This window comes from Fistularia commersonii, chromosome 9, assembly GCF_037954325.1.
Source record: "Fistularia commersonii isolate RoL2024-O1a breed Wild chromosome 9, RoL_Fcom_v1.0, whole genome shotgun sequence".
NCBI lineage: Eukaryota > Metazoa > Chordata > Actinopteri > Syngnathiformes > Fistulariidae > Fistularia > Fistularia commersonii.
Genome location: NC_141292.1, coordinates 18478454 through 18622109, shown reverse-complemented (window position 1 = coordinate 18622109; position 143656 = coordinate 18478454). Strand labels below are relative to the sequence as shown.

Genomic DNA, 143656 nt, shown 5'->3' with positions numbered 1-143656 from the left:
ATAGCCATTCGTTCAAAATGTGGTTATCTCACCGAATTGAAGCGTTTTTGATTCGGAGTGGAAATAACTAATGAATTTATTCAAGCTGGGTTTTGTTGTTGAAATATTTTGTTAAGAACCAGATTCTGCACAATATATTATAAAATTCAGTGTAATCCAGCTACAAGTTTAAAAGTTATAGCCATTCGTTCAAAAAGTGCTTATCTCACCGAGTTGAAGCGTTTTTGATTCTGAGTGGAAATAACTAATGAATGTCATCAAGCAGGTTTCTGCTGTTAAATTATGTTGTTTAGGACATGATTCTGCACAATATATTATAAAATTCAGTGTAATCCAGCCACAAGTTCATAAGATATAACCATTCGTTCAAAAAGTGCTTATCTCAAAGAGTTGAAGCGTTTTTGATTCAAAGGTAAAATAACTAATGAATGTCATCAAGCTGGTTTCTGCTGTTGAGATAAGTTGTTTAGGACATGATTCTGCACAATATATGTCAAATTCAGTGTAATCCTGCCACAAGTTCATAAGATATAGCCATTCGTTCAAAAAGTTCTTATCTCACCGAGTTGAAGCGTTTTTGATTCGGAGTGGAAAGAACTAATGAATTTCATCAAGCAGGTTTCTGCTGTTGAAATATGTTGTTTAGGACATGGTTCTGCACAATATATTTCAAATTCAGTGTAATCCAGCCACAAGTTTAAAAGTTATAACCACTCGTTCAAAAAGTGCTTATCTCACTGAGTTGAAGCATTTTTGATTCGGAGTGGAAATAACTAATGAATGTCATCATGCAGGTTTCTGCTGTTAAATTATGTTGTTTAGGACATGATTCTGCACAATATATTATAAAATTCAGTGTAATCCAGCCACAAGTTTAAAAGTTATAACCATTCGTTCAAAAGTGCTTATCGCAAAGAATTGAAGCGTTTTTGATTCGGAGTAAAAATAACTAATGAATGTCATCAACCTGGTTTCTGCTGTTGAGATAAGTTGTTTAGGAAATGATTCTGCACAATATATGTCAAATTCAGTGTAATCCAGCCACAAGTTTAAAAGTTATAGCCCTTCATTCAAAAAGTGGTTATCTCACCGAGTTGAAGCGTTTTCGATTCGGAGTAGAAAAAACAAATGAATTTCATCAAGCAGGTATCAGCTGTTGAAATATGTTGTTAAGGACATGGTTCTGCACAATATATGTCAAATTCAGTGTAATCAAGCCAGTTTAACAGTTGAAGCCATTCCTTCAATAAGTGCTTATCCCAAAGAGTTGAAGCGTTTTTGATTTGGAGTGGAAATAACTGATGAATTTCATCAAGCTGGTTTCTGCTGTTGAAATATGTTGTTTTGGACATTATTCTGCACAATATATGTTAAATTCAGTGTAATCCAGCGATAAGTTTAAAAGTTATAGCCATCCGTTCAAAAAGTACTTATCTCACCGAGTTGAAGTGTTTAATATTCGGAGTGGAAATATCTAATGAATTTCATCAAGCTGGTTTCTGCTGTTGAAATATGTTGTTTAAGACATGATTCTGCACAATATATATGTCAAATTCAGTGTAATCCAGCCACAAGTTTAAAAGTTATAGCCATTCGTTCAAAAAATTTCTTATCTACCCGAGTTGAAGATTTTTTGATTCGGAGTGGAAATAACTAATGAATTTCATCAAGCTGGTTTCTGCTGTTGAAATATGTTGTTAAGGACATTATTCTGCACAATATATGTTAAGTTCAGTGTAATCCAGGAACAAGTTCATAAGATATAACCATTCGTTCAAAAAGTGCTTATCTCAACAAGTTGAAGCGTTTTTGATTTTGAGTGGAAATAACTAATGAATTCCATCAAGCTGGTTTCTGCTGTTGAAATATGTTGTTAAGGACATTATTCTGCACAATATATGTTAAGTTCAGTGTAATCCAGGAACAAGTTCATAAGATATAACCATTCGTTCAAAAAGTGCTTATCTCAACAAGTTGAAGTGTTTTTGATTCGGACTGGAAATACCTAATGAATGTCATCAAGCAGGTTTCCGCCTTTGAAATATGTTGTTTACGACATGATTCTGCACAATATATGTCAAATTCAGTATAATCCAGAAACAACTTCATAAGATATAACGATTTGTGAAAAAAGTGCTTATCTCCCCGAGATGAAACGTTTTTGATTCGGAGTGGAAATAACTAATGAATTTCATCAAGCTGGTTCCAGTTGTTAAAATATGTTGTTCAGGACATGATTCGGCACAATATATGTCAAATTCAGTATAATCCAGGAACAACTTCATAAGATATAACCATTCGTTCAAAAATTGCTTATCTTACCGAATTGAAGCGTTTTTGATTCGCAGTGGAAATAACTAATGACTTTCATCAAGCAGGTTTATGTTGTTGAATATGTTGTTAAGGACATGATTCTACACAATAAATGTCAAATTCAGGTCAATCCAGCCACAAATTTAAAAGTTATAGCCATTCGTTCAAAAAGTGCTAAACTCACAGAGTTGAAGCGTTTTTGTCTCGGAGTGGAAAGAACTAATAAATTTCATCAAGCAGGTTTCTGCTGTTGAAATAAGTTGTTTAGGACATGATTCTGCACAATATATGTCAAATTCAGTGTAATCCAGCCAAAAGTTTAAAAGTTATGGCCATTCGTTGAAAAAGTGCTCATCTCAACGAGTTGAAGCGTTTTTGATTCGGAGTGGAAATAACTAATGAATTTCATCAAGCAGGTTTATGCTGTTGAACTATGTTGTTAAGGACATGATTCTGCACAATATATGTCAAATTCAGTGTAATCCAGCCACAAGTTTAAAAATTATAGCCATTCGTTCAAAAATTGGTTATCTCACCGAGTTGAAGCATTTTTGATTCGGAATGAAAATAACTAATGAATATCATCAAGCAGGTTTCTGCTGTTGGAATATGTTGTTTAGGACATGATTCTGCACAATATACGTCAAATTCAGTGTAATCCAGGAAGAAGTTCATAAAATAAAACCATTCGTTCAAAAAGTGTTTATCTCACCGAGTTGAAGCATTTTTGATTCGGAGTCGAAAGAACTAATTAATTTCCTCAAGCTGGTTTCTTCTGTTGAAATATGTTGTTTAGGACATGATTCTGCACAAAATATGTCAAATTCAGTGTAATCCAGCCACAAGTTTAAAAGTTGTAGCCATTCGTTAAAAAAGTGCTTATCTCACTGAGTTGAAGCATTTTTGATTCGGAGCGGAAATAACTAATGAATTTCATCAAGCAGGTTTATACTGTTGAAATATGTTTTTTAGGACATGATTCTGCACAATTTATGTCAAATTCAGTGTAAACATGCCACAAGTTCATAAGATATAGCTATTCGTTCAAAAAGTTCTTATCTCACCGAGTTGAAGCGTTTTTGATTCGGAGTGGAAATATGTATTGAATTTCCTCAAGCTGGTTTCTGCTGTTGAAATATGTTGTTTACGACATGATTCTGCACAATATATGTCAAATTCAGTGTAATCCAGCCACAAGTTTAAAAATTATAGCCATTCGTTCAAAAATTGGTTATCTCACCGAGTTGAAGCGTTTTTGATTTGGAGAGGAAATAACTAATGAATTTCATCAAGCTGGTTTCTGCGTTTGAAATATGTTGTTTACGACATGATTCTGCACAATATATGTCAAATTCAGTGTAATCCAGCCACAAGTTTAAAACTTATAGCTATCCGTTCAAAAAGTGCTTATCTCACCGAGTTGAAGCGTTTTTGATTCGGAGTGGAAAGAACTAATGAATTTCATCAAGCAGGTTTCTGCTGTTGAAATATGTTGTTAAGGACAATATTCCGCACAATATATGTTAAGTTCAGTGTAATCCAGGAACACGTTCATAAGATATAACCATTTGTTCAAAAAGTGCTTATCTCACCGAGATGAAGCGTTTTTGATTCGGAGTGGAAATAACTAATGAATTTCATCAGGCTGGTTTCTGTTGTTAAAATATGTTGTTCAGGACATGATTCTGCACAATATATGTCAAATTCAGTGTAATCCAGAAACAAATTCATTAGATATAACCATTCGTTCAAAAATTGCTTATCTTACAGAATTGAAGCGTTTTTGATTCGCAGTGGAAATAACTAATGACTTTCATCAAGCAGGTTTATGTTGTTGAAATATGTTGTTCAGTACATGATTCTACACTATGAATGTCAAATTCAGGTCAATCCAGCCACAAATGTAAAAGTTATAGCCATTCGTTCAAAAATTGCTAAACTCACAGAGTTGAAGCGTTTTTGTCTCGGAGTGGAAATAACTAATGAATTTCATCAAGCAGGTTTATGCTGTTGAAATATGTTGTTCAGGACATGATTCTACACAATAAATGTCAAATTCAGGTCAATCCAGCCACAAATGTAAAAGTTATGGCCATTCGTTGAAAAAGTGCTTTTCTCAACGAGTTGAAGCGTTTTTCATTCGGAGTGGAAATAACTAATGAATTTCATCAAGCAGGTTTCCGTTGTTTAAATATGTTGTTGAGGACATGATTCTGCACAATCTATGTCAAATTCAGTGCTTATCTCACTGAGTATAAGCGTTTTTGATTCGGAGTGGAAATAACTGATTAATTTCATCAAGCAGGTTTCAGCTGTTGAAATATGTTGTTTAGGACATGGTTCTGCACAATATATGTTAAGTTCAGTGTAATCCAGGAACAAGTTCATAAGATATAACCATTCGTTCAAAAAGTGCTTATCTCACCGAGATGAAGCATTTTTGATTCGGAGTGGAAATAACTAATGAATTTAATCAAGCTGGGTTTTGCTGTTGAATTATGTTGTTTAGGACATGATTCTGCACAATATATGTCAATTTCAGTGTAATCCAGCTACAAGTTTAAAAGTTATAGCCATTCGTTAAAAAAGTGCTTATCTCACTGAGTTGAATCGTTTTTGATTCTGAGTGGAAATAACTAATGAATGTCATCAAGCAGATTTCTGCTGTTAAATTATGTTTTTTAGGACATGATTCTGCACAATATATTATAAAATTCAGTGTAATCCAGCCACAAGTTCATAAGATATAACCATTCGTTCAAAAAGTGCTTATCTCACCGAGTTGAAGCGTTTTTGATTCGGAGTGGAAATAACTAATGAATTTCATCAAGCTGGTTTCTGTTGTTGAAATATGTTGTTCAGGACATGATTCTACACAATAAATGTCAAATTCAGGTCAATCCAGCCACAAATGTAAAAGTTATAGCCATTCGTTCAAAAAGTGCTAAACTCACAGAGTTGAAGCGTTTTTGTCTCGGAGTGGAAATAACTAATGAATTTCATCAAGCAGGTTTATGCTGTTAAAATATGTCGTTTAGGACATGATTCTGCACAATATATGTCAAATTCAGTGTAATCCAGCCACAAGTTTAACAGTTGAAGCCATTCCTTCAAAAAGTGGTTATCCCACCGAGTTGAAGCGTTTTTGATTTGGAGTGGAAATAACTAATGAATTTCATCAAGCTGGTTTCTGCTGTTGAAATATGTTGTTCAGGACGTGATTCTGCACAATATATGTCAAATTCAGTGTAATCCTGCCACAAGTTCATAAGATATAGCTATTCGTTCAAAAACTTCTTATCTCACCGAGTTGAAGCGTTTTTGATTCGGAGTGGATATAACTGATGAATTTCATCAAGCAGGTTTCAGCTGTTGAAATATGTTGTTTAGGACATGGTTCTGCACAATATATTTCAAATTCAGTGTAATCCAGCCACAAGTTTAACAGTTGAAGCCATTCCTTCAAAAAGTGGTTATCCCACCGAGTTGAAGCGTTTTTGATTTGGAGTGGAAATAACTAATGAATTTCATCAAGCTGGTTTCTGCTGTTGAAATATGTTGTTCAGGACGTGATTCTGCACAATATATGTCAAATTCAGTGTAAACCAGCTACAAGTTCAAAAGTTATAGCCATTTGTTCAAAAATTGGTTACCTCACCTAGTTGAAGTGTTTTTGAATTGGAGAGGAAATAACTAATGAATTTAATCAAGCTGGTTTCTGCTGTTGAAATATGTTGTTTACGACATGATTCTGCACAATATATATGTCAAATTCAGTATAATCAAGCCACAAGTTATAGCCATTCGTTCAAAAACTGCTTATCTCACCGAGTTGAAGCGTTTTTGATTCGGAGTGGACATAACTAATGAATTTCATCAAGCTGGGTTTTGCAGTTGAAATATGTTGTTTAGAACATGATTCTGCACAATATATGTCAAATTCAGTGTAATCCAGCCAGCAGTTCATAAGATATAACCATTCGTTCAAAAACTGCTTATCTCAGCGAGTTGAAGCATTTTTGATTCGGAGTTGAAATAACTGATGAATTTCATCAAGCAGGTTTCAGCTGTTGAAATATGTTGTTTAGGACATGGTTCTGCACAATATATGTCAAATTCAGTGTAAACCAGCCACAAGTTTAACAATTGAAGCCATTCCTTCAAAAAGTACTTGTCACACCGAGTTGAAGCGTTTTTGATTTGGAGTGGTAATAACTAAAGAATTTCATCAAGATGGTTTCTGCTGTTGAAATATGTCGTTTACAACATGATTCTGCACAATATATGTCCAATTCAGTGTAAACCAGCCACAAGTTCAAAAGTTATAGCCATTTGTTAAAAATTGGTTACCTCACCGAGTTGAAGTGTTTTTTAATTGGAGAGGAAATAACTAATGAATTTAATCAAGCTGGTTTCTGCTGTTGAAATATGTTGTTTAGGACATGGTTCTACACAATATATGTCAAATTCAGTGTAATCCAGCCACAAGTTTAAAAGTTATAGCCTTTCGTTCAAAAAGAGCTTATTTTACCGAGTTGAAGCTTTTTTTATTCGGAGTGGAAATAACTAATGAATTTCATCAGGCAGGTTTCTGCTGTTGAACTATGTTTTTAAAAACATGATTCTGCACAATATATGTCAAATTCAGTGTAATCCAGCTACAAGTTCATGAGATATAACCATTCATTCAAGAGCTTATCTTACCGAGTTGAAGCGTTTTTGATTCGGAGTGGAAATAACTAATGAATTTCATCAGGCAGGTTTCTGCTGTTGAACTATGTTGTTAAAAACATGATTCTGCACAATATATGTCAAATTCAGTGTAATCCTGCCACAAGTTCATGAGATGTAACCATTCGTTCAAAAACTGCTTATCTCAGCGAGTTGAAGCGTTTTTGATTCGGAGTTGAAATAACTAATGAATTTCATCAAGCTGGGTTCTGCTGTTGAAATATGTTGTTTAGGACATGATTCTGCACAATATATTTTCAAATTCAGTGTAATAAAGCCACAAGTTTAAAAGTTATAGCCCTTCATTCAAAAAGTTGTTATCTCACCGAGATGAAGTGTTTTTTATTCGGAGTGGAAAAAACTAATGAATTTCATCAAGCAGATTTCTGCTGTTGAAATATGTTATTCAAGCCATGGTTCTCCACAATATATGTCAAATTCAGTATAATCTAACGACAAGTTTTAAAGTTATAACCATTCGTTCAAAAAGTGCTTATCTAGAAGACTTGAAGCGTTTTTAATTCGGAGTAAAAATAACTAATGAATTTCCTCAAGCTTGTTTCTGCTGTTGAGATATGTTGTTCAGGACTTGATTCTGCACAATATATGTCAAATTCAGTGTAATCCAGCTACAAGTTTAAAAGTTATAGCCATTCGTTCAAAAAGTAATTATCTCACCGATTTTAAGCGTTTTTGATTCGGAGTGGAAATAATAATGTATTTCATCAAGCAGGTTTCTGCTGTTGAAATATGTTTTTGAGGACATGATTTTGCGTAATATATGTCAAATTCAGTGTAATCCAGCCACAAATTCATGAGATATATCCATTCGTTCAAAAAGTGCTTATCTCACCGAGTTGAAGCGTTTTTGATTCGGAGTTGAGATAACTAATAAATTTCATCAAGCTGGTTTCTGCTGTTTAAATATGTTGTTTACGACATGATTCTGCACAATATATGTCAAATTTAGTGTAATCCAGCCACAAGTTTAAAAGTTATAGCCATTCGTTCAAAAAGTGCTTATCTCACCTAGTTGAAGCGTTTTTGATTCGGAGTGGAAATATCTAATGAATTTCCTCAAGTTGGTTTCTGCTGTTGAAATATGTTGTTTACGACATGATTCTGCACAATATATGTCAAATTCAGTGTAATAAAGCCACAAGCTTAAAAGTTATAGCCATTCGTTCAAAAAGTGCTTATCTCACCTAGTTGAAGCGTTTTTTATTCGGAGTGGAAAAAACAAATGAATTTCATCAAGCAGATTTCTGCTGTTGAAATATGTTATTCAGCACATGATTTTGCACAATATATGTCAAATTCAGTGTAATAAAGCCACAAGTTTAAAAGTTATAGCCCTTCATTCAAAAAGTGGTTATCTCACCGAGATGAAGTGTTTTTTATTCGGAGTGGAAAAAACAAATGATTTTCATCAGGCAGATTTCTGCTGTTGAAATATGTTATTCAGGACATGGTTCTCCACAATATTTTTCAAATTCAGTGTAATCTAGCTACAAGTTTAAAAGTTATAGCCATTCGTTCAAAAAGTACTGATCTCACCGAGTTGAAGCGTTTTTGATTCGGAGTGGAAATAACTAATGAATTTCATCAAGCAGGTTTCTTCTGTTGAAATATGTTGTTCAGGACATGATTCTGCGAAATATATGTCAAATTCAGTGTAATCCAGCCATAAGTTTAAAAGTTATAGCCATTCGTTCAAAAAGAGCTTATCTCACCTAGTTGGAGCGTTTTTGATTCAGAGTGGAAAAAACAAATGAATTTCATCAAGCAGATTTCTGCTGTTGAAATATGTTATTCAGGACATGATTCCGCACAATTTATGTCAAATTCAGTGTAATCCAGCCACAAGTTCATGAGATGTTACCATTCGTTCAAAAAGTGCTTATCTCAGCGAGTTGAAGCGTTTTATATTCGGAGTTGAAATAACTGATGAATTTCATCAAGCAGGTTTATGCTGTTGAAATATGTTGTTCAGGACGTGATTCTGCACAATATATGTCAAATTCAGTGTAATCCAGCTACAAAGTTATAGCCATTCGTTCAAAAAGTGCTTATCTCACCGATTTGAAGGGTTTTTGATTCGGAGTGGAAATAACTAATGAATTTCATTAAGCATGTTTCTGCTGTTGAAATATGTTGTTCAGGACATGATTCTGCACAATTTATGTCAAATTCAGTGTAATCCAGCCAATAGTTCATGAGATGTTACCATTCGTTCAAAAAGTGCTTATCTCAGCGAGTTGAAGCGTTTTATATTCGGAGTTGAAATAACTGATGAATTTCATCAAGCAGGTTTTTGCTGATGAAATATGTTGTTTAGGACATGGTTCTGCACATTATATGTCAAATTCACTGTAATCCAGCTGCAACTTTAAAAGTTATAGCCATTCGTTCAAAAAGTGCTTATCTCAACTAGTTGAAGCGTTTTTGATTCGGAGTGGAAATATCTAATGAATTTCCTCAAGCTGGTTTCTGCCGTTTAAATATGTTGTTTACGACATGATTCTGCACAATATATGTCAAATTCAGTGTAATAAAGCCACAAGTTTAAAAGTTATAGCCCTTCATTCAAAAAGTGGTTATCTCACCGAGATTAAGTGTTTTTTATTCGGAGTGGAAAAAACAAATGATTTTCATCAGGCAGATTTCTGCTGTTGAAATATGTTATTCAGGACATGGTTCTCCACAATATTTGTCAAATTCAGTGTAATCTAGCTACAAGTTTAAAAGTTATAGCCCTTCATTCAAAAAGTGCTTATCTCACTGTGTTGAAGCGTTTTTGATTCGGAATGGAAATAACTAATGAATTTCATCAAGGTGGTTTCTGCTGTTGAAATATGTTGTTCAGGACTTGATTCGTCACAATATATTTCAAATTCAGACTAATCCAGCCACAAGTTTAAAAGTTATAGCCATTCGTTCAAAAAGTACTTATCTTACCGATTTGAAGCGTTTTTGATTCGGAGTGAAAATAACTAATGAATTTCATAAAGCAGGTTTCTGCTGTTGAAATATGTTGTTTTGGACATGATTCTGCACAATATATTTCAAATTCAGTGTAATCCAGCCACCAGTTTAAAAGTTATAGCCATTCGTTCAAAAAGTGCTTATCTCACCTAGTTGAAGCGTTTTTGATTCGGAGTGGAAAGAACTAATAAATTTCATCAAGCAGGTTTCTGCTGTTGAAATATGCTGTTTACGACATGATTTTGCACAATATATGTCACTATTCAGTGTAATGCAGCCACAAGTTTAAAGGTTATAGCCCTTCATTCAAAAAGTGGTTATCTCACCGATTTGAAGCGTTTTTGATTCGGAGTGGAAAAAACAAATGAATTTCATCAAGCAGATTTCTGCTGTTGAAATATGTTATTCAGGACATGATTCTGCACATTATATGTGATATTAAGTGTAATCCAGCCACAAGTTCATGAGATGTAACCATTCGTTCAAATAGTGCTTATCTCAGCGAGTTGAAGCGTTTTATATTCGGAATTGAAATAACTGATGAATTTCATCAAGCAGGTTTCACCTGTTGAGATATGTTGTTTAGGACATGGTTCTGCAAAATATATGTCAAATTCAGTGTAATCCAGCCACAAGTTTAAAAGTTATAGCCATTCGTTCAAAAAGTGCTTATCTCACCGAGTTGAAGCGTTTTTGATTCGGAGTGGAAATAACTAATGAATTTCATCTAGTAGGATTCTGCTGTTGAAATATGTTGTTCAGGACATGATTCTGCACAATATATGTCAAATTCAGTATAATCCAGGCACAAGTTTGAAAGTTATAGCCATTCGTTCAAAAAGGGGTTATCTCACCGAGTTAAAGCGTTTTTGATTTGGATTGGAAATAACTAATGAATTTAATCAAGCTGGGTTCTGCTGTTGAAATAAGTTGTTCAGGACATGATTTTGCACAATATATGTCAAATTCAGTATAATCCAGCCACAAGTTCATGAGATATAACCATTCGTTCAAAAAGTGCTTATCTCACTGTGTTGAAGCGTTTTATATTCGGAGTGGAAATAACTAATAAATTTCATCAATCTGGTTTTTGCTGTTTAAATATGTTGTTTACGACATGATTCTGCACAATATATGTCAAATTCAGTGTAATCCAGCCACAAGTTTAAAAGTTATAGCCATTCGTTCAAAAAGTACTTATCTCACCGATTTGAAGCGTTTTTGATTCGGAGTGGAAATAACTAATGAATTTCATCAAGCTGGTTTCTGCTGTTGAAATATGTTGTTCAGGACTTGATTCTGCACAATATATGTCAAACTCAGTGTAATCCAGCTACAAGTTTAAAAGTTATAGCCATTCGTTCAAAAAGTGCTTATCTCACCGATTTGAAGCGTTTTTGATTCGGAGTGGAAATAATAATAAATTTCATCAAGCAGGTTTCTGCTGTTGAAATATGTTGTTTAGGACATGATTCTGCACAATATATGTCAAATTCAGTGTAATCCAGCCACAAGTTTAAAAGTTATAGCCATTCGTTCAAAAACATCTTATCTTACCGAGTTGAAGCGTTTTTGATTCGGAGTGGATATAACCAATGAATTTCATCAAGCAGGTTTATACTGTTGAAATATGTTGTTTAGGACATGGTTCTGCACAATATATGTCAAAGTCAGTGTATTCCAGCCACAAATTTAAAAGTTATAGCCATTCGTTCAAAAAGTGCTTATCTCACCTATTTGAAGCGTTTTATGATTCGGAGTGGAAATATCTAATGAATATCCTCAAGCTGGTTTCTGCTGTTGAAATATGCTGTTTATGACATGATTTTGCACAATATATGTCACTATTCAGTGTAATGCAGCCACAAGTTTAAAGGTTATAGCCCTTCATTCAAAAAGTGGTTATCTCACCGCGTTGAAGCGTTTTTGATTCGGAGTGGAAAAAACAAATGAATTTCATCAAGCAGATTTCTGCTGTTGAAATATGTTATTAAGGACATGATTCTGCACAATATATGTTATATTAAGTGTAATCCAGCCACAAGTTCATGAGATGTAACCATTCGTTCAAAAAGTGCTTATCTCAGCAAGTTGAAGCGTTTTATATTCGGAGTTGAAATAACTGATGAATTTCATCAAGCAGGTTTTACCTGTTGAGATATGTTGTTTAGGACATGGTTCTGCAAAATATATGTCAAATTCAGTGTAATCTAGCCACAAGTTTAAAAGTTATAACCATTCGTTCAAAAAGTGGTTATCTCACCGAGTTGAAGCGTTTTTGATTCGGAGTGGATATAACTAATGAATTTCATCAAGTAGGTTTCTGCTGTTGAAATATGTTGTTCAGGATGTGATTCTGCACAATATATGTCAAATTCAGTGTAATCCAGCTACAAGTTTAAAAGTTATAGCCATTCGTTCAAAAAGTGCTTATCTCACCGATTTAACGGGTTTTTGATTCGGAGTGGAAATAACTAATGAATGTCATCAAGCAGGTTTCCGCTGTTTAAATATGTTGTTTAGGACATGGTTCTGCACAATATATGTCAAATTCAGTGTAATCCAGCCACAAGCTTAAAAGTTATAGCCATTCGTTCAAAAAGTGCTTATCTCACTGTGTTGAAGCGTTTTTGATGCGGAGTGGAAATATCTAATGAATTTCCTCAGGCTGGTTTCTGCTGTTGAAATATGTTGTTTACGACATGATTTTGCACAATATATGTCAAAATCAGTGTAATCCAGCCACAAGTTCATAAGATATAACCATTCGTTCAAATAGTGCTTATCTCACCGAGTTGAAGCGTTTTTGATTCGGAGTGGAAATAACTAATAAATTTCATCAAGCTGGTTTTTGCTGATGAAATATGTTGTTCAAGACATGATTCTGCACCATATATGTTAAATTCAGTGTAATCCAGCCACAAGCATAAAAATTATAGCCATTCGTTCAAAAAGATCTTATCTCACCGAGTTGAAGCGTTTTTGATTCGGAGTGAAAATAACTAATGAATTTCATAATGCAGGTTTCTGCTGTTGAAATATGTTGTTTAGGACATGATTCAGCACAATATATTTCAAATTCAGTGTAATCCAGCCACCAGTTTAAAAGTTATAGCCATTCGTTCAAAAAGTGCTTATCTCACCGAGTTGAAGCGTTTTTGATTCGGAGTGGAATAACAAATGAATTTCATCAAGCTGGTTTCTGCTGTTGAAATATGTTGTTTACGACATGATGCTGCACAATATATGTCAAATTCAGTGTATTCCAGCCACAAGTTTAAAAGTTATAGCCCTTCATTCAAAATGTGGTTATCTCCCCGAGATGAAGTTTTTTTTATTCGGAGTGGAAAAAACAAATGATTTTCATCAGGCAGATTTCTGCTGTTGAAATATGTTATTGAGGACAAGGTTCTCCACAATATATTTCAAATTCAGTGTAATCTAGCTACAAGTTTAAAAGTTTAACCATTCGTTCAAAAAGTGCTTATCTCAAAGAGTTGAAGCGTTTTTAATTCGGAGTAAAAATAACTAATGAATTTCATCAAGCTGGTTTCTGCTGTTGAGATATGTTGTTTAGAACATGATTCTGCACAATATATGTCAAATTCAGTGTAATCCAGCCACAATTTTAAAAGTTATAGCCATTCGTTCAAAAACATCTTAACTTACCGAGTTGAAGCGTTTTTGATTCGGAGTGGATATAACTAATGAATTTCTTCAAGCAGTTTTATACTGTTGAAATATGTTGTTTAGGACATGGTTCTGCACAATATATGTCAAATTCAGTGTATTCCAGCTCCCAGTTTAAAAGTTATAGCCATTCGTTCAAAAAGTGCTTATCTCACCGATTTGAAGGGTTTTTGATTCGGAGTGGAAATAACTAATGATTTTCATCAAGCAGGTTTCTGTTGTTGAAATACGTTTTTCAGGACGTGATTCTGCACAATATATGTCAAATTCAGTGTAATCCAGCTACAAGTTTAAAAGTTATAGACATTCGTTCAAAAAGTGCTTATCTCACCGATTTGAAGGGTTTTTTATTCGGAGTGTAAATATCTAATGAATTTCCTCAAGCTGGTTCCTGCTGTAGAAATATGTTGTTTACGACATGATTTTGCACAATATATGTCAAAATCAGTGTAATCCAGCCACAAGTTCATGAGATATAACCATTCGTTCAAAAAGTGCTTATCTCACCGAGTTGAAGCATTTTTGATTCGGAGTTTAAATAACAGATGAATTTCATCAAGCTGGTTTCTGCTTTTTAAATATGTTGTTTAGGACATGGTTCTGCACATTATATGTCAAATTAAGTGTAATCAAGCCACAAGTTCATAAGATATGACCATTCGTTCAAAAAGTGCTTATCTCACCGAGTTGAAGCGTTTTTGATTCGGAGTGGAAATAACTAATGAATTTCATCAAGCTGGTTTCTGCTGTTGAAATATGTTGTTTAGGACTTGGTTCTGAACAATATATGTCAAACTCAGTGTATTCCAGCTACAAGTTTAAAACTTATAGCCCTTCATTCAAAAAGTGGTTATCTCACCGAGATGAAGTGTTTTTTATTCGGAGTGGAAAAAAAAAATGATTTTCATCAGGCAGATTTCTGCTGTTGAAATATGTTATTCAGGACAAGGTTCTCCACAATATATGTCAAATTCAGTGTAATCCAGCTACAAGTTTAAAAGTTATAACCGTTCGTTCAAACAGTGCTTATCTCAAAGAGTTGAAGCATTTTTAATTCGGAGTAAAAATAACTAATGAATTTCATCAAGCTGGTTTCTGCTGTTGAAATATGTTGTTTAGGACATGATTCTGCACAATATATGTCAAATTCAGTGTAATCCAGCCACAAGTTTGAAAGTTATAGCCATTCGTTCAAAAAGTGGTTATCTCACCGATTTGAAGCGTTTTTGATTCGGCGTGGAAATAACTAATGAATTTCAATAAGCAGGTTTCTGCTGTTGAAATATGTTGTTCAGGATGTGATTCTGCACAATATATGTCAAATTCAGTGTAATCCAGCCACAAGTTTAAAAGTTATAGCCATTCGTTCAAAAAGTGCTTATCTCACCGATTTAAAGGGTTTTTGATTCGGAGTGGAAATAACTAATGAATTTCATTAAGCAGGTTTCTGCTGTTGGAATATGTTGTTCAGGACATGATTCTGCACAATATATGTCAAATTCAGTGTAATCAAGCCACAAGTTTGAAAGTTATAGCCATTCGTTCAAAAAGTGCTTATCACACCGAGTTGAAGCGTTTTTGATTCTGAGTGGAAATATCCAATGAATTTCATCAAGCTGGTTTCTGCTGTTGAAATATGTTGTTTAGGACATGGTTCTGAACAATATATGTCAAACTCAGTGTAATCCAACCACAAGATTAAAAGTTGAAGCCATTCGTTCAAAAAGTGGTTATCCCACAAAGTTGAAGCGTTTTTGATTTGGAGTGGAAATAACTAATGAATTTCATCAAGCTGGTTTTTGCTGTTGAAATATGTTGTTCAAGACAAGATTCTGCACCATATATGTTAAATTCAGTGTAATCCAGCCACAAGCATAAAATTTATCGCCATTCGTTCAAAAAGTGCTTATCTTACCGAGTTGAAGCGTTTTTGATTCGGAGTGAAAATAACTAATGAATTTCATAAAGCAGGTTTCTGCTGTTGAAATATGTTGTTTTGGACATGATTCTGCACAATATATGTCAAATTCAGTGTAATCCAGCCACCAGTTTAAAAGTTATAGCCATTCTTTCAAAAAGTGCTTATCTCACCGAGTTGAAGCGTTTTTGATTCGGAGTGGAAATAACTGATGAATTTCATCAAGCAGGTTTCAGCTGTTGAAATATGTTGTTCGGACATGGTTCTGCACAATATATGTCAAATTCAGTGTAATCCAGCTACAAGTTTAAAAGTTACAGCCATCCGTTCAAAAAGTGCTTATCTCACAGAGTTGAGTCGTTTTTGATTCGGAGTGGAAATATCTAATGAATTTCCTCAAGCTGGTTTCTGCTGTTGAAATATCTTGTTAACGACATGATTCTGCACGATATATGTCAAATTCAGTGTAATCCAGCTACAAGTTTAAAAGTTATAACCATACGTTCAAAAAGTGCTTATCTCACCGAGTTGAAGCGTTTTTGATTCGGAGTGGAAAACACAAATGAATTTCATCAAGCAGATTTCTGCTGTTGAAATATGTTATTCAGGACATGATTCTGCACAATATATGTCAAATTCAGTGTAATCCAGCCACAAGCTCATGAGATGTCACCATTCGTTCAAAAAGTGCTTATCTCACCGAGTTGAAGCGTTTTTGATTCGGAGTTGAAATAACTGATGAATTTCATCAAGCAGGTTTCAGCTGTTGAAATATGTTGTTCGGACATGGTTCTGCACAATATATGTCAAATTCAGTGTAATCCAGCCACAAGTTCAAAAGTTATAGCCATTCGTTCAAAAAGTGCTTATCTCACCTAGTTGAAGCGTTTTTGATTCGGAGTGGAAATATCTAATGAATTTCATCAAGCAGGTTTCTGCTGTTGAAATATGTTGTTTACGACATGATTCTGCACAATATTTGTCAAATTCAGTGTAATCTCGCCACAAGTTTAAAAGTTATAGCCCTTCATTCAAAAAATGGTTATCTCACCGAGTTGAAGCGTTTTTGATTCGGAGTGGAAAAAACTAGAGAATTTAGTCAAGCGGATTTTTGCTGTTGAAATATTTTATTCAGGACTTGATTCTGCACAATATATGTCAAATTCAGTGTAATCCAGCCACAAGTTCATGAGATGTAACCATTCGTTCAAAAAGTGCTAATCTCAGCGGGATGAAGCGTTTTTGATTCGGAGTTGAAATAACTGATGAATTTCATCAAGCAGGTTTCTGCTGTTGAAATATATTGTTTAGGACATGGTTCTGCACAATATATGTCAAACTCTGTGTAATCCAGCCACAAGTTTAAAAGTTATAGCCATTCGTTCAAAAAGTGCTTATCCCACCGAGTAGAAGCGTTTTTGATTCGGAGTGAAAATAACTAATGAATTTCATAAAGCAGGTTTCTGGAGTTGAAATATGTTTTTGAACATGATTTTGCACAATATAATTCAAATTCAGTGTAATACAGCCACCGGTTTAAATGTTATAGCCATTCGTTCAAAAAGTGCTTATCTCCTCGAGTTGAAGCGTTTTTGATTCGGAGTGGAAATAACAAATGAATTTCATCAACCTGGCTTCTGCTGTTGTTATATGTTGTTAAGGACATTATTCTGCACAATATATGTCAAATTCAGTGTAATCCAGCAACAAGTTTAAGTTATAGCCATTCGTTGAAAAAGTGCTTATCTCACCGAGTTGAAGCGTTTTTGATTCGGAGTGGAAATAACTAATGAATTTCATCAAGCTATCAAGCTGTTTTCTGTTGTTGAAATATGTTGTTTAGGACATGATTCTGCAAAATATAGGTCAAATTCAGTGTAATCCAATCACAAGCTCAAAAGATATAGCCATTCGTTCAGGAAGTGCTTATCTCACCGAGTTGAAGCGTTTTTGATACAGAGTGGAAATAACTAATGAATTTCATCAAGCTGGTTTCTGCTGTTGATTTATGTTGTTTAAGACATGATTCTGCACAATATATGTCAAATTCAGTGTAATCCAGCCACAAGCTCAAAAGATATAGCCATTCGTTCAGGAAGTGCTTATCTCACTGAGATGAAGCGTTTTTGATGCAGAGGGAAATAACTAATGTATATCATTTAGCTGGTTCCTGCGTTTAAAATACGTTTTTTAGTACATGATTCTGCACAATATATGTCAAATTCAGTGTAATCCAGTAACAAGTTCAAAAGTTATAGCCATTCGTTCAAAAAGTGCTTATCCCACCGAGTAGAAGCCTTTTTGATTTGGAGTGGAAATAACTAATGAATTTCATCAAGCCTGTTTCTGCTGTTGAAATATGTTGTTTAGGACATGATTCTGCACAATATATGTCAAATTCTGTGTAATCCAGCCACAAGCTCAAAAGATATAGCCATTCGTTACAAAAGTGCTTATCTCACTGAGTTGAAGCGTTTATGATACAGAGTGAAAATAACTAATGTATATCATTTAGCAGGTTTCTGCTGTTGAAATATGTTTTTTAGGACATGGTTCTGCACAATATATGTCAAATTCAGTGTAATCCAGCCTTAAGTTTAAAAGTTAAAGCCATTTGTTCAAAAAATGATTATCTCACTGAGTTGAAGGATTTTTGATTCGGAGTGGAAATAACTGATGAATTTCATCAAGCTGGTTTCTGCTGTTGAAATATGTTGTTTAGGACATGATTTTGCACAATATATATCAAATTCAGTGTAATCCAGCCACAAGCTCACAGGATATAACCATTCGTGTAAAAAGTGCTTATCTCACCGAGTTGAAGCGTTTTTGATTCGGAGCGGAAATAACTAATGAATTTCATCAAGCAGGTTTCTGCTATTGAAATTTGTTGTTTAGGACATGGTTCTGCACAATACAATTCAAATTCAGTGTAATCCAGCCATAAGTTTAAAAGTTATAGCCCTTCATTCAAAAAGTGGTTATCTCACCGAAATGAAGCGTTTTTGATTCGGAGTGGAAATAACTAATGAATTTCATCAAGCAGGTTTCTGCTGTTGAAATATTTTGTTTAGGACATGATTCTGCACGATATATGTCAAACTCAGTTTAATCCAGCCACAAGTTTAAAAGTTATAACCGTTCGTTCAAAAAGTGCTTATCTCACCGAGTTGAACGTTTTTGATTCGGAGTGGAAATCACTAATGAATTTCATCAAGCAGGTTTCTGCTGTTGAAATATGTTGTTTAGGACATGATTCTGCACAATAAATGTCAAATTTAGTGTAATCCAGCCACAAATTCAAAAGATATAGCCATTCGTTCAAAAAGTGCTTATCTCACCGAGTTGAACGTTTTTGATTCGGAGTGGAAATCACTAATGAATTTCATCAAGCAGGTTTCTGCTGTTGAAATATGTTGTTTAGGACATGATTCTGCACAATATATGTCAAATTCAGTGTAATCCAGCCACAAGCTCAAAAGATATAGCCATTCGTTCCAAAAGTGCTTATCTCACTGAGTTGAAGCGTTTATGATACAGAGTGGAAATAACTAATGTATATCATTTAGCTGGTGACTGCTTTAGATATATGTTTGTTTAGGACATGATTCTGCACAATATATGTCAAATTCAGTGTAATCCAGTAACAAGTAAAAAAGATAAGGCCATTCGTTCAAAAAGTGCTTATCTCACCGAGTTGAAGAGTTTTTTTATACAGAGTGGAAATAACTAATGTATATCATTTAGCTGGTGACTGCTTTAGATATATGTTTGTTTAGGACATGATTCTGCACAATATATGTCAAATTTAGTTTAATCAAGCCACAATTTCAAAAGATATAGCCATTCCTTTAAAAAATATCTTTTCTCACCGAGTTGAAGCGTTTTTAATACAGAGTGGAAATAACTAATGAATTTCATCAAGCTGGTTTCTCTTATTGAATTATGTTTTTTAAGATATGATTCTACACAATACATATCAAATTCAGTGTAATCCAGCCACAAGCTCAAAAGATACAGCCATTCTTTCAAAAAGTGCTTATCTCACTGAGTTGAAGCGTTTTTGATACAGAGTGGAAATAACTAATGAATATCATTTAGCTGGTTTCTGCTGTTGAATTATGTTGTTTAGGAGATGATTCTGCACAATATATGTCATATTCAGTGTAATCCAGCCAAAAGTGCAAAAGATATAGCCATTCCTTCAAAAACTTCTTTTCTCACCGAGTTGAAGCATTTTTGATACAGTGTGGAAATAACTAAAGATTCCTTTCTAGCAGGTTACTAGTGCTGAGATATGTTGAAAAGGACATGATTCTGCACCATACATGTCAAAATCACTGTAATCCAGCAACAAATTCAAAAGGTATAGCCATATGGTCAAAAACTGCTTATCTCATTGAGTTAGAGCGTTTTTGATACAGAGTGTAAATAACTAAAGATTCCTTTCTAGCAGGTTACTGGTGCTGAGATATGTTGAAAAGGACCTGATTCTGCACCATATAATTCAAAATCACTGTAATCCAGCAACATATTCAAAAGGTATAGCCATATGGTCAAAAACTGCTTATCTCATTGAGTTAGAGCGTTTTTGATACAGAGTGTAAATAACAAAAGATTCCTTTCTAGCAGGTTACTTGTTTTTAAATATGTTGAAAAGGACATGATTCTGTACAATATATGTCAAAATCACTGTAATCCAGCAACATATTGAAAAGGTAAAGCCATACGGTTAAAAAGTGCTTCTGTCACTGAATTGAAGAGTTTTTGATACAGACTGTAAATAACTAAAGATTCCTTTCTGGCAGGTAATTGGTGCTGAAATATTTTGAAAAGGAAATTATTCTGCACAGTATATGTCAAAATCACTGTCATCCAGCAAAAAATTCAAAAGATATAGCAATATGGTCAAAAAGTGTTTATCTCATTGAGTTAGAGCGTTTTTGATACAGAGAGTAAATAACTAAAGATTCCTTTCGAGCAGGTTACTGGTGCTGAAATATGTTGAAAAGGACATGATTCTGCACAATAAATGACAAAATCACTGTAATCCAGCAACATATTCAAAAGATATAGCCATACGATCAAAAAGTGCTTATCTCACTGAGTTAAAGAGTTTTTGATACAGACTGTAAATAACTAAAGATTCCTTTCTAGCAGGTAACTGGTGCTGAAATATGTTGAAAAGGACATGACTCTGCACAGTATATGTCAAAATCACCGTAATGCATTAACATATCGAAAAGATATAGCCATACGATCAAAAAGTGCTTAGCTCACTGAGTTGAAAAGTTTTTGAAACAAACTGTGAATAACTAAAGATTCCTTTCTAGCAGGTAATTGATGCTGAAATATGTTCAAAAGGACATGATTCTGCACAATACATGTCAAAATCACTGTAATCGAGCAACATATTGAAAAGATATAGCCATACTGTTAAAAAGTGCTTATCTCACTGAGTTAGAGCGTTTTTGATACAGACTGCAAATAACTCAAGATTTCTTTTAAGCAGGTAACAGGTGCTGAAATATGTTGAAAAGGACATGATTCTGCACAATACATGTCAAAATCACTGTAATCCAGCAACATATTCAAAAGATAAAGCCACACCTGGAGGTGTGCGTAGAGGGGGGAGGTTACTGTTACGTCCACTAGGAATGTTCGCTAAAAGCAATGTCTGTTGTGTTCTCCCTGTTCCTCCCTTCTCTGATTCTAGGTGGGCATGTGGCGGTGAGGCAGACAGGTGGAAGCAATTGACAATCAGCAACAAGGCGCAGCTGATTGGCAAAACCCATCCTGTGCAGCTTAAAAGCCGCACACACCGGATGTCTAGTCGCCGGAACGTTACGACGACCACTGGGTCACACGTGCGACTATCTGGTTTTGGTAGTTCCCCTTGCCAGCTCAGCTTCTGTCCGTTAGAACCCCTGGCTCATTCCACCAGTCTGCTACCCTGTCATCCAACTCCACCGCCACACACCGTGCTCTGCCTGCCTGGAACCCCTTGCTTGACTCACTGCCTCCCCTCCAGTTGAGTACTGTAGGATCGTTTAGATTGGAATCCTTGCCTTACTGAATTTGCCTGTTTGTTCGTAGCCTGTTCGACGATTGATAACGTTAGTTTGTATCGCCACTTAAGTTCGTTCACTAGCGTTAAAGCTAGTCTCCTTCAGTTAACCTGTTCACTAGATTTTATAGTCGCCTTTTGTTGACCTGTTCATTAGTGTTGTTTGTATTTTGGCTAAGGGACAAAGGACAGTCAGTTTTTGGTTGGCTCCATTTCTATCATTAAATATTTATTTCTAAATTCTGAGTCCTGCTCGTGTCTTGCTGTTCCGCACCTGAGTCTTTGAATCACCTGTAACACCACTGAGTTGAAGAGTTTTTGATACAGAGTGTAAATAACTAAAGATTCCTTTCTAGCGGGTAACTGGTGCTGAAATATGTTGAAAAGGACATGATTCTGCACAATTCATGTCAAAATCACTGTAATCTAGCAACATATTCAAAAGATATAGCCATGCGGTCAAAAAGTGCTTATCTCATTAAGTTAGAGCGTTTTTGATGGTGTGTGTAAATACATCTACTGATGCACCTGGACACATCCTCAGTGATGTTCCTGGGATCATCGGGTGTTTCGGGTCTTTCAACATCATACACCCTCATCCAGGTGACCCAGCCAGGGCTGATCAGACCCCGGCTTGTGTCCAGTTGGCACGCTAGCTACCATGATTCCATGGCTCTCCTCTCTTGAGCCACAGCCATCTTGAGGCCCTCTCTGCCGCTTCGGTGGTATTGCGGATGGCTCTTCTCCTATGCTGCCCGACGATGCCCAGACAACCCAGAGCACTGGCATAGGACCGGGCTGCAAATCCCCTGCAGCCCACTTCCACTGGAAGGCATTTTGCCCTCCATCCTGCTTGCTGCCCCCCCCCCCCCCGACCAGTCCCGTGTACTTGGAGAGCTTCCTCTCAAAAGCCTCTTCCAGGCGTTCTTCCCACGGGACGGTCAACTCCAACATTATCACTTGCTTGGTGGCCTCTGATACAAGGACAATGTCAGGACAGAGGGTGGTGCTTTCAATATGGCTAGGGAACTTAAGCTTTTTTCTAAGGTCCACTATCAGCTCCCGGTCTCTTGCAGATGTCAGGATGCCTGCTGGTGTTCTTTTAGCTGTGGCCACCTGCTCCCCAGCCCTGACAAAGCCAATGGAATTCTTGGCAGGGCGGAACTGCTTTGCCCAAACCAACCCTGTGCTGAGTGCCTCAGCGATGGTCTTCAGGACTTGGTCATGCCTCCATCAGTAGCGCCCTTCTAACGCTGTGGTGCAGCAGCTTAGGACGTGTTCTATGGCGCCTCTCTTAGAACACAATGGGCAGGCTGGCGACTCTGCTAAGCCCCAAGTATGCAAGTTCGATGGACTGGGCAGCACATCATACACTGCCTGGACAAGAAATTTGATGCGATGGGGCTCAGCTTTCCAGATCTCCGTCCAGGTAACTTTCCTCTCAAGCGCATTTTCCCATCTTGTCCAGGTACCCTGCTGTCTCATGCCCACCGCCTTGCACGATCTTGATTCCTCCACAGCTGCTCTGTGGAGGCTCCTCTCACCTCCTCTTGGACCAGGCGCCTCCTCTCCTTCCCCCTGGTGTTCATTTGGGGGGTTGGGAAGGATCCTAAGCGAGCTCGGCCCCGTGTGACTCCTCCCACCAGAGTCCTATGGCGCAGCCTAGCTTCAGCTATTTCTACAGCCTCTTCTGCCTTCCACTTCCTGCCTGTCCTTACCTGGATTCCAGCATTAGCCACCTTCGGATCGCTGGAATCCCTGGACAGCACCACCTCTCTGGCTTTGGCTACCTTGAACTCCTCCTCCAAGGACTTGAAGGGCAGCTGCAGCTTGTTGTTACACCCATAGAGAGCAATGCTGCTCAGGCTCTTTGGTAACCCCAGCCATCTCCGGAGGTGGCTACTGACTTTCCTCTCCAGGGTTTCTACTGTGGAGAGTGGGACGGCATAGATGAGGAGCGGCCACAGGATCCTGGGGAGGATGCCGTGCTGGTAGACCCAAGCCTTGAATTTTCCAGGTAGACCGGACTTGTCCACAGACTTCAACCAGACATCCAACTCAGCGCAAGCTGTCTTTATGGATGCTGCATCTTTGAGAGAGCTGTCAAACATCTTGCCCAGGCTCTTGACTGGCCTCTCTGAGATCATGGGGATAGCTGCACCTGCTATGTTGAAGCGGAACTTGTCTTCTACCTTCCCTTTCCTGAGCACCAATGACCTAGATTTGGCAGGTTTGAAGCTCATCCGGGCCCACACCATCATCTTCTCCAGCCCCTTCAGAATCCACCAACATCCCGCAACTGATTCTGTGGTAACTGTTAGGTCATCCATAAATGCCCTAATGGGTGGCTGTCGTTGTCCAGAGCTCATCAGGGGTCCTCTGCACTCTGGCTCAGCAGACTTGGTGAGCATATTCATGGCCAGGGAGACTAGCGTCACAGAGATAGTACACCCTGTGATGATGCCAATCTCCACCTTGTGCCAGCTGGATGAAATTGCTCCTGAAGAAACCCTCATGCTGACGTTGTTGTAGTAGTCAGCGATGAGGTTTCTACATCTGCTTGGCACATGATGCTTCGCCAGAGTGAGCTGGACCAACCTTATGGGGTATGGAGCCGAATGCATTGGCCAGGTCGAGCCATAACACTGACAAATTGCCCCTCAGCTCTCGGGATTAGCTGGATTAGCTGTGTCACCACCCCTGTGTGCTCCGCACAGCCTGGCATTCCTGGCACGCCACCGTTCTGAACTGATGTGTCGATGTAGGTGTTTCTAGCCAGGTATGAGCCCAGTCTCTTGGCGATAGTGCTGAGGAAGATCTTTGATTCCACGCAAAGGAGGGAGATGATGCGGAACTGATCAAGCCGGGTGGAGCCTTCTTCCTTCGGAATCCATACTCCTCCCATCACTGTAATCCAGCAACATATTGAAAAGATATAGCCATACGATTAAAAAGGGCTTATCTCACTGAGTTAGAGCGTTTTTGATACAGAGTGTAAATAACTAAAGATATCTTTCAAGCAGGTTACTGGTGCTGAAATGTGTTGAAAAGGACATGATTCTGGACCATATATGTCAAAATCATTGTGATCCTGCAAAATATTCAAAAGATATAGCTATACGGCCAAAAAGTACTTTTCCCACTGAGTTGAAGAATTTTTGATACAGAGTGTAAATAACTAAGGATTTCTTTCAAGCAGGTAACTGGTGCTGAAATGTTTTGAAAAGGACATGATTCTGCACAATATATGTCAATATCATTGTAATCCAGCAACATATTGAAAAGATATAGCCATACGGTCAAAAAGTGCTTATCTCACTGAGTTAGAGCGTTTTTGATACAGAGTGTAAATAACTAAAGATTCCTTTCTAGCAGGTTACTGGTGCTGAAATATGTTGAAAAGGACATGATTCTGCACCATATATGTCAAAATCACTGTAATCCAACAACATATCAAAAGATATAGCCATACGATCAAAAAGTGCTTATCTCATTGAGTTAGAGTGTTTTTGATACAGAGTGAAAATAACTAAAGTCTTCGTTCAAGCAGGTAACTGGTCCTGAAATATGTTGAAAAGGACATGATTCTGCACAATATATGTCAAAATCACTTTAATCCAGCAACATATTGAAAAGGTATAGCCATACGGTTAAAAAGTGCTTATCTCACTGAGTTAGAGCGTTTTTGATATAGAGTGCAAATAACTAAAGATTCCTTTCTAGCAGGTTACTGGTGCTGAAATATGGTGAAAAGGACATGATTCTGCACCATATATGTCAATATCATTGTGATCCTGCAACATATTCAAAAGATATAGCCATAAGGTCAAAAATTGCTTATCCCACTGAGTTGAAGAGTTTTTGATACAGAATGTAAATAACTAAGGTTTTCTTTCAAGCAGGTAACTGGTGCAAAGGACATGATTCTGCACAATATACGTCAAAATTACTGTTATCCTGCAACACATTGAAAAGATATAGCCATACGGTCAAAAAGTGCTTATCCCATTAAGTTAGAGTGTTTCTGTTAGAGTGTTAATACCTAAAGATTCCTTTCAAGCAGGTAACTGGTGCTTAAATATGTTGAAAAGGACATGATTCTGCACCATATATGTCAAAATCATTGTGATCCAGCAACATATTCAAAAGATATAGCCATAAGGTCAAAAAGTGCTTATCCCACTGAGTCGAAGAGTTTTTGATACATAGTGTAAATAACTAAGGATTTCTCTCAAGCAGGTAACTGGTGCTGAGATATGTTGAAAAGGACATGATTCTGTACCATATATGTCAATATCATTGTGATACTGCCACATATTCAAGAGATTTAGCCATACCGTCAAAAAGTGCCTATCTCACTGAGTTGAAGAGTTTTCGATACAGAGTGTAAATAACTAAAGATTCCTTTCTAGCGGGTAACTGGTGCTGAAATATGTTGAAAAGGACATGATTCTGCACAATATATGTCAAAATCACTGTAATCCAGCAACATATTGAAAAGATATAGCCATACAGTCAAAAAGTGCTTAGCACACTGAGTTGAAGAGTTTTTGATACAGAGTGTTAATAACTAAAGATTTCTTTCAAGCAGGTAACTGGTGCTGAAATATGTTGAAAAGGACATGATTCTGCACAATATATGTCAAATCACTGTAATTTAGCAACATATTCAAAAGATGTAGACATACGGTCAAAAAGTGCTTATCTCACTGAGTTGAAGCGTTTTTGGTACACAGTGTAAATAAGTCGTGAAAATCTTCAAGCAGGTAACTGGTGCTGAAATATGTTGAAAAAAGTGCTTATCTCACTGAGTTAGAGCGTTTTTGATACAGAGTGTAAATAACTAAAGATTTCGTTCAAGCAGGCAACTGGTGCTGAAATATGTTGAAAAGGACATGATTCTGCAGAATATAAGTCAAAATCACTGTTTTCCTGCAACATATTCATAAGATATAGCCATACGATCAAAAAGTGCTTATCTCACTGAGTTTAAGAGTTTTTGATACAAAGTGTAAATAACTAAATATTTCTTTCAAGCAGATAACTGGTGCTGAAATATGTTGAAAAGGACATTATTCTGCACAATATATATCAAAATCACTAGGATCCAGCCACACTTTTGGCAGATATAGCCATGGGTCAAAAAGTGCTTATCTCAACGAGTTGAAGCATTTTTTGTTACAATTTGTAATAAACATATGCAGTCCCTCAAGGTGGTGGTTCCTGCTGAAATCTTTCAAAAAGGGACATGATTCCTCACAATACAGGTCATAATCATTAAAATCCTGCCACAGGTTTAAAAGATATTGCCATGCGGTCAAAAAGTGCTTATCTCATTGAGTTGAAGCATTTATGTTACAAATTGTAAAAACCTTATGAATTCCTCCAAGGTGGTGGTTGCTGCCGAAATATATTTAATTTGACATGATTCTGCACAATATATGTCAAAATCAATCAAATTCAGCCAAAGTTTTAAAAGATATAGCTCTGAAGTCAAAAAGTTCTTATCTCACTGAGTTGAAGCATTTATGTTACAAATTGTAAAAACCTTATGACTTCCTCCAAGGTGGTGGTTGCTGCTGAAATATTATTTGATTGGACGTGATTCTGCACAATATATGTCAAAATCAATCAAATCCAGCCAAAGGTTTAAAAGATATAGCTCTGCAGTCAAAAAGTTCTTATCTCACTGAGTTGAAGCATTTATGTTACAAATTGTAAAAAACGTACGTACTCCTTCAAGCTGTTTGTTGCTGGTAAAATATGTTGAATAGGACATGATTCTCTTCGACATATGTCAAAATCACCAAAATCCAGCCACAGGCTATGGTTATGAGATACATCTTGTGATGCAGTTTCTCTGACACATTATCAGTGATAGTACCTGAGGTCACGGGGGGTTTCGGAGTTTTCAACTTCAGACCCCCTCACTCAGGCGACCCGGCCGGGAGTGATCAGTTCTCGACCTGTGACCAAGAAGCGCTCATCCACACTTTTTCCCTCTGAATCCAGAGGCATCTGGATGCCTTCTCAGCGGCCTCTGACACTGAACAGATGGCTCTCCTTTTGCGTGCCCCTGTGATGCCCAGGAGACTATAGGCCCTGCAAAGAGACCTACCTGCAAAGCCCCTTCCCCCGACCTCAACTGGCAAGTATTGTGCATGCCACCCCCTGTTGCGGCAGTCTTCCACCAGCTCAGCATACTTCTCCCTCTTTTTTCTGCAGGCTTCCTCCATTCTCTCCTCCCAGGTCACAGTCAGCTCTAGCATGATGACCTGCTTGGAGGACTCTGAGTGTAGGACAATGTCTGGTCTTAGGGGGGTTTCTATGATGTTCTCAGGGAACCTGAGCTGTTTGCAGAGGTCCACCCTTAGCTGCCAGTCCTTCGCAGTTCCCAGAAGTCTTGTTTAGGTCTTTGGTTGAGGAGGAGGTTGTTCCCCGGCTCTGATGAATGTCACGCCCTACCTCTGTGGCTGGAAGTGCTTGCTGTGGTCAATGGCAGAATGGATGGACTCAGCAATTGCCTTAAGCACCTGGTCATGACGCCAATGATATCGAACTTCTCCAAGTGCTATCGGACAGCTGCTAAGGATGTGCTCCAGAGTTCCCCTTCCCTGGCACAATGTGCATGATGGCGTTTCATTCTTGCCCCAAAGAAGAGGTTTGACGGGCTGGGCAGGACATTATAGACCGACGGGATGAGGAATTTTATCCGGAGTGGTTCAGCCCTCTACAACTCCGTCCACAAGATCTTCCTGTCCATGACTTCTTCCCATCTAGTCCATGCACCTTCCTGCCTTAGCCCGACCCACTGGCTCGCACGCTGCTCTTCAACACCAGCCCGCACCTCAAGGTGGACCTGGTCCCACCTTTCCTTGCCCTTGCGCTTACTAAGGTGCGTTGTCGGAATAGTTCCCAGGCCTGCTCGACCGGTTGCCATGGACCCCTTGTGGAACAACCGAGCTTCTGCCTGGTCCAACGCCTCTTGCGCCTTCCACCTTCTGCCTGTCCTCATCACGATACCGCCTTGAGCAACCTTTGGGTCCTTCGATTCCCTGTACTGGAGAACCTCCCTTGCCCTGGTGACCATGAAATCCTCAGTAAGGCTGTTGATTCGTAGGGTCAGCTTGTTTTTATTGCCATAAAGGGCAATGCTGCTGAGACTCCAGGGAGTCCTTCAGGACTAGAGACCTGGATTACTCCAGCTTGAAGTGCATGCGTGCCCTGGTGGTGAGCTTCTCCAAGCCCTGGAGGATCAATCTGCATCCTGGAACTGATGCAGTTGTTACCGTCAGGTCGTCCATAAATGCTCTGATCGGGGGCTGACTAATCCCGGACTTGATTGTGTGCCCTCTGCACTCTGGCTCACCGGACTTGACTAACATGTTCATAGCCAAGGCAAAGAGTATCACTGAAATGGTGCATCCAGTGATTATCCCTTTCTCTAGCCGGTGCCACTCTGATGTGACTGTGCCAGAGGAAAATCTCAGGTGAAAGCTGTTATAGTAGTCCATGATTAAGGCCTTGATGTTACATGGGACTTGGTGCCGTTCCAATGCCACTTCCACCAGCATGTGGGGTATGGAGCCATATGACGAGCCAAAGCACAGATAGGTTTCCTTTCCCCTCTCGAGCCTCCTTTATCAGCTGTGTCACTACTCCGCTGTGTTCCAGGCATCCTGGTACTCCTGGGATCCCACCCTTTTGCACAGAAGAGACCAAGTATTGGTTCTGGAGAAGATAGTCAGACAGTTGACGGGAAAGAATACTGAAAAATATCTTTCCCTCGACATTGAGCAATGGTGGTAGACTTCTCTTCCTTTGGGATCCACACCCCTTCTGCGAATCTCCGCTGATGGGCAACCTCCTCCCTCCTCCTGATCATCTGATTTTCCACAGGCCCTGAAGGAGCTTGGGGCACCTCTTGTAAAGCAGGTATGGGACTCCCCAAAGGGGTTTGCCAGGAAGGCTGCGCGCCTTTTAGCTCTTTCCTTTGCCCGCCTCTTATCCCACTCTGCTCTTCTGAGGGTGAGCAGCTTTTTCTTCAGGACGCCGCTAATTTCCGACAGTCCCAGTCTCTGGTCTTGCACCCGAGAACTGCTTTTTCAAGTCCCTGAGTTCCCGACGCAGCTGTGAGATCTTCTCTGCCCTGCGATTCTTAGAGTGGGGGATTGCAGCAGCACGCCTCTCCTCTGTATCAAACCTTTCTGTGGCGAGGCTGATGACCATGGTGGCCATTATCTGGAGTTTCCTGTCAGCCCCTCCTTTCATTGTGGCTTCCAGAATACCATCCAGATCATCATCGAACTTCTGCCACTCGCTCGTTTTGCTGGCTGGAGGCCACTTGACCCGTTTTTGTTGTGGGATGTCTGGCGCTTGGGCTTCCTGAGCGTGGAAGTTCTGGGCACTGTGGCGTGACTCCTGGCCCAGGTCCTCCTGCGTCTCACCAAGGTCCTCCGGAGTACGTGGTCGCCTCCTGCCGCTCACTGAGGTAGTTCCTTGTGCGCTGCATATAGCCATATGGTCAAAAAGTGCTTATCTCACCGAGTTAAAGCATTTGTGGCACAAATTGTAAATAACTTATGAATTCTTTAAAGCTTGTGTCTGGTGATTAAAGATGTTGAATAGGACATGATTCTGCACAATATATGTCAAAATCACTCAAATCCAGCCGCAGGCTCCAAAGATATAGACATGTGGTCAAAAAGTGCTTATCTCACCGAGTTGAGGAGTTTATGGCACAAATTGTAGATAACGTATGAATTCTTTCAAGCTTGTATCTGGTGCTTACATATGTTGAAAAGGACATTATTTTGCACAACATATGTCGAAATCCCTAAAATACAGCTGCAGGTTCTAAAGATAGGGCCATGTGGTCAAAAAGTGCTTATCTCACCGAGTTGAGGCGTTTATGGCACAAATAGTAAATAAATTATGAAGTCTTTCAAGCTTGTGTCTGGTGCTTATATATGTTGAATAGGACATGATTCTGCACAATATATGTCAAGATCACTCAAATGCAGCTGCATGATTAAAAGATATAGCCATGTGGTCAAAAAAAGCTTATCTCACCAAGTTGAAACATGAATGGCACAAATTGAAAATTCCACAGCACAGCTCATTAGAGTTCAATTAACTGGCATCCTCTGACCTGGCTCTGATCAACGTAGTCACCTGGTGGCACCAGCCCTCCAGCCTTTGATTGGCAAACAAGTTGACAGCAACCAGTGCTGTGGTCAAGACCTCGTGACAGACAGGCGTGAATCATCGGCGTAGACTGAACTGCCCGGGACTTTTCCCTGGGCTCTAAGTAAACTCTTCAAAGTTCACTTGGCAACTCAGTCAGAACGATGGCAAAACCGATTAGATATCCATCTTAAGATAGAGCTGCTTTACACCAACTACCTTACCACCAACTAACAATAACAATAAATATAAATCAGGACATTAAAAAGTACAGAGACACCAACAGTAGAAGGATAATAATAGATATACTGCTACGTGAGAACAGGAGTAAAGTGATCTGAGTGACAATTGCAGATAGTGATCAGAGGTAACAGATGTGGCTCAGGCTCTTCATAGCTGTGCTGTCCAGATGCTGTTGTCCAGTCTGATAGCCAGGGGTACAAGGGACCGTTTGAAGCTTTATGTCCTGCACTGGGGTGTGATGGTCCTCAGGCTGAAAAAGCTGCACCATCAGCCACAGCTCATCATGCAGTGGGTGAGAAGGATTGTCCAGGATTACTCCAAGTTTGTCCTTCACTCTCCTCTCAGCCACTGTTTCCAGACTGCCTAAATGTAGTCCCACCACAGAGTGGCTTTCTTCACCAGCTGGTTGAGCCTCTTGAACTCATCGGACCTCCATCACACTACAGCTGGCTACCATAGACTGGTAGAAGGTCTTGAGGAGCCTGCTATAGACAGCAAATGACCTCAGACTCCTCAGGAAGAACATCCTATTCTGACCTTTCCTGTGAGAGGGTATCTCTGTTATGATTCCAGTCCAGTTTATTGTTAATGTGCATCTCCCTTAACTCTGCAACTTAGACTTCGGTGTTGGGCCGCTATGGATGGCATTAGTCACCATAGAACTAGTCACCACATAAGACGTAGCAGCAAGCCCAAAAGGTTGCTCCATACTGGGGAGGGAACAGCTACTAGGTTGTTTGGGCTCCACTGAGCCCTCCTGTTCCCGCCTAATGGCCTCTTTGCAAACTTCAATTTAAGTGGCCGTGAGCTTCTGACGGTTAAACTGTTTCAAGGATCTACAGAGAGCGCCCCCCCCCCCACATGCTCCACGAACTGATCCTGAAGCAAGACCTTGGCATTAACAATGCCTATGGGTGCACGACCTTGCACTCTGTCCATGAGGGTCATTAAAGCAATGAAAGTTCAAGCAATGACTCACCCTCCTGCTGTTTTCGGGAGAAGAAGGCCTCCTGCAGGACTCCGTGAGATTGAGGGCAGCCATATAACTCTTGCAAGATCTTAAAGATTGCATCTGGGCTCTCCCTCTCTACCTACTACGCCTATTACGACTCTACGCTCTGGCTTCACATTCCAGATGGTCAAACAAGAAATGGGCCTTGTCAGTGGCAGACAAATGGCAGGCTCGCATGCGAGCTGTGGCCTTTTTAACTCACTCTTCTATACTAATAATGGTACTACCCCTTAATGTGGGACATTTTTTCTCCCTTAGAATGAATATCAATCACCCTGTAGCCGCTGGAGCTACTAGATGCTCCATCAGTGGAACCAGCTAAGTTAGCACTTTCAAGATGTTCATTTGCAGATCTAAGCCTGGCAACCAAAATCCCTGAGCGCCCACATTTCCTTTGACATTTTTGGCAACGCTATGAAGCCCAAACCTAACAGTTAAAGAACTTGCGATGCACATACTCTCTGGCTACAGTAAGGAGAACACGTGACTAGCCTATAAAAAAAAGAGAAACCACAGCAGCAGTTCCACTGCAAACGCTGATGTCAGCCGAGCTCACAGCAAAGAAAAATCACACATGCAAGATGGAGTTTTTTTTACACAACTACAGTATTTGAGTGTCTCCTGTGGTTTTAGTTTTGAACTAAATAGAAAATACAGAATGACATAATTTTACAGAATATCTCACAGGGAAACAACCCTTTCAAGTGAATGATAGTAAAAAAAAAAACAGACACAGAGACAATGAGAAGAAAAGCTTCACCTTCAGATGAAAAGTTCCTGTCAGGAAACTTTTTTTTTATTTTTGTCCGTGCTAAAGTTTAAATAACAATTCAAGTCATGGGTCTCTATTTGCTATCCCAACCACCAGGTTACATACAGAAAGGCTACAAGCCTCAACGCACCCATCCAAACTGTAGACTGAATGCATAAGTTGACATAGCTACTGTTTGACTGCTGGAGTGGCTACCAGTTTGATTTCTACGTCTGGCAGCTATTCATGATGCAAACAAATTCTGCCCAGTTTCTTGCTGGAAGGTGAACACGAATGGAATTTGCAGACCTTCTTATCTTTGTAGTCAAGAGAGGTTTGATTTTTCTGCCTTCAGTTAGGTTGGGCTAGGATAGGGTTGGGGTCGGGTCATGTAAGTCACAATATTTTTGTAAACAAAAAAAAAAAAAAAAAGTTTCATTTTGTTTGAGGGGACAAGATGTCACATTCCGAAAAAATGTGGATTTCATCCTTTCTTTAAAAGACCATCTAAGGAGCAACATTACAATCCAGAGGTGAGACACACACACAGACACATGACTCTACACCAAGCAGATAGGCTTTGAAACCACATTTACATGGAGGGGAGAACGGGTACATGAAGGGGCAGATCAGGTAGGAGACCGCAAAGCAGCAACAGGAGGGAGGCACTAGCATACATCAACAGGGTGGGGGGCCCCATTAGGGACAGGCAGCTAGGCAACCAGTAGGGCTTATGCTTTTAAGCCTTCACTTATTGCCGGTGAGTCAGGCCAGCCGTGCACTTGCCAATTGAGTCCAACACTGACAAGTAAAGATGTTCTATTTTTTCCAGAGACCTTGGAAGCTATCTAAATCCAGAAGAAAAAATCAGAATAATGTTAGATACATAAAATCAGAGCTTCAGGACCTTGATGTTTGAAGTTCCAACCATTACCATTTGTTTGTTCCAGTTTCATATTCAAGAATCCTTTCATTCATTTAGTCATAGTTGCTAATTTGAAATCTTTTCTAGCTGCATGTCTATTTGCTGGTAAGCAGATGTAGGTCACAGCGACCTTCAGACTTCTTCCTGTGCTTCGTTGGTCACACCAGAGTGGACCACAACAATAGCAGTCCTTCGCATCGATGACAGATCTCCAACCAGTGGGCTTCAAAACATCAACGAGGAGATGACCTGAAATGCCCATGTTGTACTGACAGAGGTCAGAAACAGGTCAAAAAATAAACAAACCAGGAAGTAAATTAAAATCTTTTCTTTATTCCTGTCAGTTCTGGAATGGGCTGCGGTACAAATCAGAAGATAATCAGGACATCCTTCTGCAAAAAAGACCAGACATCAAATCTCTGACGACAGCAAAAGAAAATCCCGTGATATCCAGATTTTTAAAAGAGATTCGATCCCTTGAACTTCGCATCAAATACACTCACTTACAATCACCATCCCTGCAAGGCTTTGGTTGGTTGTGCAGTAATCGCTAACTTAACAAAACAAAGCAGTGAGATGAGTGAGATTTTCCTCTAGAAGCTATCCAGGGCGAAATAAGAATAAGAAAACTTTGGATGGGAGACTCTGGCCTCCATGTTTCAGGGGTCCACCACCTCAAACACATCGGAACTCAGTGGTGATGAGTCAGCATGCATGTTAACTAATCACCTTTCTGACTTTAATAACCAAAGGGTGATGCACTCTTAATTAATGTATTGTATCCCTCTCTTTAGAATTACTTTCAGTATAAATGAAACTTCCAGATTAAAAAAGAACTCCTGATAGGAATTAATGTCTAGACCATAGGCGTTACTGACAAGTTTCGGCCGCAGGTGGGGATTTGGCTCAAAGAATGACCCAGTGGTACCGACCACCAGTGCAAAAGGCTAATTACCCAAACCAGCCTTCTTGCCAGATGACAAAGCACCTTCACATTCCGCGGAATTGTTCCACTGGTGCATCTTGGAGATTCGTTCACACTGAGTTGAAAACACACCTTCAGCTTATAACGATGTATATGATTGGTTTACTGGCCAAAGAGAAAAAAACATCCTGGAGAAAATGTACTATAAAATACACAAGTAATCAATTACTTTGGTCCAAATTGGCAAAAAAAAGGGTCTCCATCTGGACCAAACAAAGATACACCTGTTTCTCACTGTGTCTTCAGAAATATTGTTCAACTATATCAAAAGTTGTATGTTTGCAATTTTAAAGATGGCTTTCCTTCAGAATCTGCAGGCCTTGGCACAAAACTAACACTATTTCCAAAGAAAAAAGTGTGGCCACTGTGTAAAAGGTAGATAAAAATAGGAATACAATAATTTGCAAATGTCATAAAGCCATATTTCTTTCCTTGTAGAAAAGAAACTGAATGTCAGATACAGACACTCATTCTGAATTTGAATGCAGGAACACATCTAAAGGAGACGTACCAGAGGCTGCAAAGGGCTAATAAAGTGGCAGAAACCACTGGAGGACCATCTGACAAGTCATTGAGTCAAGTGCTGAACGGTCAGTCATATGACTTGATAAACAAGAGACAGAGTAGAGCCTCTCAGATGTGAAGATGGGCAGAGGTCCAACAATCTTGGTGACAAAACTGCATCTAAACATTGTGGAACCATTTCAAAAAGTGTTCTACAACGTAGAATTGCAAAGCCTTTGAAGCTCCACCATCTGCAGTGTGTAATATTATCCAAGGATTCAGAATCAAGAGTGCTCTGTGCACAGCTGACAAGGTCAAAGGTCTCAACCGGATGCTCCTGATCTTCAGATCCTGAGGAGTGGCTGCATTCATAAACAGTCATGATTTTCTACTGGACACTACATGGGGTCAGGACCACTGCATCAGATCTGGATCTGCATCCAGATCTGCATCAGATCCAGTGATCTGGATCAGATCACTTCCAGAAGTTACTGTTATTGTGAACACTTCTAGAAATCCCTGTACAGACTCAGGACGCTTCCAGTCATCATACCTCAAACACAATTGCCATCTGATCAACAAAGGCAAATGAAAGCTGTATCCTGCAAAGGAGAAACCAGGTGCAAACAACATCGTCTTCTCCAAGCCAAAGTCTGGGGGAAATGTGTCCGGCACAGCAAAGAGAGAGAGATCATCGAATGCTGAGGCGTGCATAAGGTTCCCATCCAAAGAGCATCTGTTGCAGAGAAGGCCTGCATATTTCAGGAAAATATTAAACAACAGCATAGCTGTTGTGATGGACACAGTGTGTGGGGAAGAATCCAGATTCTGAACTGGTCGGCTTACAAACCTGTCACCATTACACTTCTGCCATGTTAAGAAATGAAAAACCCCGTAATGAAGGCCCAGGACTCTTGGGCAGCTAGAATCCTGGATGAGACAAGAACAGGAGAAATTCCACTTCTAAAAATCCAGCAACTGGTCTCCTCACCTCCCAGACCACCTTGTGAACAGTTAACACAAAGGTACGCATTACTTTGAGATGTGGTCTTGCCATCTCATAAAAAATATGGCTCATATGTTCCATGAAAGGGTGAAATGTCTCAGTTTCACCATCTGAAATGATGTTTAGAAGAGAATCAGAATCAGAATGGCCTTTGTTGTCATTGCAGGATATAATGACACAGGATGAGCCTTTATGGTTTATCGTTTATGTTCCCTGAGGAACAAAACACAGGTTTTGAGATTTGCTAATCATTGCGTCCATTTCGATTTACATTTTACATTGGCCTATCAGTGACCAGGCAAACCTCATTGTCTAATTTATCTAGCTTATCTTGAAACCTAATTTCCAAAATGAATATCCTGCGGTTTTGAAGTCGACACAGCACCATGAAAAGCAGCCATTGGAAGATGTTTACCGCAGTGATAACTCCAGTTAGAAGATAATGTTTGATTTTTATTCTTTTTTTCCTTTTTTGGGGGTGTAGGGGTTACTTGACCTACACAATCGGTTTAAGCCCCTTTATGATACTTCAACAGAATGCAGGTTGAAGGCACTACTGCATTAGGTTCCTTTTTCTGGCATGAATGGTAAGTCCAGTTATTCTAAACAGTCTGGAACAGATCCTGCGGTGAGCACACTCTGCCCTCTAGTGCCATCCTCAGGATGAATTTAACACATGACTGGAAAAAAGAGAGGACCTTGTTCCCTTTCCTGATCCTATGACAGCTCTCATGAACCTACTTGGAGGAGACTGTCAGGACATGTGACCATTAACATTGTAGTTCTTTATAAAACACTCCTTGCCCACTAAAAAACATTTCAACAATAGCATAAACACAGTTTACCCTGTTCTCCTGAACACGTCAGGTGACCAGTTAGAATATGAAAATTGGAACTGGAGTTCTCTGTCACCAAACAGTTCTGGGTCACCCTCTCCTTAAGGTGCCACCTCCTAGGGGCTTGTCATTTCTTCTGTTATTTGGATAATTTGGCCTCGTCATTTCTACGGAATCAAACAGCTGAAGGGAGCTGTCACATATCTTCATAGAGGAGCATCCCATTAAATATTGTGAGGGGTTCCACAGAATGGGCTAGTTTGCCCATAACAAGGTCAATGCAGACTGTATCCCGAGTCTGCAGTGGCAGGATGATGTTGAAAACAGCCAGAGAACCTGGATTGGTCTTGGCCTCGGCAACCGGGTTGTTCTCCAGACCCTCGGGCTGATAGCCTGCAGAGTCCACACGGGCCATGCCATAGTTTGACTTGGACAGCACAGCCTCAAGTTTTACATTCTTGTGCCCCGTCAAAATGGCGCTGAAGAAGTAGCGTCCATCTATTGGGGCAGTGAAGATACCTGAAAGATGTCAATGGATCAGTCATGACAAGAAGATCATCTGGACTATTGCTGGTTCTAAAATGCTGGCTGATAAATACAACCTCTTTTATGCAGCCATACCCTAAACCTGTTACACTGTGATATGGCAATTTCCAATATATTTTAATCCATTAGCATTCGAACACAAAGCCCCTCAAACTCTGACCTGTTTTGGGGTTGTAGAAGTCTCCTTCATTAACAAAGACCTTGTCAAAGACAATGGTTCCTGCTCTCTCCATGGGGGCAGTTAGGGCAGCAGAGAAGGCCAGTTTGGGTACATGAGCGTCAACACCAGGCAGACCTGAACAAACACACAGTTTATTTTGGGAGTATTGTCTACTTCTAGTATGTGCCAAATTAATATCAACTTAAAGAAGATCCAGGCTGTAAGTTGAAGCACTCACCTGTGTCTCCTCTGGGACCTGGAAGAGGACAGCAGAGGAAGAAAAAATTAATTCTGATTTTGGATTTTATTGGTTGAGGTCACTTATTTTGGAAAAGGAAAGTCATTGTTACACTATAACATTCATAAAGCTTCCTATAAAAAACATAAAAACATGCAAAAGATCTTTGCTGTACCTGGCAATCCGCGGATTCCACCTTCACCAGGTCGGCCAGTAGGTCCCGGGGGCCCTCGAGGGCCAGGGAGCCCATTCAAGCCTCTCTCTCCAGGAGGTCCAGGTGGACCTTTTAGAATATAAAATGACACACATCAATCTGATCCTGGTTTTTGGACCCCAGAGTCCTGACATCCTGAAGGAAATACTGAGAACCAACATCCTGATTTATCTGTGAGAACAACCAAGTGGAGACACACAATAACTCATAGTTCAAATGTGCTTTGTAACATGTGACTTTCAGGTCACACTGAAGGAGATGTTCCAACAATTCAGCCTCAGTTAGAAACACCCCTTAGAATATTTAACACCAAGGATCATATTTATGTGAATGAGAGGACCCAAAGTCTAACCATGAAGCTACAGGGGTGGGGATAAAGACGGTTGAGGAGTTTAAGGGTCAACAGTTGACCGAGGGTCAACAGTCAAGAGCAATGGTGAAAAGTAAGAAAAGTGTCAGGTGTGATAAACACTTGACACTTTTCTCACTTTTCACCAGAGTATTATCCAGGAATAAAGGAAAGGTGGAGAAGATGCCGGTGAGAGCAGCAATTGTGTCTGATTTGGAGAGAAGACAGGAGGCAGAGCTGAAGATGTGGAGGGTCCTCTTTGGGAGTGAGGAGGATGGAGAGGATCAGGAATGAGTCTATCAGAGGGACAGCACATGTTAGATGTTTAGGAGATACGGTCAGACTGAGATGGTTTGAACATGGACAGAGAAGAGATGGTGAAGATCTGGGTAGAAGAATGCTGAAGTTGGAGATCCGAAGCAATGGGTTCAGAGGAAGTCCAGAGGAGGTTTGAATGGAGGGAAAGACGACAGTAAGTTAGATGGTGTACAGAGTCAAAGGAGAGGTTGAGCAGCTCAGATCAGCCTGGCGGCTCACTTAGAACCATGGTAATGGACTTCCTTAGCAATAGACCCAAGAACATTAGGATGAAATAGAATAGAATCATTTGGCAGACTCTTTTATCCAATGCGACATACAGTGACAATGCGGGGGATTGAATCGCATACGCCGTCCCCAGTCCTCCCCTCTACTCGCTCTTCATTCCATGGTTCACTCATTCACACCAGCAAGACCATCATCGAGTTTACCGACATTGCGGGACTGATTAAATGCCACAAGTCAGCCAACAGGGAGGAGCTTGGGTATCTGCAGTGATGAAGTCACATCAATAATCTGGAATTGAACATGAGGTGGTATCGGAATCTGAAAGATTCAACAAAACAGGCACATCATTCGCAACTCTGATGGAGAGGAGGCAGAGAGGGTGGAGATGTTCAAGTTCCTTTGGGTGCACATCTTGTGCCATCCCAACCTGGTCAGAGTTGTTTGTCAACCAGGTGAGGTAGGCAAACAGAGACTGTTCTTCCCCATTTAGGTGTTTATGGTCACCCCCCCAACATCTGCTGATCAACCTCCACTGATCTGCCATTAAAAGCCCCCTTATCTCCTGTTGTACAGTGTAGTTCAGCATCAGGATTGCAGAACAAAGGAAAGCCAGCAGATGGTGCCTGCAGAGCAGGTGACTCTTCACCTTAGAAATCCTGCCTGGATGCTCCAACCTTAGCATCCTTCTTCCTAGATCGTCATCATGCATCTGCCCATGCCCAAACCATCTCAGTTTGACTTAATCTCCAGAATATCTAACACGTAATGGACTCACTTCTAGACTACTTCAACCTCTACACCTCTGAGCCGCCGCCTTCTCCTTTCAGCTTTTCCGTTCAGGGGTCACCACGGCGAATCGAACTTTTCCATCTAATCCTATTCTCTCTATCCTCCTCTCTCACACTAACTACCTTTATATCTTTTCTCACAACGTCCATAAATCTTCTCTTTGGTCTTCTCCGAGACCTCCTGCCTGGCAGCTCCAGTTCCAGCATACCTCTATCAATATATTCACTATCCCTCCTCTGTACATGACTGAACCATCTCAGTCTGGCTTCTCTGACCTTTTCTCCAAAACACCTAACATGTTCTGTTCTTCTGATAGACTCATTCCTGATCCTATCCATCCTGGTCACTCCCAAAAAGAATCTTGGAATCTTCATCTCTGCGACTTCTAGCTCTGTCTCCTGTCTTTTCGTCATTGTAACTGTTTCTAAGCCATACAACATTGCTGGTCTCACCTCTGCCTTGTACACCTTTCCTTTCATTCTGACTGATAGTCTTCTATTGCATAGTACCCCGACACTTTTCTCCATCCATTCCAACCTGCTTGAACCTGTCTCTTCACCTCTTCTCTACACTCTCAGTTGCTCTGGACTGTTGACCTTAAGTACCTGAAATCCTCCAGCTTCTTGATCTCCACTCCCTGTAGCCTCACCGTTCCATCCCAGACCCTCTCACACATATACGCTGTCTTGCTGCAACTAACTTTCATTCCTCTCCTTTCTAGCGCAAATCTCCACCTCTCTAGATTTTCCTCAATCTGTTCTCTGCTCTTGCTATAGATCACAATGTCATCTGCAAACATCATGGTCCTTGGGGATTCCCGTCTAACCTCATCTGTCAGCCTGTCCATCACCATTGCAAACAAGAAGGGGCTCAGAGCTGATCCCTGATGGAGTTCAACCTCCACCTTGAACTTCTCTGTTACCACTACAGCACACCGCACCACTGTCTCACAGCTAGCATACATGTCCTGCACCAGTCTAGCATACTTCTCTGCCACTCCAGATTTCCTCATACAATACCAGAGCTCCTCTCTTGCCACCCGATCAAATGCTTTTTCTAGGTCTACAAAAACACAATGCAACTCCCTCTGCCCTTCTCTGTACTTCTCTGTTAGCATTCTCAAAGCAAATACTGCATCTGTGCTGCATCTCCTTTCTAGGCATGAAGCTATACTCCTGTTCACAAATGTTGACTTCTGCTCTCAGTCTAGTTTCCACTACTCTTTCCCATAACTTCATTGTATGGCTCATCAACTTTATCCCTCTATAGTTGCCACAATTCTGCACATCCCCCCATTCTTAAAAATCGGCACCATCACACTTCGTCTCCATTCCTCAGGCATCTTCTCATTCTCTAAGATCCTGTTGAATAATCTAGTCAGAAACTCTACCACTGCCTCTCCTAGACACTTCCACAGCTCCAAAGGTATATCATTAGGGCCAACCCCCTTTCTACTCTTCGTCCTATTCAATGACTTCCTCACTTCACATTTACAAATCTCTGCCTCTTTGTGGTCTACAATAGTCTACCCTTTCTTCTCTTTCATTTTCCACATTCATCAGCTCTACAAAGTACTCTTTTCCATCTTCCCATCACTCTTCTAGCATCTGTCAATAGATTTCCCTCTCTATCCTTAATCATCCAGACCTATTGTACATCCTTTCCACCTTTATCTCTGTTTCACCAACCTGTACAGATCATTCTCTCCCTCATTACTTTCCAACACAGCATACAAGTCATTGTCAGCCCTTTGTTTTGCCCTTGCTACCTCTATCTTATCCTAATGTTGTATCTCCCTGTACTCCTGTCTGTTCTTTTACATCCTCTCAGTGTCCCACTTCTTCTTTGCTGACCACTTTCTCTGTATCTCCTCCTGCACTTCCTCATTCCACCACCAAGTCTCCTTATCTACTTTCCTTCCAGATGACACACCAAGTACTCTCCTACCTGTTTCCCTGATAACCATAGCTGTAGTTGTCCAGTCATGGAAGCTCTCCATGACTACCCAGAGCCTTCCTCCTCCTTAAAAACCATACAACACTCCTCCCTTTTCAGCTTCCACCACTTTGTCCTCCGCTCTGCCTCTGTCCTCTTGATCTTCCTTGTCACCACATTCATCCTACAAACCTACATTCTATACCTCTGAGCCTCTGAATCTAAAACCAAATACTCTGCGCTTTTATGCAAATTGTTATTACACTTCAATTTGCCCTTCCTAATGCTGTTTTTTATTCCTTTGTATTAAATCCTCTCTCAGATGCATTTGTCTCTTCTATGATTATAATACCTGGTCTACAATCTTCTCCACCGCAGAAGGAAAAGTAAGAATGTCACAGTTCAGGGAAACACATTTCCTTGTTTTTGATTTGGGGACTCACAAACTATTACTATGCAGGTTTTCACTGCTCAGAACAGCCTCCCTGCTCCTCCCAGAGTTCGTGATTACCAAGCAATGACCCCTGTAAACATTGTTACACCACTAAGAGGGAGCAGAGCCAGTCTCACCGGTCAGATCTTGCTGGGTTACTCTCCGCAGATCTTTGGCGAACTGGTTCAAGCTGGAGTTCAGGTTCTTCAGGCGGCCATGAACATCATCCTGGTTGTTCTGGATGAAGTCAAGTATTCCTCCATGATTGATGATCGAGTGGTTCAGACCAGAAACACACGTCCACAAACTGGACACATGTCGGTTCAACCCTAAAAAATTGAAGTGATCAAACACAGAACCATGACAATAAAACTACTTCTTTTGGTTGTTCCCTTCAGGGGTCGTCCCAGCAAATCCTCTCCATCTAACCCAGACATGGGCAAACTACCACCTGCGGGCCAAATATTACCCGTTACACTTTTTAATCTGGCCCGACAAACTTGAAGTTGTATTATGATTAAACTTCTATAATGGATTTAACTTTTCTCTGAAATACCCACACTCCCTTGAACCCTTCTCCATAAGTGAGCGGATCAAGGAGAGGAGGTGGACCGTGAGTGCCCAGTGTTTAATAAGAGTGAACGACAAAATATTTTTTCCTTGAAGTCCGATTCACAGCTCGATGCCTGATGTGCAAAGAAACTGTTGCAATTTTCAAAGAATTCAATATCAGCCATCCCTTTGCCAAAAAACATTCCATGCTGGTGAGCTGTAAACACAAGAACCGGTGGCAACGGGTCAGAGGTTAATTTAGAGATTTGGCAAAATTTTTTCTCTAACAAACTGCAAGTTAACAAAGTGAGTCAAGTACCAATGTAACGGATGGGATATAGACCCAATTGCAACACCAGGACTCCACATCAACAGAGAAAGGGTTCGAAAACTTTACTGAAACTCAGTTTTCAATCCTTTTGCTTTTAGAACTCATCAGCTTCTCCTTGTTTGGATGGATGGTCAGTTTGGAGCTGGATGAACCAGAGGTTCTCACAGTTCCAATCGCCTGCTTGTTGACCCAAACAGCTCCAGATTTCCATGTTTAGCAGAGACTTGTATCTTTCACTGTATAACCAAGGGTTCTAAATATATGTGCCGGGTTTGAGAAGTAGTCTTCTCCGTCAAGTGTTTTGACAAGACCTTTTGCTTTCTTTTATTCTATTGACGGTTTCTACTTAAACAAAATCATCATTAGGTGTTTGGTTGGAACTCTGGTACTTGCTCACAAACCATAGCAGAAACTTCTGTCAGGGGGACATTTGGAGCTCAAAACAGCTTGACAAGTGTAATTTAGAATTTCGATGTCTAGAGCAGGCCTGGCCAATTTTTGATTGGCCAGGCCAACATGAACTTAAGAGCCACATACGGCTCAGAAGCCATAGGTTGGCTAGGACTGGTCTGGAATCTAGACATAGACATCGAGAGTCAAGACTCTCGACCCCTAAGGGCCCACTGAATAGCAAGAAGAAGAATTACATGATCCTGCTTTAGACCTCGACCAACATGTGTCAGAGATAATATGTGAGGTAACGTCAGGAAGGAAGAAATGAACCATCAAAACAAACAAATAGTACCTTCCTTGATGTTGTGAAGGGAGTCAAAGACTCCATCCAGCCGGTCGCAGACGCCCTCAAGCTTAGACAGCCTTTTCTCCAGTCCGTCACCTGATCTCTTACAGTCTCCTGTCTCCACCACCACTGTGCTCTCGACTCGTCTGACATCTCGGTCCATCCCTTCCAAACGGTCCCGGCTGTCCTCGATGTGCTCCGTAACCTCCTGCTGGATTTTGTCCAGCTCAGAGATGATCTTGTCCTTGGTGTTTCCTTTCAGGGGTCAAAGCATTAATAATCAAATGAAGATTGGGAAAGTTATTGACAAATGTGCAGAGTCTTCTCTGGATCTGGGCTCACCAAGGTCAGTTATGATACTGCCATGCTTCTGGACGGTGTGTTCAAGGCCCTTCAGGGTGTCGTTTATGGAGCTGAAGGTCAGGAGGACCTCGGAGAGTTCACCCTGCAGTGCCTTTAACTGGTTGTTACTGAGGGTGCCACCAATCACACTATGACCATCTAGAGGTTTCTCAGCATCTAGCCTGGGTTGGTTTCCACCAGAGCCACTGTTCACTCCAGTGCCACCAGAATCACGACCTGTTAAGTGTTTCAGAGAGACTTGAGTACGAGTTCCACAGTCTACCACAAGGTTTATTTACCATCTTTTTTCCTCAGAAAGCGGGGACTAAAAGAACCTTCACAAACCTTATTAGGACATTCATTTTCAGGGGTTCTAGCAAGGTGGGAAATGTTCTCAAACTTGAACAGGGAGATAGTGAGTCAGGGTGGTTGTTATAAAAGCTAGAACATGTTCCTGATCAGAGCTGGCCAATCACTTCCCAGTCAGTCCTGATACATCTGTAGATCTGCAGACAGGTTCTGCAGGTCACTTACTGTATTAAGTCCTTTTCCTTTGAACTGGTGGCCTGTATATACCGGCCACTAACCAGTTATTCCCTAGGGGCTTTTTTGGACAGTGTTGCCATGGTGACCACAGCGGAATCCTGAAGCAACGAACCATCCATTCTGACCAGATGAAGCCATCTCATATGGCTCCCCTGGATGTGGAGGAACAAAAGCTGGCCCTGAGCCGTTCTTGGATGATCAAGCACCAAACCCTATCTCTGAAGGAGAGCCCAGACAGCCTAAGGATGAAACTCATTTCGGCCTGTTGTCCTTGTGATCCGGTTCTTTGGGTCTCTACCCACAACCAGAGTTTCAGATCAGAACCTCGGTCCTCTGAACCTCTGAAGGTTATGAACAGAATCAATAAAGACCAGCCCTGGTGGAGTCCAACCCTAAACGGAAACCAATCAGACTTACTTCCGGCGCTGGTGCTGGACAAGGTTCTGGTTCTACAGAGGCCGAATGGCCCACATCACAGGATCTGGTACCCCTTGTTCCTGGGGTTAGATTGGTGGGGCAAACTCTTTTATACACCCTTGAGGGTCCTGCTGACGATCCCTGCTCCTCTTCAATCCCGCAGACCCGTCTCTCCAGCACCGCTGAGTACACCTTTCCAGGGAGGCTGAGGAGTGTGAGCCCCCTGTAGTTGGAGCACACCCTCCAATCCTCCTTTTTAAAGAGGTGGATCACAGAAGTTGCATGCCACTTGGCTTGGATATTCACCACAACAAACCACTGCAGAGTCTTCATCAGTGCTGATGCTGCATCAATACCACTGTCCATCTCCTGCTCCATCCTTCCTTCACTCTTGAACGAGACCCCAAGATACTTGAACTCCTTGATTTGAGGCGGCAATACTTCCCCAACTCCTAGGGGACACCTTTTCCCAGCAGAGAACCACGGCCTTGGCTTTGGATGTGCTAATTCTCATAATCTGCAAACGGCAGAGAACTTATCCTGAGGCCACCAACACCAGACCCCCTTGACACCTTGGTGCTTTATTTGCTTGGAAAACCAAAGTGGTGAGAACTAATTTATCACACTGTGGCTGACCAGAATCTTGGAGACGGACACACACCTGGAGTTTGTTCACACAGAACTTACATTGGCTGGTGCATCTCTGGACATCAACCCGCAAAAGGCGGACATCATCCTGTAGGTGGGAGCAGGTCGGAGAGCAGCCATCTCTGGCATCCATCCTGATCTGCAGTGTGTTGATGTGGTTCTGTATCCGACCCACTGCATCCTGGGAATAATTCTTCAGCTTCTGGATCTCATCTTCCACCTGCCCACACAGTTCACAGTCCTGCCCCAGCAGCTCCACCTCAGTCACAATGCGGTTGAAGTGTTCGCCATGGTCCCCTGTCAGAGCCTTGATCTTTCGGAGGTCGTGGCTCAAATCCAGAACCTTCAGAAAGGAATGGTCAAAATTACATTGATGTTAATGACCCTAACAGTGAGTCAGCAGGTAGCAGATTGGTATCCTCTGACCTAAGCCCATTTGATTCAACCACGAGACAAAGAAATAAACAACAAATGGTTGGTTTCTACTGTTGCCATGCAGATTATTTTCCTTATCAAATTAATTTTCTTGAGAAAAAAGACAAGGCTTTGACCTCTGTGCTTCTATAGGATGGTAAGTCTTGAGAATAAAAAATGACAAGAAAGTGGAGACTCTTCCAGCGCAAAGTAAATTAGGTTTGTCATTAATATATATTGTGAAGGAATAAAATCATTTTGAATGTCATCTGAAAAAAGTGTCAGCGGTCAAAGGATGATGTCACTGAGCTTTTTCTTCTGTCTGAGAAGATAGAAGCAACATCATGGAGACATTCTTACCTTGTCATACAGAGAGTCTCCAGACACAGAGAGGTCTTTGATCCTAGTGTTAAAGTGTCGAATCTGATCCTCGTTGGCAACAACTCTCCACTCCAGGGACTTCTCTGTGGTGTTAACTTTCTCTCCTCCTGTTCCAGAGAGTCCTCCTCTTCCTCCTCCACCTGTACTCCACAGTCCATCTCCACCAGCACCACGACTGGCTCCTGCTCCCCCTCTTTCCCTTCCACCCCATTGTCCATCTCCGCCAGCAGTACCATCACCCCCTCCTTCCCTTCCACCCCATCTTCCATCTCCACCATTACCACCTGCCCCTCCTTCCCACACACCCCATCGTCCATTTCCACCAGCACCACCACTGCCTCCCCCTCCCCCAAACTTCCCCATCCCAGACTCTACACAAGTGCACTCCTCCAACCTCCTGGTAAGGAGAGACGTGTTGTTTTCTAATTTAGAAATCAACTTGTCCTGGACATCCACCCTGTGTTTCACCAGACCCACATCTAGCTCAACATCTGCAATCCTGAAGGCCTGGTCATCAAAGCGGTCCAGGAAAACTGTTCTCAGGTCTCCTAGCTCTCTATGAAAATAGTCCTTCAGGTCATTTTCCAGATAAGAGTAGCTCCGCTCGGTCTGCTCCATGGTACTGTTAAGGCGGCGTTCCAAGTCCTTCAGTTGTCTGTCCACTTTCTCCTGAGTCACCAGCAGATCGTTCCCACTGCCCACATTTTCACCAGTGGTGCCGACACCACCTCCTCTGTGGCCTACACCGTTGCTGTTGCTGTCACCTCCTCCACTCAGTTTGTCCAAATGGCTCTGCAAAAGATCAAGGTTCTCAGAGCCTGAGCTGATCTTGCGCTCAGCATTTGTGATTCTGTTTTGCAAGTCACGCATGGCGTCACAGCATCCACTTGAACGGGCCAAGTCACGCCGCAGACCATCCAGGTTCTGACGGTGGCGGACCTCCAAAGCATTGAGCTGCTTCTCCAGAGCTCTGATTCTCTCTCGGTCTTCCTGCTGCTGTCTACGTACATCCTCCACACCGGCCTGAAGAACACATGATGAACGGGTGCTTTACTTTTGTTCTATTCTTGTTACTTTGTACATGAAGAAGTGAAGTAATGACAGGTTACTAGGATTTGAAAGAGGCATTACCTGGCAGGAGGAGCAAGATAAGGAAACCCTCCTCTCCAGCTCCTGGAGAATCTCCTCTTTCAGAATGTTCAGCTTCCCTCCGTTCTGTCCTCCTTCGGACAAATCACCATCCAGCTCATTCCCTTTTCCGTTCACCAGGTGGTTGTTGATGCTGACAAGGGTTTTATAATGAGCCTGTTGGATAGGAGACACAACAAGAGCATTTCTGAATAGAAACCAGAAGGAAGGAAAACAAAACACTGATCCCTTCAAAACCAGTCGTTCTTCTGCAAGGATTTACCTTGTAGGTCCTGAAGAAGGAACTGGCATTTTGGCTTTAAGATGGACCTTCTTTTAATCAAGATAATCACAGTCTGAGATGTGTGGGAAAATGCATATAATTCCACTCAAAGAGTCTAAAACCATCTCCTTGATAAAGGTCATACGGTCACAGACCCAGCTCCTGAGTTCCTAGCCATGTTCCTCTTGTTCTCCCTTCCCTGTAGTCTTCTCCGTTTGTTTGGATCATTTGCGTAGGCCTTCTGCTGAAAACCTGTCTCTCTGTTTTTTTGTGGTCAGCACCAGATCCTGGTCAGCATGAGCCCTGTTTGTCTCCTGTGTCAGAATGTCTCGATTCTGGAATCCTGACTGCCTCCACCCGTAGCCTGTCAGACTACATCTTTTATATCTTTCCTACTTGGCCTGCTCCTGAATGTCTGGGTTTTGGAAATAAACCTTGACATGTAACTCATGCTTAGATGAAGAACTCCAAACTTGATGGATGGCGTGACAGACGACATGAAGTTAGCTGAGTTAGAGAAGAGGATGAAGAGAAGAGGGCTAGATAGAGGAAGTTGATTTGCTGTTGCAACTTCTGGAGTGAGGAGCTAGAAGACGAAGAAAACAAACTAGAAGAAATATTAACATGGACAAATGAGCTTGGAGTTGACGTTTCCTGTCTGGTGTCTTCATACCACGCTGGGGATGAATTTGAGCATATAGGGGGGGGTTTAAGTCTCTAATGCAGCCTCAGGGCGGCACAGACCGATGTCTCCTCGAGCCAGCCTCGGGGGGCATGAGCCATGCAAATCAATCATAATAACCAGATCAAACCCGGGTTAACAAGAACCGCCATTGACCGCCAATGACCTAAAGGGAACCAATGAAAACTGGGCAACTGTAGGTCAAAGAAGGAGAGAAGGAAGGCATGTTCAGAAGCAGAGAGAGAAGAGGAAAGGCAAGAGTCTAGGACTGAGAGTAGGGACTTTGAGTAATTGGACTATGACAGGAAAAGGTAGAGAGTTGGTTGACATGATGCTGAGAAGGAAAGTGGATATACTGTGTGTCCAGGAGACCAGGTGGAAAGGTAGTAAGGCTTGAAGCTTGGGAGCAGGCTTTAAGTTGTGCTATCATGATACTGACAAGAAGAGAAATGGAGTAGGAGTTATCTTCAAGCAGGAGTTTGTTAGGAATGTTTTGGAGGTGAAAACAATGTCCGATAGGCTTCTGAGTCTGAAACTGGAGATTGACGGTGTGATGCTCAATGTTGTTAGTGACTATGCCATTGAGGCAAGATGTGAGTTTGAGGAGAAGGAGAAGTTCTGGAATGAGCTAGATGAAGTGATGCAGAATATCCCCAGAGATGAGAGAGTGGTATTTGGAGCAGACTTCAATGGGCCTGTTGGTGAAGGCAATAGAGGGGATGAAGAAGTGATGGATAGATTTGGTAAACAGGATAGGAATGTAGAGGGACAGATGGTGGTAGGTTTTGCAAAAAGGATGGAAATGGCTGTACTGAACACTTTTTTCCAGAAAAGACAGGAACATAGGGTAACGTATAAGAGTAGAGGTAAGAGACTACAGGTAAGAGACTGCGGTTAGACTACATCTTGTATAGACAACCTGAAAGAGTGTGAATCGGTGATTGCAAAACAGTTGCAGGTGAGAGTGTAGGCAGACAGCATAAGATGGTGGTTTGTAGGATGACTCTAGTGACAAGGAAGATCAAGAGGACAAAGGCAGAGCAGAGGACAAAGTGGTGGAAGCTGAAAAGGGAGGAGTGTTGTATGGTTTTCAGGGAGGAGTTGCTCTGGGTGGTCAGGGAGAGCTTCCAGATGATTGACTACAGCTAGTGTTATCAGGGAGACAGGTATGAGAGTACTTGGCAAGTAGGAGAGTGCTAGGTGTGTCATCTGGAAGGAAAGTAGAAAAAGAGACTTGGTGGTGGAATGAGGAAGTGCAGGAGTATATACAGAGAAAGCGGTTAGCAAAGAAGAAGTGGGATACTGAGAGAACTGAGGAGAACAGACAGGAGTACAGGAAGATACAACGTAAGGTAAAGATAGAGGTAGCAAAGGCAAAACAAAGGGCGGACAATGATCTCTATGCTTGGTTGGACACTAAGGAGGGAGATAATGATCTATACAGGTTGGCGAAACAGAGATAAAGATGGAAAGGATGTACAACAGGTCCAGGTGATTAAGGACAGACAGAGGAATCTATTGACAGATGCTAGAAGAGTGGTGGGAAGATAGAAAGAGTAACGTAATTTCCGGACTATTGAGCGCACCTCAATATATGCCGCACCGGCGAGCCGATCGCTATCTTAAGCTTCCTCCTGCACACTAAAAACATCAGTCGTCAGTAGAAGTTGACTGGACTCAGAATTTCCCGGTCATTTCATTGGTACGAGGAGACAAGGATAAATGTTTTTGCAGCGTGAAGCTTGTTGACTCCCCCCCCCCCCAAAAAATTCATATATTACCCGCATCTTTGTTTAAGTCAAAAAAGTCGCACCTTATCGCCCGGAAATCACGGTACTTTGAAGAGCTGATGAATGTGGCAAATGAAAGAGAGGCAAGGGTAGAAGAGGTGACTATTGTAGACGACAAAGTAGCAGAGATTAGTAAAAGTGAAGTGAGGAAGGCATTGAAGAGAATGAAGAGTGGAAAGGCAGTGGGTCCTGATCACCTGTAGAGGTCTAGTAGAGCCAAGAGGCAGAGTAGTCTAGGCAGAGTTTCTGACTAGATTATACAACAGGATCTTAGTGAGGGAGAAGATGGCTGAAGAATGGAGACGAAGTGTGATAGTGCCCACTTTTAAGAATAAGGGGGGGATGTGCAGAATTGTGGCATCTATAGAGGGATAAAGTTGATGAGCCATACAATGGAGTTATGGGAAAGAGTATTGGAAACTAGATGGAGAGCAGAAGTAAACGTTTGTGAACAGCAGTATGGCTTCATGTCAAGAAAAGAGTATTACAGATACACTATTTGCTTTGAAAATGCTAACAGAGAAGTACAGAGAAGGCCAGAGGGAGTTGCATTGTGTTTTTGTAGACCTAGAAAAAGCATGTGATCGGTTGGCAAGAGAGGAGCTCTGGTATTGTATGAGGAAATCTGGAGTGGCAGAGAAGTATGTTAGACTGGTGCAAGACATGTACGCTAGCTGTGAGACAGTGACACAGTGTGCTGTAGTGGTAACAGAGAAGTTCAAGGTGGAGGTGGGACTCCATCAGGGACCGGCTAAGGAGCCTTTTTGACAACAATGAACAATATGTTCAAGAAGACCAGTGGAAGAGCTCCTCCTTGCAGTAAAGACATTTGACTTGTTTTCATTAAAACTGGCTGTCAAGTGATACAGAAGGGAAGGGAACCTCTGGCTACACCAGGCCAATGGCAGAGATTTGTATGTGAGGCTCTGTGGCCATAGAAGATGTGTCATTCCAGCTCACCTGTGTTCGGTTGTCCAGCTGGTCCAGTTTGGTCTGGATGCTGTGGATGGTCTCTGTAATCTCAGGCTGAGCAGCATCAGCAGGGTTTCTTCCTCCCAAGGAAACACCACCGCCACCACCAGCACTGTAGCTGGGTTTGTTAACCTCCTTCTGAGAGCGCTCGTTCAAGGAAGTCACAGTATTCTGAAGGTCCTGGAGGTTCCTGGTTAGACTTTGGATCTTTTCCTGCAGCTGTTGAATCTTCTCGTTATCACTTCCCCCTGGGAAAAAAACGAGGTCAGCTTAGGATCTGATCATTCCTGACTGCTCCTGATGCCAATCAGCAAGAGGGCTAGAAGCCTTTTCCTCAGGAAATTATCTTGTCATTGTAATTGGGAGCAAAAATATCACCAGAGCATCTTAAAGCGTTCTCCTCTCCCCTATTTAATCAAAGAACAGGAGGGTATGTTTATTTGGGTCTGGTTTTAAAATGAGGAACCACCAAGGGAAAATGTGTCAATTAGGAGTCTCACTAAGGGCCCCATTCAGCCACACACACGCACACACACACACAAACTCACACATACACACGCCACAACATTGAGTATCCCCATTAAAATAACTTCTTCAGGTAACAAACGTACCTCTAGTCAACTGGACCTAGTCAATCCCTGAATTGACTGGATAGACTTCTAGCATCAGAAACCCCTGAGGTTCCTGAATGCTCAAGCTCTTTTTAAGAGCATGAGGTCAAGAACCATCTCTATTCAAAACGAGAAGTGTCTAAAGTCTGCAGAACTAGAAATGTGGATCTTCTCACCACTGTGTCCTCCACTTTGTCCAAATCCTGCACCACCACCTGCCTGTCCAGAATTCACCCCACCTCCTCCGAGTCCAGGCTGAGGCCTGCTGATGGAGGTCCCCGCTCCACCACCCACAACCTCACTGCAGTCCTCGCCACTGTATCCATGGCAACACTTCCATTCCATCTCAGTCACCATCTTGTACGCCACCTTGTACCGCGGCCTCATGTAGGTGCGGTAACTGCAGGAACACAGAGGAGAGCAAATATCACATACATTTCAGGAAGCATTGGATCAATAGGTCGAAAGGGACTGAAGAGGAGGCAATTCAGTCCCCTACACAGAAACCCTGAAAACTCTCACAGACAAGACTTGTCCCAAAAGATCATTGTGATGGACGTCATGACGAATGGTCAAACATCAGAAAGACAGAGGATCTCCACGATCCCCAGCGGCCAACGGGCCTGACGCTTAAAGTTGCATCATTGTAATTGGACTTGGTCAGCTTTCTGAGAACATGTTCCAACTGCACATCTGGGATGTTTTCAGCTGTACCATACCGTTTGGGGTGAGCTTCTGCTGAAAATGGAGGTTGCACTCGGAGATCAGGTCCCAAATAAAACCAGGGTTTATTTGCATGAGAGCTCTATGATCCATCCTCTCCAAGCCAGGAGGCTTCATCAGGCCTTCCATGTCATCATACTCAAACCTACAGTGAAACATCTGAGAAGCGCATGACATTTGAGCTTTCAGCCAATCGTTTCATCTGAAGACCACACGTAGGCCATCACTGCTTCCATATGACCTCAGCCAGGACAAAAAAAAATCAGAGATGTCCATCTGTTTGGAAGTGAAAGGAAAAGGCTGATCCATGTCTTCCTTACCGCTGAAACAAGGGGAAGTTCTAGAGCAGCTGCTTCAGGAGGAGGTCTTCCTGGACATGGATAAAAAGGGCTGGTTGGTTTTCAGAGGTGAAACAGTCAGAAAGGGCCAAAGTCTCTGAAAGGAGACCGGAGGTTCCGGGAGGGACCTGAGTTTTGAAGGGCGGAGAAGAAGGCAGAGCTGATGGGGGTCTGCATGGATGTGAGGACTTAATTGGGAACAATAGACATGCTAAATGATGTCATCACTTCCTGTGTGACACCATCACTCCTCCTACCCTGCAGGCCCTCAGCTCCTCTTGAACTAGACCAGCAGCTCTGTCTTCTCGTACTTTTATCTTCTGCTTTCTGGGTTCCTGCCAGCAACTTGTGTACCATCAGTTACTTCTGGTTGGAAAACGTCCTTAATGGTTGGACATCAGATGGGTGGTTATGGCACCCCTGTCAGGCGCCTGAAGGACACATCATAGGTGGGCTTGTAGTTCTAACAGTTCAGTGTGTGATTGGTGGTTGGAAGGTGTGTCCAGCAGAGGTTGCTGTAGCTCCACCGCTGATCTTTCAGGGAACCACGTGGGGAATCGACAGAGCAAAAGTTTCCTGGAAACTCTGTTGATGTCTCAGTTCTTCCCATGTCAGACTTGGAGGGGGAACTTGCAGGACACACTGAGGAACCTTCTTAGCAGTGAGATCTTTGTGGATTGGAGGTGCATCAAGCATTTTCAACACTGAAGGACAGTTCAGAACTACATGTATGCATGTTTGCGTGTGTGTGCGTGTGTGTGTGTGTGTGTGTGTGTGTGCACTCACGCCACCACCCGGCTGCACTGCCCACTGCCCCAGGCACAGGGGTGGTAGTCCGGCTTCACGTACGTCTCCATGCCATCCTGCACCACGCAGCTCACTGTCTTTGTCACCACAAATGCACACCAGTTCCTATTGCACGCGCGCACACACACACACACACACACACACACACACACATAGTATTTCAGCAGGATGTTCATACCGATGCCTGAAGCGCTTCGTCCTCAGACTTTCCCAGAGATCTTTCCCTCACAATTATACCATTAATAATCATTGCCATGGCAACAGTCTGTGTTGACATCATGCCATATTTGATTGACAGTGACAACTGGATCAGACCTCTCATCTAAGAGGTGAAACATTTTCAAGAGAATAAAATAAGCCCAGTTGTCAGGAGAATTTACCATGACCTGGATGACAGAGAACCTTCCCAGACACAAAAACAATCAGCTCTCATGATTGACCAGTGTTTCTTCTCTATCGAACGATTATTGATAGTTTTTTCCATTCGATGTGGATCTGAATCTGGATTGTTTGGTGTGGAACCGGATCCCGGCATCAGCCGATAAAAGTCCAACCAATTGGCGAAGACCTCAAGTTGCTCTGGCTGTGAGGATATAATTGTTGAGAGTGTGTTATTGATTAGACCTCTGAGGGCCTCCTTTGTGCTCTGATGATAAAGTGCACTAATCAATATCGATTGGATTATTGAACGGTCCTAATAATTCAACCCAATTTTTTGGGATCCCAGAGGAAAAGAAAGGATGTCTGGGGAGTAGAGGAAAAGATCTGTGGTAGTCTTCAAGGACACGACAGACTCTGCAGAGGAATGAAGGGGCCTGACAGTGAAGATCTACTGTGTGCAGTATTTGCTTTGAAAGAGTACTACACATACTGATTTTGGTTTAAAAGAGTCCTTCACATGCAGTATTTGCATTGAAAGATTACTACACATGCAAGATTTACTTTAAAAGAGGACTGCAGATGCCGTATTTGCTTGGAAAGAGTACTGCAGTATTTGCTTGGAGAATATGGACAGAGAAGGTCAGATGGAGCAGCAATCTCCTTTGGCCATCTAGAGAGTAACCAATGTTGTAGAAGGAGGTCTTGAAGAATGGAGAAGGTTGGTGGACTGGTGGTAGACATGGAGGAGAGCAATGAGACAGGACATGGGAGTGGAGAAGAAATAGGTGGAATTTAAGTATTAAGGGGCTCCAACAATGGAGAGGGTGAAGAAGGGGTGGAGAAACAAGTGCCGGCAGGCTGGAATGGGTGGAGAAAAACCAGAAGGAGGTGAGAGACATTTGGAGACACGGAGGAAAAGACAGGACGAGTCCATCAGAGAGACAGCACATGCTGGATGTTTTAGAGATAAAGTCACACTGAGATGGTTTGGACATGGACAAAGGAGAGATGGAGAAGATCTGGGTAGAAGGATGCTGAGGTTGGAGCTACAAGGCAGGAGATCTGGAGGAAGACCAGAGCGGAGATTTATGGATGGATGGTAAGAGAACAGGAATGTAGATGGTGTGAGTGGAGAGGGTTAGATAGAAGCGAGTGATTGGCTGAGGATTAGATGGAGGCAGGTGATTGGATGAGAACTAGACAGAGGCAGGTGACCTATGTAGCTCATTGGTAGAGTGCATGCTTCGCATGTATGAGATCCTGAGATCAATCTCCACTGTAAGTCGCTTTGGTTAAAAGAGTCTGCTAAATGACTGTAATGTAATGATTGGATGAGGGTTAGAAGGCGGCAGGTAATTGGATGAGGGTTCTATGAAGGCTGGATGAGACCCCTGGAGGGAGGTTTTTGGGTTTGGCTACCCTGTGATTGACAACTACACATCCAGCAAATTCATTATCAAACACCTGAACCTGCAGACAAAGCTGTAGAAATACAGAGGATGGATAATAATTACAAAAATGTTACACAATGTATACACAAATGATTAAGGTATATTAACAAAAAGCAATAATAATAATAGTATTATTATCATAGTTATATTTATAATATCCATCAATCCATCTATCTTCTACCGCTTATCCTGCACTTCGGGTCATGGGGGATGCTGTAGCCTGCAGGGGTACACCCTGGACTGGTCGCCAATCAATTGCAGGATGACTTACTCAGAATGACTAACAGCCAGTCATTCAGGGCAGTTTTCCCTATTTTTTCCTATTAACCTAACGCCTATTTTCGCACTGCGGGAGGAAACCAGAGAGCTGAAAGGATACCCTCGCAGACACGGGAGAACATGCAAACTCCACAAAGAAAGGTTACTCTGTCGGAATCGAATCAGGGTCCTTCGTGCTGTGAGGCCGAAGCACTCTATCACTGTGCCACAATAATGGTTATTATTATTATTCCTGTTGTTGTAATAATATACAAATGAATTATGTAAATTAAGAATATAGCAATAATAATAATCGTATTACTTTTATTCATTTTCATTGCAATAACAATACAATACAATTATAAGGATTAATGACAATGATAGCAATAATAATCATCATCATCATCATAACAATAATAAACACATTTTTGTTAATTTATCTAACAAAAAGTTCCTGATCTTTGAGTACAACTCAAGCGACTAGAAAAAAAAAAATCAGTGAATCTGTGAATTTGTGCCAATGACTTTTCAAGCTGTTTCAATTTTTTCACTCAGTTTGCTGATCTCTCTCACACACACATACACATACACACACAGAGGTCTGTGTGTGTTTGTGTCCAGTCTGCTGCAGCACATGGTGCTGATGTCATCGGTGGCAAAGAATGAAAAGCGTCACAAAGTGACATTGTTTCCTCAGACGGGACGGAATCTGCCGCTGCTCGCAAACACAACCCAGTTGAGAAGGTCTAACATCGGACTTAACTCAGGACCGTTGCACCTGAAGCACCGTCATCACTGTAGCTCAACCAGCCGGCAGATGTTAGTAGGATAGTTTTCTAAAATGTAATGGATCAATGAGGAACAGGATATAGCTCTACTGAAGAACTTTGTAGAACTGCAAAGAGTTAGAGCTCTCCTCTTCCTCATCAGAGGACAAAGTAAAGACAAAGTGTAACACAAACTCTGTGTGTTTGTCTGTGTGCGTGTTTGTGTGTGTGTGTGTGTGTGTGTGTGTGTCCTCCTACACACTCCGTCCAGGAGAGTCCAAGAGCCTCTTAACCGTTTTTCCACCCAACATTTCAAGAGCCATAAAAGCAGATTTTGGAACGTCTGCAGCATGTGCGTGTGTATGTGTGTGTGCGTGTATATATGTGTTTGTCAAATCTGAATGAGTGTGAGCCGGGATAGTATAAAACATCAAGAATGAGAAAAGAAAAGAAATACCCTCACATACAGACTTTCCATGTGGGTTGCCATGAGGGGGCAATCGGGGGGCATGAACTTTGACTCTTTGATCTGAAGTGGGTTTATTAATTAATGAATTCATTAGTTAATCCAGTTTCTAATGACTGCAAATTTTCTACTGCTGTCCCAGGCAGGCAAGGAAACCCCTGTGGGATTGTGAGTGTGCACTCCACCGGAACCAGTTGTGACCTTTGACCCCTGAGCAGGTTACAGAATTCTCAGTGGAGGGGGCAGCCAATGGGCTTCCAGAGAAGACGGGGGAGCTGTGATATCACTACCTTTCCAACCCTCAGAGGAGGAAGACACAGAGGGAACCCAGGCAGACTGGAACCTGGTGAAGTGAAGGTTCTCCAGGGTGTGGGACCAGCAGGGAACCAGACTGAGATCATTGATCTGGAATCAGTAGAAGGTTCATCAGATGATGTCATGGTTCATTCTTCAAGGCGTCAGCCTCTGTTGTCGTGGTTGCACCTCATACTTTGTGATACAACACAAAGTGCGACAGGAACAGTGCTGCTGTGGGGTGTTGCCACAGCAACACCAGGACATGGTAATTTCCTGAAGGAGCACCAGAAGAAACAGACCCTGAAGACTAACGCTACTGCGGACATGGTGAAGGTCAGACCGCAGGGCTCTTCAGCTCCTGCAGGGTTCCTTGGTTCCTGAGTGGTTCCTTGGCTCCTGCAGGATCCTTTCATCTCATCTCCTCACTCACACCGGGTGAGGTCAGCTCCTTGACAGGAAATTAGTCATCTGGGCGTTCATGGTCTTCAACCAATGACATCACAGAGTCCTGGCTGACAACAGGAGGCGCCTGGGAGGAGGTTCTAGCAGAGCCAGGTCTAAAAGGCTCAATGCAAGTACAGCGATAAACAGACCTCCAGGGCTCTCTCTCTCTGTAATCTGTCTGTTACAATGGGACTTTCAGACTTTCAATTACTCTGCTTCAGAGAAGCTTCTAAATTTTAACTCACTTAGGTAACGAATCAGAGATTCACCAGCGGACAGATGACACTCAGATGACATCATCATGTGTTGCAAGCAAACAATGTAATCCAAGAACATTCTCACTAATGCTCCTCCAATCAGGAGACACTTGGGCCTCAGCTACCTACAACAGAGAAGAGCCTCTGACAGAACTTGCTGTCCCCCGAACCACAGAACATTGTCCCCCTGTTCTCCAGAGGGTTAACAGCTCCTGCTCAAAACTTCACCCACTCAAGTCACATCTGGTACCCCCATCAGAGCGTCACCATGGAAACCACCAGGATCTACCTCCTAAGTGTGCTCACTTGTGGACGTTCCATGGGGAACCTTGATTTAGGTTCATTTTTGCCCAGACCTTGTCCTTCCTTGAGTGGCGAGAACACCCAAAGTGGATTTAAATCAGCAAGCGACAATCGATCTCAGTGAGACAATGAATTATGGGATGGACAGACGGACATTCTGTTCTGACCTTCACAGACTAGTTCTCAAGGACATGTTAAGAGACATCCTGAAGGAGTCTCGCAAGATCCGCACATGTGCTTGTGAGTTGCTGATGCACCTGGTGAACACTTGAGCTTTCGTGCCCCTGGGCCATTGGATCTCAGCGTCACAGAACTGAACCAGAAGCCAACTGAACCAACTGAAGCCATTCAGAAATCAGGTAAAGGCCCACCTGACCTGACTAACCTGAAGCGTGGGTGAAAGTCACCTGCATGTTTTGGACACCACCATCTCTCGAGGAGTCAGCTGATCCGGGCCGGTAAGTTTGTGCCGGTCAGAGAGTCTGTTTACCCAGGTCAGAGAGTCCGTTCATTCCAGACCAAAGAGTCCGTTCATCTAAATCTGAGAAGACAGTTCATCAAGACCGGAGAGTCAGTTTGTTCCTGGCCAGACAGCCAGTTCACCTGGCACAAAGCATTGATTCTTCTGGACCAGTAAGGGGCTTTATCCCACAGCACTGCTCCACCAAACATGGCCCACTGGTTGTTTAAAAGTGAGGAACAAATCATTGACTTGTTTCCTCTAACAGGGTGCAGAAGGAGCTCCATGTTGGAACCCGGAGCACATCCAGGCACGTGAAGTGAATGAAGGGGGTTCTCTGGGGTGGAACATGTCCAACGTATGAGACAGGTGACTTTAGACTGACTATGGAGCTGGCCGTGACGGAGTGGACCACTCCTGAAAGTCAGGAAGGTGGGATGTTGCGTGGAGAAGGCATGGAAGCCAATGGACCTCAAACGAAGGGCCAGGTGGAGGACGGATGAGTCCGACAAAGGAAAGTTTGACCTGCTGCAAGAAGTGCAGGTAAACCATGAGGCTCCACCTTCAGCGCCACCACCGGAAGGCCTCCTCAGAGGCTTCGCCACCAAACCTTATTCTGGAATTGATGACCATCTCCGTGGCCTTGTCTTCACCTCCCAACGAGCTTGTCTGCCTCCACCTGAGGGTTCCTGCATCCTACTTCAGGTCTGAAGTTGAAGACCAGTGGGACCTTCTCTACACCTTCTATATTAATGCTGGGTTGGATGGAAGAGATGATAGGTTGTTCCCCATAAAGGGACCAGGTATTGATCACACTGTGAATGTGTACACCACAGTCAATCGAACATTGATTGACAGCAGCTGTCACCACAGAGATCTACACTTAGATCATCTAGTGGTGGTACCAACTGCAAAGAAGATCAGAACCTCCTGACTCAAGTTGTCACACAAGGCACACACACACACACACACAATGAAGACGCTAAAACAGAGATCATAAATCCAGCAGAGGGGATCAAAAGCAGGAGGGCAGAGGGTCACCTGTGTGGACCTCTGACCTCCAGGATGGATCATGGTATGGAGCTCTATCATCATGTGACAGAGGAACCAGAAGCAGGAGGACCATGACCTTCTGACACCGAACGACTCTTCCTACCTGTGTCTGCTGGCCGCGCGCGCGTGCGCGTGGGTGCCGGTGTAGAGACTGTAGGCCGGCCTGCGCGGGAGCGCGCTCTTGGCGTGGACGCCGGTCCAGAGTAGCAGCAGTAGCAGCAGCGGCGGCGGCGGCGGCGGCGCCATCCCGCGGATCGACAATCGATCGGCTCAGATATCTATTCAGAGGGTCAGCGGGCGGGAGTGTGAGCGCACCCTCCCCCCATCAGAGGAGATCGAGTTGAAGGTTCCCTAAATGTCCAGACCCTGGTCCATAACTCCAGAGTTCAGAGGTTCTCCATCAGAAGTTCTCCGCCCGCCCGAACAAAGAGGAAGAGAAGTTCTCCGCGGCCGGAGGTCTACAGCTGCTCCTCCTCTTCATCACCGCCCCGCCCCGACCACCGACCGGACGCGCGCGTGCGCGCGCCAGCACACGCACCTAGGGCCCATGGCGCGCGCAAGCGTCTGTGACGTCACTGACCTTGGAGTTGTTCATTTTAGTCGTCACGTGACGTCATGAGTAGGTAAAATAAGTTAAACTCACTTACTGATTTTAATAACTTGCGAACTTCAAAGTTGTGATGATATTCAAACCTTTTCAATTTTTGTTTTATCAGACGATTTTCATCCATTTATTTATTTATTGTGTTTTTTGGGGGGGGGGGGGCTATCCCACCTGTAATTGGACGAGAGGGTTCGCCCTGGACCTATCACAGGGCCGCATACACAGACACACAACCGTTCACCCTGTGATCCGCACACACACACACACACAGACGCACACAAGCGGTGCCCCCTGGTGTGCTTCTAACAGCCCCAGTCCAGATGCTGAGCGACTTCTCGGCTGGGTCCTCCAGATTCTCTGAAGATTTCCAGGGGAGTGAAAGACAGAAAATGGTTAGACGATTGACAGCTGTCCGTCCAGAATAATCCTTGCACATAGGTTGTGTGTGTTTATTTATGTGTGTCTTTGTTTGTGTGTCTGTTGTTGTGTATGTGTACGTTTCAAACTGCGTTTGCCTGTGTGTGTGTATGTGTTACTGTGTGTTTTTAACTGTGTATATGTGTCTTTGTATGTCTATGTGTGTATTTATATGTGTGTGGTTACGTGAGCATGTGTGTATAGATGTATACACACATGCATGTGTGTTTGTGCATTTCTCTATGTGCATGTCTCTATTTTGACCATGTCATAATTTTATTCATAATTTCCAAGTTCTATAAACTTGAATGCTGATTGGATTTAATATATATCCAGTGATGTGTATTTGTGTAACGAGGGAAGGTGTGGCTCTATCGCTCTACATGCATGGAGATTCTTCTCCTCTGGAAGAATGGGCCAAAAAAGAGATTTAACTGACTCTGAAAAGTCAAAAATTGTAAAGTCTTTCAGAGGGATGAAGTACTCTTGAAAAATCTAAGATATTGGGGCATGATCACAGAACCATCAAACTTTTTGTTGGGTTGCAAAAACGTGTCAAGAAGAAAAGACGGCACAGTGGCACAGTGGTTAGCACTTCGGCCTCACAGCAAGAAGGACCCTGGTTCATGTTCTCCCCATGTCTGCGTGGGTTTCCTCCAGGTTCTCCGGTTTCCTCCCACAGTCCAAAACCATGCAGATTAATTGGAAAAAATTGGGAAAAATTGCCCTGAATGGATGAATGATTGAATGGTTGTTTGTCTATATATGTGGCCCTGTGTTTGACTGGCAACCAGTCCAAGATTTACCCCCCCCCCCCCACCTGATGACAGCTGGGATAGGCTGCAGCATCCCCTGCGGCCCCGGGTACAGGATAAGTGTAAGAAGATGGATAGATTTGAGAAGAATCAATCACGAAGCCACCAAGAACCCATTATCCTCCAGTGCTGCCATATGCCACAACTACAACCTACCTGGAGTGTCAAGAAATACAAGGTGTTCAGTTCTCAGACACATGGCTTGAGAGACATAATGAGATTATAGCGACTCTTGACAGCAAATGGATGGGCCCTTGGCAGGATAAGTAGCGGACACAGAGCTCCACTTCAACTCAGATGCCAGCAAGGTGGGGTACTAGTATGGGCAGGTATCATTAAAGATGAGCTAGTTGGACCTTTTCAGGTTGAAAATGGACTCAAAATCAACTCTTAGACCTATTGCCAGTTTTTAGAAGACACTTTCAGCAGTGGTACTGGAAGAAGTCTGCATCTTTCAAGAAGACTTCAACTTTTATGCAAGACAACGCTCCATCTCACTCATCAAAGTACTCCACTGCGTGGCTAGCCAGTAAAGGCCTTCAAGATAAAAAAGTGATGTCATGGCTCCCTTCCTCACCTGACTTAACCCCTATTGAGATTTTTTTTTTTTTTATTCTCGCTTTAAGAGGCGAAAATAAACAATTGAGATGTGAAAATCTTTGCTTTTCATAATAATTTTGCACATTGAAGGCTGCCTAATAATGCTGTACATATAGATATTCTCTTAAGAATGCCAAAACTTCACTTTCACTACTTAAATGTTCAGGTTTGAGGGCTTGTTAACATTTTGGATTTACCAAGAGCACTGTAGTTGTACAATAATAGCATTCATCCTCAGAAATACAACTTTCCTCATAATTGTACAAGCAGTGTATGTGTTTGCGTATGTCTGTGTTTGTGTGTGTGTGTCTTTCTATGTGTGGGTATTTGTGCACGTTTCTTTGTGTGCATATGTGTGTGTTTGTTTGAATGTGTGTATGTCTATGAGCGAGGGTGTATGCGTGTGTGTGTGCATGAGTGTATGTGTGTGTTTGTGTATGTGTTTCTGTGAATTCCTCCAAACATCCACTGACAGTTTAAAGTCTTGTCGAGAAGAAAACTTCCTGCTGCTGGAGGAACTTGGAAATCTGCTGCTTCCAAAACAAGGACCTTCAACTGCAACCACACACACTCATATTGAAACACACGCACGCACAGAACTTGCATATATACACACTCACACACCCCAGCCTGCAGATTAGGAGGGTGTTGGTGACTCTAGTCGGTCAGCTTTCAGTGATTCTGATAAAGAAGCTGAAAATAGAGCTATTGAAAAATGGGGAGGTCAGAGGTTGGTGCTCCTATTAGAGGAACAATAGAACCTTGTAGAGGAACCGACATGAACAACGTGGACCAGCAGAGCAGGGACGACAACATGACCCTTCGTTGGGCTGTAGGAGGGCACTTGCTGATCTCAACGAGAACCTCCTGAATGCAGGGTCTGCCGGTGTTTCAGTCTGGATCTGAAGTGTTTATCATCTGTGAGCTAGGCTGAAGATGTCTTGAACAGCAGTGGAGGATGAGAAGATCACCATCAGGCTGCCATTGGAGCCCACCCTTCATCACTGAAGATGGCTCTTCCTCCACAGTGGGAAGCATGAACAGGCTGCAGATGTTTCCTCTCAAACATGAAGTTTCGGGTTCAACCCCTATGTTTGGTTTAATCCTTCCAGGAGATACAGCTCCTCAGAAGAACAACAGAGGAGTATGAGAGGAAACCAGACCTCTGTGGAAATATTCTTTATCAGATCATTCCACCCACCCCCAGTGATGGGCACCTCCTCCCCTCCAGCTGGACCACCCAGAGGCATCATCACTCCAACCACTGAGGCTATTTTAACCCCATCTTTGATTCAGACGCTGAGTTGAAGATTCAGATGAGTCCTATCCTGGACTTTGGATATCCACCCTGGTCTTTTAAGGCCCATCCTGGTCTCTGGAGGCCCACCCTGGACCCTCATACTTCTGGTCCTGCTCCCTTGCTATACCCATGTGTGCCTAGTGCTCAAGAGCTGAGCTTTGGAAGAGTGGAAGTTCTCAGTGAGGGTCAGTTTAGTTCTTGGACCTCACACTTGATGGTTCCATTCCATCTGGTAGGGCCAGAAGAGTCAGAGATGTTCAGGGGTACTTTACTCCATAGTCCAGGTCATCTGAGCATGTTCACCATGACAAACCTCTCTAGGACTGTTTAGTAGCTCCAAGATCCTATTCTACATGCTAGCAGCCACTGTGCCGTCAAGAGGAGATGTGATGAAATATCAACGTAAAGACTTTTACCCAGCAACAGCAACAGCTAGCTTCAGTTTTAATGTGGCATTGAGCAGAATCTCCTCAGCCAACATTTCTGACATGAGGGTTCCTTTACTGTGACCTCACGATGTGGCACCGACTCTAACTCAGACACCTGACGGGCCTCGTCTCAGCAGTAATGCTGGAGATAAAGCTCGCTCCAATCCAGATGCTTCAGGTTCCCTCAGGGTAGAGGCCCTCTCAGCGAAGGGCTGGATTTTTCCAGCTCTGGTCTCCAGCACACGTCAACTCAGTGAGATCTGTTTGAGCAGTATCAGCTTCAGGATCAGGAGGAGCAACATTCAAAGTCAATGACGTTCTTCTGGTTGTCTTCTGTTTTATAAGATACTCCACAAGGCCCTCAGAGAGTCCTCACCTTTTCATCTCAGACATGAGATGGTCAGTGAAGCTCCGCCTCCTTCTCCTTCACTTGCCTGACCTGCAGGTGCAAATGGTTCCTCCTGCATTTTTCTCCTTTTAAAGTCCATCTTATCTGCAAGATGTTCTCCCAATCACCTCTCTAGCAGGGATCCAACAGTACTCCAGTTCCTGGGGGTTCTGTCCCACCTGATTTACGACCCCTCCCGTGGGAGGGGTCAGAGGTCACAGGGCCCTCGGAGAAGAATGCGGGTGAAGTTTTATGAGCCACGCTGGAGGCTCCCATCCACATGCAGGTGAGGAGCAGGAGAAGTACCATGAGTAGGTGAAGAACCTCCATGTATCTCCATGCTCAACATAACAGCCTGGAAGAACCTGGAGCTGCCATCAGGTACCTTATGTGACCTGATGTGAGGTCTGACCCACCAGGGAGCGAGGAGAGGAAGGACAGCTAGACCTGTTTCCTGAAGGAGATGATACAGGAACATCAACATTATCAGAAGCCAATTCCTGTTAATATTTTTGAACTTCCTGCTTTCCGAGCAAAGAACCTGGGATTGGCGTTGTGAGTAGCCGTTCAGCAAGGGTTAGGGGATCTTCTCAGGCTGGGGTCTCTGCTCCAACCAGATGTGAACTGCAGCGCTTCATTTTCAAGGATGTTCACACGTCTGACATTTGACGAACGGTCAATCTTCTTCTGTCCATCATCTCCGATGCCTTGGGTTTGGACGTTGAAGTTTTTAGCAAGAACATGCTCGCTCAGACACGTCCCTGAAATCTGACATTTGTCTTAATGTTCCTCGTCTACCTCCTGATGTCCTCAGCGGTCTTCAGGGCGAATTCCAGTTGGCCAAACAATTCCTGGACTTCTGATTGGCCTGCAGCTGTCGAGTCAGATGAGCTGATTGGCCCGTAGCTGTCGCCTCTGATAGAAATTCATCAAGTCTTCTCTGTGCAGAGAGGAACTCAGCTTGGAGCTCCAGATGTTTGGATGTGGTCTTCAAACACTGGAAACTGCTCTCATAGCCCCATCAAAATTCACTAGTTCAACAGAAAAATCTGGTTTTAGGGCATCGGTCTGTAACCCCCAAAACACTCACACACATACACACTGTTTCCACCCTTTTTACAGACATGTTTTAAACAGCCATGGGGGACAGGGGTACAAACAACTACATAGTTTCCCTTCCAGCTAAACATTATTGTTCTGACCGATGAATGAATTCAGTAGATTAATTTTTCTAATTTCTTCGTTTTTACAAATCTTTGATGGAAGGGCATTTATTATTATACAAGCAGTAGTAATAGATGACCGTGATTATTGCCTCAGGGCAGCACGGGCAGGTGTCTCCCCGAGCCAGCCTTGGGGCGGGGGATGGGCCAGTGTCTCCCTGAGCCAGTCCCAAGCCCAGATAAATGCAGAGGGTTGCGTCAGGAAGGGCATCTGACGTAAAACCTAATTCCAAAACCAAACATGTGAATGAATCATAATAACTAGATCCAACCAGATCGGTCGAGGCCCAGGTTAACAACGACTGCCATTGGTACCGATGACCTACAGGGAACCGATAAAAACTGGGCTACTGTATGTCGAAGGGATGTTCAGAAGCAGACGTAGAAGAGGAAAGAGAAGAGTCTGGGACTGAGAGTAGGGACCTCAAATATTGGGACTATGACAGGAAAATGTCACGGAGCGGGCAGACTCAGGCAGGGAACCACACCTCAGAGCAGGAATCTGGATTGAAAGCGCTTTGAGTTGAAACGGCAGGTAGGGTGTCGCTGGTAAGCCCCAGGGCTAGGTCTCACCAGGACGGGTCCCAGGCAGGGTGATGGCAGGTTGGAGGCGGGAAGGACTGGGTCTCACCAGGACGGGTCCCAGGCTGGGTCCGGCCATGGCGGGGTAGGGGCCCGGTGTGACAAGGGTCTGGGACATCCGCAGTGTGCCGCTGCCCTTTATAGGGATCTTGATTAGCGGCAGCTGGCGCCGATTGCGAATTAATCCCAGCCGTGTCTCCTCTCGGCTGCCGAGAGGAGACCCTGACAGAAAAGGTAGAGAGTTGGGCGACATGTTGCAGAGAGGGAAAGAGGAGACCAGGTGGAAAGCTAGTAAGGCTAGAAGCTTAGGAGCTGGCTTAAAGTTGGAAAGAGGGAAAGAGTACTTTGAAGAGTTGATGAATGTGGAAAATGAGAGGTAATGCTAGAAGAAGTGACTATTGTAGACCTAAAAGTTCAAGCAGGTTGGAATGTGTGGAGAAACACACATTCCAACACATTTTCTCCACACATTCAGCGATGCTGTATGGCCTAGAAACAGTTACAATGATGAAAAGACAAAAAGATGACAAGAGAGTTGAAGATGCTGAAGTTCTCTTTGGAAGTGACCAGGAAGGATAGGATCAGGAATGAGTCCATCAGAGGGATGGCTCATGTTAAATGTTTTGGAGAGAAGGTCAGAGAAGCCAAACTGAGATGGTCCGGTCATGCACAAAAGTGTAGAGTGAATATTTTGGTAGACCAGTGACGTGCAGTCAGTAGAGGCAGTGACGGGGCCTCATGGAAGTGAGCACAGGTGATCCCAGGGATCCTTTTTACTACTCGGCTAAAGAATAATAGAATTTGCAATAGCAAGCTACTGTAACCAGTTACCAAGTCAAGTGCTGCCATCCAGTTATTTTTTTCCTCTTGCTTGGCTTTATTTCCAAACTGGAGGATTACATAGCAAAACTGAAAGAATTTTCTAAACTGGACTTTCAGTCAAAGCAGGAGATAATATGTGTGGTCTTACTGGAAGACCACACAGGGATTTGCTTCAGACTATGAGACGGAAGACTCTGTCTTTTCAAACGGAGTGGTACACACAAAAAGGCTGGCTGTGTAGGATGTTCAATAAGAAAGCACCTTTTCTGCTTTTCCTGCATTCTTTTCTCAACTTCTGACAATGTCGGAGTCAAATGGGATATTGTGACCTGAAGAATCTGCAATGAAGCCTAATCAGACATGAGCGGTCGGCCACTCACATTCAAAGTCAAAGTCAAAGATAATAACGTTTTTTTTTTTTTAAATGTGCTTTTTCTATGCTACAGTTTGGATATGTAAAGAATGCTGATAGGATATTTTAAACAAAACACGTTAACTGCTGCCAATAAAATGGTGAATAAGCTACTCCGAAGGGTTCATATGTTTGTAAATCTGACTGATGACGTCAGTGCCTCACCAGCCATGAACCTCACCGCTCGTCACTGTGGTCGACGGATGCTGGAATTTGAGCTGCCAGGCAGGAGGTCTCAAGGAGGACCAAAGAGAAGATTTATGGATGTAGTGAGAGAGGATATGAAGGTAGTTGGTGTGAGAGAGGAGGATACAGGAGAATAGGGTTAGATGGAGACCCACTGTGGCGACCTGTGAAGGGAAAAGCCGAAAGAAGAAGAAGAGGGGGGTTTAAGTCTCTGACTCAAGGATGGTGACGATCTGGGTAGAAGGATGCTGAGGTTGGGGTTGCCAGGCAGGAGCTCTAGAGGAACATCAGAATAGAGGTTTATGGATGGAGGGGAAAAGGACAGAAAGTTAGTTTGTGTGACAGAAGAGCATCTTCTCAGAAGAAAAGATCTACCCTTCTCTCTTGCAGAGGAGAGGGTAGATGTAGATAGAATATTGCCTGTGGGTTAGATGGAGGCAGATGACTAACTGTGGGGACCCCTGAAGAGAGCAACCCAAAGTCTGTGCCTCTGGGCTGACAAGAACTGCATGAACCTTTTTGACAACAATGAACAACACGTTCAAAGTAAGATGGAAAGGTCATGTACAGAGGAGGGAAGGGACTGTGAATATATTGGTAGACGGATGCTGGAATTCGGGCTGCCAGGCAGGAGGTCTCCTGGAAGACCAAGGAGAAGATTTGTGGACGTAGTGAGAGAGGATATGAAGGTAGCTGGTGTGCGAGAGGAGGATACAGAGAATAGGGTTAGATGGAAAAAGCTGATTCGCTGTGGCGACGCTGAAGGGAAGAGCCGAAAGGAGAAGAAAAAGATAATTGTAAAAAAAAAATATATTGCAATTTTTTATATCATAACTATTATTTCCATATTATCATCATCATTATTAATGTAATTTTTCATTCGTTCATTCTGTGTACTCTTATATTCTCTCAAAGTTAAGGGATGTGGAGCCTATCCCCAACCACGCTGTGACTGGCTGAGAGGGGGGTCTCACCGGGGATCGAAGACCTGGCCCCATACAGAGTAATATTATCCATTCACCCTCTAATCCATGCTTCTGTACAATGTTGTGTCTCCACTGAATTTCCTGCATGTGTTTGGTCAATGGGAGGAACCTCTAGTACCCGGAGGGAACCCCACACAGGAGAACATAGGGACTCCACACAGGAAGGAACCATGTAGGTATCCAACCAGGGACAATTTGGCTGAAGGATGAGGAGCAAACCTCCAGCCATTAGTAGTATCATTAGTAATGCTATTTATTATTGCTAGAACATTATTATAATGTTATTATTGTTAATATGTTATTATTAATAATATAATTGTTGTTGTTATTGGTGGTAGTATCACTATTGATATTAGTATTAGTATTAGCATGAGTATTAGTATTAGTAATCTTTAACAGCAACAAGAATAATGATGGTAAAAAAAAAGATTATGTTAGTAATAATAATATCAATAAAACAATTATGACAGTAATAATTGTAATAACAATAACAGTAAAAGTGTGATTTCCCTCAAACTTCCCCCAAAAGTTATTTATCCTTGACATCAATTAACACCAACGCTTTCTGAACACTGACCTTCATCTTCATCAATTCCAACTGAACTTTGCCCTAAAGACAGCTGAGGACATCAGAAGGTGAAGGAGGTGAAGGTCCAGGCCTTCTCTGTCGGCTAGGTAATGCCACACCTGAGAATATGGCATTTCAATTGCAAGAGTGGGAATTGTGGATGCCGGGGTGGTGGACAGTTGTGTTTTCTGATGGACCAAACAAATATACTGGACACAGAGAACTAGATGAGTACCGGTAGAGTACTGTAAAAGTCCTATGAATACTGGAAGAGTCTACAGTGTATGCAGAAGAGGATGCAGAGAAGCAGGTTCGATGGAGGAGGTGGATTTGCTGTGGAGACCTTTGGAGGGAGCAGCCCAAAAGAGAAGAAGAAAAAGTACTGTAAAAGTACCGTGAGAGTAAAATAAGAGTACTGTAAGAGTATCAAAAGTACAGTAAAAGTGCTGTAAGAGTTATGTAAAGTACCATAAGAGTACTGCATCAGTGAACTAATGGTACTTTAAAAGTCATTGAAAAGTACAATAAGAGTAACATAAGAATATTGAAAAAGCACAATAAAAATACTATAACAGCACAGTCAAGGTACCGTAACAGTAAAATAAGAACATAGTAAGAGTATCAAATTTACAGTAGAGGGCTGTGAAACTTATGTAAAGTACTTTAACAGTACTGCATAAGTAAAATAATGGTACTGTAAAAGCCCTCCAAACATAAATTTAGAATACTGAGAGTATCAAAAAGTATAGAAGAGTGCTGTGAGAGTTTTGTTACATACTATAATAGTAGTGTAAAGTACTATAAGACAGTGTTTCCCTACCACTGTGCAGCGGCACATTAGTGTGCCGTGAGAGATCATCAGGAATGCTATGGAAAAATGCCCAATTTCAACTGATTGGTCCAAAAATGACGAATTCAACACAAATAATGTGTCTTTGCATGTTTGTCTAAGTGGGCAGCATGCAGTGACAGGCAGAACAACAAAATGCGCTTCCACTAGATGGCAACAGGTAGTGAATGAACGTGCAGAGGAAATAGTGACGTTTCCAGTGAGACACCTAGACAGATAAATATTATAAAGAAGTTCTCAATCAGATACCAGAACCCCAGTAGTGGTCAGAAGAAAGTAAAAAAGGTGGGCTCAAGACAACACAAAGTTATATTGCATTTCGATTTACTTTTACTTGGGAACCGACCGACCTGATGCCGTTCTGCCTGGTGTGCGGAGAAAAGCTGTCCAGCGGTGCCATGGGTCCAAGAAAACTTAAACGCCACCCCTAACTAAACACCCTTCACTTCAAGATAAGAACACAGACTATTTTGTTCATCTGTGGAAAGAGAGAGAAAACTCTGAAAGCTGGCTACAAAGTTGCTGAACTCATCGCTAAATCCAAACAGCCACACACCGTTTGGCCTGTAAGTATAATAAGTACATTGAGACTACAATTTCACTTCATTATTTATTCGGTGGTGTGCTGTGTGATTTTTTGAATGTAAAATATGTACCGTGGCTCAGAAAATGTTGGGAAACACCACTATAAGAGTACTGCATTAGTAAAATAATGGTACTCTAAAAGCATGCCAAAAGTACTATAAGAGTACTGTAAAGACACTGTAAGAGTTAAGTAAGAGTATTGTAACAGTACTGTAAAAGTACTGCTGTGTTGTATTTCTGTGATGTAAACAATGGACATAATGATTAATAATAATATACAATGACGTTGAAGGACCTCCAGGTGCAGAGAGATGGTCTGTCTTCTTTCCAAGTGAATCGCCGTAGCATCTAAAACAGTGTTCCCTGGCATCCTGCTCGGGTTCCTCAGGTTTAGTCCAGAGGAACCGGACCGCATCTTCAAGACGCCTAAAGGTCCTCTATTCCAGAAGGTGGTCAGAGGAGTTCCTCTTGTCTGGAGAGTGTATGTTTGGTCTGGAGCTCCAGAGGGTTCAGTCCCACCCGACCAACCATACCAGCATGAGATGTCCACGGACCAGAAGATAAAGGAGAACCACCACAACACACACACACACACACAAACACACATGTTCATCTCACCCTGACCAATTTCAAACAAAGATCTCAAATCCCCTGTATGAAACCATCAGTTGAAGGTGAAACAATGTTTCCACGTCTGCCAGCAGATGCTCCCAGATGATTCCCGGATTTCCCAGATTTTCTCAGATGTTCCCAGATAGTTCCAGATGTTTATGGAGCCTTCAGTCAGCGGTGCTTCACTACCTTCAGGCCAGCAACTCACTTGGACCTGATGGTCTTTGAACAGAAAGTATTTAGTCTGATGTGGTGGCTAAGCTAAACACACACACGGTTTGTTTGACTTTGTTAGAAATAAAACACTGAGCCGCTGAGAGTGAATCCTGGAGTCCACGGACGCTACACAACCTTCATCCCTCATCACCTGAGGTTTGGATTTTCTGAGAAGAGCAAGGTATGAAAACTCTCTACATACATATAATCTACATACATATATATGAATGAATGACTACATGTATACATGTTCATTAATTCATTCATTCATTCATTCTCTATCAAGCTAATCCTGCACTCAGGCTGTAGTCTATCGCCACTGTGATTGGTCGAGAGGACTGGACCAATCACAGGGTAGCATAAAAAGACATGACTATTCACCCTCTTATTTACACGTTTTCCTTATCTCTCCATATATCTAAACACACATACACAAACATACATATACATATACAGTGTATATACATATATATATATATATATACATCATCAGACATTCTTATTCTCCCTCCTTCCTACTATTATCTATTACTGTTATGTTTTTGCTTGAAACTCTGGCACAACAATTTCCTTCGGGATAAATAAAGTTGTTCTCATCATCTCATATATATATATATATATATACATACATATATGTATACACACACATACTATTCAGATTGATAAAATACAGAGCCACAGATAGACCTGAAGGTCTAACATCACCAGAAGGTTTGGCTTGAAAAGGGATGAAACATCCAATAAGAAGACACCTGACGCTCAGCAGCTGCAGACTGCAGGAACATACATGCACACACACATAAACACACAAATACACACACACACACACACACACGCAGCTTCCTGTCTGAGGATGTGTGTGTTTGAAGTGGCTGTGAGGTCCAATAAACAGCATCTGATGCAGTTTTGAGGTGGAACACCACTGCTGTCCAATCAGGAATCTTCGCTCCTGTCCTGGTTCCTCCTCCAAGGGCTCTGCAGTTGCTCAGTCAGGTTCCAGTACAACTGCAGGAAGCTGAAGGTTCTGTGAGAACATCGTGGGGGAGTCAGATCCAGAGAAGTGTGGGCAGGAGGTCAGGAGAACCTCTTTCAGACCATTTCACCAGTCCTGCACTGCAACCCTGATGTGGATCTGGTTAAAGGTTTCAGACCAGAAGGTATCCCGCCGGGCCTGGTGGGCCAGAGGGGGGTTGGATGAAGATTGCTTCCTGGCTGGCATCTGATGGCGAGGTTCTGGTTCTGATTTAAGAATACCAACCTCCAGCAGAGACCACACCTCCTCAGCCCCCACTTAGACAGCAGTAAAATCCACTTTATTCAGCTGTGAAAATCCTGAGGTGGAGACCAGCAGCTTGCCAAATATCTGCAGCAGAACAAAACTGCTAGCCCTGCTTTGAAGAGGCTGAGTGATAGAACCCACCTCCTTCTAGGACATCACCTCCAAGAACCTGCTTCTCATTGATGACCTCAGTTTGAAGAACCACTGGATCTTCAACATTCTGAAGACCCACAGCCAATACCAGTCTGACCACACACTAGCGCAGGTTCTGGTCTGGTGGAGGACTGGGTCTTCTCTGTGCTCTCCAGGTTTCTTCTGCCTGAGTTATCTCTGTGCTGTCCAGGTTGGCCTATCTGGGTTCTCTTTGTTCTCGCCAGGTTCCCCACAGTCCAAGAACAGTCAGCAGATCAACAGAAGACTAAATCGTCCGTAGGTGTGAGTGGTTAGACGATTGGCTGCACCCTTCAGCTGGGATTAGCCCTGCTCTGACCCTTTGATCTGAATTAGATGTTTGCTCAGATAATGAGTCAGCATTGATAGACCTCAGTGAACCCAGAACCATCATGATCCTGTCCTGAACCAAAGGAGAATGAAAGTCCCACACATGAGATGTCAGAGAGGAATGTTTTCCGGACAAGGCCAGATGATGTCATCAACCAGGGGTGAGGATAATTATCTGACAGGTTTATGGAACCTCGGAGACCCTGCTCTTAAGCCAGCTGTCAACGTAGCCCTGGACCCCCAGGAAAGGAGGTTGGGGTCATGTCCTGCTTCCTGTTCCACACCTCCACTGTTTACGTTTGGAGGGTTCTTCTAGGAGAACGGGGATCAGTCGGACCTCCTCTGTCTCCTCCACTCATGGCCTGAGAAGGTCTAGGAGGGTCCAGGATCCGCAGCTCACTGGGTGACAACAAACCTCACTCTGACCTTGGTTCTGCTGATGCTGGTGACATAATGTACCTTCACTGTTTGAGGTACAAGTAAACAGGAAGCTCTCGGAGGTCAGGTGACGCAAGGCTTTGCTTGGAGTCCACTGAGCACAGGCAAAAACACGCAGCCTAGAGGGGTCGGTGAACATCTTGCAGGAGACATCAAAACAGACCGTTCACTCACTGATGACCATCCTGGACCATCTGACCACCACTGGAGCTCCATCTTCAATTTCATTCAGCAAACACTTTAATAAAAATATATTTTACTAATCTTTAAGTTACTAAATATTTGTTCACTTGAATCTGAGTGTCCAGCTCATTTCCTCTTTGGTTGTTTTATGTTTATTAGCATGTTAGCCCAAATGGCTAACATGGAGATCATATCCCTTTCGGTTGTTTTGGTAATTGGCATGTAGCCAAAATGGTTAACATGGAGGTCTTTGCAGTTTATTTTAGGTTTATTAGTATTTTAGCCCAAATGGCATTTTTTCAAACGTTCACTAGCATATTAGCCCAAACGGCCAACACTATGGTCATTTCCTGTTTGTTAAATGTAGTGGTATAGAGACAAGGGTGACAACTGAAGGAGATGAAGGAGACAAAGTGCTTCACTTCCCTTCCTGCTTCCTCCAAACCTCAGGCCATGGTAGGGCTAGCACGATTCATGCATTCATCTATTGGTTTCTGCTTAAGAAAGGCAGGGGACAATCTCCGGGAAACATCTCTGCTGGTGTCATTGGTTTAATCAGAAGAGCTTGGTGAGCATGTTGGATGGGTTCCCGAGGAACCCTGTGGACACCGCGTTCCCGGGGAACGTGGTGAAAGCACTGAGAGGCAGAGGAAGGAAGGCGGCTAGATATCGGGGAGGGGTCAAAGGTGGATCCGTGGAGGTGCAGAAAGCCAGTTCCAATCATTTCCCACGCCTCTCCCTTGGAGGTGACGGGTCTTCATATCCTGCCTTCGTGGGTGGGAACAGGAACCTTTGTCATGGAAACCATTAATCACCAGCAGACGGGTCCTCGGTGTCCCCCGGAGGTCAGGTAGGAGGAAACACCTGAGCGTCACCATGGCAACTGGCCAGTCAAGGATGCAACATTGATATCGAAGTGATGGTCGGTCCTTCCTGCTCTAATAGCTCAGGTCGAAGATATTCGTGAGATCCTCCTGAGGAACATGGAGCAGCTGGCCGATCGGCGGCCAATGGGTGATCAATAGTCCCATTTGTTCTGGAGGCCACTTCCTTCTGTTGATTGGTCACCTGATGAAGCTCCAATGGGCCCATTCGTCTCAGAGCTCCCCTAGAGCTGTCTCCAAAGATGACTGCCAGCTGACGTCACAGCAACCACATCCCCTTGTTTTCCTTCCGTCTGCATTCCTGTGTTTTCTGATAAAATTGTTAGGCTGGCGTGAGCACACTGCTTCGTCATGGTAACGCTCACACCGTCACAGCGAGTCTAGTGTCTGAGAGCAGCTTGCCGTCGCTGCTGCAGCTGATGAATCTCTTCCAGATGTTTCCATCCACTTTGCCTGAGCTCGGATTTCTGCAGGAAATTTACCCTCGTTGCTCAGGGCGGGTCAGCTCACACACACGCGCACACACGCACGAACGCAAACACGCACGCACGCACACACACACACTTCACAAGCATCCAATCATAGCCCGTGTCTACCTGGGAGCTCACCAATCACAGAACAGCTGATAGTTTGTTTCTGTTTCAACATCTGGAAGCCATCTTCGCCTGGTTTCTGCTGTTGCCGTGGCGATGACCTGCGCCAGGGCAACCCTGGGAGCTGGGGGCTCTGCTGCCCCCTGCTGGAGGGTCAGGGCCCAGCTGCAGACAGGAAGCTGAGGGACACCTTTCAAAATAAGAGCAGGGATGAGTCCAGGAGGAGGCGGGGCTTAACCTAGCTGTCAATCATTCAGCCATTCATCCTGGTTAGGTTCTTCAATGAACTGTGGGAGGAGGATGGAGAACCTGGGGGGGACCTAGCCAGGAGAACGTGGAAAGAATCCACAGAAAAGACATGAATACTTTTGGTCTCCACAACATTCAAAAGAATATCCCTGGAAGCAGAGGAAGAAGAGGAAGGTTTGATATGAAGTCTACCTTAAGGAGACATCAAACAGGATCATCTCTGGAGACACAACATGGATTACGCTCAAAATTAAAAGCTAAACATCCTCAGTCTGCCCTGACATCTGCTAGACCAGGGGTTCTTAACCTTTCTGACCCTGAGGTCCATTTTTTTCAGTACAGAGTGGCCCAGGGCCCATTAAATATAATTTTAATATATATAATTCATTATTATTAATAATACAATATTATTTATTATTTAATATGTATTATTTAATATATATATATACACTGTATAGGTTTATAATTATCTCACTCTTGGTTTGATTTGTATTCAATTCAATTCAATAAACCAATCCACTTACAGTTTACCAAGCAAACACCTTGTCAAATAAAATGAAATAAAATGGTTTCTTACTTTGTGCCACACGTCTGGCTACGAGGTAGCTAGCTTTCAGTGCACTTTTAGAGTTGCCAGTCAGTGGAACGATCGATCTTTTCTGCATCTGCATCTTCTTTTCTCTTGAAAAATTCCACCGGCTTTCCCACAAGCGTCGGATGCTTGGTCTCTAGGTGCCGCTGTAGTTTTGACGGCTTAAGTGCTTCGTTAGACAGCGTTAACCCACACTCCACACACTGGGCTCTCGGCACGGCCTCGCTACCTCCGTTTACGAAGCCGTACTTAATGAAGTCGGGATTGTACTTGTGCAAACATTTACTTTTTGGCGGGGGGTCGTCTTCATTTTTTCTTTTTAAATATTTCTCCATCTTGTTTGTTTACAGCTAGCTGAGTGCCTTCTTCTCATTTATGGAGTTGGTTAAAGTAACAACTGACTGATGCATTAGCGCCACTACATGGTCAGGAGTTGTTATTGCGTCCCGCAGCCCTCGCGGCTCACACGTACAGTTTTTTTGCGGCCCACTAGGTGACGCTCGGGGCCCAAGTTTGGGCCGCGGCCCAATGGTTAAGAATCATTGTGCTAGACCTTCTTAGGACTGTGTCCTGCTCACGATGAGGAAGTCAGGGGGCCTTTCTGTGTGGAGTCTCCATGTTCTCCCGATGTCTGCGTGGGGCTACTCAGTGTTCCTCCCACAGTCCAAGAACATGAAGGAGACCCTTCATTGTCCAAGTGTCTCTATCTGATGTGTGAATGACTGAAAGGATGTCAATGACAAGGTGAATGGTTTGATGTCACTACATGCTGCGCGATGTTTGGTCCAGGGGGAAGCCCCTCTGAGCCATCGCAGAAGGCTTAGGCTCCATACCCTCCGCCCCATCAATCAATGACGTGAACTCTTTGACCTTCAGCCTTTTAATTCCAATATCAGAGGATGATTGACAACCTTGTCGTCAGAGGGTGATCAGAGATAATCAATTGGAGCAGTTGTCAATCACATTGCCAATCCCGCATTGGTAAATCGTTCAAAACTCACAGCAAGGTTCTTTGAAGAACCACTTCAATCATTGAGTTTTCCCCCTCAGGACGCCCCCCTCTTCTTCTGCCTCTACGAGGGCTGGTCCTCGTAGAGGACCTCGTCAATGGGGACGTCCAGCGTGTCCACAGGGACTTCCTGGCAGATCTGCTCCTTGAAGGCCAAGGCAATGGTGTAAGGCTTCCCCCTCGGGTGGGCCCGGCAGCGCTCCAGGTAGGTGTCGTAGAAGCCCCGCCCCCGGCCCAGGCGCCGCCCCTTGAGGTCGAAGCCCAGGCCTGGCATCAAGATCAGGTCGAGACCTCCTGAAGGATGAGAGAGGAGCTTCAGCTGGGGATCACGGACTGGATAGCGTGTGTGTGTCGGTGTGTGTGTGTGTACCTGTTGCCAGCGCCTCCTCGCGCTCCTCCTCATCTCCAGGCTGCAAGATGTTCCAGGACGTTCTGGGAAGCGCCTCCATGTCCTCCAGGCTGCGAAGCTTCAACATGTCCATGTGGTTGGTGTTCTTCTGGTACCTGGGGATGAAGCAGGTCTTCCCAGCAGTGAAGATGTCCCGGATGATGTCATTGGTGCAAACCTCATCATCCATGCTGAGGAAAACAGCAATGCGCTGGCAGGTGGTGTAGCGGGGGTGTCTCAGCAGCTGGCAGGACAGAAGACGACCATCAGGACCAGTCAGACAGTAAGCACTCTTATTATGGCAACCAAAGTCACATCTCCTCAGATGTCCGTGATCCTGAGCTTTGGAGGCCAAGACCAATAATCAACCAAAATTCCAAATCCTGTGGACCTTCACCCTCCAGACCATCTCACCAGGTCCCACACCTTCTGGTGGACTTCGTCCCCCTCCCCCGCACCGTCCGCCGTTTGTGACGCGTTTGTGGCGTCATAAATAGCCCCACGCACGTTCAGTCTGAGGTGTCAGCCGCGCGCGATCCCGCGGGGGCACCGTTCGGGAGTGCGCGCCCACCTGTTGGCACACGGCCGCGGACTGGCGGCTCTTCTCCGGGTCGCTCAGGGAGGAGATGCGTCCCCTGACTTCTTTTCTCAGGGCATTCTTGGCGGCGCGCACTGCGGCCATCGTGGCGTCACGGCGTGGCCGAGGAAACCCGCAACTTAGACGCGTCGCCGTGGACTGTGGACACGCTGAAGAAGCAACTTGGACCTTTTCTTCTCCGCAGGGTAATCGGCACGTCAGCGCCCCCTGCTGAACCGGAGGCGCGAAGTCCTCTGGAGCCAACCTGAGGGAACGAGAATATGAAGGTCTCCTCGTCCTGGTAGAAGCTGTACAGCTTTACATTCATGCTCAGTCATTATCAACACGCTAGTAGTCGATAAAAAAGTTAATATTGTAGCCTTTTAGTTAGGGAAACATCCGGATGACGGTAAAATGTCTGTTAAATGAGCAATAGCTGTTGTTGCCACAGTCACGCCACACAAGCCTGCAATACAACTAACTGTTCCTGCTCAGTTCCAAGTAAAAAAAAAAAACAGAATTCATTGCACCCCAAACCACACCCATCCTGCAATCCCCAAATCACACAGAAAACAAGCATCAACATAAACCCTCACATTCATGACTCACTACAATATTCATTAAGCCAAATCACAAAAGCCTTATTAAGTGCATTAGGCTGTAATGAGAGCAGGAGTGTGTCAGCAGAGCAATCTGTCCTCAACCAAAACAACATAATGTGCATGGGCAGCTCAGGGGGGAGAAGCACATATAAAAAGCATGCATTGCACATCAGAAACTGTCATACTTGACCGCAATAGTCCTCAGGTAAAGAACGCGATTGTAGAGAAATGGATAATCTCAGATTGTGAATAAAAATGTTTTCCCCATTATGACAATATCTAAAAGGATTATTATGACTGTGTTTATATGTATCGATTGTTAATAATAATACTATATAACTTATATTATTATAATAAAATAACAATCATGTAATAATTCTTGTTGTTCCGGCTTCCGTAGTCCCCGGGGGGCGGAGCTTGACGTCATGCGGCTCTTTGCGGAAGTGGCGAAGGGGGGACAGTCATATGACCCGCAGTCGCCGGAGGATGTGAGCCAGACATGGGTAGGCGACAACCGTGACCGAGCCCGTCTCAGACACGGAAACAGATAACCGGAGCCCACCGTCATGCCCAGCCGCCTGTAAGCCACTTCCGGTGTTAGCGCCCCGCCGGAAGCTGAAAGGGTCTCGCGCCGGAGCTAGCCGCACACCGGGAGCGTACCGGCCCCCTCCGGGATCAGCTGCCGTCCGCGGGGCTCCCCGACCAGCAGATGGAGGAAATCAAGGGCTCCCCGGACTACAACTGGTTCCGGAGCACCGTCCCGCTCAAGAGGGTGAGAGCCGTTCCTGGTAACCGCCGCGCTCCCAGGTAACGGCCGGAGGAACTAGCATGGAGGCTCGCCAACCGGATGTTGGCTACTGGCAGCGAACGAATGTTGTCGACTGTGATATTAAACCACAGTGGGTCAGCTGGTGAAGGAGTACTAGTTAGCGCTGGTTAATTCAACAGATATTTAAAACTACAGCTCCGCCTCCAAACCTGGCTAGTGAAGATCAGCTGGTGAGGGAGTACTAACTGGTCCTGGTTAATTAGTAAAGCAGATATGCCTTCAAATATTGATAAAAAAAAGGTTAACTGGTGAAGGAGTATTAATTGGTTCTGGTTAATTAAAAATAAAGCTGGTTACCAACCCTGGATCGTAAAGGACTACTCGTTTGTTTTGGTTAATGGGTGGTTGAGTCAAGGTGTCAGTAGGTTCAGGTTTGAATGCTCTGGGTGTCCCTTCAGATCATCGTGGATGATGACGACAGTAAGGTGTGGTCACTGTATGACGCCGGGCCGAAGAGCATCCGCTGCCCCATCATCTTCCTCCCTCCTGTCAGTGGTACGGCGGAGGTCTTCTTCCAGCAGGTCCTGGCTCTTACAGGATGGGGCTACAGGGTCATATCGGTGAGTCCACCAGGGGACCATGTCACCTGGAGCACGCACACACAGTGGGTAGATGAAGGTCATGTCAGACAGGAGTACATAGTCACCATGGGTCTTCTTTCATCTGCTCCATGTCACAGTCTAGGAGATAATGTGATCTTACTTGAGTATGTGTGTCACTCATTGATTTCATCTCCTCTTCACCTGGTGTGTGTGTGTCTCAGCTGCAGTACCCAGTGTACTGGGACCTGATGGAGTTCTGCGACGGCTTCAGAAAGCTTCTGGATCACCTGCAGCTGGACAAAGTAGGTCTCTTGCTCCTGAGCTTACAAACCCCTCAGTGTAGTAATACCCCCGCCCCTGCTCTCCAGGTCCACGTGTTTGGAGCATCCCTAGGGGGCTTCCTGGCCCAGAAGTTTGCAGAGTGCACCCACAAGTCTCCTCGGGTCCACTCCCTGATCCTCTGCAACTCCTTCAGTGACACGTCCATCTTCAACCAGACCTGGACTGCCAACAGGTAAACACACACACACGCACACACACACACATACATACACACCTTCTCTCCAGACAGTAACACCTCACTGTCGTCACCTTTAGCTTCTGGCTGATGCCGGCCTTCATCCTGAAGAAGATCGTCCTGGGGAACTTTGCCAAAGGACCTGTTGACCCCAAGATGGCTGACGCCATTGACTTCATGGTGGACAGGGTGTGTGTGAGATTCACTGACTGCTCGGGATTGTAACATCACACTTGGACATAAAATCCTCCTTCCTCAGTGGAGCAGCAGCAGATCTGAAGATACTTTGAAGATCAAATTGTGTAAATCTGTGTGTCCTGCTGCAGCTGGAGAGTCTGAACCAAAGTGAGCTGGCGTCACGACTCACACTAAACTGTCAGAATTCATACGTGGAGCCGCACAAGATCAAGGATGTGGCCGTGACCATAATAGACGTGAGTGTGTGTTTGTGTGTGTGTGTCAGACCAGAAGTGAATGTCACTGACCTTTATCGTTGTCCTCAGGTGTTTGACCAGAGTGCCCTGTCTCTGGAGGCCAAGGAGGAGATGTACAAGCTGTATCCTCAAGCCCGCCGGGCTCACCTGAAAACTGGGGGGAACTTCCCCTACCTGTCCCGCAGTGCAGAGGTCAACCTCTACATCCAGGTAAGGTCACAGGTCAAGCTCTCTATCCAGGTGGAAGTGTTTCACCAGGAACCATGAAGTAGATACTGAGGTAACCTGAGGTGAAAATAAAATCCAAGGTATGAGAAAGTTTCTTAATTCCTTCACTGGATACCCTCCAGGATAAACCCCATAATCAGCTCTTTGGGGTTGCCATGGCTACAACAAAGAGCCTTCAGGCCCAATCTGGAGTTCTACTTGTGACCAAGAGCTGCTTGTTATTCCATGCTGGAGACAAGGATCACATGATTGCTGACAGTGCTCCTGTCTAAAGCCTGTAAATTGTGTTGTTCACGCAGATCCACCTGCGTCAGTTTCACGGAACACGCTTTGCCGCCATCGACCCCGCCATGGTGAGCGCCGAGGAGCTGGAAGTCCAAGAGCGATGCCGGAGTCGCGACCAGGATTCCGAGGAGGAACTGTGAGAAGCTGCCATTCCTCCGGCCAGCCGGCCGGTCAGCAAACCAGTCTTTTCCGGAAAAAAAAGCAATATTTTGATAAACATTTGTACAGAAAGGCCACTTTGCCACCTTCTCGCTTTAAACCTGCCTGATGCCAAACCTGGAGAGGGATACCAGAGCTCCTAAGGAGAACCTTGTTTGAAAGTAACTGCTGATGGAGCTAAAGGAGTCAGACAGAACGTCAATTACAACTGCTCTCTATCCATCATCACCTCCATACCAGCACACAGGGAGGGTCATTACACCCTGGCACCTTCTCATCACGCATTATTGGTCATGACCTTTTCCCAACTTCATGTGGAGAGCATACATAAACAGAAGTGATGACTGAACATTTCAGATAGGTTCAGATTAGTATGGGATGGCATGGCCAAGGTCTCCATGCTGCTCAGCTCACACCTTGTTTCCTGCTGCAGAACCTCTTCAAAGGATGAAATCAAGATGTCTTCTCATTTCTGACTCTTCTGTGCCTTTAAGAGACTTTCAGATGTTTGCCCATCAATGTCTGTAAATCTATCATTAAAGAGGAACTCTCCAGAGCCTTGTATCAAAGTGACATTTGATCAGATGGACTTTATTTTGAAACATTTCATTATTAAAATAGGAGCCGAGCGCCCCTGGTGGCCAAAGGGCAGGAGTGCATGTGTTAAACAAGGTGCTGCAGTGAAGACAATTAAACCAGCAGGTGAAGAACCTCCACAAAAACTCATCCCAGGCCTTCTCCATGAAGACAGAGACTCGTGGACCAAATATCCAGAAACACTTAATTGAAGAAAGGAAATTCATGGAACACCAGCATGAAGGAGCCCAGACGCTCAGTGTCCACCATGGTCCGACCTTTAACGACCACTGTAGGCTTCTGATAAAACTCCATGAAGATTAAAATATTAAAAGACATGACATCCGAGGAATAAATATAAAACCATTTTGTGTGTGTGTGTGCTTGCTTCAGTAGAAGATGGTGCCATAGTCTCCGCCCCCATTACGTCTGAACTGGTTCCCCTGAATGGACTCAAAGACCTGGTGGTCTGTGAGGTCCTGAACGGTTTTTGTGCAGGTGGCCTCCTTGTTCCTGCTCAGCTGCCTGCAGAACTGCCACTTCCGGTTGGGGGTGCTGTCATCGCCGCCGCTGCTCTCCAGTGCCCTCGGGAGAGGGACTTCTGGGATGTGAGGAGACGGGGCGATCGCGGTGTCCTGACATTCTGCTGTTGGAGGTGGGGCCTCGTCCTTCACATGGTCTGAGAAGACAGAAAACATTGTCTAAATTACCTCACACACACTAGGCTCTCCTGCTGAGGAACCATGACACACCTGGGTTCCTGTCAGCTGTAGCATCAGGGTTGCTGCCCAGTTTGACCAGGATCACCCCATAGCCCTCGTTGTTGTGGATGACATTGTTCTCCAGGGTGATAGACGGCCTCACGTCTTGCTCATCAGCAAAGTCCTACACATACACCCCCAGAAATATAAACTTCTTCCACCACGTTTGAAACGAACATATACTTAAAACATCTATACAGGCGAGGAACCACGGGAGAACCTTGATGAGGATCCCGTCCTTGCAGTGATGGATGCCATTCCCAACAAGCTTGCAGATGCTGCCGGGGTAGATCTCCACACCAGCACCCTGTGGACACAAGCGGTGAAGAAGCACCCGTCAATCACCTTTGGCTGGAGTTTAGGAGACACTGATGGACCAGTGAACTGTATCAATGACAGGAGACCCTTCTGCCAATCTCCATCACAAGGGCCCCTTCACCCTGGAGAACTTCTGAAGAGTTTTTTTTCGCCATCCAGCTGGAAACCTATATTAGACTTTGAGTGTTAATGAGATGTCTCCCTGATAATGGAAGGGGATTCTGACCGCAGCAGATGCAGTCATTGCTGTCTTAATGAAACCTCTTGGGGGGGGGGGGGTACACATAGATTGTTTATATTGCGACTATAATAATAAATGTGAGTCCACTGTGTACTCGTATGCAACTTTATTAGTTGCGCCAACATTGTGACATTGCGTCAACATCATAAAATAAGTATAATGAAGGCTTCATTGCCGCATATTATGCAGAGCGGCTTGGTCTGTGGGAATCACTTGTTACGATAAATCCACATTTATAACTCCTGGATTGTCTGTTAAAATCTTTCTTTTCCTTGGAAGTAGTAGGCTCTTCTTCTGTCTCTTCACAAGACCCTCTCCCTTCGAAAACAAACTTTCCGTCTGATGTCTGTTTTTCACTAATTGTGCTATTTTGTGGGTTGCATTTTTGGCACTCAATTGACTCAGATGTAACAGAGAGATTCCGGTAATTGTTCAAAACAAAGATTGTCCAGACTCAGATAATAAATCAGACGGAAATATTAATTATTTCTTGGGTGGCCCGGTACCAATTGATCCACGGAATGGTACCAATCCGCGACCCAGGGATGGGGGCCACTGCCCCATCCCACAGAAGGAGACCTCTAACAGCTCAAGAAGATGGACGCTTCCTTTCTATCTAGAAGCTAAATGTGGTATGTTGAATGGTGTTAATATCTGCGGGGCTGTCATTTCCAAGTGATGTAGAAAAGAACAAGACGACTATTCAGCACATGAAGCAGCAGGTATCTTATCAGCAGTCACTCCAGAGCTTCAGTGGAAGGAACGCGTGTGTGCACCATACTGTGTTTCCAGGGCCACCATTCACGGTCTGCAGCTCCCCCGAGCAATGGACAGTACTTGGTTTGCTACAATCTTGGTTCTTGGTTCTACAATTGAGGGTCTATGAGCAGGTGCCCCCTTAAGTGTAGCCAGGAAGTGATAGCATGGATGTAGTCTTACAGCTGGTGTCATTACTAAAGTGAACACGATGATCAGAACCAAGAGAGTATGGGAGGGGTCAATCAAGTCCTATTCTTGCTGATCTTCAGCATCTATACTGACCTTAGAGCCGTAGAGGTCACACAAGTTCATGGTGAGGTGGGCCGATGTTCGCACAATCACCCCAGTGGTCTCACACTGCAGCACACAGTTCTCCATGCTGAGGTTCCCCTGCCGCACACCTGAGGACACAGGGAACACCACAGGTGACTGGTGAAGGTCACGTCCACTGCCTGACCAGAATGAAGAGCCAGACTCACACAGGATGCCCTCAATAGCATCATGCTGGATGAACTTGATGTTGGACATTTTCACGTTGGAGCCCGTCGAGTCCACAAATGAGTCTCCCTTGCCCTCCTTCTCAACTACAATCTCATCAGGAAGCCCAAAGCCTGTAAAGAACCAAGGAAGTAGAAATCTCTGTTGGATTTTGGGACAACAGTAGAATCTTCACTGAGGAATCCAATGTCTTTACCTTCTATGGTGATTGAGTCTGCCAGAAAGATACAGCTGCTGATCCTGTAGACCCCTGGAAGAACAATGACGGTGTCTCCCTCGTGGCAAGAGTCCACTGCTGACACAGGGTCTCTGTGGAACTGGACATGCAGGTCATTAAGAGTCTGCTAAAAGAGGGCGAAACGATTACGTTACAGTTGGCTCAAGGTCTCACGGTGTCCATCCATGGTTTTCCTGAGGGATGAAATCTCATCGGGTCTGAGAGTGACACTGGCTTCTACTCTACATGGAGAGCCCGAATGGAACCCGAGAGGGGTCAGCATGTCCTGACCCATTACCCCTGGAATGGCCCTCACCAGGGAACATATCCAAATCATCTGAGCTTTAGCTCATCATCATCAACACACCTGGACTTCAGTTTCTTCAGTGGAGGTCTGAGGGAGCAACCGGTCATTGAGGAGGGAGTGCAGCTGAAGTGGGGAGCAGGAGGTCGTCACCACATGGAACACCATGACCCCCGAAGCTCTGGGCCCACGGCTCTGAACACTCTGCCTATGGGTGTTTCCCTTGTAGCCCAAGACATACCTGGATGAAAATGACAAAGACATGATGTCTTGGAACAGGAGCCACCTGAAGACTGGAACAGAAGCTTGAAGGAGTGAACAACAGAGGTGAGAAACAACCCTCCCATTACAGAGATGGACCAGGAGTTCCGCCCGGTTCCCTTTCCCTTCGTCTCTAATTTCCCCTCGGCAAGAAATAAAGTTTCTGATTCTGATTGCTTTATATAACATACAAAACCATGAACATCCCTGGGCTAGATGGCGAGTGACTTCAGAAGAGGATTTTTCGATCCTGGGAGGCACCAGAGGCTGCTTGCTTACTAACATTGTCACTTTAGCAAAAGTTGAATTAACACAAATGGAGCTTCGTCAAACATCTAATGGCCAGGTCTGGGAACACTTTGTGTAGGCCAGCAGTTACACCACTCCCAGAGCCAGACCTTCTGGTGCTGAATTCAGTCTGGACTGGCAGCAGTCGTACCGCAGAAGGGGGTTCTCAATGATGTGCAGCTTGCGTTTGTATGTCTCCAGCTGGTCGAAGAGCTTCAGGCCCTCCACCATGGATACGTTGTCCAGCTCCAAGTCCGAGTCGCTGCTGAGGCTGCTGCGAAGCACCGAAAACTGCTGGAAGCAGTTGGCACAGTTCTGGAGAAGGGACTGATACTCTGCCACCAGCCCTGCCGGGACACGGTCTTCCAGGATATCATAGTATCTGGGAGGAGGAGGGTAGATGGAGGTCAGTAGTTGCACTCGCACATGATGCTCAGATCACCAGACAGAGAACTCACAGCCTGAGACGAGGTTCTACACAGCGGACAAAGTAGTCAAAGTCGTCATCCTCGTCCTCCTCATCCCACTGTCTCCAAACATGCTGGTAAAAGAACCTGCAGGAGCGAAAATGTCATCAGATCATTGGGGTCTTCAAACTGAGATCCAGGTCTGGTCTGATGTGGTCCTGTCCCACCTGAGGTGCTCAATGGCCAGAGCAGTCTGATCAAAGTCCCCCGACTCATCGAAGGCCACGTGGAGTTCCTGCAGGGGAACTTTGTGCTGTGTGGCCTCTAGCAGAGCTTTCATGGCCTCCTCTGTCAGTTCGCAGCACCGTAGCTGACACTGCAAGGGTAGGACCAGCTTCACAATTGCCTTCAGGTCCCCAAAGTCCACGTCACACACCTGCAGCACAACACGTTCCTTAGAACCATCTGCTCTGACTGACAATGAGGGACAGACGCCAGGTGTCTCACCTCTACCAGAACATCAAAGATGTCAGTGGACCACAGGGCCAGCCAATCACATGGCTCCACCACTTTCTTGAGGTAGTCTGCGGTGAAAGCCTTAACTTCGGAGGGTTTGCAATCCCCTACATGGAGAGAAAGTGTCACATGCACAGAAACAGTGAATCAAGGCATCACGCTTCATGATCATCTTTTATAGAGAAGAAACCATAGAGGAGAAACTATTCAGACAGGTTCCTGTCTGGTTGGACAGTTTATTCTCCAAGATGAAATCAAGGAGATCTTAAGAAAAGCAACTGGTGTCCCTGGAATCTGCTTCTGGTCACTTTGAACATTGAACAAAGACAGCAAGTGAACTTTAAAGATTGCTCCTATTCAAGGCTCTGTGGTTTGGGTCCGAAGCTCAGGTCCTGACTAGTCTGTGTCCATGTAGCTCCAAATACTTGGTGACAGACTCTGTGTTCCAGTCTCCACAAAATTCAGTTCCTCAGTGACCCATGACCCTGTCAACAGCTCCTGCTCCACCAATTCTAGAAGGTTCTGAAAGCACCCGACTTAAAGCTCTGGACAAGGTTCTCTTTCCAGGACATCTACACCTGACTCCGCTCCTCAGAAATGTTCAACCTCAGCACTCCTCCAGGAGCAAAGAGGAGCCTGCAGCTTAGGGAAAGTAGCACATCTCACTCCGCCCAGTACTGGAATCACTCTTCTTCTGAAGGTCACCAGTCTGTTCCTACATCTACAGACAACATGCAATAGAGAAGCTGCTCTGAGGGGACAGGAAAATCTCATTGGCTGGTGGGGTCAAACACGGCGCAATGCCAGCAGGAAGCAGACAAGTGCTGTGTCTCAATGTTGTCCACTGCAGGACAATGGACATACATGTCTGTTGTTCAATGAAAATGACAGGACAACTGACCTACATAGCTGTTGGCCAATGAAGACGGCGGGAGAACTGACATGATGGTGTCTGTTGCCCACTGAGGATGCCAGGACAGCAGACATGCATGTCTGTTGTCTGCTGAGACAGACAGCTGACCTGTACATGTATGTGTGTGTTACCCAGTATGTAGTCCTGATAGGCCTTGAACCTCTCGTAGAAGAGGAGATGTCCGGTCTGGAAGGTGTCAGGCAGCCCAAGCTCGTTGCCGCTGGGTCGTTCCCGCCTCTGCAGCCGCGTCCCCGGCTGGTCACTGCTGTAATGGTCAGTCCCGCTGTCGTCCTCATCGTCATCTTCATCTTCATCCTCATTCCCTTCATCATCTGGAAACAGAGCTGTAAGGAGCCGAGCTGAATTTCACAGCATTCGCTGGTCCATGGTCCATTTACTCACTTGGTCAAAATCTATCGAAGAACAAACTTATAAAGGCTTATCAGTACCTGAACAGAAGAAGATTTAGATCGATATATATCAGAATCAGGACGAAGATTGAAGACTTTACACTTTACCGCTTTGTTTAAAAAATGTAACCCCCCCCCCAACCGTTCAGGAAGGTCCTGCTTTCGTCTGTTCCGGTCGACGCCCTCGAGTCTAATCGATTGCTTTCAGCCAGTTATTGTCAGTCGGTCGACTCAACTGAGTTTTAAACAGTACGGTTACCGTTCGAGGTGGCAAAGAAAATGACTCCACGAACTAGACCGGTACTTTTCCGGGAAGAAGAGGGTGAATGCTAACGCAAAAGCTATCCTAGCATACACCGTCAAGCCGACACCGAACGCAGCCGAACAAACCTTGAGTGACAACGAGCGCGGCCGGTTCCGTTTTGGGGGGGCGGCATCGGTTGCTGTTCTCTCCGTCCAGGTCGACTTTAACGAAAGAGCCCGCGTCGGACACGACGAAGTCCGCCATGTCATCGGCGGTTTTCTCCGCCGGACCTCCGGCGCGGACTCCTGGCTCTTCGCGCTCCATGACCACAACTCGATGGCCCGCTGAACCGGCAGGTTCGCTCGGAGACTCCAAGTTGCTGCCCGTCAGACACTTTCAAAGTTCCCCGGCCGCCGCACAGCAGCCAATCAAATCAAGAGCACGAGCGGGAACCAGCCAATCAGCAGCCGGCTACTTCTTTTACGCTCGTACGCCAGCGACCAGGAGGCCGAGCGAGCTACCTCTGGTGCTGGGCTCAGGGTACTACGTTGCTCTGAGGAGGGGCTGCCTTCTTCACCTCCTTTTATTTATTATCCCATCCATCGTTCAGGAATGACTGTCTATTTATCTCCTCACCCCTCGTTCAGGACTGTCTTTAAATATCTTGTAATCCCGCGTTCAGGACTGAATGGTCTTCTCTTCTTCAAGATCTCCATGATGTTTCTTTTAATAATGAGCAAATGAAGTAAGCGCAGTCCCCTGTCAAGAAAGTTGTTTAATAAATATGGAAAATAAAAATAAATGAGTAAACTGAGTTTTTTTCCCCAGATGAGTGAAAATCACATGACCAGGTGATCTTCACTCACTCACATCTTGGAGGAGATGCAGGACGTCATGATCAACTCAACATGCAGAACATTAAGGTTCTTTTGTTCTGGAACCAGAGGTGAGCACTGCGGCAAAGTTCTCCCGAAGTTCTGCCGTGGGATAACTTTGATGGGTTCAAATAGCAAGACCTTCCAGTGAAAGCAATGGGATCCAGAAAGGAGGTCACAATTGACACTACTGTGCTGTCCACACGTATCCATCTACTCTGGTGGGAAGATGTGGGAAATGCAAACTCCACTTTTATTTAGGTTGGGTTTCGATATACAGAGGTTGATGTAGCCACGACGCTCCAGGTTCATTGAAAAATGACAAGAAAGGAGTTCTAATGCATCAGTATGTGACATTAAGGGATCCTTCAGCATTTGTTAGGCTGTTGATGCATTGGGAGTGAGAACGTGTTCAACCTAGAAGACAAAGACTCCTACATCAGGAAAGCTTGTGGAAAGTGTTGCCTTCAACACGGTCATCCCCCATAAACACACCCTTGGTCTGCATCCCACCTCCTGACTGGTAGACCCCAGTCCGTCAGGATAGTAATAGGTAATAGGACTTCAACCAGAATCATCAGGGAGGTGTCCTCAGCCCTGTCCTCTACATTGCTTACCTACAATTGTGTCAACTCCCATGAGAACATCTTCATCCTGAAGATGACACAGTGGTGATGAGACACATCATTGGCGGGGACAAAACGTCCTGCAGAATGGAGATGGAAAACAGCCTCACCCTCAACATAGACAAGACCAAGGAGATGGTAGTACCATTAGGGAGAAGAGGAGCCCTCATCAGCAACTGTTCATCCGAAGACGGTCTTGAAATTGGGGGGATGAGCAGTTTAAATACCTGGATGTCCACATCAGTGAGGACCTCAACTGGTTCCTTCAAAATCAAGCAGACAGTTAAGAGGGCTCAACAGCAGCTGTACCTTCTGAGGAAGATGAGGAAGTTTTCCGTGTCGGCCGAGAGAAGATATTTGATATTTGAGAAGATATTTGGTGCCCCTCTCCCCTCCCTCCAGGTCATCTATAGCACCCACCTCACCCGCAAGCCCCTTCGTATTGTAGGTGACAGTGGCGGGCCGTGCATTTTACACCTAGGCCTTCAGTGGTGCTCCGAATCAATCCACCCCCCAATAATTAGTTTATGGCTAGAAAAAAAAAACATCTTACTATGCAGAAATGCCGTACAAAGAGAGGTGCATCGCAGATAGATAACCCGTGTAGTATTAAAATTCGCTCGCCGGAGCGCATCACGTGACGACATAGGGACGCCCAACTCCGTACTCCTCCACTGACACTCTACGCGTAATCGATCGCGCACCCCGCGGCTTTGTCCGGGGCGCATCCCGGCACCCAAAGTGCCACAATTCCAAGAGTGTGTAAAACAAGTCCTTATTAGGAAATAAACACGACCGTTGAGGCGATGGTATAAAATGACCGCGCCTCCTCGGCTCCGGGGCAGAACATCCGCTGGACGCGTCTCAGCGGGTGTCCAGAGAGGGAGAATGATCCTCTCGGGGTGACATTCATTCTAGCTTGGGATATCTCTGGCCCGGGATGTCTCGTTAGTGTATTTCCTGACCTTGAGTAAACCATTCTTGCTTGATCAGTTCGTGAACACACGGGGACAACAAAAGTCCGGTCCCGTGGCGGGAGCCACAAAAACGGACAGTAGCCACAATAAATGCCTTTCTACCAAACAGCTGTGACACATAAAAAACCCAAATAATGACCTTATAAACTTGCAGTATTATTCAGGGAACTAGCAGCATTTTACACACCAAAATTCTGATCATTTGTAGACAGAATCCATCCTCCTTTCTTTCCTCAAATAGAGTTCTATTATTCTGTCGTACATATTTTCCGTGCGCTTCGGCTCCAAGCACTCCCAGCAATACAATTTGCAGTGTACCTCGGACCCTGTGAGCCAGGGGTACCGGTCGTAGATTGTGGTTTGAAAACGTCGGACAAATCATTTTCCTGGTTGTGACAAGTTCGCTAGCTTAGGAGTTGCCCGACCTTTCTTTACTATGTCCAGCTTTACTTCAAAACGAAGATCGCTGTAACAATATATTGGTAACTACATCCGTTTCTCCTCCTGCAGCCATTGTGGGTTGAAAAAAACGATATCAAAAAAACACAACTACATTTCTGTTCACAGCTCACTAGTACGCTTCTCCTCCCTAATACGCTTGTCCACTCTGTGACTATGTCATCAGAGGGTGTGAATATCTGACATTACTGAAGCCTGCTAGAAGGCTGTGATGTCGCCGACTCAAAATCTGATTGGTTAAAGCAATAGCGTCATGAACACTTATTTTTTGCGTAAAGGGCTTGCAGAACCGATTGTGCAGCCCCCCCCCCCCACAGACTCCTTTGACTTTGACCCCGCCTGGCAACATATTATGGTTGAAATGTGATTGGTTAAATGCTTTAGGATGAAAATGCATGTCTGGAAGCGGTACAACCAGGAGAAAAGCTATGAAAGGAAGTGAACAGACCGTTTGGAATTATTTACTAAGTATTTATGGACAAATTTTAATTAACATTTGTGATCTACATATTTTTTTTGACCAGCAGAGAAGGCCTTGCAGGCCCTGACGGCCCACCACTGGTAGGTGACATCCCACTCATCTCAGCTAGTTCAGTCTGTTGTCATCAGGGAGGAGACTGCGGAGTCTCCAGGCCAGGACTACCAGACTCCAGGACATTTTCATCCACCAGGCTGCCAGGAAGCTTAACTTCCTAGCAGCCTGTTGGACCTTGTCACTTGCACTTTTCGTCCAAGTGACTGCCTTCACTTTAAACACCTGCACCTGAATTTTTTGGACTTTGTCTCAACCTTGTCGTTTACATATTTGTAATTCTTTAATGGCACTTTGGATCTCAGAGCAAGACAATCCTGTCTATATCAGCATATGGCGGTATTGACAATAAAGTTGACTTTGACTCTTGAGCCCAGCGTCAACTTGAGGTAGTAGTCCAGCATCTCCTCCACAGAGCCACCTGTCAATTACCGTCCTGGTGTCTTTGTTGGCTCTAAAAGATTGGTTTCTTGTGCTTTTAGCAATGAAGAACCAAAGTATGGACTTGGATGATCACTGAAAGTTGCAATGTCACAACAAGACTGGGATTTCATCCTCCATCTTAGATACTGGTATTTGCCAGCTGTGGAACCAGAGTGAAGCGTACAACCTCAGCCATGAAGGTCTACAGCGGTGGTCCTCCAGCTGATTTGTTTCATGAGGGATGGACCTTCAATGTGTGGTAGATGAAGAGGACAAACTAGAAGGACAAGACTGGCAGAAGAACAAATGTAACTCACTACATGTCTGGTTCAGAGGGAACCCAGAGTTTCTCTGACTTTTGATTTTACAACTTTGGGCTTCAGCTCTAGGGGGGATGAGTCACATGAACAAGACAAGCATCTGGACATGAGTCAGGATGCCTAGAGGGATGGAGCTGTGAGGGAACCCCATCTTGAAAACAAGCGTACCAGTTAGAGGAACTCTGGTTTCCAGGATTGCTGTAAAAAAAATGCAAAACTATGGGATCTCCTTCATCTCTGAATCCAACTCCACCGAATATCTGCTTTTTGTGTATATTTGACGTAAACAGACAATGATTCCAGATTTCACAGCCTCCTGATGGGCCGCAGGGGGTTAACAGGTTGAGGATTAGGGGTTAGGAGGTAAGGGGTATAGTTATAGTTTACGGGTTGGGTTAGGGTGCCCGTACTTTTTTGGCTTGCAAGCTACTCTTAAAATGACCAAGTCAAAATGATCTACATTTACAGAATATATATACATGTTTGTGTGTGTGTGTGTGTGTATGTATTGTTTCTTTTCTATCACAGCATGAACATAATGGCAATATAATTGTGTACATTTTTGGCCATTACCTTACCTTACATTACCTCCATTTTTGGCCTAACTGATGATGTCTTGCACTGAATGAACCCAGTCAACTATCAGGTAGCCTTGCCTCTAACACACTTCCAAACCCATCAGTCATGGTGGAATGGCATTTACAAGGACTGTTCTAAAGGAACCCAAACGCACCCTGTGGTGACCCAATAGCGGGATGAGCATTGAACAAACATCCAGACTGTGAGTGACATTCTGCTCGTCATCCCTGAACTTTGGTGCCTGGATGAAAACAGTCTCCATGACTGCAGGTACCGTCCTTCTCTTGAGTCGCTGCTGGTGTGAGACTCCTTGATGGTCATGAACGTGCTGCCAGGAGAAGGAGCAGAAATGTCACGGGTGATACTCGGCTTTGTAGAAAACTCCCAAAGTGTGTGTGTGTTGGGGGGCATAGTGGTACCTTGTCACTCCAGCCTGGCACCCTGAAATCCAGAAGCTCTTCCAGCAACTGACATCTTTCACAAAATCTCTTAGAGTCAGGAGACTCTGCGGACAGGAGACACAAAAGATCCATCAAGAGGGGGCACCATGAACATCTGCTTAACAACCCACTTCAGAGTCTGATAGCGCTAGAAATCTCCTGGTTTTCTGGTGATCAGATTAGTGTTCGATGGTCAATCTATTATTGAAACATGGTTTGAGGCTCTGTGCGGCACAGTAGCGCAGTTCTTAGCGCCTCTACTTTACAGCATGAAGGACCCTGGTTTGATTCTGACAGGGGACTTTTCTGTGTGCATGTTGTCTGCATGGGTTTCCTCAGGGTTAGCCACAGTCCAAATCAAGGTTCATTGGGAAAGTTGCACAGATGTGTGAATGCCTGTTTTTCCCTATGTGGCCGCGCGAGCAACCAGCTAAGCCTGACTTTAAGATAAGGGGTAGATAATGTATGGATGGTCTGAAGTTCTATCACAATAAAGTGGACTTCATCTGTAAACTTTAGCACCTATAGAACTGTTCCACAATCAAAGACTTGATTTCATCCTTCCTTGTCTCTGCCTCACATTTGAACATCTGGAAGGTCTTTTGGGTGTTGGGGCACTTGCTGGAGGACAGAAACACCTCAAATAATGTCCGGTCCAGCTCTAGAGATCAGCCCAACTCAGACAATCTAGGCCTGGTGCCTGAAAGAGCACCAGACTTCCCTAAGGACTGCATGGGATCCTGGTCCTGTGTTGGCAATGAGTGGACTGCTGGCAAGTATCCGGTCTGAGCCGGTCCAGGCATTCCTCCGCAGGAAGAGTCAGACTTTTTGAAAGACTGAATCAAAACCTTGTGCAGTTCTTGAGATGAATCAGACTCGCGGGATCCAGGCCTGCTGCTAGAGACCCACTTAGACTCAGTGGGGAACTGGATCAACACCTGGTTCTGGTCTTGGGGGGGACCTCGGAGGTCTATGCTGGACTCCGAAACTTCTGACCATCTGAAAGTAGCTGCATGAGTCTTTACCTCTTCTTGGATCGCTGGATGTCTGTACGAGTCCATGTTTCTTCTGCAGATGAAACATATCCATGTTTAGATAGGCTGCTGGAGAACATTGTGTACAGATCCTGGAAGGGTTCTCAAGCAGACCTTGGTGTATCGGAACAGTCCAGGGAACAAAGAGGGCAAGCTGTAGTCCTCATACGAGCCTTCGGTCCTGGACATGAAGGATGACACGTTGGTGGAGAAAGACATCTTTTTTACTTTATGTGAATCATCCAAGATGTCAAGCTGAAGAAACATGTTCAAGCAGGTTGGAATTGCTTGAGAAAAGTGTCAGGGGCTTTGTGTGACAGAAGAATATCAGCATGAAGAAATGAAGATGTTAAGGTTCTCCTTGGGAATGACCAAGATGGATAGGACCAGGAATGAGTCCTTCAGAGGGACAGCACATGTTAGATGTTTTGGGGAAAAGTCAGAGAAGCCAGACTGAGATGATTCGGTCATGCACAGAGGAGGGATAGTGAATATATTGGTAGAAGGATGTTGGGGTTGAAGGTGCCAGGCAGGAAGTCTAGAGGAAGACCAGAGAGAAGATTTTTGGATCCAGTGAAAGAGGACATGAAGTTAGTTGGTGTGAGAGAACAGGATGTAGCTAATGGGGCTAGATGGAAGAGGTGGATCTGCTGTGGAGACACCTGAAGGGTAAAGCTGAAAGAAGAAGAAGAGGAATCATCAAAGACCTCCAGGTGTGTTGTCTCACCTTCCCATCTCCCTGCTCACATCATCCTGGACAGGGTCTTTGTTCTTTATCGTCTGTAAGTGAAAGGACACACGATACTGTCGAAGTCATGTGAGACACTCATGGCGGAGAAGGAGGGACTTCCTGTTTTCAAAGTAAAGGTCACCAACTTCAATTCTTGCTCCATCAGGGCTACACACCTTCTCCTGCCTCCGTCTGAACATCCTAGTTAAGGTGTTTGTCTTTTGCATGTGTCTTCTCCGGGAGCAGTTTCAAGTCAGTTAGCTTCAGAGAAACTAGTAGGCAGTGACACCACACACACAGTGAGCTTTCCATTTGTGAAATCACAGTCCCCCTTCTGTGTGTGTGTGTGTGTGTGTGTGTGTGTGTGTGTGTGTGTGTGTGTGGTGGTGGTGGGACACCCTAGGCTGATAGCCATGTACAGTAGCCTTTTCAGCTAGCTTGTTGTCACTACTTCGTTCAGTAGCGCCCCCCCTCCCCGGAAGCAAGAGCATACCACCTGATTTCAGTAGCTGTGGTCATCCTTGTCCACAGAGCCTGGAAGAAGTCCAAGAAGAACTTATTGTCGTGATCTTGTTCGAGGAAATGAACACAGAAGGTTCAGGCAACAAAGCAGGTAAGATGGAGGACTTCTAAACATGATGACAACCAGGCGGCTTGAGGTGAAGGACTTGTAGCCTCATCCTTTAAGCAAGGAGGTCCCTGGTTGGATTCTCACAGGGGCCTTCCTGTGTGGAGTTGCCATGTTCTCCAAGTGTCTGTGTGGGGTTCCCTCCCAATCTAAAAGCATGGAGGTGCTACATTTGGAGACCCTACATTGTCCAGAAATGTAGATGGGAGGTTGAATGGTTGGGGGTGTCTAATGACATGTAAGAGAGTGACTGAAACTCACCCATTCATTCTGTGTATGACTGTCCCATGTCTGTGTAAGACTGTCCCATGACCTCCATGAAGAATGAAGGAAGTGAAAAACTGGTATTTTTCTAAAGATGTGCATGGACTGAAACGTCAGAAAGGAAAATCTGCCTGATTTGGTCCGGTTCTAGCAGGTGACCGGTTGCTGTGACGATGGGCTCCACCCTACCACACATTCACTCACTCACCAGAGAGGACGCTTCACTTGCAACTATTTATTGTCTTGACATCAGAACACATGTGGGTAAATGTGCTTTGACGGACATCGATGTTCCCCAGCAGCTTGTGGGTGGAGAAGAGAACCAAACACAGACGGATATCAGCAGGAACCTGGGAAACAGCGCAGGGTTTCAGCTCTTCTGGAGCATAAGTCAGTTCCAGGAAGGAGATTGATGTTAACAACACACGACCTTTGACCTCCAACCAACCGGCATAGCTGGAGGTCTCAACAGTCTAAACTGAGACACTACATTCTGTCTTCCAGGTTTTTCTCAGAACATGGCTGTGGCACATTGTTCAGTCTTTGTGCTTCAATAAAACATGATATGGATCATATCAGATGAATATGTAGGTAAGGCATGTTAGCATATTTGCAGGTTAGCATGTTAGCAAGTTAGTGTAGACCCAGTGCAGCCTTCTGGGCTTGATGGCTCTGTCATTGCTTTGTGGGAACATCAGTGGACAAATCAGATTGGAGAGTGGCAGAGAACCAGGAGAACCTTCTCCTGTGGGCTGATGAAGCCCTCAACACACAGGTGACTCTTCACTTTTCCTCCTGAAACCCCCCTCTGACCAAAGTGGAGGATTTCCATCTGAAGACTATGAAGATTCTCAAGAGGTCCTTTTGCTGAGGAGGAGGAACTCTACTTTGGGATGTTCTCCAGCTGAGGAGGAGGTCCTTCAAATAATAAAACTGAATTTTATCACATGATGGCATTTATGGCTTTTAAGAGTTTAAAACAGCTGCACTCATAAAATACACAGACACACACACACACACTTGGCCTGTCCCGAGGTTTCATCCACGATATTGTTCATCCTGGCCCTCAGACCTTCATGGACCATCATTTTCATCCTTTATGGAGGTCAATGATGACTTGTGCTTGAATGGAAGAGATGGAACTCACCCATGTCCCCCCCAGGTCAGACAGGCAGATAGACCAACGGACAGGCTAAGATGCTAAAAATAAGTAAACCTATAAATCCCTTTATAAAAAGCCTGAGGGTTCAGGAGAGGAGGTTCTCTGGACGGATCGTGTCCTTCAGGATACAGTGGTTCCATGTGGACATTTGAGTTTCTGTCTGGTAGCTCTTTGAAGGAGCAACTTGATGGCTTGTTCCTTTTCAGGTTGGTCTGGTTGAAGTCTATGAGCTGATGCAGAAGGTTTGAGGACACCTTTTCTTTGGACAACTTCTGCAAGGTCTTTCATGTCCACAAGAATGGGTTCTTGGATCCCCGATCCAGTAGCAGGAGCTTTTCTGGCCAGTGGAAAGCAGTCAGAGCATCTAGTAGCAGTTGGCATGCGAAACAGGACGCGAGCGGGGCTGGAGGGGGCTGTCAGAGTTAGATGAAGGCGTGAAGCAGGCATCCTGGTTGTGGTTGTCCCGCAGGGCGAGCCGCTTGCCCTGCTCCTCTTTCATGAAGAGCTCAACCATCAGGATCTTCTCCTTGTGCATCTGCAGGCTGATGTCTTTGGGGATGTCGGGGATCAGCCAGTCCACGAAGTCGCTCATCAGCATCACCACGTTCTGTGGCAGACACATAACAGCAAGCTAGGTTAGCAGCATGCTAACGGGCGGCGCCAATGTCTGTACAATGCACTGTGGTGCCAATGTACTGTAGTGGGACCAGGTTGTTTTTCCTTGAAGGAAGAAGGTCTCCTTTTACCCAGCACCTTAAAACCTTCCCATTGGTTCCATTCACCCACTCACACACCGATGGCAGCAGAGCTGCCATGCAAGGAGCTAACAAGACCATCAAAAGCAACTGGGGGTTCAGAGTCTTGGCCGAGGACATAGACAGGAGACAGGGATTGACCCACTGTGTGCCAGATTGTGGGGATCCTAGCTCTATCAGCTGAGTGGGGGTCAGCAGCAAACAAGAACAAACAAAAACCTCCTGCTGAGAAATTGGTGTCAAAAACTAACACGGACCGTTGCCAAGTCGTGAGGCATTCACTGTCTCTAACTCAGGAAGAACTACAACACAACATCATCATCATCTTCTTCATCTCCTACTAAGGAAAGAAAAATCTCTCACCTGGAAGAGGATGACGAAGGCCAAGCGAGCAGCCAGGATAGTCCAGAACTCCTTGGAGAGCTCGTAAGGTGTGCTGGAGGATGGTGGCTCCCTGTAGTCCTTGTACCTGGACCAGAAACACACACAGAGAACTGCTCCCGTAAAGGTCTTCAGGGGCAGGTGGCTCCTGGTGGGTCCAGGCATGGGTGTACCTGCAGATGTCCACCCTCTTGCCCATGTGCTCTGGCTGCCAGGGTTCAGTGCCGGGCTGAAAATCGCTGACGTTGAAGTAGGATAGCGAGTGGTCGACGAAGCCGTGCATGGAGCCGTCGAGGGAATAGAAGTACTGGTAGACGAGCCGAGGGATGAAGTCTGAGGTGAAGGCGATGACGAAGGCCTGAGGGAGAGGTCGGGCTCAAGGTCAAACAGGAGGTGAGGTAACTGGACATCGTTTGCAGTTGACTGACTCACATTAACGATGACCGCCACTTTGCTCAGGCCCCGGAGCAGGTTGTACCAGATCCCTGACAACAGGAAGAGGAAGGTTCAGAAATCAGCTTGACACTGCGAGACAAAGAAATGCAGGTGCCACTAGATGGTGGCAAACACCTACCCAATAAGAGCTGGAGTGGCTGAAGATGAGTTCAAGGAATGTTGGGTTTTTTCTGACTGATTAACCACGACTGACAGGAGCAATGCGCTCCACAACCTGTTCAACTGGCTCGCACTCCATTTCTGACCACTGCGGAAACTACTCAGTTCCACTGAGATGAATCATCATGGTTAAAGCTTCACTCCAGTAACCCAACTGAGATATATGATATTATTGATTGGATGAATTAATCAATAAATAATTTGCCTACAGTTACAGAGCAGGTCGCTTATCTTTTTTTCTGAGATCAGGCGCTGGTAGCCACCTAGGGCCAATAAGGGTCCTCTGGAGAGTCTTCTGGAGGCCAGGAGTGGGCATACTTTTTGGTTCAGGAGCCACATTGACTTTTAAAATTTGAGAGACGGGCCGGGTCACCACTAGATTTCCAAACACATTTGTAAACAGTACATATCAGACTCATCTGACATTTGCTTTGAAAATAAAACAGGCTTGGTTTTGAAGGTTCTGGCATTTGCTCACATTTCATGGACAAACCAGTTTTTCCCTTGTAGCTTCATGTCTAGCTCACCCATGTGTGTCAGTATGTTCACAGTAAAAGCCATTTTCAACCTTTTTTGAGCCGCGGCGCATTTTTTACATTTACAAAATCCTGGGGAAAGCCACGAACAAAAATGACACTCTAACACAGTACATATAATACATACAGTTAATAATATAGTTTTTAATGTATTTATACTCGCTCAATGGATATCCTGGCAGTAGTGGTAGAAAGACACACACGTAGCTCTTGCTCAAGCTTTACAAGCTGGCAGTATTAATGTTACTGCCACAGTGTGGGACTTTTGTGATTTAGCTATGAGTTCGACAACAAGGTAGCTAGCTTTGAGGGCTCTCTTGTTTACCTTAAAATAGTCCATCGGCTTGTTTTGAACGGACCGGACTTGTTTTGACCTCTATGCCATCGCGTCACAGATGTGTCACTCAACAGTTTCTCACTGCGCACTAGTTGAAAATCACCGGGCTGAATAACAAACCCGATCCGTGTCGCCAAAAAACTGCCCATTTTCTCATTAATTGTACGTAAGCGTACGAAATAGTCCATCGGCTTGTTTTGAACGGACCGGACTCGTTTTGACCTCTATGCCATCGCGTCACAGACGTGTCACTCAACGATCTCTCACAGCCCACTAGTTGAAAATCACCGGGCTAAATAACAAACCCGATCCGTGTCATTCAGCTCTGGAAAATTGTCAAGCAGCTCCAAAAATGAAATAATCTCCTGTTTCAGCTCCTAAATTCATTGATCCAATCATTCACATCAAGTATGAATTCTGTACCGATCTTTGGTGGGCCGGCCAGCGGGCCGGATGTGGCCCGCAGGCCACAGTTTGCCCACCCCTGTTTCAGGCTTTCATCCACTGAGGAGTTAACAGTGAGAAGAAGGCTTCTCCTGCTTTCATACCACCAGCACTACTGTGAACCTCTCATGGTGCGTTTAAGGAGCTCCTTCACCCACCGATGTCTTTGGCTTTGACGGCAATTGGCCTCCGGAGCTCCATGACAAACTTCTTGGCATCCAGACGAATCTCAATAATGTTATTGAGCAGTGCAAAGAGCGGGGCAAGGGGGAAGGAGGCCACGAAGAGGGTCACCATCCCGAACTGGATGACTGAGGAGCAAGACAAAAGAGGTGAGTCATCGAACATGGCCACCACGGCTCCTGCTCTTTGCCAACCTATTTTCTAGTAAGGTGACTTAAGGTCCTCCAGTCTGTAAGTGAACATGGATGCAAACAGACAGACTCACTCATCTCCATGTACTCCGGGCTCAGACCCACAAAGGGACCCAAGAAGTGGTCCTTCTCATGACGCTGCAGGGTTTTGTTCAGCTCCTCCTCCTGCTTGGTGTCCAACTCTGACTTCCTCTTTCTCAGCAGCTTCTTAAGCTTCCTGCCCAGCGACAACAAGCCATGAAAGTACCTGTTGAGCGCTTTCCATCTTCCAGCTCATTCAAGAAAACCTTTTGGTTTTCAGGGAACCAGCTACTGTTCAAGTACTTCCCTTTTGCACAGATAAAAATCAGAACAAGGAACACCAGTGCAAATCAAGTCTATTGGACTGGAATCTGGACCTAGTCAAGACTGGAGTTCCGTAAATTCTCATTTGGGTACGAGACGAGTCTCAAAGGCCGAGGAGGACACAGAGGTGGTTATAAAGCTTTCATACATCAGATTGTTGGTTGCTTTTGTTTAGTTTTGTGTTTTTTTGAGTACTCACGGTATGCCAACCTCAAACAGGTTGTTCTGGATTAGCTGTTTGCCCAGCATCGTGATGCATAACTGAATGCACAACTCCATGAGGCAGCCGGCATGAGCGCACTGCGGGACAGAAAGTGGAGGACAGGAGGTAAGGCAGGGGGACAGGAAGTCAGGAAGAACAAGTAGTCAGGCAGGGGGACAGGAAGTCAGAAGAAGTACCTCCTCCATCCTGTAAGAACCCACAACGTACAGGTAGTTTCCTGGACGGCCCACAAGCCTGGGGAAGGACACAGTTGTTATAACAACAACAAGAAGATCAACAACAAAAAAAAAACATGACAATGATAATAAAAATAGTAATAATATAAACATTACATTAATATGATAATAATAATAATAATAATAATAATAATACATAACATAGGATAAAAACAATAGTGATAATAACAACAATAATAAATGATAAACGTTACAGTACCAACAACAATAATAATGTCAATAACTATCACAATAATATTATCAATAAAATTATAATAATTACAATTATAGTGATAGCAATAATAATCATAATGATGATGATGAGAAATGTAGCCTCAGGGTCGCAGGGCAATGTCTCTCTGAGACGATCCCAAGCCCAGATAAACGCAGAGGGTTGTGTCAGGAAGGCCATCTGCCATGAAACATGTGCCAAAACCAAATCTGCAAATCAAACCTACAAATCTCATACTGTAACGGTGGAGGCCCGCATTAACACCAACTGCCATTATGGCCGATAACCTACAGGATACCAGTGGAAATGGTCCTACTGTGGGTAGAAGACGGAGAGGAGGAACGTGTGTTCAGAAGCAGAGAGAGAAAAGGAGAGGCAAGAGTTTGGGATTGAGAGGAGGGAATTTGAATTCTGGGATGATATTAGGAAAAGCTAGAGAGTTGGTTAAAATGATGCAGAGAAAGAAGGGGGACATACTGTGTGTCCAGGAGACCAGGTGGAAAGGTAGCAAGGCTAGAAGTTTAGGAGCAGATAGAGAGGATAGAGAGGGAAATGTATTGACAGATATTAGAGGAGTGATGGAAAGATGGAAAGAGTACTTAGAAGAGCTGACGAAAAAAGAAAATTAAAGAGAAGGAGGGGAAGAAAAGGTGACTGTTATAGTCCATGTAGTAGAAGATATGTAAAGGGAAAGTGAGAAGGGCATTGAAGAGTGGAAGGCAATTGGTCTTGATGATATACCTGTGGAGGTATGGAAGTATCTGAGAGAGACAGTGGTAGAGTTTCTGGTTTGATTATTCAACAGGATCTTAGAGAGTGAGAAAATGCCTGTGGAAAAAGAAGTGTGATGGTGCCCATTTGAAGGATAAGGGAGATGTGCAGTATTGCAGTAACTATAGAAGTATAAAGTTGATGAGCCACAATGAAGTTATGGGAAAGAGTAGTGGAAAGTAGACAGAGAGCACAATCCAGCATTTGTGAGTAGCAGTATGGTTTTATGCTGAAAAAGAGTACTACAGATGCAGTATGTGATTTAAGAATGCCGGTAGAGAAGTATGGAGGTCAGAGGGAGCTGCATTGTGCCTTTGTAAACGTAGAAAAAGCATGCGGCAGGGTGCCGAGAGATGAACTATGGTAATGAAGGGGAAGTAAGGTGTGGCACAGAAGTATGGTGGTGCATGACATGTATGCAAGATGTGAGACATGGTGACTTGTGCTGTAGGTGTGACAGAGAAGTTCAAGGTGGAGGTGGGGCTACATCAGGAATCAGCTCTGATTCCATTCTTATCTGCAGCGGTGATGGACATGCTGACAGATGAGGTTAGACAGGAATCTCCGTGGACCATGATGTTTGCAGATGACATTGTGATCTATAGTGAGAGCAGGGAACAGATGTAGGAAAATCTGGAGAGTTAGAGTTATGTTCTGGAAAGGAGAGGAATGAAGGTTAGCCACAGCGAGACAGAATATGTCTGTGTGAATGAGAGGGAACGGTGAGGCTACAGGGAGTGGAGATTAAGAAAGTGGAGGGTTTTAAGGTGGAAATACAGTGATACTGTATGGTTTGGAGGAAGTAGCATTGAAGAGAAGACAAGAAGCAGAGCTGGAGGTCGCAGACATGAAGATACTCTGGGAGTGACAAGGAAGAATAGGATCAGGAATGAGTCTATCAGAGGGATGGTTCAGTCATGTACAGAGGAGGGATGTTGAATGTATTGGTCGGATGCTGGGACTGGAGCTGCAACGCAGGGCGTCTAGAGGAAGACCAAAGATTTATGGTTGTGGTGAAAGAGGACATGAAGTTAGTTGGTGTGAAAGAAAGGTAGTAGCCAAAAGGAAAAGAAGAGATGATCATAATAATAACAACAATCATCAGACTCTCTGTGAGGTTGTCCTACCGTCCCCTGAAGAAGGCCAGGTAAACAATGGGTGTGAAGGCATTGACGAACTTGAGGATGAAGGTCTTGAAGATGAGACGCTCCTCGAAGCTCCTATCCGTCTTTGGAACCTCTGGAATACAACACTTCCTTGTTACATCTCCAGATGATTCGTCCTGCAGACGTTGGGGAGGAGTTCCTCACCCAGCATGGTGAGCCAGCGAGCGATGATGGCGTAGATCTCATCCAGGATGATGATAACGATGAGGTTGATGATGGCGGCAGTGGTCTTCACCGTTGCCCTCACGTTTGAGCGGGCAGCAGCGAAGGAGCTGATGTGGAGCGCGGTCTTGATGCTGATGCGGTACAAGATGACCCCAAAGACGATGGTGAAGGTCACGGTGATCTAGGGAGGAACGTACACCCAACAGAGGACCAGGTAGAGAGCCGGGTGGAAAACCAGGTGGGGAACCAAGAGAAGAAAATGGCAGGATGGAGAGATGTCCTTTCAGCAGAAGCTTCTGATCATCATGCAGCATCTCAGCAGTCATGTGACCCCACCACTCCTTCAGTTCCAACACACCTTGTTGCCCACAATTTCTTCTGCCCCACAAATCCTCTTTACCCATACCGTCTCCTGCTCTACCTTCTTTTTTCACACCACCAGTCCTTATGTCCCTCCAGTCCTTACCCATAACTTCCTCTGCCCTATCAGTCCCTTTGCCCCATCACTCCTTCTTACCCTACCACTCGGACCTACTTTACCACTTAACTTCTGCCCCATTAGCCTTCACCCCCCCATCACTCCTTACATCCCTTCTTCTTACTGCACCATCCCACACCCATTTTAACAGAGGGGATCTTGTGAATGAAGAACCAGAAACTCACCATGAAACACATCATGACCACCGTAGTGGCATAGGCTGGCAATCTGTCTGTGCATGTCAGCTTCACCTTCTCCCCCTGACAGAGAGAGAGAGAGAGAGAGAGAGTATCAGTTGCCTTTTCAGAAGCTTGGATAACTGAAAGAATCCAAACAGAGCATGAAAGACATGTTCTGACACACACATGCAAACGCACAAACGCACACACACAGACACACACACACACACACACACAAATCAGGCAGTTGGTTCTGCCATGAGTGTTCAGAGACACTCGATGTGCCAGAGTGACTCAAGGGGTGAGAGCAAATGGACTGCCACTTCACGCTATTCATCCCTCAGTCAGGGTTCTCCAGTGGGTTCTCCATGCTGACTTGAGAACCGAGGATGGTGTTTACCTTGATGCCTGAATGTTCCTGCCTCATGGTCTTCTGCATGACCCGGAACTCGTACTCTGCCCGGTTGTGGTCCTGGAACAGAAGCAAAGTCACGAGTTACAATTGCGCCTGATGTGGTTCTGGAAGTGAAGGAGCGTTAGTTTGGAACATGGAACAGACATGGGACCTGAGATTCAGGTCCAGATTCTAGAAAGTGAGAGGACGAAAGAACCCACAGAACCCATATATGTACAAGATGGTGAAATGCAGCCTGTTAGCGTTAGCCTGCAGTTAGCATTAGGCCACAGTTAGCAGTAGCGTTTAGTTAGCAATAGCCTTTAGTTAGCATTATCCTAATTTTTGTTGAAATCTTGTCAGGACAACTGGACTTGAATTTCTTCACTTGAAGACGTTTCAACCCTCTTCCGAGAGGCTTTTTCAGTTCGGATGGCCCAAAGACCTGAGTTTTGCCATGCTAGCACAACCTTTAGTCTGAGGGGGTTGTTATGCAATGTATAACAACCCCCATAGACCGTTTTTCTGCCAATCAATTCTTTCTTTTACATAACAAGCCACCATAACATACACCCCCCCAAATCCTGGCAATTAGGTTCAGAAACTCCCCATAGGTCATTAAAACAAATGACGCCTCATGGATGAAGGGTGAAGCATCTTCAAGTGAAAAAATTCAAATCCAGTTGCCACGACAAGATGATTTTGACAAGAATTCACCAAGACCCGGATGACTGAGAACCTCCACAGATATGTAGCATAAGCCTAAATTTCCTCGAACCCCATTTCCTGTGTGGGACTCCATGAGGGTTTAGCAAGTGTGCGTGTATTTGTGTGTGTTTATACATGTGTTTCTGTGTGTTGTCTGAGAGTTTTTCTATATGTGTGCGGTTCTATTTGTGTGGGAGCTATATTGCTGTGTGTGTGTGTACTTATGTATGTTTGTATTTGTATATTTCTTAATTGTGCGGTATGGTGTGTGTGTGTGTGTGTGTGTGTGTGTGTGTGCATGTGTGAGAGCGCGCGATATATCCTGCGCCTGTAGGGAGAGAGAAGTTAGTCCACAGTGAAGGATATCTGCTCCAAACCTTGTGCTCCTCCTGAAACAGAGAGAGAGACCAGGTCAGACTTCTCTTCCTCCTCCCAGATGTGTCTATTACCTGGTAACAACCCTGGGTGTGTCTATTACCTGGTAATATTTTTAAATCTGTCTATAACAAAGTAACCACCCTAGGTGTGACTATTCCCTCATGGTAACTTTAGGCCTGTCTATTACATGATAACAATCCTGGGTGTGTTTATTACCTGGTAACAACCCTGGTTTTGTCTGTTACCCGGTAAGTGAGTGTGAGTAATCTGAGCTTCTATTTCCTGCTTTGCCTGAACTTGCCTATGCTGCCGCTGCCGGCGCACACAGTTACCAGACTTCTAGACAGGAATGTCTGCTGGTCTGAGAGCTCCAACCACCCCGGAACTGCGTGACCTCCAGCGAGAGGCGCACAAATGCGCAGACTACAGCAATGGCGATGGTTGTTCTAAACACATGAGGCGCGTTCCTGGAGTTGTTCTCATGGGACATATCAGGACTTGTCCTTACCTCCTCCTCTTCGCCGAAGCCCGTCAGGTCCCACACATAGTTCAGTCTCATCTGGCGCCTCTTCCAGTGTTCCATGAAGAGAACCGCTGCACACACACAAGAGAACCCGCAAGGTTAGAAGACACACACACACACACATACCTCTGTATACATAACAACAGTAAAGCCCTCAGACGTTATGGACAGTTTGAGAAGGTTGACGGTGCAAACACCTGACCCATCCTGAGGACATCTGGACCAAACATGATAGTAACGTTGTGGCAGGAGGAGTTCATTCACTCATCTATCCATCCATCAGCCCATTCACCCATCCAGCATTCCTCTGTCTATCCATCCATCTATGTAGTCACACATTCATTCATTCATCCATCCATTCCATATCTACACCTCTTATCCACTCGGGCTCTGGGGGAGGTCAACCACTAACTCAGGGGCGGGATTTAACCCGGGCGGTTGCCCGTCAATCATCTAACCCTTCACCCTCTCATTCACACCCACAGACATCTTAGTTTGTTAGATGAGCCAGTGAGTGTTTTTGTTTCCAGCAAAGATAAAAATAACCTGCCCCCCTCCTCCACCTATCTGGCAGCAGGTTCTACAGAACCTCTGAAGAGCAGATGGCCATCCTGGCAGAACATTAGCAGAGCAGGGGGTTCCCTCACTCCCCTGTGAATATCAGGAACAGATTCTGTGCTTCTCCAGCTTTATTCTGACCACGACAGAGAGGTGGATGCTGTTCACAGTGTCGGGTGTGGGTGATGTTCATGGTGTCCCGAGTATAGGTCAACCCACGAAGATTAGTACAGGATTGCCCAAATCCAATCAAATTAAATCAGAATTATGGTTGCAGTCCTTTCAACTTTTCCTGTGATGCCCAGAGTTCCACCAGATGGTGCAATCAGCTCAGCGACACATTTATGTGCTACTCTGTGTTCTTACTCTGCTGCTCTGAACCCAAGAAAGGATTAACACATCAGCCGTCACTGGGACAGGTACCACCCTGAGGATGGCAGCTATTCTACAAACTGCCATCCAAGAATCTAGCACCAAGGCAAGGTATGCGCGAGCATTCAGATTAGCAAAGACCACCAAAGTACCAGCCTGCTTTCAGCCTCTCTCAGTTGGTCCTGCTTGCTTCCAATATTCTTTTACTTTTTACTTCTTCTAATTTCTTTCTCTGTCAATTTGCCCTTGAAACAAGGTGGTTTAGAGAGTCTTTGTCTTTTTATCACCATCATGGAGCTTCAACTTGCATGAAGAGTCGGAACAGCACAGCAACTCCATGATTTTTTCTTTACTCCAGGGATCAGCTGACTGGTCAACCCATTAACCAGGTCTGATTTCAGCCAGATATACCAGCTAAAATCTGGTATCATCCCGGGATTTTACACCATCCGAGCTAACTGGGACAAGTCATGAGGCAAATGGAAAGGTGGGGCGCTTGCGGTCATAATCAGTAATCGCCCTTATAACCCCACACATGCGACCAGCCAAGAGTGGTTCTGTACCTTGGACATTGAAATTTGTGTGGTATAACTGAGAGTCTCTCATGTCATCCTGGTGGTTATCTACATCTCCCCTTCCCCTAATCCCATTGTCACTTGGTGGCTCCAAGCTCTCCTAAATATCTAGGCAACAGACTCAATACAAAGTACATTCATATCCATCTTGGGTGACTTCAATCATGTCCCTTTGAACAACATCCTCCACAGTTTGACTTAATATGTAACCAGCACCTCCAGAGAATACAGAATTATTGACCTTTTGTATCCGAACACTATTGATGCATACAACGCCGACCCCCAGTAGGAAGGCCTGACCATAACCAATAGCACCTCAACCCCTGCTATGTATTCCTCTTGAAGAGGCAGCCTGCACACCCACTAGGTCTGTTGGGCGGTGGACAAAGAATGCCTTCGAGACATTACAGGGTTGTTTTGGTCTGCACTTAGTGAGCCGAATTGAGAAGACATTGATGGGCTCACCGGATACATCACCCTCTGCTCCGACTCCATCGTTCCAGCTCAGTCAGTACGTGTTATCCAAATAAACCCTGGCTGACCAGTGACATCAAAACCCTCCTGAACTCCAGAGGGCTATAAGAGGGCTTTCAATGTTGGTATCAGAGGTGAGGTACGAACAATCCAACAATCACTCAAAACGTCAGTGGCTTGAAGACCGTCATCAGATACAGGCCACCCAATAATAGAGGGGCCACGGGCGGGGTTGACAGGGACAACGACAGGGCCAACAACGGTCGTTGTTAACTTGGGCCTAGACTGATCCTGTTTGATCTGGTTGTTATGGTTGATTCGCATTTTTGGCTTTGGCTAGATGCCCTTCCTGATGCAACCCTCTGTATTTATCCAGGCTTGGGACCAGCTCAGGGAGACATCGGCCTGTGCCGCCCTGAGACTGGATTGCACAGCTCACTACAAATACAGAGTGTACTTGCCATATTTTCAGGATGAGCCTTAGTCTACAAAGGGTTCCTTTGCTGTGGAAGACGCCTCGTATCGTCCCGATTCCCAAGGAGACATGCCCCAGAGTCTCCCTGGATTTTGGGCCTGTGGCGCTCATGTCCCACACAATGAAGTCAATCAAGAGGCTCATCATGGATCAACTCAGGCCCATGGTGAAACCACATCTGGACATCGTACAGTTTGCCAATCAGCTCCACCTAACGGTGGATGATGATGGCTGGATCTCTTCTGCCCATCTGGACCAGCCTGGGAGCACTGTGAGAGTCCTGTTCTTTGACTTCTCCAGTGCATTTAACAACATCAGGCCATCACTACTTGATGCAAAGTTGTTATCCATGCAGGTGGAGGCCTCCTTTGTGTCCTGATTTGTGGACTATCTCACTGGCACACCACAGTGCCTATAACACTGTATGTCACACAGAGTGGTCTGCAACACTGGGGCATCGCAAGCTATGATTCTCTCCCCCTCCCTCTTCCCCCTCTACAAGGCTGATTTCAGACACAGCACTGAGTCCTGCCACCTCCAGAAGTTCTCCGATGACTCAGCTGTGGTTGGACGCATCAGAGAGGGTGATGAGTCAGAATACCGGGCTGTTCAGGATTCCTTTGCCTCTTGATCGAAGCAAGAATAAGGAAGCTTTATTGTCACTATGCTATACACACCAAGTAGTACAGGCAAAATGAGACAACATTTCTCTGGGACTAAAAACAACACATCACGCACACACCCTATATCCCCACATACACTCAGGCATACATCATACACCCCTGAAACGTGCGAGCAGAACCATCGGCAGCTAAACATACCTAAGATATGATTGTGGATTTTAGAAGGTCCAAATCATCTCCTATCCCCTCTTCCATCTAAAGGGTTGATGTGGACATTGTGGAGGACAACAAATACCTGGTCGTCCACATTGACAGCAAAGTGAACAAGACAAAAAAAAAAATCTAGTGGCGTTTACAGGAAGGGCCAGAGGCATCCCTACCGTCTGAGGCAGCTTCAGACTGCAATTTCCAGTCAAAGCAAAACAAAGGGAGTGATGCTCATCTACACAGCTTTCCAAGGGACAAGAAGAGACGAAAGGAATGGGAACATGGACAATCACAACTTCCTAGGACCCACAGCTATGTTCTCGTCGCTTCTCTCTCTTAGCTGAGCTAAACTAAGCTGAAAGAGCTCATGAGTGCTGCCAGTTTTAAATGGACACTAAAGCCAAACTCTGTGCCTATGGTTTTCTTTCATCAGCAGACAGAAGGTCCTTGGGAAATGAGTGAAGCCTGCTGGAATAGATGCCACAGGCAGGAGACACTGGATGTTTCCTTCGAGGATATCGACAACCTGCTGCTGCAGGTACCGCAGGAAACTGCGGTACAGGGGTCTGGAAGTCTACAGTGAATAGCTGAAATGGCGGCCTACAAGTGATTTTTTTTTCTTCCAACATTATACGAACTAAGATATGTTGTAACTAAGATTATGATATGTTGAGATTTTATTATCGTTTTTATGTAGCTGGTACAAATATTGATTAAATAGGACAATAATCCCCTGGAAATCAGGGATCCCTTTCATAAACAAATCCATAAGGTGTACGAGAGGACAATGCTGACCACGATGAGGGCAACTCTCAACAGCACCTCACCTACGCCATGACCTGCAGGCAAATTGCAGGAGGTCCTTCAGCAACAGACTGGTCCCACCGAGGTGCTACACCGTGCATCTTAGGAGGTCCTTCTTGCCTGTGGCAATCAGACTACCAAACCGAGTTGGTTTGGTAGTAACACCATACTGTCTCACCTCTTCTCGTCTCACAATCCACCCGATTATATTCGTTTGTAACTTAATTATCTTAACTAGCAAGCAAAGAATACAGTATATTCCTAGGGTATGAAGGACACCACTTAGCTTTTGATTTAACAATACTTTTGAGATAACAGAGGAGTTTTTGGCTAAAGTACAGAGGAGAGGACTTGATGTGGGGGGCTATCAAGAGGCACAAGCTATCTTGGGGTACTGCCGCCATCATTACCACGGATGGATTGCCAAATCTCATGAACATCAGGTTGCTCAAAAGAATCCTGAAGAGGGAGAAAGAGAACAACTCTGGGCAGGAGGTCATTGTCTTGCACAGCTAATCCACCAGGAAGCACCTTGTGAGTCCATACTGCAGCTCAATCACAGAGTGAAGCGAGTTGTAAAACTGGTTAACTTTATTTGAGCAAGGGGTCTTCAGCATTGTCAGTTAATTACTATAATTGAAGAGACTGACACTGATCACCAGGAGTTGCTTTACCACTGCGGTGTCAGTTAGTTAATTTTGGGGAAAGTATGTCAACAAGTTTGGGAGCTCAAACAGGAGATGTCTTCATTTCTGAAGCTAAAGTCATACCTTGTCAAGTTCTCTGACCAAGGTTATCCTTCAATTTGCTCATATATCAAATGAAATTTCCCAATTAAAAAGGACTTAAATGCTTTTGATCTGATCCAGCTCCTGGTTTTTACATGTTTTCACATAAGAAAAACTTTAGTAATAACAAATAATGTATATATAATGAATAATACGAAATCAAAGACAATTTGAAGAAATAAAATGGTTGTATTGAGTATATTTAGCGTGAAGTTGGGATTAAGATGTTTGGGGCAGCGGAGGTGATGGTGGGGGAGGTTGGCAGAGTTTTTCATTTGGTGCTCTATGCTTAACTTTAACTTCCTGGCTCCACACTCAATGCTACAACATGGAATTCAAGGTTCAAGTTCCACTGTACTTGAAAAAGCTGATGAATTTCCTGAGCTGAGTGACAGGCTGCTCTGCAATGTCACCCTTGCTTCGGACATACTGACACTCGAGAATGAGCTAAACCTGGAGTTACAAGGGAAAGACAAGTTTGTCCATGAAACAAACAAACGTCAGAGCCTCTAAAATCAAGCAAGCTCTATTCTCAAAGCAAATGTCAAACAAGACATTCGCTTCATTCCCCCACAGGGAAGAAACTGAAAGAGTAATTCCCTTCCCATGACACTAGCTGAAGTCCCTTTACAAGAACCTGTAATGGTGCCACAGGAGTTTGAACTAACTGATTTTCAACGTGCCACAGTCCTAAAAGAGAAGCTCAGCTCTACACCAGACTTGGATGCAGTGGGCAGGAAGGCTGATCAACATCACTGTCCCATGAAGAGGGATCTAAGTGTGAACACTGTAAGCCTTACAGGGAAAGGCCTCTTCCAAGCTTCTGTTTGACATGTATTCTCCTGAGCCAAAACGCCCACCCTGTCATAGGTGGTGTCAATGGAGTGGCAGGGGATGAGAGGTGTTGGAGGGCGAAGGCTCACCCCACAGGGCCATGAAAACCGAGAAGAAGACGGTGGCTGGGTTGTCAAACAGGTGGCTGGCCCTGGCCGTGCCGCAGGCTGTCTGCAGGGTCCAGTAGCTGCAGGCACGGTCACACAGCGGACACATGGTGATGTCATTGCGGGGGTCGCAGATCTCCATGCTGGGGGGCGTCAATCAGTCAGTCAGCCAATCAATAAATCGATCATTCAATAAATTGTCTGTGCGTAGCTATATGTGTGCACCTGGGTATATGTGTATATTTACGTGCCTGCATGTGTATGTAGCTGACTTTGTGTTTAACTGGATTTGTGTGGGTGCACTCGTATGTGTACCCAAGTGTGTGTGTGTGTGTGTGTGTTACCTAGTAACGTGTATGTACCTTTATGTGTGTTTACGTGTTTGTGCGCATTTACCTGGGTATGTTTGTATAACTAGGTATATATGTGCATTCCTGTGTGTGTGTACCTGAATATGTGTTTGTGGCTGTATGTTTGTGTGTAGCTGTGTGTGTGTGCACTTGCGCACCTGGGTATGTTGTCGTCCACGGTGGCACACCCGTACAGGAAGACGATGACGCCGACAACAGCGGCCGGAATCAACATCTGGGTATAAACTCCAAGCCAGGCGAAGTACAGCCCCACCTTCTCCCCAAAGTATTTCCTGTGGTTGGGGCAGATCAATACCTTATTGGCTTACCTCCGACACGCATGGACGTATCGGGGCCCTGCCTCCCATCATGCACTGCAGCAGCCACACCCTTGGCTCCAGGTCCCATCACATTCATCCATCCATTACTTCACTCATCCATTCACTGTGACTCACAGTTGATGCCTGCAGAGAGGGCTGGCTGTGCCTTGTGTGTGTGTGTGTGTGTGAGGTGTGAATGGTTACCATGGCAACTGCTCTCCAACAGGAACGGATGCTGACACGATGTGACACCACAACTCACAGCAAGGGGAGTCCAACAAAATACATGCCAGTGTGTGTTTGTGTGTGTGTGTGTGTGTGTGTGATGGTAGAGAGGAGGTTCCCTGCAGCCACTGGTAAGACATACACATAACATGCACGCCCCTGATGGGGGATGCAAGGTTGGATCACTGCTAACAGCTAGCCGCTGACAGGGGTGGAGCTGATGGAGGAACCTTCTGGAGGAACCCTTATGGCCGTCTGCTGCTGGACTGACCTGATGAGCCCGATGGGCTGGTACTTGTAGAAGACACTGTAGCTGGCCCACTCCTCAAACAGCAGCTGTAAGACCAGCAGAACACTTCAGACCAAGGCTGTTGCAGCGGCAGGACTGTGTTATCACCGCATGAGTATAGCATTATTGTTATTACAGTGTTATTACTGCTAACATAATTGTTAGTAAAGTGTTATTACATCATTATTACAAAGTTAGTACAGCATTACTACAAGGTTATTACTGCATCATTACTAGATTACTTCTGTGGTATCAGTGCGTCATTACAGGTCATCGCTGGATTATTATTGCATCATAACTGCATTATTACTGTGTTGTTACTGTGTCCACAGGGTTCCAGCCCTCAGAGGATCTGAAACTGCTTTAGGTTTAGCTATCGACCTTCAGAGTTTAACCCATCAGGTGCTGGCGTGACGCCTGATCGGCTTCATACAAATACACAGCGACACTCGGGGGAATACTTCCTGTCTGGACTGACAGACCTCCAGGACCAGATGGAGGCGTAATGTGTCTTTTGAAATTTTCATTGGAAGTTGACGTAGCAGTGGAGAACAATGATACGTGTGAGTGTGTGCACTTATGTGTGTGCGCATGTGTGTGATTGAGCACCAAGTCAAACTCATCTATATGCTAACGAGGGCCGCTGGCTGGTTGGCTGGAGCTCCAGAACAGCTGATTGGCCGCTTCTCTGTTTCTGTGACAATGCCATGAATCACTGTGGCAATTTTCACGCCCGACTCACTCATTCACACACCAGCAGCTGCAATCACCCCCGACACCCTCCCAGTTAACTGCAGCTGCTGTAAGAGTAGAGGCAGTTGCCGTGGCGATGTGGTGTGGCGATTACTCCGGTGTCAGCAAAAAAGGCAGGAGGAGATTTTCATCCTTGGAATATTAGGGCTGGATTTTCAGGCCTGGAACATCAGGTCTACCAATCCAGGCCTGGATTATCTATCCGGTCTGGGTCATTAAATCTTGATTATCAGGCCTGGTTTATGAAGTGTGGATTAGTGGTGCTGGATCGCTAGCTCCGGATTGACAGACCTGGAATATGAGTCTTGAATAATTAGGTGGACATTGCTCCTGCCTGATCATGTTCTCCTGGAGGAGGATATGAGTTTGTTTAATCAGTCTGGTTAACCCCTGGGATTGACAGCAGGTAGTACCTAGCCACCATGGAAACACCGTTGACCCACATTAACGCAGAGGAACAGGTGTGTAGTCTGAGAGGAAGGTCATGGGACCTTTTCTCAACCCTGAAGGTCATGTGACTTGGCTTAACTGTCTGGTGTTCAGAGGAGAAGTAGCGGAACCAGATCCTGAGTGAGAAGGAGGGACAGAGTGAAGGACCTGCCCTCTGATTGTTTTTTGTCAACTGTAACCCTGCAAGAACATTCTAACTGCTTCCTGCTATGGACTGAAAACCAACGACCTCTTACCTTCCTGTCATTGGGCCCAGCACTCACTCCCTGAATGTCCCCCTGAAGGCACACACACACACACACACACACACACACACACACACACGCACACACACACACACAGTTAGTGTGGTCAGCCAGCAGTACCAGAGCAGGAGATGGTTCTCAAGGAGGACCTGGTAGACTCACGTCATGCAGAGGGTATCCCGCTGTGTAGACACCGTTGGCCAGCAGACTGGTGATCCCTGTGTAGACAGCAGAACATGAGCCAGGTTCTCCCTGCCTGGAGGGTCCGGAAATGTTCCAGGATGTCTCGGTGGGAGCCTGGCTGTAGCTCTTGGACCTGCTTAGGTTCTGGAGTGCTGTGCAGGAGCTCAGGATACACTGATGGTTTCACTTAGAATCGAGCGTTCATTTATTCATTCTAGACACAGCTTATCCTGTACTTGGGGTCACTGGCTGCTCAATCGATCCTTGCTGTAACTGGATTAGAAGTGGGGTCTCCCTGCGTCAGTCCCAAGCCCGGATAAATGCAGAGGGTTGCGTCAGGAAGGGCATCCGGCGTAAAATATTTGCCAACACCAAACATGGGAATCAACCATGAATAACCAGATCATAGCAGAACGGTCGAGGCCTGGGTTAACAACAACCGCCATTCGTACCGATGACCTAAAGGGAATCAATGGAAACTGGGCTACAGTAGGTCAAAGGAGAGAAGGACGGTATGTTCGGAAGCATACCTGGGACTGAGAGTAGGGACTTTGAATATTGGGACTATGACAGGAAAAGGTAGAGAGGTTGTCGACATGATACAGAGAAGGAAAGTGGATATGCTGTGTGTCCAGGAGACCAGGTGGAAAGGTAGTAAAACTAGAAACTTAGGAACAGGATTTAAGTTGTACTATCATGGTACTGACAAGAAGAGAAATAGAGTACGAGTTATCTTGAAGGAGGAGTTTGTGAGGAATGGTCTGGACTGAGTCTGAAATTGGAAATTGAAGGTGTGATGCTCAATGTTGTTAGTGGCTATGCCCCGCAGGCGGTATGTGAATTTGAGAAGGAGAAGTTTTGGACTGAGTTAGATGAATTGATGCAGAATATCTCCTGAGATGAGAGAGTAGTAATTGTTGCAGTCCTCAATGGACATGTTGGTGCAGGCAATAGAGGGGATGAAGAAGTGATGGGGCAGATTTGGTATACAGGATAGGAACGCACAGGGACAGATGGTGGTAGATTTTGCAAAAGGGATGGAAATGGCTGTAGTGAACACTTTTTTTCCAGAAAAGACAGGAACATAGGGTAAGTTATAGGGTAAGCAGGTAGACTACATCTTGTATAGATGAGGTAACCTGAAAGAGATCACTGACTGCAAAGAAGTCGTAGGTGAGAGTGTAGCCTGACAGCATAAGATGATGGTTTGTAGGATGACTTTGGTGACAAGGAAGCTCAAGAGGCCAAAGGTAGAGTAAAGGACAAAGTGGTGGAAGCTGAAAAGGGAGGAGTGTTGTATGGTTTTCAGGGAGGAGTTGAGAAAGGCTCTGGGTGGCCAGAAAGAGCTTCCAGATGATTAGACAACTACAGCTAGTGCTATCACGGAGACAGGTACGAGAGTACTTGGTGTGTCATCTGGAAGGAAAGTAGATAAGGAGACTTGGTGGTGAAATGAGGAAGTGCAGGAGTACATACGGAGAAAGTGGTGAGCAAAGAAGAAGTGGGATACTGAGAGGACTGAACAGACAGGAGTACAGGGTAGAGGTAGACAAGGCAAAACAAGGCAAAACAAAGGGTGTACGATAACCTGTATGCTCGGTTGGACAGTAAGGAGGGAGAGAATGATCTATACAGGTTGGCAAAACAGAGAGATAAAGATGAAAAGCATGGATAAGGAAGAATAATCACCAGGACAACCGGTCTTGGTGATTAAGGATAGAGGGAATTGTATTGACAGATGCTGGAAGAGTGATGGGAAGATGGAAAGAGTACTTTGAAGAACTGTTGAATGTGGAAAATGAAAGAGACGCAAGAGTAAAAGAGGTGACTATTATGACCGCAAACTAGCAGAGATTAGTAAAAGTGAAGTGAGGAAGGCATTGAAGAGGATAAAGAGTGGAGAGGCAGTTGGTCCTGATGATATACCTGTGGAGGTGTGGAAGTGTCTAGGAGAGGAAGCAGTTAAGTTTCTGACTAGATTATTCAACAGATCTGTTGAGGAGAGAGTGAGAAGATGCCTGAGGAATGGAGACGAAGTATGATGATGCCCATTTTTAAGAATAAGGGGGATATGCAGAATTGCGCCAACTAGAGAGGGATGAAGTTGATGAGCCACACAATGAAGTTATGGGAAAGAGTGGTGGAAACTAGACTGAGAGCAGAAATCAACATTTGTGAACAGCAGTATGGCTTAAAGCCTCGAAAGAGTACTACAGATGCAGTATTTGATTTGGCCTACTTCTCTATTAGCTTTCTCAGAGGGAGCTAGATTGTGTTTTGTAGATCTAGAAAAAGCATTGCTGCCAGGGTGCCAAGAGAGGAGCTCTGGTATTGTATGAGGAAAATCTGGAGTGACAGAGAAGCATGTTAGACTGGTGCAGGACATGTATGCTACAGTGGTGCAGTGTGTTGCAGGGGTAACAGAGAAGTTCAAGGTGGAGGTGGGACTCCATCAGGGATCAGCACTGAGCCCCTTCAAGGTTACAGTGGTGATGGACAGGCTGACAGATGAGGTTAGAATCTCCATGGACCATGATGTTTGCAGATGACATTGTGATCTGTAGTGAGAGCGGAAAACAGTTAGAGGAAAATCTAGAGAGGTGGAGGTATGCGCTGGAAAGACAGCAAGACAGAGTATATGTGTGTGAATGAGAGGAACTCAGGTGGAACAATGAGGCTACAGGGAGTTCAAAAACGTTGGACATCAAAAAGTTGGAGGATTTCAGGTACTTGGGATCAACAGTCCAGAGCAATGGAGAGTGTGGAGAAGAGGTGAAGAGGCAGGTTCAACGGGCCGGTTGGAATGGGTGGAGAAAAGTGTCAGGGGTACATTGTGATAGAAGACTATCAGCCAGAATGAAAGGAAAGGTGTACAAGACAGGGGTGAGACCACCGATGCTGTATGGCTAACGGTTACAATGACAAACAGGAGGCAGAGCTAGAGGTCACAGAAATGAAGATGTTGAGGTTCTCTTTAGGACTGACCAGGATGGATAGGATCAGGAATGAGTCTATCAGAGGAACAGCACATGTTAGATGCTTTGGAGAGAAGGTCAGAAAAGCCAGACTGAGATGGTTCAGTCATGTACAAAGGAGGGATAGTGAATATATTGGTAGACGGATGCTGGAACTGGAGCTGCCAGGCAGGAGGTCTCGAGGAAGACCAAAGAGGAGATTTATGGACGTAGTGACCACTAAAAAGTGGCCACGAAAAATGCTTATTTTGCCCTAAAAATAATTGAAACAATGAATATAAAAATATTTTTTTACCACATATTTTAGATTTTATTTGTATCCGCCAAAGGTGGACCCGCTAAAGGTGGACCCGATATGGCAGAAGACGACTTCCTTGGCATTTCGTAATGACGAAAGTACATACATGTACGTTTGTGCACCTATGTTTACGTCCTCCAGGAACTCACAGGGACACGTTGAAGTGCCTGTTTTTCTTTTTTTAAAAAAAAAGGATTTCACATGAGAGTCCATGTGAGAACTTGGGACAATTCATCCCAAAAAGGGGCGGTTCTCTACAGAGCGGCACTAGTGCCGCTACAGTGGTCAGAACTGCTGGTAATTGGTAGAATGGGATTTTAAATCCCACTGTTTTCCTTCTCTGTGCTTTGGTGGTGCATTGTCCAGATGGCCCTCAGGTACAAAAGGCTTATTTGGTGAAAAAACAATTCACCTATTACTAAATGTCAAAAAATAAAACTGCTTTGTTATAACTTATTTATCAAAAAATGCATGCTTTTCATCAGATTCATAATGCCTTCCAAGTTATTTTTCCAAACCTTTTTCCGGTTGCTGACCTCGTATTTTTGGCGGTCAAACGTTCAACATCTCTAAACAAATCCAGTTGTAAACTTTTTATGAAGTTTTTTCATGTCTGTGCTGTTATTAACCAAAATTATCATTGTAATTAAAACATAAACAATAAAGGTTGTGAATACATTGATTGAATAAATGTATCTTAACTAACTTAATTAATTTAACTAATTGACTAACATTTAGTAATCTGTTTTTACCACTTTGTTCTTTTACCATGCATGTTGCCTAGGGGGACTTTCAGCAGTCTTTGCCTTGAACAATTCTTGTTGAATCTGGTTTGCAATGTTTCAAGCCAGCTGGCACAATGCTAGTGTTAGTTCTCCCCAGTGCTGGGAGACCTGGGCTTAAGCGAGACACAGTGCCGCCCTGGTGGGCCAGAAGAGAATCATTGTTATGCAACAGTACAGGTTTTGGTTGAAAGATTGAAACCCCACTGAGAACCCTAAAATCAGAAGGATCTGAAATCCTGTCTACGCCTTCATGGGGGAGATTCTTCTCTAGAATATCTTCACCTTTAGACAGTTGTTCGTAACTGTTTTCTCTACGGGACACAAACATTGGCACTATCTCCATGGCAACATGACATTGTTGTGAGAAATTGTCTCGTCGGGCCACCTGATAAACTCCTGAAGGTGTTTCCCAGGACCTCCATCTCCTTCATACCTTCCGTGTTAACATGACTTCCTTACCCATGGAGTACTTGGCCCTGGTGCATCTGGTCCTCTTCAGAACCTCGTAGACCTGAAGACACAGCAGAACATCCTCAGCTTGGGCGGTGGTGGAGGGGGTCCCTCTGTCCACCTAGATGGATACTTACAATGGAGCTCCTGGTCTTGCTGTCGAAGAATTTGTCCGTGTCGGACAGATCAAACCTGGAACCCACAAAAGAACATTCTCGTTCACAGAGGAACCTCGGAAGTGGAACCTGGTAAGCAAGGGATGCTACTTGTACTTTTAAGCAATGAAGATGGGGGGGCTTTTGCTGCATGTGCTTACAAACAGCTAATATCCAGACTGATACCGTTAGCATCATTTTACCCTTCCATTAGCATAATCATGCTGATGGGGGGGAGGGGTGCTCTGCAACATGCTCATGGACATCTCCCATCCTGACTGATACCATCAGCAGTATTTTTTCCTCTGTAGTATCAGCATGCTAATGGGGGCGACATGTGCCCATGAAAAGCTAATATCCTGACTGACAGCACTAGCAGTATTTTACTCCCTGAACACGAGCACACTAGGGGAGAGGGGTGTCCTTTTGCTACATATGCATTCATACAGTTCTGATTGACAGCATGAGCAGTATCCCCCAATTTGCATGCTCATGCTTATGAAATCCAAGTCCATATAGTTGAACCTCATTGTTGTTTTTTTTTTTACAAGATAAGCGATCAAAGAGAAGATGAGGGAAGCCTTTGATCTGCCACAGCCAACCAGACTGCGGCATCTGATGTTCCAACTGGTTGTCCAGAAAGGGATGCTCTGGAGGAAGTGGGCTTCCAAGGACTGAGGTTGAGTGCCTCTCAGTCAGAGCTGTCAATATAGCAGTGTCTGCTCCCCTGTATGTTCTTCTTGGTGGGTCTGCAGGAGGAGGTTCTTCTCCCTCCACTGAAATCGCATTGAGCCGTTTAATGTTATATTTATAACCCAAAGGTGGGATGTTCTGTTGCACAATAACACAGTTCTGTTGAGGTTCTGACCTGACCTAACTTTACCGTTCTGTTCTAAACATTAATTCTATCTCTGTAGAAGAAACAGCCATTAGGCTTGTTTGATCTTCTGTGAACCAAACACAAATGTCCTGGGGCCAGAGAGGGCGGAGCCAAGGCAGGGAGGAGGGGTTGGACCAGGATGCATAACCTGTGTCCTTCCACATCAGCATTTGAAGAACATGAGGTTTCTTGACTAGTGTTAGCCAAGAGGCCATCCTTGGTAGCCCTGGTAGCTTCATCAGGTTCTTCTCTGGTCCTGGGGAGGTGTTCTAACAGACCACTGGAGACCCAGAGAACTTCTTCAGCTTCTTGATCCTGACACTTTACCCAGACTTTCTTAACTTGATTCTATGAATCCTAACCTTCTTAATCATTACTTTCTTAATCCTGGCCAACTCAATCCTGATTCTGTTGATCCTGGCCTTCTTGATACAGATACTACTACTAATCTGGATTTTTGTAATCCAACCCTATCCCTAACCCTAATAGAGGACTATCTAATCATATCTGATCCTAACAGTCTTAATCATGACTATTAATCCCGTCCTCATTATTCCCAATTTTCCCAATCCTGACTTTCATAATCCCAACCTTCTGTCTTTCAACTCTTTGAAGCCTGACTTTCTAAATCATGATTTTCTTAATCCCCGCGCAGGGGCCAAAAAGGACTATCTTATCTTGTCTGACCTTTTTAATCCTGGTCTTCTTCAACCATAAGAACCATGATACCCCCCAGGCATGTGACCAGGCTCTGGAACCTGCACCGTGCCATCAGAACCCCCGTCCAGGACTTTGGCAGAAGAAGGATGGCACTACTCACAGGTGATCCTTCTCCCTGGAAAAGGGGTGACAGAGGTGCTTGATGCTCTGCTGCTGACTCTCCTCCACGTTGGGCTGAAGAGGGGTTGTAACCTTGTGGATGAAGTGGCGGATCTTCTCCACCACATTGCTCCCGGGATTCACTTCGTAGACCTGAAGGAGGAGAAGGATGACGGATGCAGTGAGGGGTCAGATGTTTCCGACCAATCGTTATTTTATTGACCAGTGTTTAACGATGCTGTCGGGTTTACTTAACAAGAACCTCCTTCAAACGGAGATAAAGATATCACTACTTATGGATTAAGCAGCCACTCCTCCAGGCTCAGACCCCAGAGGTTCTCAGCAGAACCAACGCATGCAACCTTTTCTTCCTGCCTGAGTCTCCATCAGAGGAGAACATCAATCATCGACTCCAACATCAATCTGACACTGAAGATAAGGTCCTTCTGAATTCTGACCTTCTTGATCCTGATTTAATCCTGACTTTTTTAATGCTGACAATCTTAAACAGACTTCTTAAAACACACGTTAATTTTGACCTTAATGCCGACTTTCTTGATTAGGACTCTATCTCAGTTGTGAAGGTAGTTTGTGTGAGAGAGAAGGGAAGGATATGAAGGTAGTTGGTGTGAGAGAGGAGGATACAGAGAACAGGGTTAGATAAAGAAAAAGAAAAAATCTTAGTTGTTTTATTTCTGCCTTTTTTACTCCTGACCTTAAATCTGACCTTCTGATTCATGATTTTTAATCCAAACCTTCTTAAGGCTGACTTTCCTAATCACAATTCTCTTGATCCTGACTCTTAATCTCAACTGTCTTAATCCTGACAGTCTTAATACAGACCTTCTTGATCCTGACTCAATCCAGCCTTCTGCCTTTACTAACTCTACTAATTTTTGAGTCTTCCTTTCACTCTGAAACACCTTCTAGATTTCCAGAAGTTCTTCTCCTGTGGTGAAATCCAGAACCAAAGGCAATCCCAGACTGACGTTGAGGAAGAGTAGGAGGAGAAGGAGAGGTTCCGGGGATGAGGCAGTTGCTCAGCGGTGGGTTTCTGACCGTCATCAATGCATCCAATCGTTCCGATTGATCATGAAATTGATAGTTTTCCTCCTGGCCAGGAAGTGCTCTTCAGCAGAGCGGCTAAAAGGTTTCCTACCTTCTTTGTTGGCATCTTCAGCTTCATGAACTCAGCCTCCCGGCACAGGACGTTCCACGGGGCGTGGATCTTCAGGAACCCAATTCCAGGGATTTTACTCTGGAACAGAGGCAAGAGGTTGAAAAGGTGGTGGATGAACAGGACCCTCTCTAGGTTCCAACCACCATCAAGGCTCAACAAGAGACAGCAAGGCTCCTGTTCCCTCAGCTTAACCATTCGTTCTTCTGACTTCACCTTCTGGCCTTGTCTGAGCCGAAGAACCCTCCGGGCCAGGGTTCCACCTTCTCTCCACTCACCTCCTCGTCCTTCTCCAGCTCCAGCCCAGTCTCCAGGAGGTTCTGCTCAAACTCCTCCCTCCGGAACCGCTTGTCATCCTCATGGTAGTCTCCTCGCTGGTCCTGGGCAGTGATCTCAGGATCTTCTCTGGGCTGCAACGGCGCCCGGCTGCTCCTTATGCTCAGGCTGCGTCTCAGACCCTTCAGGAAGGTTCCATCAGAAAACCTGGCCGGGTTCTTCCGGAGGCTACCGGGCTTCTGGATCTGGTAGGTCAGGACATAGTCCACCCGCCGGCGGCCATCAGTGAAGTACGGCGCCAGCTTGGGGTTGTGCAGTGCCGGCTCTTCCCCGTACAGGTTCTTCATGGGCTGGAAAACACACACAGACATGGGTCTTCTCCGCTTGAGATGTTTCACAACCTGAGGTTCAATTGGGGACACAAACACCTGTAGGTAAAGCCTTTAAGCCTTCTGACTGATGGAACCCAGTTGCACTTCTGTCCCGAAGACCCTCCACAAATGGAGAACATGGAAAGAGACTCAGAGTGTACAGAACTATCTTTGCAAATTACTCAGGGGAATGTTGAGGGTGATCATATAAGGGAACATCAACATGGGACCTGAGATTCTCTTGACTTCCTCTTGGATCCCATATCTGTGTGCTCCCTCTAAGTTCTCCTGCCTGGGTTCGGATCAACCTTGGACCGACCTTGTCTTCTCTGATCTCAGATGTGTTTGTGTATGTGACAGACTGAAGTCCAGGCTACGTGTGAGTATGTGTGTGTGTTTATGCTTTGAATCACTGTGATGTCAGCTAGCCCCCAGCATGAAACACACACACACACACACACACACACACACACGTCGTCAGTAGCAGGGACTAAATGTGTGTTGACAGGACGAAGGTCTTGCCAAAACGACGAGGGAAACAGCAACATCCTGCATGGAAGGAGGTTCCATGGGGAGAATATCAGAACAGAGGACTGACATGGGCTCATCCAGCAAACATCTCCATGTCCTCCTGGACTCCTGCTTTGACGGGAGCTCCAGGGACCTGCTTCAATCCTTCTGCTGATATCCAACTCAAGCTGAACCTCTGCTGAGGGCCTCCACTATGAACCAGAAGCCCAACCCCTTTCTACAGGTGCTATTTCCATGGCAACACTGAGTCAACTACCATGTCGGTCACCGTTTTGAGTGGTCCTCATAGAGTCACCACAGGACCTTGATATTCAGCAAGACTTGCACACCTGAGGCCTAGCAAGGGACCGGTAGGCTATCAGTAGCATTTATCGATCACCTCAACAATGAGTAACAGCAGGTCTACCTGGTCCTCACTGGTGTCTCCTCTATAGCAGGTGTTGACGAAGAACCCCGGTTGGACCTCCATCCTCTGAAGCTGTGATCTCCACTGATACTCGATCGATTGATGATTATTTATGCTGGTCGATCGACGAGCAGATGGTCGGCATTCATCAGGAGCTCCAAGTGAGTGGAACTTCTTCAAGGAGAGGAGCTGCTCCTCACTTAGCCAATATTTGCACTGCATGTGTGTGTATGTGTCTGTGTGCCTAAGTGTGTGTTTGTGCATGTGTGTGTACATGTGTGCATGGTTGTGTGTGCATGTGTGTGCGTGTGCATGTCAGTTGTACGCATGTGCTATTAGTGCATGTGTGTGTGTGTATACGTGTATGCTTGTTAGTTGTGTGTCATGCATGCGTGATTTTCCATGTGTGTGCGCATGTACACATGTGTATGTGCGTGTAAAAATTTATGCATGTATGCGTGTCCGTGTAAGTGCGTGTTGGGCGGTGTCAAGAGGGGCTCCTGTGTACAAGTGTAAATATTGTTTGTTCTATGTTCATGTAAGGGGAGTCTCAAGCAGACACGTGGTCTGTCTGACACACACACACACACATACACACAGAAGGCGGAAGCCGTCATAGCCGCATAGTCAGAGGTCACTCCTCCGAGGGCAGAGAAGGAGGTAGATCTGTCCCTCTCCAATAGGAGGTCCTCCTCCCACACACACACACACACACACACACACACACACCCCTCTAAATCAATAGGTGACTCCATATAGCAGCTGTTATTTATGGCTTGTTTCGGGGGGGCAGGATACAATCGGCGCAGTGGAGGGGGCGCTTTAGATATTATGATTATATCATGTATATTATATCATTCATCCATTCAGTTTCTATTATGATTATCCTGCAGTCAGGTTGTGGGGGGGGGGGGGGGGGGGGGGCTTGCTGTGATTGGACAAGGGGCAGGTTCACCCTGGACCAGTCATAGTTCACCCTGTTATTCTCATGTTTCTAAATCACATCAATCAGCTGGGGAGCATTTCAATGAAGGTTCACTCAAAGCTTCCCTTTGATCAATAACGGTCACTGTGTCTGATGTTTGACACCATCATACATCATAGGGATGCCATTCGGGTCATATGATGCTCCTCATCAAGCTCACCGGACACGCCCACCCTGACACCCCAAGCTCTGCCACCCTCAACAAGCCCCACCCGTGACTTCCTGTTTAAGGCTGTCCATCAGCTCCTCCTCTGCTGCGGCTCAAGACTTAGAACTTCATCATGTTCTGCTGAGGGACCCGATCAATCAGGACCGACCAGTCACCGACATTCCATGAGGCAAAGGAGCCTAAACACTCAGAACATCTGATCACTGAAGATCAGCCCACAGGATCCGATGAGAGGCCAAACGTGATCCAAGAAGGATATCAAATGAACAACTCCATGACGTTCCAGTGAGCTGAAGAGATATCATAACACTGAGTCACATGACGGTACAGAGCCTGTAGAACAATAGGACCTTCACACCATGTCAAGAATTGAACTGGCAGTGGCAGAGCCTCAGTTCAGCCTCTTAGAATGTTCCACCTGGAGGAACGTGGATTTCTCTTTGGGGAAAGGAATCTGATCTTCATGTTTGACGGCATCAGATGCTTGGACTCCATGGTGGACCACCATGTCGGAGTATGCTGGTCTAAGGAGCTCGGTATCCTCCCAGTCAGCAGAACCAGGTAAAGAGTGTGAGCAGACTCCAAAAGCTGCACTGCTCCAAGAGGGCAGAATGTCATGTACTCTCCATCTTTGTGGGCACATCCAACCTGGAGCCACGCAGATGTTCACCTGCAAGAACATCTGCCACAGCAACTGTGAGAACTATGATCGGGGAACCAACAGATCCAGGCACCAACAGATCAGTGAGGCGACAGATTGAGGAACCAACTGGTCGAGGAACCAACAGACTGAGGAACCAACAGAACTTCTGTTACTTCATCTCTTCTCTCAAGAACAAGTCAGGTGCTCCACATTTGATCTGCCTTTGTTCTATGTCAGTTCCCCATATGTTCAGAGCATGTTCTGCTTCCACGTTCTATCGGATTGATGGTGGACAGCTTAGCCGGGTTCTCCTATGTGGGGAGACACCTACACACCTACACTCCACCATCATCCGAGTGAAGATGGTGGAGTCCAGAACCCCGGGGCGTGAAAATCTAGGATCTAGAGGTTCCGGAGCAGGAGGTTGTCTTACAATGGACTCGGCACCGTGGTCCAAATCCGGGTTCTTGTCCTGGATCGGGACGGGCAGGTAAGTGTCGCTGCTCCTCATCATGCTAGGTTCCTCCTGATGGGGTCCACCCGGTTGTGGCGAGGGAGAACCTGTGGGAGAACATAGAGGCTGTTAGTGCAGAAAAAGACGTTCTCCAGAAAATCAGTGAAAACAAAGATAGCATCTGAGGACAGTCACACAGTTGCCATGGAAATGAACAGGCCTTGGCTAATGACACATTAGCCAGCCACGGCTAAAGATGAGATGATATGTTATTGGTCCCCATTGAGGAAATTCAGGTAAAGAAACTGCACAGGCTCCACACAGGAACCCTTGAAAGCCATATGGGTGATGACACCTGAGCCCACAGCCAAGACACCGGGCCAGCAGAGCAAAACCAGGTCAGGTCAAAGTCTGACCTGGCTCCTAGGTTCTGTTTGTTGTTCTCAGAGTACTCTGGGCAGTACATGAAGGAGGAGGGACCATGTTCTCCACCTGGTCCAAACTACTGAGTCCAGTGATTCTGCTGCTTTAGAAGGTGCACCTTAGAGATTTTTTGGTTCTGTTCCTGGTCTGGTGGTTCACCGGGGCAATGCTCATCTGAAACCCTGTCTTTGGGGTGTGGGCTGTGACGTTTCCCATGATCCTGTGGCACCAACTATGTACAGTATTTCACGATATCGCTTCTTCTGGCCCACTGGCACCCTCTGCTGGCTGACATGTCGGTCCAGCCCGCCGACGATTCCAGTTTTTTGATTCTCGAGGAGATCCTAAGCAACAAGGTGGTTATCAAGATCAGGATGTAGATTCTCTACACCCACAAAAGGTGGCAGCAAACACCCAGGGAGCTGTATCTGACAATCACAGCAGTGTGGTTCCAGGGGACTGATGGACCACTTGATGGTGGTAGCTGAGGGTAAAGACTGACGGCTAAATGGACAAGCAGGAGAACCAGTAGCATGAAGGCATGGAGGGACGGAACTCCAGGAGAACCGGCTTCAGCCTTAGAACCACCAAAACTTTGGTCTCCTGTCCGAGTAAGAGTGTGAAGGGATGCAACCAACCGGCACCCTTTGGACCCAGACGATCAGACAAGATTTGCAGAAGGACCAGAATTTACACAGCTGGGGGCCCATGATGGGTCTCCTGATAGGTCACATGTAGGGCCACCTGACAGGTCACATGATGAGTCAACTGGTGGCTCACCTGAACTTGACCGATCACATGATGGGTCACCCAGCGGGTCACATGATGGGTCACATGATGGGTCAGGTGACCCTGACCGTTCACCTGGGAGGTCACCTGACCCTCAGGAACCCACAGGAGACCAGCTGAGAGAACTGACCCTTTGACAACACAGACTCAATAAGAAGTCACTGACTGGCTCCTCAAAGATTCTTGAAAAGAGAAACTACTTGCTCGAGGCAACCTAAGACACAGTTCCTTCAAAGAAGTAGGTTCTGCGGTACCTCTCTGTTGCACCAGACTTGGCTCAGTCAGTGTGTGATCAGCAGATGTTCTGAAATCAGGAACTGAAGCTGTCATTCCGCAGTCTCCTCCGCTGACTTCTCCTGGCTGGTAAAGATCTGACCAATGGGTTTCGTCAGATGTCTGACTCTGGTTCCTCGACAGGCCTCGGGTGTTTACTGCGGTGGCGGCAGTTAAATACTTGGAGCCGACGTGCTAGAACATGCTTGATGCATCGGATCTCCTGAACCCCTCCCAAGACCTGAGATCAGCTGGCTGCAGCTCCTGGTTCCTTAAACTGTAGGAACCCACTTTTCCACTCGAATATGCAAATCAACGAAGCGTCAGGGAAAATGTCCTTACGAAATTATAAACAGGATAGTGAGCTGGAGATACTGCATATGAAACCCAGAAGTCCCACCCCCTGGGTCCAACGGGGCAGAGGTATTTTTTCACCTGGGTGTGAAGGCGGGGATTCTCCGGAAGACAAACATGAAGTTGGTCCTCCTCTAAAAGGTGGAGGGTACAGGGTATTCCCTGGGGGTGAAGAAAGACCTGCTTTTCAATGGTACTTGGACTGAGAACCAAAATGTTCCTCTTCAAGAAACTTTGGCTCATTCAGGGGGTGAGAGAGGAGCCAGTTCTCCTCAGTAACTAAGCTCAGGGGGTCTCAGAGGAGACGGTTTGATACTCCTGAGGGTCTCTTCAATGTGCAGCGTTGGACCAGACCATTTTCAGATGAACACAGGAGAGAACATCTCCTGACGCTCCAGTAGATCAATCAACCAATTCCATGACATGAGGAACCAGAACAGTGTTCTGGTTTTGTTTTGTCTCTGATGTTGGGATCTGCCCGACGTTCAACTCTTAGAACCTTCAAACAAGAGCCTGCAGCCTGCTAGTCCGACCACAGCAGCTGGCACTAGTGTCAGCCATAGGGGGCACTAGCGTTAGCCGCAGGGGGCTATCGGACTATTGATCAGGGTTGGAAAATCTGGTTTCCATCACGTTGATAGGTTATTCTCCAGAAGGCGAACATGGATCTGCACCACCCAGTCCAGCCAGCAACTATTCCTGCAGGTATTGACTATTCCTGATTCTTGATTAAGATTGACCAGCTTTAGGCAGAGGACCCTCACATCTGCAGATGTTCACATCTCAGCTCTCCACTGAGGCTGGAGCTGAACCTGGAAACACCCGATCAACAATTGATTATCAGATCACTAAGAAGTGCTCCGATGAGTGGAACCAACAGAACAGAGGAACCTAAGGAGCCCGGAGAGAACCTGAGGCCAAGATCTGTGACCTGTGCTTGATTGAACATTGCATTATTTTCTTTATCAACCACACACACACACATGCAGATAAACACACACACTAACACACACACACACACACAAACGCCCTCACATATAGATGCTTGATAAACACACATAGACACAAACACGTAAATACAGACGCCATGACACACACATACAGATACACGTAGACACAGACACACACAAAAAGACACACACTCACCCTCACACACAGACATAAACAAACAGGCAAATACAGACATGCACGACACGCACAGATACACATGCATACAGACCCACCCACCCACCCACAGACAGAAGTACACACACTATCACATACAGACACTTGATAAACACGCACACAGACACACACGACACACACTGATACAGAAGCGCGGGCACACACGACTTGCATGAAAACACAGAGACACACACACACACACACAAAGTACTGAGAGAATTATTCTATTTCAACAACTAAATGAAAACAAAGAGACCCAGCGTTCTCCATCTGATAATCTCGAACCCAAAGTAGGTTATCCCCAAATGATCTATATGGAGAGGGTTCCCCATCTGATAATCTTGAGCCCAGAGAGCTTTCTCCATGATGATCTAGATGGAGAGGGTTCTCCCGAGATGACCTAGAACCCAAATGATCCCAATGATGGTCTAGAACCCAGAGTGTTCTCCCCAGGTGACCTGATGTTGCATGAACTCTTGAAGAACCCGCAGATATGCTGAGGAACCTCCGTGCGGTTCCACCTGCGGAACAACAGAACCGAAGATTCCGTTTCCAAATATCCCCCGCAGACCCGTCACCCGGTACCGGGCGCTCGGGAGCGGCGGGAACGCGCACCATCCTGAGAGGGATGTGCGTGGAACGCGTTGTACGGGCAATTGAGAGCCAAGACGGGGAACCCGCCCGGGTTCTGACCACCCCCCCCCCCCCCCCGCGCGCGTTTACCAGGCTCCGGTTCCGGTCCGCCGTCCTGCCGCTCCATCGCCGGGGAGCCGCTCGGTCCGTGCGCGCTACAGTGCGTGCGTCCGCTAACACTTGTTCATTCACCACCGGGTGGGGGGGGGGGGGGGTGGGGGCGAAGGGGGTGGCTCCCGCGGGCTCCGACGCTGCTCACATAGCCGCGCGACGAGCACGCGCGACCTCACGCACGCCGATCGACGCTGAGAAGGGAGCTCTGCGAGGCAAAACCGTGCGTAGGGATGCTGCGTTCAGTGTACCGTCGGAACAGAGAGGCGTCAAAAACGTGACGCCTCTACCCGTTTCCGGTGGCTCTGCCGTGACGTCATAAGACGGCGGACTCAGCGGAAGAACCCCACAGCCTCGCCTCCGCGGATAATATCCACGATTTTACGTGGAAGTTTAAACGCCCGTATCAAAACGTCGTGGCGACGACGGTGAGAAATGTTGGAAGTGATGTTACCAGGCCGCCTGACCGACGCAGAGTTGAATGTATGGCTTAGGTACCAGGGATCCCCCACTCGGTGCCATAAATTTCCCGGCTCCGGGGGGCCCTGAACGCCTCACTCCTCACGGCGCTGGAGCATCGCTCCAGCTGGTTCCGCCCACGCGCGTCTGGCTGCCGTGGGCGCGAAGCGGGAGGCGGGAGGCGCGAGCCCGAGCGCGACCTGTCCGCTGACCCCACGCGCGCGACATACACGAGCTTTCACGCGAGCGCGACACGTCCCCTGTCTGCCGCGGAAGCGCGTGGAATGGGCCCCCGCGAGGCGGAGGAGTGGCGTGGACTCACCTGGCGGCCGCGGCGGCTGTGGGCTCCTCACCTGGAGGAGCAGGGCGGAGGAGGAAGTGACTCCAGGTGAGCCACGCCCCTTGTCTCCTCCCAAGGCTCCTATTGGCCGCCTGGGCCGCACTGACGTCACACATTCCCAGGCAGGTCCAGGCTTGTAGCCACTGCGGATCGAGACCCTCCCAACCCCTGACCCCCCCTGTGACCCCTGACCCCACACGCCGATCTATTCCGGACCTGGAGGAACCCTTGAGGTGTCCAGCCATTACGACTGGGACCCAGTCGGGTCTGATCTGGCTCAGTCCAGTCCTGTCTGATCCAGTCCTAGTGGACCCAGTCCAGTCTGATCCAGTTCAGTCTGGCAAGGTTCATATTGATCCAGTCCAATCTGATCTAGTCTAATCCGGTTCTGTTGGCACCTCCGGGCCCACGAGACCATGTCTGTTAACGGTCTTCATGTTGGTGTTTGAAGAACTCTCTAGATGGGTCTGGGTTGGGGGTCTGTAGAACCCGGGAAACATCCCGGTGCTCCAACATCTCAGTGGAACATGGGCTCTTCAGGTGGAAGGCAGGAGTTGACCTGAACTGCTGCTGCTGTTTGCTAAACACCTCCGGGGGGCAGGAGAGCTGAGGGGCGGAGCTTACTTAAGGCCATTGTGTTGGTGTCAGTAATTCCATACTTCTGCTGCCCCAGGTGTTCTCTTACATACCACACCCTACAGACACACACACACACACACACACACACCTGGATGTTTTTGTTTCATGTTATGCCTGACTCACAGTCAAAGCTTCCCCAAAGGGCCGTTTTTTAACAATCAAAGTTCTTCATTCTGGTCCAGAAGTTCAAAGGAACATATGAGGAGTGTCAAAATCCACACACTCCTCTTCAGCACTTTCACCACTGAAATCATCATCATCGTCATTTTTGTCATCACAGAGGATGTTTCTTGGAAAATTCTGGAAGATCCAGAAGACCAGGTTGTCCTGGTGGTCAATCGGTGGAACTACAAGTATGAGGTCTTCCTCTGGGTCGAAGTGGCAGTTGTTTCTCCACCCTTCTGTCTCTCCTGAAATCACTTGCTTGGCCTGAGATCAGATGGTGTGATCTCTGTCCAAGAAACCCAGAGATCAAGTTGATGCTGAAGGAGGAATGTTTTGGAGGTCTTGTTCTGTGGAACCACAAACTGGAGGACTGCACGTCAGAGGTCTGGACCCAAAGGGCTCAACATGAGATCTGGACACTGAGGACTGGACCCTGGGGTCTGGACCATCAGGTCTTGACCCTGAAGACTTAGACACTGGGACCTGGATCCTGAGGTCTGGGCATGAGCTCTGGAGCTGGAAGTCCAAAGATTGTTCTCGTCACGTGACACTGAGCAGATCTTCATTGGAACCGAGCAGTGACGTGCAGTCAGTAGAAGCAGGGGAGGCTGTGCCTCACCTGTCATCATGGAAAGAAAAAAATGCAAAATGAAAAAATAAATTAAATGGTTATATTTATTCAGTGATTTGTACCGTAAAGTTATTTTTCACATAGCTTCACCATTTTTAGTTATTTTTTTTCAAAATTGCTAAAAAAATTCTACCATCCAAATATGAAGAAAAAGACATGCGGTGTCACGGCAACCAGCTGAGCCCACTGTGAATTGCGCAGTGATTCTGCTAACTGTGGTGCCATGCTATGCACTGAGACTGTTTTGCTGCTTTGTGGATGTCACAATTAGAAAGATATATGAACAAAATTTCCAGAGTTAAGCTGATGTGTCTAATGTTTTCGTCAACAACTATAATGTGTTTCTCGTGTTTCTCGTAATCATAAAACGACTGCGAAGAGACACTAATTGAGGCACACAGTGACGGTGCCTCATGGTAGGGGGCACCGCTGATCCCAGGGATCCTTCTTACTACTCAGTTACAGAATAATAGAATTAGCAATATCAAGCTACAGTAAACAGTTGGCAAGTCAAGTGCAGCCATCCAGCTATATTTGGCCGATCTCATCGGGCTGTATAGCTCACAAACGGTGAGGGATGAACGTAAATCTCCTGGGCAGCTTCTCAACTTTTTGGCCCAGAAGGATCTCATTCAAACTGTTCCTGAGGCAACAAAGTTGCTTTCATTCTCGGAACCGAAAAGACTCAAAAATACAGTCAGAACAGGACCTCTCAAGGACGACTGTCTTCACTGGCAGTGATTTCCATTGAGACAGAGAGACTTTTAAAACTGAAGAAAGAAATGGAAAACTTCTACAAGCAAGTTATCGATGTTTCAGAAGGAGCGGCGCATGGACTTAATTTATAAGTAAAGGTAAGAGGTAATAAGGTTTTTTTTACTTGGGTTTTTTTCTATGCTACAGTTTGTATGTGTCAATAATGCCGATGTGATATTTTAAACAGAACATGTCAACGGCTGCCAAAAAAACGGTGAATAAGCTACTCTGTAGGGTTCATAGGTTTGTAAATCTGACTGTGATGACGTTAGTGCCTCACCAGCCATGAACCTCACCGCACGTCACTGGAACCGAGTGAGGCCTAGACAAATGATGGTCTCCACGGCAAAGGCAGAGGGTGTTTGCGTTCATCTCTGCTGTAGATGAAGAAGCTTGTGCATGATGTGGTCCTGAGCAATGAGGCCTGCTGGTAGAAGAAGAGTTGCACACCAAGTGTTTATGGCGCCGCTTATGATCTACAACTGCAGCTTCCTGTTGTTGCTCCGAAGACCTCATTGAGAGTCCTATGTGGAGCAGCTGAGTAAATATGGGAAAAAGAATTCAAGTATGATGTCCATCTGTGGTCGAGGTCTCTGGAGCTCTGGGGTTCCAGAGTTCCAGGGTTGGGTTCATGAAAGTACAGAGGAATGTATGTGAACATCCTGAGGAACATGTGAATGTCCTGAGGAAAGTATGATCATCCACAGGTGTCTGTCATGGACTGCAAGGCACCTTATAGGAGCAGCAGGACATTCTGCTGGACATTCTGCTCTCCATCTCCATCTCCTTGGAACCAAGGATTAGGATGAAGATAAAGATGAGTATGAAGATGAAGATCTCTAGTTGAGAAGATTGGGACCCTGTGGTAAACTCTGACCTAATTTGCTAATAGCTTCATCAGAACAAAGAAGAGGAACGTGGTAAGGAACCGAGGGGAACCCATGCAAATGTGGACCGTGTCACTTCGCATGAGGGCTCCAGCAACTTCCTCCTGATGAGAGAACCTCTCTGGGTTCTGCTTCTCCAGATGGACATCAGGTCCTCATATGAGGATGTCACACTTGGAGCTTCTGCACAGCCTCCTTCTCAACATGAACTTGATGTTGTTGTATCTTGAGCATCTCCCACTCCTGGAGGTAGGGAGACATCCCAGGCACCAGAGGTACCTCAGCAGGTTCTATGCACAAGAGGACGGTACGAGAACCAACTTTGAACCTCAGTGTCCATTCTGTAACAACTCCATTAGATGTTTCCCATGAAACTTCTCCACTTCCTGCCCCCAGAACACACACACACATACTTCCTGTCATGACAAGGCTGAAATTAATACAGGCTGTTAGTGTGGACCCCCCACCATAGACCCCCCCCCCCCCCCCCCCACACACACACACACACACACACACCATATCTGTGAGAAAATGTCCCTAATCTCACACACTGTTTGTGTGTGTGTGTCCGCACGCGCACCCACAACTCTGTAAGGCGGCTAAATATACATTGTGTGTGAGTGTGTGTGTCAGCCGTTGATGCTTGTGGCTCGTGCTCCCATGCTATCCCGGGTTGCTGTCAATCATACCATGTCAAGGGCTTATCAACAGGAAGTGGACTCCACTAAGTGCCTGAGATGGACCTCCGGGAGGAGAAGCTGATTGGCCAGATGGAGATGATGGACGTGTGGACACTGACAGTTCATCTAGAGGGTCTCAAACCTGAAGATCTTTGGCTTGTTAACCCTGTCCAAATACTCATTGGGTGATCTCCGCTAGTGAGGAGATAAGTTATCTCCATTTCTCCAAAGGGTTTCGTTTGGGGGACACAGCCATGACCTCCAGGACCAACCAACTGATTCACAATTTCAACTGTTTCACACCTTCACATTTCACACCTTAATGGGGCATGAAGACACAGAAACACACACAAACACACACACACACACGCACACACATACACACAGTGAAAATACTAAAAGTTCAATCGAACAATGACATAAATAATAGTTTCATTTTATGGTTCCTTGATTTCAAACAGACTTCAAAGACAACAATAACAAAAATAACAACAACAATAACTAAATGATAATGATAAAGAACAAATACCATTTATGATCCAAACAATGATATACTAATAAACAGTATCAATCAAAAAAACAGTAGTAAAATAATAATGATGCTTTCCACATGGGTGTGTGTGCACCGGAATGTCTGTCAATGTCTGTCACATCTGGGCTTTCTATTTGCTTTGGTCTCCCTCTTTTGTCTGCACCAACATGCCCGTTGAAGTCTGCGCAAATTACCGCTCCCTCATCTCTGGGGATATTCTGCATCACTTTATCTAGCTCTTTCCAGAACTTCTCCTTCTCGTCAAACTAATATCCCACCTGTTGGCCATAGCCACTAACAACATTGAGCATCACACCTTCAATTTCCAGTTTCAGTATCATAAGTCTATCTGACATTCTTTTCACATCAAGAACATTCCTAACAAACACCTCCTTCAAGATCACTCCCACTCCATTTCTCTTCTTGTCAGTACAATGATAGTACAACCTGCCTGCTCCTAAGCTTCTATCCTTATTACCTTTCCACTTTGTCTCTCTGCATCATGTTGACCAACTCTCTACCTTTTCATGTCATCGTCCCAATATTCAAAATCCCGACTCGCAGTCCCATACTCTTGCCTTTCCTCTTGTTTCTCTGCTTCCAAACATGCCTTCCTCCTCTCCTTCTTTGACCTACAGTAGCCCAGTTTCCATTGGTTCCCTGTAGGTCATCGATACCAATGGCAATTGTTGTTTACCCGAGCCTCGACCTATCCAGTATGATCTGGTTATTATGTTCGATTCACATGTTTTGTTTTGGCAAAAGTTTTACGTCGGATGCCCCTTTCTGACGCAACCCTCTGCATTTATCCGAGCTTGGGACGAGCTCAGGGAGACACTGAGACAACCTGAGGCAGCATTGCATTCACAACTCTGTAAGGCGGCTAAATATACATTGCATGTGAGTGTGTGTGTCAGACGTTGATGCTTGTGGCTAGTGCTCCCATGCTATCCCGGGTTGCTGTCAATCATGCCATGTCAAGGGTTTATCAACAGGAAGTGGACTCGTCTTCTCCGCTAAGCGTCCCAGATGGACTTTCAGGAGGAGAAGTTGATTGGCCGGATGGAGATGATGGACCGTATGGACACCGACGTTTCATCTTGAGCAGCGGTCAGGAAGCTATGGCTCTTCAGGTGATGGCATATGGCTCCCAGACAATTTTGAGTTGAAAAAAAAAACAGTTTGGAACTAATTTAAAATACTTGTGACATTTCTTCATAATACTGTGTCATTTTAAAGTAAACAGAAATTAGTTCTGAAGATAGATTTCACGGGTCACCCACTGGTCGGGTCAGGAACCGATGGCTTCCAAGCATGTCCGGGTCATTGTAAAGGTGAATAAATCAATTTTATCAGATAGCCAACTAGTTTATCCGCTTCAACCCTTGTAACGGAAAATATGCAGAAAAGAAAAAAAGACAATGATTATGTGCATTCCAGACTGCTTGAACAGAGGAATTAGCATTTGTGGAGAGAGCAGGATCTGCAGTATGTCTAATATGCAATGATAAAATTGCATCGATGATACTGTCAAATTTAAAACGGCATTTCGAACAAATCCATGCAGCACCAGAGGTCACATTAAAAGCAAGACATTTAATTTATTATATGTTAAAAATACTATATGGTTCTCAATTAAATATATTTAGAAATATTTGGCTTTTATGGCACTCCCTGTCAAAAAAGTTCCTGATCCCTGATCTAGAGGGTCTCAACCTGAAGATCTACGGTTCGTTTACACCATCCCACTACTTCCTTGACTGATCTCCTCCAGTGAGGAGATAAGTTATCTCCATTTCTCCAATGGGTTTCGTTTGGAAGACACAGCCATGACCTCCACGACCAATCAACTCATTCACAATTTCAACTGTTTCACATCTTCACTTTTCACATCTTCATGGGGCATGAAGATACACACACACACAGTGAAAATGCTAAAAGTTCAATCAAACAATGAAAAAAACTAAAATAACAACAACAATAACAAATAATAATGATAAAGAACAAATAACATTTATGATCCAAACAATAATATACTAATAAACAATAAAAACAACAGTAGTAAAATAATAATGATGCTTTCCACATGGGTCTGTACTTGGGAATGACTGTTAATGTCTGTCACATCTGGGCTTTCAATTTGCTTTAATCTCAATGGAAACCATGGCAACCGGTCAGGAACCTGATGGGTAGGCACACACTCACACACACACACACACACACAAACACAAACACAAACACAAACACACACTCACACAATAGTCAGTCGGTAATTGGCTCTTCTTCGCCTCCATGTGGCGGATGTGTTGAAGTGATTGGACTTCGATTTGAAAGAAGAAAATCAGTAAGAAACACTGATCTGAATGGCTCTTCATTACATGAGTCATTCTGAGGCACAGACCCTTTCAGAACAAGGTAATTACCCTTCAGAATATGGCACAGACACATCAGAACAATGCCCACACCCTTAAGAACAAAGTATAGACCCTTCAGGGTAAGGTACAAACCCTTAAGAACAAGGCACACACCCCTCAGAACAAGGCACCTCCCACTTGTCCCAGGAGCAAGAGGTCCCTCAGCAGGTTCTATGCCCAAGAGGACGGTACAAGAACAACCTTTGAACCTCGTGTCATGTCAATTCTGTAGTGTCACAGCCACAGATGAAGACCTTGACTTCATACACAGCTTCTGGAGGTTCTCAAGAAATAGCACTTGTTTGTAGAGCCACATGTCCTCAGACAAGGACGTGATTTTGCGAAGGAAAATCAGGAGGTTGTCTCTTCTTCTGACTTGATCGTCTCCCCTTGTTTGATAGGTTGACCTTCTCTTGGTCCTGGCCTCCTGCTGACCCCATGGTGACCTCAGGCTCCATCTTCAGCCCACGGGTGTGAGGAAGATCTCCTCCTCCTCGTTAAACCCATTTCGACTGAAACAACTCCATTAGATGTTTCCCATGAAACTTCTCCACTTCCTGCCCCCAAAAAACACACAGATATACTTCCTGTCATCACAAGGCTGAAATTAATACAGGCTGTCAGTGCGGACCCCCCAACACAGACACTGACACTGACACACACACACACGCACACACACACACACACACACACACACACACACACCATATCTGTGAGAAAATGTCCCAAACCTCACACGCTGTGTGTTTGTGTGTGTGTGTGCGCGCACTCACAAATCTGTCTTCTTCTTCTTCTCCTTTTGGCTTTTCCCCTCAGGGGTCACTACAGCGAATCAGCCTTCTCCATCTAACCCTATTCTCTGTATCCTCCTCTCCCACACCAACTACCTTCATATCCTCTCTCTACGTCTATAAATCTTCTCTTTGGTCTTCCTCAAGATCTCCTGCCTGGCAGCTCCAATTCCAGCATTCATCTACCACTATATTCACTATTCCTCCTTTGTGCATGACCAAACCATCTCAGTTCGGCTGCTCTGACCTTCTCTCCAAAACACTTAACATTTGCTGTTTTTCTGATAGACTCATTCCTGATCCTATCCATCCTGGTCATTCCCAAAGAGAACCTTAGCATCTGAATCTCTGTGACCTCTAGCTCTGTCTCCCGTCTTTTCGTCATTGTAACTGTTGGCCATACAGCATCAGTGGTTTCACCACTGTCTTGTACATCTTTCCTTTCATTCTGGCTGATGGTCTTCTATGGCATAGTACCCTTGACACTTTTCTCCACCCATTCCAACCTGCTTGAACCCGTCTCTTCACCTCTTTTCCACACTCTCCATTGGACTGTTGACCCTAAGTACCTGAAGTCCTCCAGCTTCTTGATCTCCACTCCCTGTAGCCTCACCGTTCCACCCGAGTTCCCCTCATTCACACACATATATTCTGTCTTGCTGCGACTAACTTTCATTCCTCTCCTTTCCAAAGCATACCTCCACCTCTCTAGATTTTCCTCTACCTGTTGTCTGCTCTCACTACAGATCATAATGTCATCCGCAAACATCATGGTCCATGAGGATTCCTGTCTAACCTCATCTGTCAGCCTATCCATCACCATTGCGAACAAGAAGGGGCTCAGAGCTGATCCCTGATGGAGTCCCACCTCCACCTTGAACTTCTCTGTTGCCCCTACAGCACACCGTACCAGTGTCTCACTGCGAGCATACATGTCCTGCACCAGTCTAACATACTTCTCTGCCACTCCAGACTTCCTCATACAATACCAGAGCTCCTCTCTTGGCACCCTGTCATATGCCTTTTCTAGGTCTACAAAAACACAATGCGGCTCCCTCTGGCCTTCTCTGTACTTTTCTATTAGCATTATCTCTTTTCCACACTCTCCATTGCTCTGAACTGTTGACCTCAAATACCTGAAATCCTCCAACCTCTTGATCTCCAGTCCCTGTAGCCTCATTGTTCCACCTGAGTTCCTCTCATTCACACACATATACTCTGTCTCGCTGCGACTAACTTTCATTCCGCTCCTTTCCAGCGCATACCTCCACCTCTCTAGATTTTCCTCAGCCTGTTCCCTGCTCTCACTACAGATCACAATGTCTTCTACAAACATCATGGTCCACGGAGATTCCTAATCAGTGGCCCAGCACCGGCACCGGCCATGCCACGCTGAGGCTGCATTGCATTCACAGCTTTGTAAGGCGGCTAAATATACATTGCTTGTGTGTGTGTGTGTGTGTGTATGTGTGTGTGTGTGTGTGTGTGTGTGCGTGTGTGTCAGCCGTTGATGCTTGTGGCTAGTGCTCCAATGCTATCCCGAGTTGCTGTCACACATGGCATGTCAAGGGTTTATCAATAGGAAGTGGATTTGGACCTCCAGGAGGAGAAGCTGATTGGCTGGATGGAGATGATGGACGCATGGACACCTGTTCATCTAGAGCAGGGGTGCTCAATACGTCGATCATGATCTATCAGTCGATCTTAAAGGTAATACTGGTAGATCGCATGACATTAAAGAAAATAGACGCCAGCCTATCATCCATCCCGTCACTTGATTGATACACTGGGTAGCCAGTCAGATGACATCTGATTTTTTCTGACACTAGAAAAAATAGAATGAGTCACTGCACATGCACAAACAATGGCACGAAGTGCAGCAAAAAGTTACCTCCAAAAAAGGGTAATGTGGAACGGCATTTTCGGACCGTTCATGGAAAATAGGACATGGACATCCCACCGAAAAGCGAGCTGAGAAATAGAAAGGTGAAGGAACTAAAATCCCAGTTGTACGGACAGCAGGCATTTTTCACTCAACATACTTCAAAAGCGAGAGCCGCAACCGAAGCATCATTCTGGGTGAGTTGAGTCATTGTTAATAAGGCCGGCTGTAAGCAGCTACTGTCCGGACTATGCATCCCTGGCTGATTCAATTCAGTGCAAGTCATCAGAATCAACTAGGGCAATGACAAAAAATGTACATATTTATTTTGTGTTGTGCAACATTGGGTCATGCGGTTATGCAAGGTACATCACCATACATTGCACATATAAAGAACAGTGGTGGCCGTCAGGGACTGCAAGGCCTTCTCTGCTGGCCTAAAAAAATATCTGAATCACAAATGTTAATTAAAATTTGTCCATGAATATTTATTAAGAAATTCCAAATGGTCTGTTCCCTTCCTTTCATAGCTTTTCTCCTAGTTGTGCTGCTTCCAGACATGCATTTTCATACTAAAGCATTTAACCAATCACATTCCAGCCATAATCTGTTGCCAGGCAGGGTCAAAGTCAAAGGAGTCTGCCTGTGGAAGGTGGGGGGGGGGGGGGGGGGGGGGGGGGGGGGGGGGGGCACAATCAGTTCTGCAAGCCCTTTACGCAAAAAATAAGTGTTAATGACGCTGTTGCTCTAACCAATCAGATTATGAGTTGGCGACATCAAAGCCCTCTAGCAGGCTTCAGCAACATCAGCGTATTCACACCCTCTGATGGCATAGTCAGAGAGTGGACAAGTGTATTAAGGAGGAGAAGCGTACAAGCGAGCTGCGAACAGAAATATAGTTATGTTTGATTAATATCGTTTTTTTCAACCCACAATGGCTGCAGGAGAAGAAATGGATTTAGTTACTAATATATTGTTAAGAAGGGTCGGGCAACTCCTAAGCTAGCGAACCTGTCACAACCAGGAAAAGGATTTGTCCGACATTTTCAAGCCACGAACGACGACCGGTACCCCTGGCTCACAGGCGCCGAGGCTAATTTTATTGCTGGCAGTGCTTGGAGCCGAAGCACACGGATAATCTGTACGACAGAATAATTGAACTCTGTTTGAAAAAGAAAGGAGGATGGATTTTGTCTACAAATGATCAGAATTTTGGTGAGTAGAATGCTGCTATTTTCCTAAATAATACTGCAAGTTTATCAGGTTATTATTTGTGCTTTGTATGTGTCGCAGCTGTTTGCTATCAAGGCATTTATTGTGGCTACTGTCTGTGAGACGCGTCCAGCGGATGTGCAGGTGAGGAGGTTCTGGCCCCAAACTGAGAAGGCACGGTTATTTTATACCATCACCTCAACGGTCGTGTTTATTTCCTAATAAGGACTTGTTTTACACACTCTTGGAATTGTGGCACTTAGGGTGCAGGGCCAATTTTAACACTACACGGGTTATCCATCTGCGATGCACCTCTCTTTATACTGCATTTCTGCATAATATGATGTTTTTTTTATAGCCATAAACTAATTATTGGGGGGGTGGATTGATTCGAAGCACCAATGAAGGCCTAGGTATAAAATGCACGGCTCGCCACTGATAAAGACTGTTTTGCATTTTTGTTGTGGGTAGATAATTTTGACTTGGTCATTTTATAAGTAGCTCACATGCTGAAAAAGTGGGAGCACCCCTGATCTAGACTAGCTGTTGGGAACCTATGGCTCATGAGCCATATATGGCTCTTCCGGTGACGGCATATGGCTCCAAGGCAATTTTAAGTTGAAAAAAAAAACAGTTTGGAACTGATTTTAAAATACCGTATTTTCACGACCATAAGGCGCACCGCACTAAAAGGCTCAGTCTCAGTTATGTATGGCATTACTGTAGTTGACACTAACATAAGGCACATCTGATTATAGGGCGCGGGTTTCATATACAATCCACGCCCACACTTCCCGCTTTACGTTCTCATGGTGTCCTCTACTACGTTCGCCTTACAACAAGCGGGAGCAAAACTGAGTTTAGTTTTCACGTTTTTTTTACCGGTAATCGTCATCAATGAAACCCATCGAAGTCCTCATCCTCTGTTTTTGATCAGCTGGGCTAAATCTCCATCAAACATGCCTTTCGTCACTGTCCGTCACATTCCGTGCCGTGCGGCTCCTCGGAAATGATGCCGGCTTTTGCGAAAGCTCAAACAAAAGTGCCAGCAGACACGTTAGCCCAAGCATCTAAAATCCATTCGCAAATTGTGGCGAAACTCGCCCGGCGCTGCCTTCCACTCTTAGGGAAACTGTGGTCTCCAAAAATCTTTTCGTACCCCGTTGTGAGTATCGTTACTGTGCTGGTCTTCTTCTTCTTCACAGTGTGACTCACTGGGGTCTCGTCCATGTTGGTGATTTGGCTGGGCTGGATGTGTTTGTCGGCAATGTTTTCAAGGTTGTTAAAACAACGATGTCCTGCATAACGCACATACCTGTTCTTTTATATACAATCAACGCCCACACTTCCCCCTTTAACGTTCACTTGGTGTTCTCGACTACGACCGCCTTACAACAATAACACACACAGGGCGCACTGAACTATAGGGCGCGCTGTACATTTTGAAG

The 143656-nt window shown here is 44.8% G+C and overlaps 5 protein-coding genes and 2 pseudogenes across 8 annotated transcripts; 1 reads left to right on the top strand and 6 right to left on the bottom strand.

The window, feature by feature from the left end:
• Positions 1-22289: 22289 nt before the first annotated feature.
• Positions 22290-24609, bottom strand: LOC147231549 (uncharacterized; annotated as a pseudogene).
• Positions 24610-27658: 3049 nt separating this feature from the next.
• LOC147231548 (uncharacterized) lies at positions 27659-30224 on the bottom strand (annotated as a pseudogene).
• A 2682-nt stretch (positions 30225-32906) lies between these two features.
• Positions 32907-60641, bottom strand: emilin1b (elastin microfibril interfacer 1b). Its single transcript, XM_086152983.1, has 14 exons — positions 60307-60641; positions 54046-54171; positions 52375-52598; positions 51576-51835; positions 47864-48037; positions 46712-47755; positions 45977-46280; positions 44327-44563; positions 43991-44239; positions 42500-42691; positions 38272-38379; positions 38097-38114; positions 37859-37993; positions 32907-37671 (listed from the first exon to the last, which is right to left on the bottom strand). Exons 1-14 carry the CDS (start codon positions 60447-60449, stop codon positions 37349-37351), a joined length of 3537 nt encoding a protein of 1178 aa, XP_086009109.1. The 5' UTR covers positions 60450-60641; the 3' UTR covers positions 32907-37348.
• A 10339-nt stretch (positions 60642-70980) lies between these two features.
• Positions 70981-78728, bottom strand: mthfs (5,10-methenyltetrahydrofolate synthetase (5-formyltetrahydrofolate cyclo-ligase)). Of its 2 annotated transcripts, none has more exons than XM_086152981.1 (5): positions 78485-78728; positions 77896-78157; positions 76502-77819; positions 75691-75995; positions 70981-71803 (listed from the first exon to the last, which is right to left on the bottom strand). In XM_086152981.1, exons 1-3 carry the CDS (start codon positions 78593-78595, stop codon positions 77590-77592), a joined length of 603 nt encoding a protein of 200 aa, XP_086009107.1. In that variant the 5' UTR covers positions 78596-78728; the 3' UTR covers positions 70981-71803; positions 75691-75995; positions 76502-77589. The 2 variants fall into 2 exon arrangements, with proteins under 2 accessions (XP_086009107.1, XP_086009108.1); XM_086152982.1 differs by having other exon boundaries at positions 75691-75865.
• A 762-nt stretch (positions 78729-79490) lies between these two features.
• spg21 (SPG21 abhydrolase domain containing, maspardin) lies at positions 79491-82659 on the top strand. Its single transcript, XM_086152979.1, has 8 exons — positions 79491-79864; positions 80320-80481; positions 80685-80765; positions 80832-80977; positions 81061-81169; positions 81307-81414; positions 81484-81624; positions 81942-82659. The coding sequence occupies exons 1-8, from the start codon at positions 79802-79804 to the stop codon at positions 82065-82067; spliced, it is 936 nt and encodes a 311-aa protein (XP_086009105.1). The 5' UTR covers positions 79491-79801; the 3' UTR covers positions 82068-82659.
• A 219-nt stretch (positions 82660-82878) lies between these two features.
• On the bottom strand, positions 82879-89169 carry shcbp1 (SHC SH2-domain binding protein 1). Of its 3 annotated transcripts, none has more exons than XM_086152976.1 (13): positions 88946-89169; positions 88277-88489; positions 87224-87339; positions 86944-87152; positions 86768-86863; positions 86461-86691; positions 85824-86001; positions 85436-85556; positions 85221-85352; positions 85024-85142; positions 83644-83730; positions 83415-83547; positions 82879-83341 (listed from the first exon to the last, which is right to left on the bottom strand). In XM_086152976.1, the coding sequence occupies exons 1-13, from the start codon at positions 89121-89123 to the stop codon at positions 83052-83054; spliced, it is 2103 nt and encodes a 700-aa protein (XP_086009102.1). In that variant the 5' UTR covers positions 89124-89169; the 3' UTR covers positions 82879-83051. The 3 variants fall into 3 exon arrangements, with proteins under 3 accessions (XP_086009102.1, XP_086009103.1, XP_086009104.1); XM_086152977.1 differs by having other exon boundaries at positions 88277-88477; XM_086152978.1 differs by having other exon boundaries at positions 83249-83547.
• A 7732-nt stretch (positions 89170-96901) lies between these two features.
• ano1a (anoctamin 1, calcium activated chloride channel a) lies at positions 96902-130888 on the bottom strand. The gene is made up of 25 exons (XM_086152975.1): positions 130800-130888; positions 127053-127180; positions 123517-123864; positions 123221-123319; positions 122063-122214; positions 120345-120399; positions 120217-120268; positions 115679-115734; positions 115508-115549; positions 114051-114115; positions 113393-113527; positions 112867-113027; positions 107053-107138; positions 105465-105536; positions 105071-105145; positions 104387-104588; positions 104204-104315; positions 102035-102092; positions 101835-101935; positions 101365-101507; positions 101075-101227; positions 99417-99469; positions 99158-99342; positions 98967-99072; positions 96902-98455 (listed from the first exon to the last, which is right to left on the bottom strand). Exons 1-25 carry the CDS (start codon positions 130834-130836, stop codon positions 98213-98215), a joined length of 2919 nt encoding a protein of 972 aa, XP_086009101.1. The 5' UTR covers positions 130837-130888; the 3' UTR covers positions 96902-98212.
• Between the last annotated feature and the right edge of the window lie 12768 nt (positions 130889-143656).

Excerpts from the sequence above, each read along its gene's own strand:
- emilin1b (XM_086152983.1), bottom strand. The coding sequence starts at position 60,449 with ATGGCGCCGCCGCCGCCGCCGCCGCTGCTGCTACTGCTGCTACTCTGG. Across the intron at positions 44,564-45,976 it reads CCAGAGATGCACCAGCCAAT|GTCGTGATTCTGGTGGCACT; the intron begins GTAAGTTCTGTG and ends AACACTTAACAG. Across the intron at positions 38,380-42,499 it reads AACCCAGCAAGATCTGACCG|GTCCACCTGGACCTCCTGGA; the intron begins GTGAGACTGGCT and ends ATATTCTAAAAG.
- ano1a (XM_086152975.1), bottom strand. The coding sequence starts at position 130,836 with ATGGAGCGGCAGGACGGCGGACCGGAACCGGAGCCTG. Across the intron at positions 115,550-115,678 it reads CGGGATACCCTCTGCATGAC|GGGGACATTCAGGGAGTGAG; the intron begins GTGAGTCTACCA and ends GTGTGCCTTCAG. Across the intron at positions 99,470-101,074 it reads CGTCAAAGCCAAAGACATCG|GGATCTGGTACAACCTGCTC; the intron begins GTGGGTGAAGGA and ends TCCTGTTGTCAG.
- shcbp1 (XM_086152976.1), bottom strand. The coding sequence starts at position 89,123 with ATGGAGCGCGAAGAGCCAGGAGTCCGCGCCGGAGGTCCGGCGGAGAAA. Across the intron at positions 86,692-86,767 it reads GTAGAACCTCGTCTCAGGCT|ATACTATGATATCCTGGAAG; the intron begins GTGAGTTCTCTG and ends TCCTCCTCCCAG. Across the intron at positions 86,002-86,460 it reads ATTGAGAACCCCCTTCTGCG|GTATGTCTTGGGCTACAAGG; the intron begins GTACGACTGCTG and ends ATTTTCATCCAG.
- mthfs (XM_086152981.1), bottom strand. The coding sequence starts at position 78,595 with ATGGCCGCAGTGCGCGCCGCCAAGAATGCCCTGAGAAAAGAAGTCAGG. Across the intron at positions 78,158-78,484 it reads CCGCGGCCGTGTGCCAACAG|CTGCTGAGACACCCCCGCTA; the intron begins GTGGGCGCGCAC and ends CTGTCCTGCCAG. Across the intron at positions 77,820-77,895 it reads CGAGGAGGCGCTGGCAACAG|GAGGTCTCGACCTGATCTTG; the intron begins GTACACACACAC and ends CTCATCCTTCAG.
- spg21 (XM_086152979.1), top strand. The coding sequence starts at position 79,802 with ATGGAGGAAATCAAGGGCTCCCCGGACTACAACTGGTTCCGGAGCACC. Across the intron at positions 80,766-80,831 it reads ATCACCTGCAGCTGGACAAA|GTCCACGTGTTTGGAGCATC; the intron begins GTAGGTCTCTTG and ends CCTGCTCTCCAG. Across the intron at positions 81,625-81,941 it reads AGGTCAACCTCTACATCCAG|ATCCACCTGCGTCAGTTTCA; the intron begins GTAAGGTCACAG and ends TTGTTCACGCAG.